This window comes from Ostrinia nubilalis, chromosome 6 (assembly GCF_963855985.1).
Source record: "Ostrinia nubilalis chromosome 6, ilOstNubi1.1, whole genome shotgun sequence".
Lineage (NCBI taxonomy): Eukaryota > Metazoa > Arthropoda > Insecta > Lepidoptera > Crambidae > Ostrinia > Ostrinia nubilalis.
The window spans coordinates 3,274,869-3,419,047 of NC_087093.1; the positions used below are offsets into that span (position 1 = coordinate 3,274,869).

The window sequence follows — 144,179 nt, forward strand, 5'->3', positions numbered from 1 at the left end:
TGCTCCCGCATGTCTATAGTGTTTGTTCAATGTTGATTTAGTCGATTTTCTCCTGATAGGAACATGTAACACAAAAATTAAATTTCCAATTTTACAGACCTTCTAGAGCAGATGCCGCAAAAACTATACAAGATATGGAAAAACTTGACGGTCTCACCTGTAGCAAATTGAATAAGCTTTTTTTGGTTCATAGTAGTCATGTCACTAGGACGCATAGTTTCCGAGGATTAAGCGAAAAACCGAAAAGTGGTACCTTTAAACCCCCCTCTCCCTGCCGGCTCAAGGGCTAAGGGCGGGGACTTTTGCTATGTTCATCACCTAACTAGGCTAAATAAAGTCCCGAGGTCAGAAATTGTGTTCCATGGATTTCTCTCTACACCGTCGTTAAGGCATTCATTGACTGGACTATCTTCTTAAAGCGGTCTTTGTATTTGCTTTTATTAGGGCTAGGTAAGTAAGCCATGGTGTTGGTCACTTTTTGTAGTTATTTTAGACGGTGCTTTTCCCTAGTCGATGAAGTTGGCCTATGAAGCTAAAGATAAAATCATACAGATTTAGAACCTCCTACTTTTGAAGTCTGTTAAAAAGGAGCCTAAAGATGTCGAGTACAAACTATCTTACCTTTGAGAATTATTTTAGAGAGAAAAAGAGAAAGTAGAGTTTGGTTTGAAATAATGTAAAGAAGTACGAGTAATTAAGCTTAGGTTGAGTTAGAGTAAACACCAACTTTTTCAGGATTTTTTAAAAGTTAAAATTCTTAAAAATATTACTTACTTGATTGCGCATCCTGATATTGGGTAGCTTCATCTTTCCATCGCAGAAGTCGCAGACGCAGCTACTCTATATTAAAATATTTTTAATATATCCAGGCAAGGGAATAAATTCATACAGCTCTGGTCATAAAGCTTTATCAACCCCGTGCCAGATAAGTTTAGTTTAGCCAAGTGAGGGTCAACGGACTCGTCCGATAGGTAACTTAACATTTTCTTTTGTGTCTGGATTTCTGGAAGTATGAGTTATTTTAGAGATAGTTTAGGGTGAGCATAAAGTTGGGATAGTTCTTTTGTGATTTTTTGTGCCAATTTTTCAGCTCAGATGTTTATCTGCGAAGTAAGTTTGGTAGATTTTGTATCTAAATATATAAAAGGAGAATCTGACTGACTGACATATCAACGCACAGCCTAAACGGCTAAACGTAGGCACTTGAAATTTGGAAGAGACTTAGGATGGAGAGCTTAGGAATCGTAGAAGTGCACTAAGAAAGGAATTCCCGAAATTCCCACGGGAACGGGAATTAGCGGGAAAATCCTTTTGTATGAAAAATCTAAACCGCTTAAGTTAGACGCTTGAAATTTGGCATGCAGGTACCTTAGTAAACTTAAAGCTTAGTTACAACAGGATATTGCAAAATTCACACGGGAACGGGAATTAGCAGGAAAAAACATTTGTATGAAAAAATCTAAGCCGCGTATGATAGATGAAGGGGGTAAAACGGGATCCATGCGTACGAAGTCGCGGGCAGCCTTGTCAGCCAGCATTAGTAAAATGAAAAAATCTGCTCTAAGATGCAGAGTAGTTTAAAAAACCCTGATATTTTTTCCTAATACCTTCACAAAAATATTTAAATTTTGTGTAAAGTCATAATATTGATAGCAGGAAGGCGCTGGATGCAGGCCGCTACCAACCGTGCGATGTGAAAGTCATTGGGGGAGGCCTATGTTCAGCAGTGGACGTCCTGTGGCTGAAATAATGATGATAATAATATTTTAGTAAATAATTTACTTTTCTATTAGATCTAGACGAGAGTTAAACCCCAGATTAGATAGAATGTTCAGATAATAATTCACAAAACTAAAGTGTTACTTCTAAGCCGTGAAGTGCAGCTGTAAGCTTAATTTAAAATGAATTTAGATTACTGCATTATATTAAATTCCTTTGCCTTTGCGACTGCTTCTTTATTTTAAACCCAAGTTGCATAAACTTTAACTGTATTTCTTAAACCCAGACGCTGCAATACAATTAGAGTGCATAACAAAGGTTTTACTGCTCAAGTTTTTCTTTACTTAACATACAAATTAGCCAAAGCACACGCCGTTCAGAGTGGCAAATTAAAATTCTGCTCAGAATCTGAACAGTATCAGCAAGTAACAGAAGAGGAATTCTTTAGCTACTAAAGCGAAAATAAATTATGCATGAACCGATTAGTTGAGAAAAAACCGCAGAATTCTTTTGATTCTACGAAAGCAGGCGGCTTCATGAATAAATGTAGGGGACAAAAGAAACCAGATTTCTATCTTTTGCGCTGTAAGTGATGGCGCAGTGAAAAAGGGAACAGAAGCTCTTCAGGCGAGTCTTGGTCTTACGCCCGTATTCACAAACGATGCTTGCTTAAGTGAAGCAGCAAATCGAACGCACAGCGTTGAATATAGCTCTGTGATTGGTTCATGTGTCACCCTGTGCGTTCACGCGCACTGTGAGACCTCATAGTAACGTTTGTGAATACGGGCGTTAGTCTTATTTCGGCGTAGACACTTAAGTAGATACTGGCCTTTAGATTTTGGCAGTTTCGCTTATTCAACAACATCGTCTGAATCAGAAGTGAATTATTGCCTCGGTGACGTTAAAATTATTTCACTTACTCGTGCACTATTATGCGACATAATATTAATTTAAAATTTAAAAGGTAAACTTAAATTATTAGAACCAAAAAAATTCAGTGTTAATGTCAGTAGCAAGATTGTATGTCATGTGACACAGATGGTTCTTACATTTTTTTAAATTACTAGAAATCATGATCATTTCAGCCACAGGATTGCTGAACATAGGCCAAAAATAAAGCTTAGAATCCATTAATAGGCTATTATGGACAATTATCTGCTCACCTAACAAAGGACATTGTCAGAAATCGCCTAAAAACCGCCCAAAAACATTAACCCATCATAATTATTTTCTATTTTTTTTTAATACATTAAGCACCCTTTCATTCTAATGGACATGGGTATTTCTCATCGCCACGGTTCTCATCGTCACCTTCGTGGCAAATTTTATTTTTAACTTATTTCAACTTTTTGTAAACAAAAATTGTAGCGCTTGATGTGAAGAGTGTATTCTCAGTAAATCAGTCAAATAGTGAGTCTGGTTTGGAAGCTTTAACGTTTTGAATTTTTTGATGCCACGAAAGTGATTCTGTACTTCACAACAATAATTTTTTCAAACTTTACTACTGTAAATGACTCTTAAGTATTTATAAAACATATATTTTGTCTTATTTTCATAGATAAATGGCAATAACATAATATAAATAGGTAGGTACTTAAATACAAGATAAAATTTTACCGATAACGTCACCTACTAAGTTACAAGATTCTACGCAATTGGTTTTAAGGGTGATACTGGTGGCATTCTGAAATGCTAAAGAAGCAAAAAAAAAGGATTATCAGTACCTCAATAAAAAAGAACTCTTAACTTATCAGTCCCTCAACAAAAAATATGTTTATTTATTGAGGCCAGATGGCCTCGTATTTTTGTTGTACAACTTTTAACTCAAACTTCAGATTAAATTTATCTTACAAACAGATACACAGTCACATATACAGACATACATACAGTCATACAGACAAAAAAAATACGAGGCCCTTATTTTTTTATTGATGTACTGAACTCTACTTAACACGTATAATTTATTCGTTATTAAAATATTGTAAAAACTTAAACACCAGTCATTATATTTTAAAATAAACCAAAGCAAGAAATCACTTTCGTGGCCTAAAATCACCTTCGTGTATAAAACACCACGAAGGTGATGTCACGAAGGTGACGAAAATTTTAGTTTTTTATTCATTATCCCTAAATTTGAGTTTAACAGTTCAAGTCGAATACTACACAAATAAGTCTAACATGTTAAGTTTTCAATGGCCTAAGTTTCAATTAAATTGTTTAAATTTTAGAGGTAGAAAATATTGATCAAGCAAGCGACGGAATGTCTATGGATAATCACAAAAAGTTATGTATTTTTTTTCGCGGAGCGATGATCGACTTATCTCACCTCCGCAATGGCAGGAGCGCGACTGACGTTAACCGAATAGAACACAGTGATTGGTTGATGGTGTTCGGTTTAATGGCAATCTTGTATGATTACTCAAAATTTTAGGTACACCTAAAATCGTGTGACCAACGCATTTTCCTTCCTCAATTCGAAATAATTATAAGAAGATATTTTTTGACTATTGTGTGGAAAGTATACTTAATTACGATGATTTTAGTATATGCTACACACAAATTGAATGAAAATTGTGAATGCAGTAACCAAATGTTTCATTGCAACCGAAGGTGTGACACGATGAGAACGCGAAAAATGACCCCGTTTTGTATCGTTTCATGTGATGTTTTCGTATTATTTTTGCTTCTATTACGATAAAATTTATTTTGTATATAGCTAAATAGATATGTTATCACCTGATTTCAAAGTTATTGTTTTAACTTATACCGTTTATGAACTATTATTGTGTGACCATCAAATTTGAGTGTAAATGAGAAGTACCCACATACATTCACACAATACATTAGACGCCATGTTGTCATAAACGACATATTATAAAATCGCTGTGATTTAATATTCTTAATCATTAATTTTATGGCAAGTGTCCATCAGGAATTATTGTTCTTACACACAGAATAGTATTATTTCGCTTTCGGGTAGTAATATGTCAAAATTGTTGGTTCTTAGGCGAACAATGTATGGAGAACGAACATTGTCCTTTAATAATCTGTAAGCTATCTACTGTCTTGATATAGGTAGAAAAGAAATGAAAGACACACATAAAAATACACTTTTATTCCAAATTCATGCACATCTACATTTTGTTTCTATAGAATAACACTGTGATAACAATGTAATATTAAAACATGAAACAAATTATGTCTGTTTGTTTAACCTTTAGTTATAAAAAAACCTATGATTCTCCTAAAAATAAACCAGTTAACAGTATAATTAAAAATGTATGCGTTTCTTGTCTTTTCAAAACGCAAAGAAAATTAAAATCCCATTCTTACAAAAGATAGTGTTTGCTTTATGCATTACTTTTCCCTATGATGGCGTTTATTGACATTATTTCATGTTTTATAAATGACTCTTATTAGTAAGTACTTACTAATTAATATTTCTTAGCTTTGGTTTTCTTCCATTGAACATCCTGTGGGTTGTAAGTATTATCTAAGGTATATAGGCGTCACTTTATAAGCCGTCGTAGGCGTCTTACAGAACTCAATGAGACCGAATAAAAGTGCCATATATAGAGCACGAATTTCTTATCAAACAATTAAATAAGTTTTGTTAGTAAAATTTTTGGTGGTGTCCTTAAAAATGAAAATTATTTTTAATCCAAAAGATCACAAAGCTTTTCTTTGAATTTGAAAATGGGAGAAATGGTCTCGATTTCCAGAATTATATTATGTTTAAGTACCTACTATTCTTCCTCGGTCCCTCACTGATGAGGATCGCGACCACATTAGTATTCCTGCACAGTTGAGTACTATAGTTTTATTTAATACACCAAAAACATTCCATTCGTGGTTCCACGAATGACGGGAAGTGTCAATAATGAGCAATTTATTATCTGTAGCGTTTTTGACACATTGATGTTTAAATTGTAGCTTGATGACGTAATTATGAACTGACACGGTTCAGTGCTCTACATATTTCATCAGTTGAGTACGTGTGACAGAAAGTGATGACTTTTATTTACATTGGAGAATATTAATTAAAGTGTATTGTAATTAATGACTCTACAAAGTATATCAAATTAGCAAGATAAAAATTTCTTGTTCATCTTCATTCAGGTTGACATATTACGAATATTATTGTAAGACAGATAATGTTTCAGAGAAAGTAAATATACATTGTCATGCTAAAATAAATTATTACATTATTTAATTAATAATATTAAGATAGACTTTAACTAAAACTAAATATAATCAGTTGATGAGATTTTTAATTAATTTTATGCCTATTACAAAATTTTCAAAGTCCATGTATTTTTTTAATTTTAAATTTTACTAGGACCACTTTCTCCCAATCAATTTATACTTTTATTGAGCCGTCTGATAATAAATAATATGCTCATAAATTGACTGTCAAACAGATCACTCTCTATTAACACAATCAACTTGTTACCTTAATTAATTTAGTTGCGAATCCCAAGGCAGTACCAGATGCCGTCTTGAAAATTTAATTTGATTGAAACACTCGTGATAGTTTACGGCGGCAACAATTGTTTATTATTATTCCCCCAAAATGATCTAGCAGGGGATGAAACCAATTATAATAACTCCATGGATCCCAGTTCGTTTCCCCCTATAATTAAGGGGGTCGTCAGGAATTAATTCCCGTGAAATAATATCTTAATTCAATGGCGTGGAGCATGGAAAATCACCACTGAACGCATTAGTTTTGGGAGTAGGACTTAAAATGGTTAAAATGGTTATAGTGCAAAACTAATAGTGGTTAAAGTCAGACTATTTTTAGGGTTTTTCTCAGTTTGATTCTCGAATGGAAAAAATCAATATATTTTGGTTAAAAGATTAATAGTGTTTATCAACCTGATTATCCGATTAAAATGTAAGGTATGATTCTGTTACCTAGGTACGTTTCTAGGCACCTCCACAAAATATCAATATAGTCCACCACTCTGATTGGGTCGTGTCACCTATCGGTACCTTATTAATATAGTTATATCAACAGACACTGGAGTTTTGTTTGCTCAACCCACACGATATAGCAAAAAGTAGAAGTACGAAAATATCAACAAAATTAATAAGTTCCAGTAAAATGTCACTAGCCAGCCAGATTAAAATAAATTCACAGTCCACGTGTAAAAGCTTAAGCAATTTAATTTTGTTAAAAAACCAAACCAGAGGCTTTTTATATAGAGGCTTATACGATTGGCAGCACATAAAACTATATTTTATATTTCAAAATGTATTCTAGTTTTAAAGTCACAGTGTATTTCTAATTAAACATAATGACTGTGATGTGCTGTCAGAGGTATAAAACATTAAAAAACAACTGAATTGACCTCCTCCTTTTGTTGAAGTCGGTTAAAATATGATAAAATTATCATAACCCTTATAAAACCATGAAATAATGTCAGTTGTACCAAATCCTATAATAAGGGAGATACCCTGATATTGGTTTATAATATGTACTTACAAATCACTACTTAGTCCTAACCGAAAGTGTTTCATAATAAAATCTAATATTTACAGGATATTTACAATTTATTATACAACTACGTTTTAAGTATGATTTTTAATTTTAGTAATTTATTACTAAAGTGGTTCATTTCATTGCAACGCACATTATACCATGAGACTGAGTACATTTGTATGTTCAAATTATTATTGCTAATAATTAATTCCCATAATATTAATTAGAATAAGAATTACAGGTTGTGAAAAAATACGAATCAAATTGGAAATATTCGTACTTTTTTAACGCCATTTTTACATTTTTAACAAAAAACATAGTAGGTAGGTAACTTAATTTAAAAATCAAATAAAATTCATAAAAACGGACGGACAAAGACATGCTGTGAATTAAAGTAAGATTTAATTAATGGTCACAAGAAACAACAAACATAAAAATGGGTAAAAATAAATGTATTCCTTCCTTTGGAAGATACAATCATATCATTATATATCATATAATCATATCAAGTTATCACATTGCTTAGTATTAACATTTCTAATAATGTTTCAATAGATTATCGAGCGTCTCATGTTAAATGTACAGTGCGTGTTGAGTCATAGGCCCGAATCATGTAGTTTTATGGGTTATGACGATTTCTGAAATATTCGAATTTCGTTTAGGTGAGTACCTATATGCGAGTACTGGAGCATTTTCTCGAGCATTTCTATGTAATGAAACGTTCTTACGAATGGTACAATACAGGAAAATTTAAGACGATTGGTTAGTGAAAGGGTGAATACTAGAACATAATATCATAGAGCGGCTCGTTGTTCTGTCGCAATTAAATGGTCTAACTCTAGTTTACTCACCTTTATATTATAAGTACTTAAATTCTGGGAGTTTGTTCGAAATTCAAATATCCCAAAATACGTCATTACAATCGCCCATCATCATCGTCACTGGCAACTTGTCGCCGCCATAAGTAGAGTTTCGCAACCATTAAAACTAATTTGTAAGAAAACCCCGACATTTATAGTGCTACATATCGCAGAGACTTTCTCGTAAATACAAGACAATAGCCACATTTTTCATAGGCTCATTAAATGTATCCACGATTAAATGTAGATCGTTTCATCCACGAAGACGCGTCCCACCATTCTTCTGCTAATGTTTGAGTGTTATCGGTACACGCTAAATTATTCATAAGTGCACACGCACACTACAATAATGACGCTCAGATTGCTCGGATCATACTCCCCGCACACCGTGCTTCCCCCGACCAAAAATTGGTGGGGCGCGTCTTCGTGGATGAAACGATCTATTGCCAAGTATTGCGTCCTGATAGAAGAATATCTTCTGAAGTTAGAGGCGATCACTTGTGGCGGTTACTAGATGCCAAAGCGTTGCAAGAACACAGCATAGAAGTCACATGCGTCCACCAATATAAAATTATCTTAATTATTGCATTGTTTAAAGATGATTGACTACTTAATAAGCCTATGTGATCAGTAATCACTCAGCTAAGATATAAAAAAGTTTTGGTGTCACTCATGGGACTTCTACGTTTGTGTATTTTAGTAATCTTTGATAACAAAATATTTCAAAGTTCTTTAGATGCGATTGATCAATAAGGTATACATGAAAATGGCGTCGTCCTTGCAATTGCGTTACTTACAGTAACTTTGAAGAAACATTGTATGCTTCTATTTTGTATGGATTTTTTTATAAAATTTAACTTTTTTATTTTAATTGCTATCTTCCAAGAACTAACCCATTCCTTGCACACCTTACGTAATCAAAAGCAATCTCAGCACTAAATTTTCAGCAACAACCATCGGAATTTCAGGAAGTACAAAAACAATTGTAATTTAAATTACACTTCGTTTCATTGTTGAGTGAGTGGTTAAATAAATCGTTTGTGTATGTGACGTTTTCTGGCATAATTATTAAATAACAAGTCATTCAGCAATTGAATGCATAATTGCGCAAAAGAAAAAATCTTACATTATTTTCAATCATAGTTACTATATTAAAAGATCGCATTTTGTCTGTCTTGTTTTCATTGATGGCGACACTATTATGCCAAACTTTTGCCAAAAACTATGCCAAATTCATAATAATACATTTAGTCATATAACATAACAGAGGGAACCAATACAAACTATGTTGGCATTATTAATGAGCAAATTAACAGCAGGTATTGAGCAGTAGTTTGCTTACATGTCAGCAGTTTTAGGCTGAGTTGCACCACCTAATTTTAAACTATAACAACCGGTGTATTTTTTATAGAGTTTGACAGATTTATGACGTTTGTCAAAGTTAAAGTAAGATGGTGCAACCCAGCCTTAGCGTGTAGTAGAGCTGCTTTAGGTTATTTTATTTGTCTCAACTATTCATAATAATACTTTTAGTGCTGATTTTTCAATCGTCGGATAACTTTAAACTGAAGAATAGCTTTGACAGTTTCAGTATGGGAAATATGTAAATTGAAAAATCAGCCCTTAGTCATATAACATAACAGAGGGAACCAATATAAACTATGTTGGCATTATTAATGAGCAACTTAACAATATTAGAACACAGCAGGTCAAATTGAGCAGAAGTTTGGTTACTCATGTATTATACATGCGCAGTTTGCATTCCAGTAAGAACAATTCAATTACACTAAGACTAGTGGAATTAGAGTAACAAACGTAGTCACAGTATTGTTATTAATTACTTTTGTGAATTACTAACAAAAAGTCGAAACAAACATCCTCAACGCGAATTCACAATCAATGAATGTAAAAAAGTATAAAATCTTAAGTTACTATACATTGTGCTTAATAAATTAACTTTACTTTTACTTTTTATATAAAATGGCTAATAATAGTCTACGAATAAAATTTTTGCAATATTGTTTGCCATTAAATTTATATTGTGAATTTATTGTTTGCATTCTTTAGTAAAACATTTAAGACAGTAATTATTAGTTATTGAAACGGATCCATAATTTGATTAACGGTAATTAAACAAACGTATGTACGCTCAAATTTGCAATAATGGAAAACAATTTTGCTAGATGAGATTTGACTAGGGAAAATTTGGTATTGATATTCTGGTAACGATGGGCATTCGGCAGTGAATGACGCTTTAATGTGTTCATCGCCACTGTTAAGGACAATCGAGTTCATTACTGTTTTATAACACGATCACAACCTGATGTCATTGGCATAAACTCATTTGATTCGGCCTGAAAGAGCGCGACTAAAACATTCGAGCGTCGCTCTCTGCTTTAGTCACCGTCTCTATGTATAATACTACCATATTCAGTCGCTTTTACGCTTTATTAGCGCCTATATTGCCCTGTTTACGCGTTATCGGCGTGCCGTCGTCGTCAGATGTCGTTCGCGTCGCCTACGTAGCCCTCATCGGGACTCTCCGAGCAAATTTCTGATGCACATTTAGCATTTGACACTTGAGGCAAGGGCTTGAGAACGTTCTCAGTACCCTCACCTGGCATACGAGCGTCTGTGGTCTGAGTGTCCACGCACCGAGTTTCAACCTGGTAACACCGACCAGGGCCCTCGGCGACACCAATTGGCACCATCACAGCACACGTTCCTTTCGGATTCACCCAAGAACTACACTCTGTCGGAGCGCAGCACTGCACTACTGGCTCCGTTTTGTATCCTTCAGGAGGCGAAGGAACGAACTCATCATTGTAATACACAGTTCCGTTACCTACAAAAGCAATCTGACGGTTACGTGGTACAGGGTAGCCTTCCAATGTTCGCCGCACGTTCGTTGCGTTGAATACCTCGAAATTCGGGCACGCTGGCGGGGTCGCATTGAATTCTGTATCCTTGGCGAATTTGCATACAAGTTTCTGCCCTTTCGGCCTATTGTGCGGCAGCGTCTGATAGAAAGGCCCAACTACGGCATAATTCGACATCATTGAAGGCCTACAAGGATGTTTTGGAAGTCCGTAATCGTAGGGATAGCCCTCGCTGTCTAAAAAGCAGCCGGGATTTAAGTGTACATCCGCGGAATGTTGGTACATGTTGTTTATCGTATTCGGCGGTATATTTACATTGTTTAGGTTTTGTTGGTCCTGCCACGTGACCTGCCTGGGTAAAGTTGGTGCGGTGAATGCGGTTTCCTCTTCAAAACCGTCGCCGCTCACGTTTGGCGCTTTGTATACAGACAGCACTGTGTGCTCGTTTTGTGCATTGTTAGCAACTGTTTCCGCGTCGCTAATTAGGTCAGGATTTCTGTCGACAAACCCTTTGATGTTATTACTTTGATACACATCGTTAGTTTCATAATCACGGTTTGACTGCACAGTGTAGTGAAGGGCATGGTGTGAGTGTGCGTTAACTATGACACTCCCGTTATTCTTGGGAAGCGTGCCATTACTTCTGCTCGATGGAAGAATTTGATTGCATAATGCGACGTCTTTCCCGCTCTCCTTTTTCTTTCGACTCCGCGTGTCCGTTTTAAACTTGAGCAGCACTACAGCTATTATTGCTATTAGTAACACTATAATTAAAAATATAACAGTAACAATTACCACTAAGTGTCTCTGGGGAAATGTGACTACAATCACTACTGGCTCCTCTTTGACTATGATTCTGAGTGTGTAATTAGCGGTAGATTTCCCCGCGGGGTTTTCCGCTACGCACGAATATGTGCCGTTGTCGTCATTCGCAATGTTAAATATGTATAACTCACTCTTTTTGTCGGTTACACCGTTTTCGACGTAATAAACGTCCCGGGGCTCGGAAGCCACCATCGTGTAGTTATGAATGATTTGTCCTTGGTATAGCCAGGTAATTTTAGCTTCGGGAATTGCTTTTACTAGACACTCGAGCGTGACATTACTACCGATATTAGTTTCTAAAAATACAGACGTTGGCATCATTTTGGGCACACAAGCGAGTTCTTGTTCTCTGACCCTCATTATGATTCGTCGTTTTAAACGCTCCGGCATCGAGCACATTGGCTCTACGGTATGGGGCATATTGAAATTCATCAGCCAGTAATGTAAATCCCTCAAATGACAGTCGCAGTTCCAATTATTATTCTGCAGCTCAATACCCCGCAACGTGTCGGGAAATAAATTGTCACCTTGAATATTTGATAGCTTATTACCATTCAATCTCAGCCATTCTAAATGATTCAGTCCAGAGAACGCTTCCCTCTCTATGATTTCAATTTTGCAGTCGCTCAATTCTAATGTATTCAGATACGATAGGTGTTGAAAGCAGTGGGTTTTGATGCTCGTTATTGGATTATTATTTAATGAAAGCCTCATAAGAGAGGGGAAGAACACAAAGTTCGTATACGGTATTACAGTAAGATAGTTGTGAGAGAGATCTAGCTCCACTAGATTAGCGAGACCTGTGAATGCGTGTTTATCAATTTTCTGCAATTCGCATCTTTGTAAGAAAATCTTTTGCAAGTCGACCAATCCCAGGTTGTGAAAGGTTGAGTCTTGAAGCACTTGAAGGTCATTGCCCGAAAATTCCAGAACTTGAGTTTCTGGGTCTATTGTGGTTGGAATGGATTTTAAATCTTTTTCGGAACACTCGACGTATCGTTTTCCGTTCTTCCACTTGCACACACACTGCGAGGGGCAGGCGATGGCAGGCACGAGGATGCAGGTGGTGCATAAGGCAATGAGCCTCATGTGTAAGCTCCTTCTGATGCCCATATTGGTTCAAGCCATTCGTGCTTCACTGGAGACGGCGTGCATTACCTGTAACAAAACAAAACTTTGAATTAACTTAATTATTTGATAACTCGTTGCTTACAAGACATCGTCTGCCCTATAGTTTGTTTGCAAGGCAACTGAAACCGTAACCTAAATAATTTGAAGTAAAATGTTATTTGGGGTAGTGGCGTGTGAGGCGGGTCGCTACATTCCCTACAATATGGTCGAGTGAAGCGATGGCTGGTTCACACGTCATGTCTGTGAACAGGCGCTGCCTTCGGGGACTGGTCAAGACAAGATATACCTACCTTAAATTTTTTAGCATAACAATTAACAATCAAGCTAGACAGTGGCACGGCACTAAATATAAATATATACAATTTATTTAAAACTACCACACGGTTTTGTAATGGTGCCTTGCTTTTCTCTCTAGAGTTTTCTTGCCTAGTCTCCTAAATAGTTTTATATCTGGCACTTAGCCAGAAGGATATCTTAGACTTGTCATGCTCACTAAAATGTCTCTGGGGTAGTGGCATGTGAGGCGGGTCGTTACATTCCCTATAATATGGTCGAGTGAAGCGATGGCTGGTTCACACGTCATGTCTGTGAACAGGCGCTGCCTTCGGGGACTGGTCAAGGAAAGATATACCTGACATAAAATATATATGTATCAAAACGCAACAATTAACCTAGAAATTAGCACGGCACTAAATAAATATATTCAAAACTGCCACGCGGTCTCGTGCTAGATGGGCGTCTTAAAGGCCACCTTCTATCAACGGGAGCGAGTGGTAAGTAACTTGCTTCTGAATGTATTGTAACTTCCTACTTTTTTATATTTATAAACCGGCAGACAGTGGTGACTGAGTTTGTTGCGGCGCTTCTTCTTCTTCTCAGCACTTGCCAAATGTTTGTCTCGAAGCGCTGGTAGGGCAAAAAAAGAATGAGACATGTATAGGCTCCTTAAGAGCATTTGACGATTTGCAAGTACTGATTTAATTAGTCTAAACAAATAAAGAAAATATTGATTTTTTTTTATTTATTCAAGTAAAATGACGGTTGCCTGGCCCTTTTAAGGTTGCTTCGTTATGGGAGGTATTTGTTGTAATATAATCTCACCTAACTTTGAATTGGTTTTTGATTCCGTTATGTTTTTAAAGTCGATGATGTACGCGAGAGGCGTAAAACATGAAATAAAAATTGCTTGTGGTTAAAAATTGGGTGTCTATATTGACGACATCATAATACACGCTATCCTTATCTCCGTACCTCAATCAATATGTGCCATCAGATTTAAATTGTGCGGAGCTGGAATTATTCGAGCCAACAATAGCTTTTCCATTTTGTCGAGGCTGTTTCTTTATAGGTGAATGGTAATTGGAATTTCAAGATACGCATTTCACGATTGCGAAAACTGTTACAGTCCAAGTTTAACGGAGTGTTAAATTAAAAGAAGGTATCAGTTAGACAGTGACGAAGGTTTGGCGGGGTTCTTTTATTTAATTTGAATGTGACAGTGTTGTGAGTGCCGTTCGTGATATTTTTTTATGTTTAAACTATGCCTGAAAGGGGAAGAAAGTTACATTATGTATGCTGTTGCATTATTTATGTGTATCGAGCGGCCGACCCGTTTCGTTCTGCGGCTATTTGTTGCCCTGTATCTGCCGAATCCTGTGTACACAGTACCTTCGTATCGTACGAGGAATCGCAGCAGCAATATGCTACTGAATAATGAATGATATTACGCCCAAAACGAATTCTGTTTATCTTGAAAACAATTTTTCCCATGGGAAAATTGTATTATTTTCATATTTGATTGTACGGAAGGAAGTTTGGGGTTTTTATTTGCTGTAGTAGGCGTATTTTCACTGTAGGGATGATTAACCTTTGTTTTTACTATTTTGGATTGTTTGTGGACGCAATAAAGTTTGAGCTATTGTAAAGAACCTAATGTTGTTTTAGTTCAAAACTTAGACTGCGTCTGCGACACTCAGTCACTCCATTGAAATTTTCAAGTGATGTATTGGTACTCTCCAACCCGTCTGGCCACTGGTAAATTAGAGAAGGTCGTGCTCCTGCAGTGGAAACTAAATGACCTGATGATGATGATGATTGGTACTCAATGAGCAACAAAACCTACCGATGCTAGTTTGAATCACCATCGTAAAATCATATCTACGTTACGTCACGTGCGTTTGTACTCGTACGAGTCCAGATATAAATACGATTTTCTCATCCAAACTTGAAATAGGTATAATCATGTGAGTCTATTTTAGAAATAGCTTTTTCATTATCTACATTTAGTGACTTAAATTTAGGCCTGCCCATTCATGGAATTGATAAATGAATTGCGAACTTTATGAAGACTGTATTTAGAAGTTTATTTTTATTCCTCGAATTCATCATTCGCTTCTGTAAATAAGTTAACATTTGTCGTCTTACAAAATTTTTCATAAATAAACCCTAAATATGTATTAATATCATTAGGAATTCGTAGAATTTAATAAATTCACCGTTTTGCCATTAATGGGTACAGGGTGGACCAAACCATACGATTTTTTTTTTTTTTGAAAGTTTGTTTATGGACGAATCAGACTTCGCCGGGAAAAAATACATCCCATCCGATTACGAGTTATGTTTTTTTTAATTTAATTTTGAAAACTTGGAAAAAATCATTTTTGTTTTCTACTGATAACTACAGTTTATAATAGCAACTAAGACACTGTACTCTGTCAAAAATCAATTTAGACATCAGTCTGATCATCATATCAATCAGCAAGATAATCTGGAAAAGTGACTTGGTTCAAACTCTACGAATTTTGTTGAACTCGATTAATCTATTCTATACTTATAATAAATCTGTAGAGAGGTCAATTCTGTACATGAAATATATTTTCAAAATAACTATCAGGGGGTGATTAGTGATCGATACTGATGCCAAAAATGCAATCAGTAAAATTTTTGTCTGTCTGTCTGTCTGTCTGTCTGTCTGTCTGTCTGTCTGTATGTTCCTTATAGAAACAAAAACTACTCGACGGATTTTAACGAAACTTGGTACAATTATTCTTCATACTCCTGGGCAGGTTATAGGATACTTAGGAATTCCCACGGGAACGGGAATTAGCGGGAAAATCCTTTTGTACGAAAAATCTAAACCGCTTAAGTTAGACGCTTGAAATTTGGCATGCAGGTACCTTAGTAAACTTAAAGCTTAGTTACAACAGGATATTGCAAAATTCCCACGGGAACGGGAGTTAGTGGGAAAAAACATTTGTATGAAAAAATCTAAACCGCGTAAGATAGACTCTTGAAATTTGGCATGCAGGTACCTTAGTAAACTTAAAGCTTAGTTACAACAGGATATTGCAAAATTCCCACGGGAACGGGAGTTAGCGGGAAAAAACATTTGTATGAAAAAATCTAAACCGCGTAAGATAGACTCTTGAAATTTGGCATGCAGATACCTTAGTAAACTTAAAGCTTAGTTACAACAGGATATTGCAAAATTCTCACGGAAACGGGAGTTAGCGGGAAAAAACATTTGTATGAAAAAATCTGAACCGCGTAAGATAGATGAAGGGGGGGTAAAACGAGATCCACGCGCACGAAGTCGCGGGCGGCCGCTAGTTATAAAATAAAATGATGGCGATCCGAAAGTTCCCTAATCGAAAAAATTATGTCCGTCTGGTCTCTTCCACCCTGTATATCAACCTAGCAACTAAGTATCCACGTTAGGTACTTTCAGAGGACTAACAAAGTTAATATTGCGGCTATATAAAACAAGGCACGGGCAACATCCTTAATGATCCCTCGGTAAACTTAGCTTCGCGATTTATAACGAGGCACGCCCCCAGAGAGTTGCTTCGTTACCTCACTGATATATGTTTATAGTGGATTTTAAACAGACTTCTAAATTGCTCAGTCTACCGAGACCACAAATTTTCCATGTAAAAATGATTTAAAATATTTCTAAAGCTTACACACTCGAGAATTAAAATTTCTCGTATTTAATAGCGATTTCCTAAAATGTTTAGTTTAAAAATCGGTTTCAAGGTTTTTCATTTATACCTACAAACAAGTTTTCTTTGATAACTAAAACGTCGTCCGATAAAGATTAATATCATTCTGTTTCAATGAAGACAAAACATTTTTTTAGCCATTTCTCATTCAAGCTCACCAAATGTACCTAACAAAATTACGATTTCTACGAAATTAATTTAAAAAAACATAACTATGAGGTCTCACAGTGCACGTGGATGCACAGGGTGACACACGAACCAATCACAGAGCTCTATTTAACGCTGTGCGTTGGATTTGCTGCTTCACTTAAGTAAGCATCGTTTGTGAATACGGGCGTAAAAATCTTAAAACGTCGTCCGTTCTAGAATAATATCATCTATTTCAATGAAGACAAAACATTTTGACAGACACTTCAAAAGTTGGATCAAAATAACTTTTATTTTAGACATTTCTCATTCATGCTCAGCAAATCTAACTCATACCGATTCCTAAGAAATTGATTGCTTGTTTTAAAAATCAAGTTCTCAAAATTCTTCGAAAAATATGTGTGATTGCTCTAAATATTGCAACTCAATCAATCACAGGCTTAGCTCTACGCTTGAGTTTAAATCAAGTTTTGAGCAAAATTATAAAGGCTTAAGACTAAGGTGGGAAGTTCCATTAAAGTAGGGTAATTAAGGTTTCTTTCCGAGTAAAGTGCTGTCATCAAACACATGCAAGCTCCCCGAAGCTAAGCTCCAATTACGCCACACGTAGTCCTCTCGCGTGTAGAGTGAAGTTGATTCAGTGTGCTCACTCAGTCACTCACTTTAGATATTTATTTTAATAAGTGTTAAGCTTCAAGTGGCAGTGGCCAAATTCAAATTCAATAACTTATTTGCTAGAATACATAATTACATGCTCGTTTTACAAAGCAGATCTCATAGTTAATATGATTTCCATGTATTCAGCCTGCTGACGTACAAATATTTTATCAGTCAGATTATTATTTAACATACAATGTTACAAATCAAATTAATGTATTAATATTTCAGTTAATACCCTCCACTATAGTGGAGGAGGCTCATAGTCCAGCAGTGGAATGTAAAGGGCTGTTGATGATGAATATTTCAGTTAATAAATTTACAATGTCAAAAAGTTAAATGTAGATGTCACAATAAAATTCATACACTATCTATTGAAAATATTCGTCAATGCTATAAAAACCATGGCTCAGTAACCAATTTATAAATTATGGCAGGGCACATAGCTCGTAGAGCTGGCGGCCGCTGGGGCAGGAAAGTTCTTGAGTGGCGACCACGAGCCGGAAGATGTAGCATGGGCAGGCCTCCCACTAGGTGGACCGACGATCTGGTGAAGGTCGCGGGAGGCGCCTGGATGCGAGCGGCGCAGGACCGGTCTTTGTGGAAATCCTTGGGGGTGGCCTTTGTCCAGCAGTGGACGTCTTTCGGCTGAAACGAACGAACGAACGAAGTTTTAAGCTTAGTATTCATAATAATATTACTCTTATAATAAGTATAATTACGGTTGAAACTTGTGTCTATTCACATATTATGGCTGGCACAGAATACCAGCGTTATGCTTTAGGTCCTAGAACATGCTGAGTGGCTGCCATTTTGGTTCAAATCTATGTATACTGATGTTGTAGTCTAAGGATTTGCATTTTGCAATGCAAAATGTAACCTGTGCCTATTTAAATACATACTTTTTCATTTTCATTTTTCAAATAAAACAAATCTTTCTTTCTAATATTACGGCGGGTTAAAAGCAAAACCGATTTATTCAGCCCAAAAAAGTCACTTATGCTGGTTTTCTATATTAAATCCTAATCCAAATTTCAGTATGTTTTTGGTCAAAATATCTACGGTTTTCGATGTTTTTACATTTTCATATTTTTTAAAAGACTATTTAAACAACATTAAAGTGTAAACGCATTGAAAATTTTGAATATTTTATCTAAAACTGAATTAAAGGTGAAAATTTTAAAGATAGACAGACGGTTTTACCTCTAACCCGGCGAATCTAATTTCAGGGTAAGACCACGTATATCGAATTTCAATATTTATCTTGCCTACTCTAGTGATTTTTAAACCAAAAGTTTTATGTTTCAAAAGAATAGGTATTTCATTATTTTCAAGCCGTCTCAACTGGTTTTGTTTATTGCCAAATAGAAATGCCGAAAATAATTTTCTTTCGGGTGGGTAGTTTTAAATAACATGTAAATAAGGCTTTACAATCAGTGGCCCTTTTGTGTTGATTGTGTGTAGGAAATGAGTTGCTTATTACAGAACAGAGCTACGGAGCTGAAAAATTTGTGGAAAGATTGTGGTTTTTGATTGGTTAAAAAAAAAGAGATTTTTGCTAGATTAATTAGTTGAGTGTAAAGGATTTTGCTTCCAACTCTAGTATAATCTCAGCAGTATTTCCTGGCTCTCAGGAATAAGGAACGTATTGTTTAGAATATTCTTATGCATTCCTGAGAATAGAAAAAATATAAAGTGTAGGTATTATAGAACGAAACTCAAAACTCGAATCAATTTCAACTGGCTTTTAATCGGTTGAATTCCAATGTTTCGACCGACTAATCACATGACAGAATCTATGGCTAGGTTTGAAACTAGTTTTAAGTTCGTTTGTTTCAGCCAAATGAAGTTCACTGCTGGACAAATGCAGCAGTTTTGTGTTGTTTTGTAATTCCCACCTAAGTGTCAAGTAAGTTACATAACAACAATGTTAACAGCATTGTTGTGTTCCGACAGTTAGAGGTAAGATAGCCAGTTCCTCCGTGGTTGAGGATTCCGGGTGAAGCTCGCTTCCACCTTCGGCCTGATCATCACTTACCATCAGGTGAGATACATGTCAAGAGCTTCGTTGTTGTGGATAAAAAAAAGTGTTTTTGATTTCGTGGTGGTTTTTCTGCTCGTCACTCTTTTCCACATCGCGGAGCGAGTCTCAAGGGCCGGAGGATCCCGCCTCCTGCTCTACATAATCTTAGAGTATCTCCTGGCTCTCAGGAATACGGAACGTATTGTTGAGAATACGCATTAAGGTCTTCCTGAGAATAGAAAAAATATAAAGTGTAGTTATAGCCTAGGCCCAAAGACCGCCAACTTTTATTTGGGCCCGATTCTAATTTGTATGAAGAATCAGCCAATGCCAAATCGGTGTAATATTATGCGCATTTTCATACATCTCCACTCAACAGCCAGACCCAACTATCGGTCAACTAAATATCGGTGGTCGGCGCCCAGGCTTAAAAAACGAGACTCAAAACTCGAAACAATTTCAACTGGCCTTTGATCTGTTTCGTGTGAATTTCGATGTTTCGACCGACTAATCATATGACAGAATCTATAGTTAAGTTTGAATCTAGTTTCATGTTCGTTTCAATCAAATGACGTTCACTGCTGGGCAAAGGCGCAGTTTTATGTGTTAATTTCGTGGTGGTTTTTCTGCATGTCACTCTATTCTACACCGCGGAGTGAGTCTCAAGGACCGGAGGATCCCGCCTCCTGCTCTACATAATCTCAGAGTATCTCCTGGCTCTTAGGAATACGTAACTTATTGGAATGCAAATGTAGTTGCGGGGAACGCGTATAATTTAATGGACGACGCCAGTCGTGTGTGAAAGTCATTGACATTCGTGTTATTGATTGAGTTATTTTATTTTGGTATGTCAGCCGTATCACTACATAATATAAAATAAAGTCGCTTTCCGCTTCTCCCTTTGTATGCTTAGATCTTATAAAACTACGCAACGGATTTTGATACGGTTTTTTTAATAGATAGAGTGATTCAAGAGGAAAGTTTATATGTAATTTAACACCTGTGCGAAGCCGGGGCGGGTCGCTAGTCATTTAATAAATGAAATTCGGAATCAAAGTATAAGATTTTTGTTATTAATTTATATCGTACACTTGACAGGTTGATACTTAAGGGCATGTATTTAAATGATCTTTTTAAATTAGCAAAAACGGCAAATAAAAAAATCTAAATGGTCATCTATTTTAATGATTGATCCTCTTTCTTTGAGACATAAAATAAATGAAATCGATCGATATTTTAACCTCTTTTGAACTACGCAAAAAAAAATTGAGATGTAAAAATTATATCTGATCGTTACTTGTTGGTCCTCAAAAATAAAAGAAATGAGCACCAAATATTCAATATTGTGATACTTTTTTAAATAATTCGATTTGTATAAATTATTTTTTGTCTATATCAAATAATCTTCAAAATAATTATGTTATGGTACTTATTTTTATTAAGTTGTAAAGGTTGTAGCTAGTCAAAGGATGGAAACTATTTAAAGGCACTTGATGTTCAAAGATTTTTTTTATTAAAAAAGCATACTTAACACGTGTTCACACTGCGTTATCGGGTCGAATTGACCTTAGGTGCTGGATGCGTTGGTGTGGGGTGGATATATTCGGTCTTTTCGGTAGTACGAAAGATAAATATTGTTTGGCAATTGTTTCGTCAAACACAGTAAATATTTGAAAAAAAAACTTATCAGATCCTTACGACCCGATGTCGCACTAAAAGTAAACAAATATCGTTTAGTGCTTTTATCGTGTCTAATCGACCCGTTGACAGATGACTTTATGGTCACTGATCACGGTCGAGATCGGTATACTAAGAGAAAATCAACCTTGCGATTTGAAAAAAATAAAGAGGTAAAAATTATGATGTCGGGTTCAGGGATGTCAGAAGTAAGAAATTATTTTACATAGCGCCTCTAGTCCCAAACTAAGCAAAGCTTGTTATTTAGACAAACATGGCAATGTACCATTCTGCTTGCTTATTGGCCGCTAAGCCCTTGGCCAACTCAGTAACCAATGACGGACTATTGTCACTCAACCACAAAGTACCGCGTACATTAAAAGATATTTTTTAATTAAAAATATTAACCAATAATATTTTTTGTTAGATCAAATATATTTTAAAGTTAAGTTATACATAGATCGAAATGTATTTATTAGGTGATCAATATTAAAAGGCAAACTTGATATAAAAATCCTCAAATTAACAAAATTAAAGATCAATAACTAAAAAAGAGGATCAAATATTATTTTTGTTTACCAAATATTAAAAGAGTATGTTAAACATAAATATTATGTTACCTTTAATGAAGATCATTCATAATTTATCCATAGATCAACTAATATAGACCCAATAATTAATACAAAGATAAAATATAATAAAAAACATCATTTATTTTTAAAAGTGCACATACAAAAAAGATCAATTAGTTTTTAGAGGATCAAATAATATTGTCCCATACTTAAGTAGTTTATTTGTGTGTCTATCTGTTATGTGTATGTCTAGACAACGGTATTTATCATGCAAAAACACTTTGTAGTAAGTTAGTTATGTAAGTTATTACGAGATAAATAAAATAAACTTGATACAAACGTAATGTAGTTTGATGTGCTATCAACTGCATTACAAAACAGTCGAAACAAATAACTTTTCTTTTGACTTTGACAAAGTTTTTTTTTTCTTGATTGCTGACCTTGGAAAACAATAGAGGTGACGTGTCTGTTCTGTCCATATTATATTCGGGTAGAAATATGAAAAATCCCCGCAATAAATAAGCGGGGAACCGTACCAGACCCGACGCGGCACAGCGCCATCTAAGTTACTGAATTACTAATGCCACAGGATGAGGGCAGTGTCATGATTTGGGAAACTCCGGGTTGTTGCGGAAAAGATTTTTACCTTTTACTGACTAGTTTTAGTAGCCTGAACTTTATTTTGGTGATGTTTATGTGAATGTTATTTGACTGGCACATGGTATGGTACGCACTACATTTGCGGGTTCGAATTGTGCGGCCAATATGTTAATGTTATGTAATGAATGTGTGTACATGAGTATTTAGAGCGTAGTTTACGAATATTCATAGATGTATGTACTATGAATATTTAGGCTGAGTTGCACCACCTTATTTAACCGTAACACTAACAATAACCGGAGCTTTTTGTATGGAGTTTGACAGGTGCAACTCAGCCTAAAAGTTATAAAGAAGTCGTGATACAAAGTATTACAACTAAACAAAAATATCGTACTTTTTTATCGTCAAGTTTTTAGAAAAGCTCGCAACCATTGGTATCACACCTAATAAGCCAACATTATAGTCGTCTGACAAAGCTAAATCGCACAGATTAACATTCTCCTTCGAAGCATAATATTCATACTATTGTTTTTTTCGGGCTATTTTGTAGGTAGTTTGATTCCATACATATTTCCTACTCAATGGTATATTAAGCCGGAGGTCAAATTAAATCATTTACCAAAGCTGTAACCTCCGCTATTACACCCAATTTATTGTTAATATCTGCAAATACAGAGTTCAAATATTACACTTCCCAATCCCTGGAACTATTACCCGCCAATTTATGAACGATACTCATCAGCTATAATCTGTTTTAATCTGCAGAGTGTTAAGCCTTAAATAGGTTATTATATCAATAAAATTACGGAGCGATATTTCAGGTAGAAAATGATACATAATATCATTGAACATCACATCGTTTATGTTATTCTACAAAGAGTAAAACAATTTTACCGTTTGAATAAACACGTGTTTCAGGGTTTTCAGAATTCATCCCCTAAAAGGGTGAAATGGGGTAACAAAGTCCCCATTTACCCCTTTTAGGGGATGAAAATTAGCATGGGTATTTGTATGTTTTATCGTGTTGCTGATTACGAAAACAAAACGCCATAAAGTCTTTCTATGACAGAGAGATATCCACGCGGGCGAAGCCGGGGGTAAGAACTAATTACACATATAATTTGACTACAAAACCCAAATCTTCCTAATCCTTGTAAATCTAAATTCCTTATGCATCAAGTCAGCTAAATATTACTACATTGTAATATAAACAGTGACGCGTAATGCCAGCATTAAAATCTATGAAGCAGAGGGAAACCAATTTACGTTGGAGACACGTCATGCCTCTGTTGATGGGTTCTGCTTACGTAATCTGTGTACAAATAATTGTTATGGTGTGGGTTCATGATTTATAGCGGAGTTCGCGATGCTGTATACAGGGTGGAATTTTGTAATGCCACCTGGAGGGAAAGTACTCTTAATACTGTAGATAGAAAAATTTACTGAAAGAAAACATTCCTTTATTTTTTAAAAGAAAGAGAACTGCATTTAAAGATTTTCAACATTTTTTCGAAAATTCACTACCGTAACTACCATAAAATTTTCTGTACCTACATAATTAAAATAATTTAAGATTTCATGGTTTTCCTTTCATTTGATTTATCAAGTTTGTTAGAGAGATTTCATCCTTATACTTAACCCTAACGATCGATGTAATAAAAATACAGGGTGTAATTTTTAACAGATTTTAGTTGGTTCGATTCTCGGATGTGGCAAGCAAATATTTGGAAAACTTTGATTGCAGTTCTATTTCTTTTCAAAAATAAAGGAATGTTTTCTTTGAGAAAAATTTTCTATCTACAATATTAAGAGTACTTTCCCTCCAGGTGGCATTACAAAATTCCACCCTGTATACTTACGCCCGTATTCACAAACATTACTATGAAGTCTCACAGTGCGCGTGGATGCACAGGGTCACACATGAAACCACCAATGGGTTCACAGAGCTCTATTCAACACTGTGCGTTCGTTTTTTGATTCACTTAAGCAAGCATCGTTTGTGAATACGGGCGTTAGTCACACTTATTTAGCTACTGGACGTTCCAGACTTTGCGCTAAGAAATATGATTATGTTCTTCAGATATAGTCTTAGTTCAAGCTAAATCAGACCTTTGGTGTTCTGTTTAATGTTTGGTGTAAAAAAACCTCTTCTTTTTCGAATACCGGTTAAATAACATAGATCTCCTTCGCTTTTTTTTCAGAACTTATTGGTAGGTCGAAATCTTATAACCTATGAAGGTTAGGTAATAGGCTTAGGGTGGGTTGCACCATCTTACTTTAACTTTGACAATCGTCAAAAATCTGTCAAACTCCATACAAAAAACACCGGTTATCGTTAAATTTACGGTCAAAGTTAGGTGGTGCAACTCAGCCTTAGTATATCAACAGACAAATTTATTGTCGTCTCTATCTCCAAAGAACAGAACATTACATCAGGGTATACCTATAATGTTCAGTATAGGTATACTGTAGCCTCTATGTAAATGTCATAAGAGTTACTTTGCATCAACAATGTACAGTTTGATGCGCCTTCGACTGTACACCAGCGTCATTTAGGAACAATTTTTAAATGCAGCAGTCCCCAGCCCCTTTAGGGTATCGATTGAAACATGAGGGGTTCCGAGTTAGGGTGCCTCGGAATTAATTACAATCAAATTATACAGTGACAAAGTGAGACGTTTTTGATACGGGAAGTGTGATTCATTTGAACATACCAACGTTTTTAATGAGCTAAAGCTTGCACGTTTCCTTTTTTACCCGACTGCGCCAGAAGGGATGTTTTAAGTGGCATTGTTGGTGAGTCAGGGCCCTTTCCCACGGCAATCCAGTTTTATGGGATCCAGTATTGCAGGATCCGAATTCGAATGGATCGGCTTATTGCGGGACACGGCAAACGGGATGTTCGTGTGCCTTCGGACCATTTCGTAGCCAAACTTCGTAGCTGGTAAATAATCCCACATTCTTCGTGTGAATATTAAACCACGAAATATTAAAGCACGTCTAAACGGGATCCTGATAAAAAATGGCTCCAGCAAAAAACGGGATGTCACCGTGGGAAAGACAGCAGAAGGAAGATAATTGGTTAGGTCGTTGTATCTAGATTAGATTTTATTTCGAAATCTTCGCTTCTTCGCCGAATCAGGTTGAAAAGTACATAAATATCACTTTATCAACTTTTCTCACCTAAATTGTACCTCTATAGAGAATTAAAGGTCAATCTACAAACCTGATAAATTTACTTTTTGATTTACTTTCAATATAAGTACCTAAGTAGCATCTTTTCATATCGATTTGATATGCTCTAAGCCCTTAATACATAACCTAATCTCTAAGCCCTTAATAAAAATTCTTAAACAAAAACTGTTAATAAATTTTCTCAACTGTTCAGAAGCATAAAACATAATCAAAATCATTTTCACAGTTCTACATAACATTTTGTGAAAAATATTATTGGCAGGTAGTTGCTAATTGCTCATAAGATAGGCCCCCTTAATTTAATTTATTGTCCGTGGTGCATAATCTTTTCTTAAAGGTTTTAAACCTTTGTTTGTCACCTGTTATCCGCTTTGCAATGGAGAGAAGTCGAACCTTAATTTCGAACTCCTCCTATGTTCTTCTGATTAATTTCGTTGCGGGTCCAAAGACAGTTTAACTTTCCCCGGGACAAACTTGACCTTCATTGGTTGGGTTTTTGTGGCGGTCAAGCTGTAGATCCTGGCTACACAGGAGTTGCAGTGGTGGGAACGAGAGGTGGGAATAGTCCCGTAGTTCTACATAACATATTGATATCGCAATCCGAGCTTCAGTAACACATTTATGCGGAGCCGATTGCAATGCCGTTCCGACTCCAATGATTCCGAAATGAGGTCATTTGTAGAGTCAGCTCTAACCTCGATCCGAGCTGAGAGTCAAAGCACACGATACGTTGCGACGCATCGCAATCGCATCGCAAAGATTTCGCCGTATCGCGTGACGCGGCGCCGCACCGCTTGTGTGCCCGCCACCGATATTTCTATGTAAGAAGACTACGCTCCGGCATCGCATCGCCGCCGCAACGCATCATGTGCTGGGCTCTGATGTCCCATTGAAGTTCTGTTTGATAATTCCGCAGTCACAGGCATGTCAGAGGTAATACGCATTAATATAATACAGAGAGGTTGTGCTTTCACGTTAAGCCTAAAGCGAATGCGATATCGTTTAACATGATAAGGACTCTTATGATAGCATATTCGACGACTATAATGTTGATGGATGACACTAGCAGTCCCTGTGGGTGTATGGATCAAACAAAGAGGATTAATTTCACGGCTCAAATGCAACAACTATCCCCAAGAGAACCTTCCAAAATAATTTAACATTTTCATACAAATTGTCTTCAATTATTATTGGCAAGTCAATTTTCATAAATTTTATTGAATTTGAATATTATTCCAGTTGGAAAGTTGTTGCACTTTATTAGTAGAATCAATCTTTGTTAGATCCATATTTACGGGGATACCCTGTATAATTGCGTATACACATTTTTCGTTCCTGTAGCAAGGAGTTCCTCAGTAAATAAAGGTTGTGTGTTTAGAGCACAAAAGAAATGCATAAGGGCAATGTGCAAAATAAAACAGACTGAAAGCTGTAAACCGTACTTCTTAAATCTAAGGATTATGACTTTAACCTGTATTTACATACTTGAAGTGTCAATGTTTGTTAAAAATAATTTGGATCAGTTTGTAACTTTAAATAGTAAAAGACATAAATTGAAAATTTGTATACCTCCAAATAAATCAGCACTATTCAATCAGAGCGTTTTCTGTATGGCGCCTCGAATATACAACCATTTACCAAAAGATATAATTGAAACTACATGTATACTTGTATTTAAAGCTAAGCTAAAGGACCTTTTGTTAAAAAAAGGTTACTACTCTGTAAATGAATATCTTTCTGACAATTTATAATGATTTGTGTGACAATTTGAGTACCCAAGTAAGTATTTATTAATGAAAATTTTTTTTTCTCTCCGACTGACATAATATTGTATTCTGCTGACATTTTCTGTATGACTTATTAACTTATAATTATTAATAATTGACTTGTATTTGAATTGTATCATTTATTGTGTCATAGATTTTTACTACCTATCAATTGTATCTTACCATTATTGTATGCCCATGCGGCGGAACACAGCTGATCTATCATACAAATTTAATGACCTGACTTATGTACCTGTGATTTCACAATAAACACAATTTGAATTTGAAAAAAAAAAAGGAACTTCAGCTTGACCGCTAATTAAAATTCAACCAGTGAAAGTCAAGTTAAAAAGTTGAACCCGCAATGAAAAAAAGAGCAGTCTGGGTTGCACCATCTTACTTTAACTTTGACAAACGTCAAAAATCTGTTAAACTCCATCCAATCTAATAAACATGATATATTTGAAAATTCCAATGAGAGAGATCATAAAACCAAATAACTAGATATACTATTTTCCGCAAATACTCAAGTTTATTATCTATGTTTGCTCAGCTGCATATCTGTGTGGAAAATTAAGTAGCAAATATAAGTTTTATGGCGCACTCGCCTGATGTAACGGAGCATGATGAGGAACGGACTAAAGTCATTTTATGAAGAAAAAGAAGTTGGCAGAAGTAACGCGTGCTTATAGTTTTCACTCGAATACAGTAAGCAGAAGTAGATTGGATCTTAATAATCACTAATTGAAAATAATACGAGTATGGTGTCTAGATAGTTTACTATGCCCATGTTTGGTATAGACCTAAATGAAGACTTATTGTCTATGAATACATACTTATATCGTGATCATCTCTATTGTAGTAAATCCCAGAGTTCTTATTTTATTTTAATATCAGTATAATTTTGATGTTATTAGGCTCAAAGATTTGTTTTTTAAAATTTGATATCAATTGAAATATATTGAAGAATGTTGTGAATATACTAAACTGTTTTCAAGTTATCTAAAGTTAAACTTTAAAGCAACAATTTAATCTTAATTAATTTTGCTAAAAAATAATTATTAACTTGGCGAAAAATTATAGTCCTATTGAATACCTACTCTTTAATTCTGTTACTACTTCTGTTGGATATTATAGTAGAGTTCTGAAGTTTTCAAGGTAAACTGCATATGAGGCACATTTCTAATGAATCTTTGAATCTGTCATTTGTAGCAAAGTTTTATAAAATGCTGAGCATAAGTTTTTACTTAGTCTTTTATCACAATTACTTTGATATTTTTATCACAATTATTTGACTGACATAGCCCTACGGATCAGCAAGCTGAAGTGGCAGTGGGCAGGGCACATAGTACGCAGAACTGACGGCCGATGGGGCAGCAAGGTTCTGGAATGGAGGCCACGTACCGGAAAACGCAGCGTGGGACGTCCACCCACAAGGTGGACCGACGACCTGATAAAGGTAGCAGGAAGGCGCTGGATGCAGGCCGCTACCAACCGTGCGATGTGGAAGTAATTGGGGGTGGCCTATGTTCAACAGTGGACGTCCTGTGGCTGAAATGATGATGATGCTGATGATGATTTGACTGATTTATTTGCTATGGCAAAGATTAGTAGCAGCCTATGCGTTAATTCGGGTGTCAGCTAGCTCCACACCAAATATTAAAATCCAGACGTTTAGACGTGAAGTAGTAACAAACAGATACACTCACAAACTTTCGCCTTTATAATAAGTATTAGTGTATTGTGATACATTAGCTTATTAATGCATCCACAACACATAGTACGTAATAACATCGCTCTTAAGCTAGATAGGTATTCAAATACTCGGTCTTCAAGAACCGAGGTCGGGTGGAGTTCTTGAGATGAGATCGATCACTTAAGACAGCACTCAAGGTCGTAGCTCGGCTCAGCTGTTCTTAATAGGTATTAAATACGATTAGTAGGTATTTCTGTTAAAAAGTTTGAAGAAAAAAGTTTTTTAATCTCGTTTTTAAACAGACATCCTAATGAACAAACTAGTATTGTAATTATTACAATCATATCCCTGCTAATATACTCAACATCAAATAAACCGCACCTTCCGCGACGCGAACTTTAACGATTTTCTTCTGACACAATCATAGTGCCCCAATAATATTGGTGTTATTTGAAAGCCCAATAAATATCCTTAAAGAAAAACACATTTAATTTCTTAATAAATGATTAACATATACCATAAATGTGACTTGAAAAAATACCTCACTTTGGGCCCACCTATGGGATCAATTAGACCATTTTTTATGGTTATAAAACCAAATAATGATTTCACGTGTTCTCTTTAACAGATGGATAGCGATTAATCCCAACTTAACAGCTTTAAAGCCATAAAAGTTGACTCAAGCGTAACTACCTATTTTTTGAAGAAGTGACTCTGGATCCTTCTAAAGACACATTTCTGGGGTAAAAACCTTTCCTTTAATGAAATGAAGGTTAGAACTAGGCTTTTAAATGGTGCCAATATTAGTGGGAAGTGGGGATGCATACGTTTGAAAATGCTTGTCGCGGGAGGTGCGATTTAATTGATGTCGAGTGTATTATAAATGCGAAAGTAACTCTGTCTGTGTCGCTTTCACGCCTAAACCACTGAACCGATTTTGATTAAATTTAGCATAGAGATAGTTTAAGTCCCGGGAAAGGACATAGGATAGTTTTTACCCCGATTTTTAAACAGGCGCGATAAAGTTTTTCTGTGACAAACAAAATTTTACGCATGCGAAGCTGCGGACGGAAAGCTAGTTAAAAATATAGTTTACTTATAAAAAAAACATAAATAGTATTACAGAAAATAATTATAAGTAGTAATCGTAAACAGGAACAAAGACACTATATTTGGCGTTACAAATTGTTGTGGCATACCTAACTGACTGAGTTCTGGTAAAGATAATTAATTTATCTATCCTTTTTCTGGTCTCTGACAATGAAATTTTCCAGCAGCTTTCTAATTCAAAATAAATTCGAATTTTCATTTGAACCCTTTTCAGGGGTCGTCCCAAATCAACTCCCCTATCACTTCGGAACAATATATCGGTCAGTGAGATGCGCAAGGGTCGTTTTCTTGGTGAAATCAATCAAGTACCTACTCTTCACAGTCATATTAATTGGGCTTGTGAACGCTTAACCTTATGCCAATTTAAGGAGCTTAATGCAAAACATTTTCACCATCAATCTTTAGTTTTTAAGGTATCTCCTATGGAAACACATAACAGAAATTTCGTTTTTATAGGGGTTACCTAAAAATTGTCGAAATTACCGGTCTTTGTGGAAATCCTTGGGGGAGGCCTTTGTCCAGCATTGGACGTCTTTCGGCTGAAACGAACGAACAAACGAACGAACCTAAAAATTAGGGATTGATGGTGAAAACGGGCATATGTTACTATTTAAAGCATTAACCCATTTAGACCTACCGTACCCTATGTGGTACGGTATATTATTGAATATATTTTGAAGTACCAAACTGTTGTTATTTTGTAAAAATGATTGTGACAGTAAGCTTAAAGTGATTATTTTACATAAAAATATTTAAAAATGCGTTTTAACAGGTGGTTTCGGAAATATTTTTAAAATTCCTCGACAGACAACAAAAAAAAATATTTACAATGTATTCAAGAAGGTATATTTCATATTATTCATGGTAAATTATATTATTTACCAATTTTATTTCAAAAATAAAGTACAATAGATATCATAACAACGAAAAAAATATTATTGAGATTATTTTTATACCATTTTTTCTAGTCTAAAATAGGTGTACCCTATAAGGTACAGTAGGTCTATGCATAAGCAAAATCATGCGAGAAAATGTAATTTAATTTTTATTATTTTTCATTGTTTAAGGCTATTGATGCTTCACTTGATTGCCACAACTCTAGAAAAAAAAAATTTCAGCAAACAAAGCAATTTTGGTATTTTTTTACTGCTTTCTTATCAGATGGCCGCTAATGGTGATCAGACTGACGAAGATTCAGGCGATAACGATAGTGTCAATGTAAATAATTATCCTCAGAGTTTTCTTCGATGGATTTGCTAAATTTCCGTCATCGTATTGTTAAATGCGGTTATTGATAGCAATAAACGTAACAAGTCAGAAGAAGCCAGGTCTTCTTCAGCTATCCTCACTAACTTTGGAGAAGGTAGGAAAAAAGAACCAAATGTGATTAGTGCCACATAAAACGACTTACAAGCTATGCCAAGAGTAATACTGGTGATTATGTGATTTTATTTTTATTTTATGTCATACAAAAATAAATAAAAACCTGCTTTGAACAACTAGTATGTTTTGCATGCATATAGACCTACTGTACCCTATATGGTACGGGCTCCCCACGGCCCCCTTTTTATGGATTATTTTTTTAAATATTTTTTTCATGATTTTTATGCTTCCTTTTGTAAGTTCTTGCTGAGAAATCAATTATTATTTACAAAAATAATTATCGGTCTAAATGGGTTAACAACTACATAAAACATTAGTCTCTGCTACAGGAGTACTACCTCCTAATTTACTGGAGAAAAATGAAGGATTTATCCTACATACACTCCTCATGCTAATCAAACGGGTTGAAGAGGCCTGATGTCGCAAATTTCTTCATTAGTCGCCTCTTACGACATCTACGAGAGTTACGAAAACAAAGTCTTCAATTAATGAAATCTTGACCTAATGAAGAAAATGCAATCTCCAATTCAAACCAAACGCTGCTCGATTGTATGCCATACATATAAAACTCAATTTTGACTGACTGACATAGTGATCTATCAACGCACAGCCCAAACCATTGGACGGATCGGGCTGAAATTTGGCATGCAGGCAGATGTTATGACGTAGGCATCCGCTATGAAATGATTTTACGAAACTCCACCCCTAAGGGGGTAAAACGGGATCCACGCATACGAAGTCGCGGGCGGCAGCTATCAACGCACAGCCCAAACCACTGGACGGATCGGGCTGAAATTTGGCATGAAGGTAGATGTTATGACGTAGGCAACCGCTAAGAAATGATTTTACGAAACTCCACCCCTGAGGGGGTAAAACGGGATCCACGCGTACGAAGTCGAGGGCGGCCGCTAGTCTTATTATAAAATCTCAGTGCTGCACGGAATGACAAAACTTTTTTCCTGTCCGAAGCGTAGCCGAGGAGTACCAGCTCGTTTATTTCATTTTACAGAACTTCAACTTGAAAAGCCATTCTTCAAGACTGGCTCCGATCGCGGCTGTCTTCCAAATCCTCATAATTATCAGCAATTAATTTTAATTACTTCCCGCCTGTCTTGCGCATCGGAGGCGAGGATCACTGTTGGGACGAGATCTTAATTGATTGCCATCAAAATATATCTCAGCAAGGGTTGTCGCTGGACGTACTTGAATCAATAAGCGGAAAAAGCTGGAATTTTGGAAGCCTTGTTTCGTTAATAAGGTTCTTGATTGCCTGAAGAAACTAGTAACAGTTTTGGCAGATAAGCACTACATTTTTTAAATTATAGCTTCAACCATATCTTCTAAAGTAGGTGTGTCTTTTCAGAGTGGTTTCTGATGATAATTCATTTATGATGGCAGTTCTTCGTCTCACTGGTGCTTACCTCATCAATGATATTTTAACTCTGTATATTTTAACACTGATGTGTAAAAATATAAATGGATTAAGGCCTAATCCGTTGTGGCTAAACGCAAAAGGTGAAAGTCAAGAAAGAAAAAATTTGGTCTGATTAAATCATCTCTCTTTCTAATCAGGCTTTGCCTACCCAATTCGCCATAATGCAGTACGTAACTCCACAACTATGACAATTAATACTGTTATTTCTTATTAAAAACAACTTTAAGGATTATGTTTTTTTGTACCAAAAGTCCAGCTAATATTTTTTATAGCGTTCGTATGTCGCGTGTCCAATGGGATAACTTTACAATGCGCTATCCCATTCGTATCTTTATGTATGGGGTCAATCGTAATTCCGTTTAACTCCGCAGTTACTTTTAGATCCAGGACGTGGGCAGCAATAAAAAAACGGGATTCTTTGGGACTGGACGCCATTGTGAAATATAGGCCTGGCGATTTGCCTAGAGCAGACTGCAATTCCCGTTCGGATTTAAGTACATACTTACTTTGGAGTGCTAATCTATTGGCTATGGTGTGTATTGTAAGATATTACTGGACAGATTTAAAGTTCATACTGTTTTATCTCTTCAATAAAAATGTTCCGGAAAAATATTTAAGTTGGTCACCAATTGGCATGTCAAAGGCAAATATCGAATGATTTTTTATGCAAAAGTCGCTCAGAAGGTAAGTTAAATGTCGTTGAATCATTTTTCGAAGTAAAATATAATTATTTCATTTTAATAAGAAAAAAATCCAACAATATTTCCAATATACAGTAGATATTCAGAAGCGATTCTAAAAATACAGTTCTTGCGTAATATAACATAATGAAACATTCTAAATTCTGATAAAATATTGATTGACGGAAGCCGTTTTCCACTGCCAAGCAATTTTCGATTAATCGAAGTCGTAAATAGCTGAATATCGACATAGCACAACGTCGTAAGTGCCTACTTTGACAAGTGACTATCGTAGTTTAGGTACAATACGGGACCGATCGGTCAATCTGGTCGGAGATCGACCGCCGGCCGATGACCTTCGTTCGTCCTCCGATGTGACGCTTCAAGCTTTTGCTGTTGATAGGATCAGAAATCTTCATTATGTAGAATGGACTTTTATTTCTCTTCTATGTGAGATATTTTAACAAAGAGAAACTTACGCCCGTATTCACAAAAGACGATTGCTTCAGTGAAACACAAAACGAACGCACAGCGTTGAATAGAGCTCTGTGATTGGTTTGTGTGTCACCCTGTGCGTCCACGCGTACTGTGATAGTATTCTCTATCGAATTTTAAGTTAGTAGAGTGTAGAAGAGAGTTCAGTAAGTATTAGGAAACTCTACAATGTCTAAACTTAGACCACCGATCTCCATAGCTGTCTAGACCGCAGTCTATACATTCCATCTACACGAGTGTACTACGACATCAGACCGAACTTGATTTAGTGTCGGCGCACACTAGGCGACACGCGACATCAACTAGACGCGACGTTAGGCTGTGGCTGACAATTTCATATAAGATTTTGTTCAAAGCTTCGCACACTTGACGTCAGAGACGCGGAGTCGAAAATACAGGGTGGAAACGATAAGTGATCTCACTCGATTATTTCTAAACAATACAAGATATCGTAAAACTGGTTACTGATCCTGAAAGCGCTTCACGAGCTCTTTCAAATGATACCAATAACAGGTTACAAAATAAACTGGAACTATCTGAAAATTCAATGTTCCATGTACCATGAAGCACTTTCAGGATCAGTAACTAGTTTTTTGGTATCTTGTGTAGTTTAGAAATAATCGAGTGAGATCACTTATCGTTTCCACTCTGTATATGAACGCAGCCTGTCGTCGCCTCTAGTCGCTGAGCTGACGCTGTCGCGTGTCGCGTAGTGTGCGCCTACTGTTACACCGCCAGACGGCAACGATAATAATAATAACTAATACTCTTAATCTTATTACACATTTTTTCAGTTCGAAACTCTTGCACATTAAAAGTTATTTCATGAATATTTCAAAAGAATATAATTCAACTGCGACTTTTTTGCTACGACGCCAAATTTGTAGCGTAAATAATATTGCTTTGACAATATATGACTATTATTGTGTGATTAATCTGACTGGATTTAAATAAAGTGCTAACTTGTAAATAAGTTACACTGAAATACAGGGTGTTAAGTAAATGGGTATATGAATGAGCCGACACTAGCCCATGTTAACATGGGCTTATAAATGGTATGGTGAAGTCAGAAATTTGATATCATCATTTTTTTTTTAAATTTTCATATGAAATAAATTAAATAAAATCCGATTTGTATGAAAATTAAAATAACTAATGAAGATATCAATTTTCTGACATCACCATACCATTTATATACCCATTTTAACATGGGCTAGTGTTTTTCATATACCCATTTACCTAACACCCTGTAGATACTTATTTGTGTTTATCACAAAAGTATAGGTACTTAGCTCAAGTAGAGATGATTTAATTCAAATGGGTTGGAACTGATCGGGAACTTATCTAGTGAAATTAATAGAAAATATCGTGGTTTATGCTATTTTAGCTTCATGGGTTTTAGATGTACAGAGAATTTATTTCGTTTGTCTAATTTTGGAATAATTTATACGAAACTCTTTTAATAATTCTTCACTTCTTTATATTATGATGTATTAATATAAACTAGTCTTTTAGAATTTTCATTATGTACTATTATACGAGTCTTAGAATTTTCAGATCAAAATATGCCCAAAATCATGGATATGATGATGTTAAATAGTTTCCCATAAAAGTCCTAATTATCATTTTACTAAGACGGTATAACGTGTTAATGACATACATAAATAATATTAAGAGCTTTGAGTGAAAGCTACTTACTTAATAATCTTAGAGCCAAATGCTATTTCGGTTACGGTTGCTTAGGTCAAATGTAATATTCAGGTTTAGAGCACAGATTATTATTCATACATAGTATATGTACATAATAGACTAGGGTTCATTGAACAATATTCCTCCAGGCAAAACGATTACTTCATAATAGAGTAGGTGGGTACGTAAGTGGCTTTAGGAATTTCACTATTAAAAAAATATATTGACTACGCCATGAAAAACTGTTTACGAAAATACTTGTCTTCTCGGAATCCATGAAAAATACATTTAATTTAAATTGCCTTTTCAATTAAAAACAACTGAATTTTTAATTTAGTAATGTAGTAGGTAATGCAATTCGAGAAGCAGTGGTTTTTCGGTAGAATGACCTGCTCACGACTGTAATAAATTATTTCTTTCGCCAAAAAGCAGGGACCACAGCACTGAAGTGTATTTTGTCTTCTTTTATTGGTATATAAAACTTACTTGATATATGTCTTTGTGCGAAAAACTAGGCAGTATAGTTTACGACATTTGCCTCTTGCAGAAGAATTTAAATAAAACCAGTTCGAGCTAAGAAGTGGCATTTAAAGAGTTTACACCCCTATTTATTGGTGTGTTATTTGCCGCATATATTATTCATTCAAACACTGGAATCTGAGTCACCCAGCAATATTATTATCGTTAGTAAAACACTTTATTACTTACCAAAAGAATGAAAAAGATTTTATATCTCTTCATAATTTGGCAATAAAATCTTTCGTCTCTGATTTGACGCCCTACGAGGTTTTAACAACAAAAGCTTTTGTCCTTTTTAAGGGTTACTCGATAATCTATTTATCTGCAGAAATTCATGAATCAGTTCAGTGGTTTTGACGTGAAAACATAACATGGGGTATACTTAGGTACTTTCTTTTGTAAGTATACAGTGAGAATGTATTAAGTGTTCAGTGGCACACTACATTCATTACTTTTGTTTTTTATGCATAACAAGGCAGGTATTTGACCGTAGGTACCTGGTGTAAAGTGAGATGCTGTCTAGGATGGTACGATGGTGCATATCTGCTCTGTAAGTGCTTATTCAGTCTCGCCTTGAAAAGTTAAGTAAGCAGTAAATTACATTTAAGGTCAGCAGTAGGTAGAAACTACTAGAAAAGTCCTAACCACTGATAATTGAAACAGTATTCCAAGCAGTATTCCATTATGCGCCTTAAACTCGAATTATTTCTTGATCATTCAGTCATTTCTATCACAAACCACACCACATCGTAGCACGAGCCTTATAGGTATATAGGCCATCAGTTAAAAGTGATTTAGAGCCGAGCACGTAAGTTATGCCATTAGTTCTAACCCACCGTTCAACAACTAAATCATCCGAACACTTCAGGATATGAATGATCGGTATTCTATAGCGACATGTAACCAAGCCATGCATAACGTTGTCACAACTTGGCATTTTGAAGTTACGGGTTTTGGCATTACGGTATTTATTTTGTTAAATGTGTAGGGGAGGATGGGGGAATTGCGGACGCGGGGTAAATACGGACTAGCAAGTACCTACTCAATCCCTCCCCCCCGCGGCAGCCCGGTGCTGTCATCTGTTTCTTCCTGCCATTTTAGTGCTACGCAAAAACTTACGACAGCCGGCTGCGCACAGTTTGAAAGCTAGGTAAAATTTAAAAAAAAAGTGTACATTGATCTAATTTTTAGTGTTTTTTAATTGGAGGAATTGTTCTGAATACTAAGTGATGGTAAAAAGTTACATTATCTATTGATAGCTTTGTCAATGGAGTTTTAATCGACAATGTTTCTTTTTATGGAATGTTTTCATAACTTACAAATTTATCTCTTTGATTTAAAAATACCCAATTGGGTTAATTGCGGACAAGCCTTGCGGGGTAAATACGGACGTCCGCAATTACCCCTAATTCGATAAACTATTTTAAAATTTACCAATAACTGGTACAAACGGGCAGTAAACAAAAAGCATTCCATCATTTTTACCAGCACACCAGAAAAAAAGAATCTAGAAAAAAAGAATTAAAAGAAATTAGACAAGAAAAGAAAAGCCAAGAAAAACAAAATAAAACTACATCTAATAAGCTAAAAAAGTCAAAACTTTCTATAGGAAAAGGATCAAAGGGATGTAAGAAATCTAAATAATTTTGAAAATGAAGGAAATGTTGATTACTTTTGCATTTATTGTCAGGAAAAGTACGTTCATCCGCCCGGCGAAGACTGGATTAGGTGTTTAAAGTGTAACGAGTGGGCACATGAGAACTGCACTGCAGGAAGTTCTTCTAAAGGCTTTACTTGTGATTTTTGTTTGTGATGTGGACCTGTCCGTAATTAACCCAGGGTTAGTCCGAATTTACCCCGAGCGCTGCGGGTAATTACGGACAGACAAGGTTTTGTTTTTGCTAAAAATATTCCATTTGTTGATTGATCTCGTTTAATAAGCATAACTGTTTTTGTAGATGTTTAACTAAAGATTAATAATTAATAAAGACAAACTGATTATTACTAATAGGACGAATGTTGTGCGTTATTTCCCTTCAGCGTCCGCAATTCCCCCACCCTCCCCTACTAAAGATTTTTGCAGAGTGAACAGTAATTACAAATTGCACAATTTTTAAGAAGTTAGAGAGAGCTGTATTGCCACTCGTATTTTTAAATTACACAAATACAGAGCAAATCACGGACAAACTGGTGTAAGGCAATTGACAAAAGTCGTAAAAAATCGTATGTCAGAACATGAACCAAGAAAATGACATAAAGCACCTAAACGCTCACATTCTTTTTTTCACAATCTTTTACCTTATAAAACAATTCTTTCAAAAATGAATAAAAAATTGTGAAAACCAAAGGTGATACACATCCATTTCTGAAGATTAAATATTGAATTTAAACACATGGCAAGTAAAACTGCGTAATTAGATGCCGATTATGCTACTCTCTAAAAGCACTCCTGCTTCCCAACAGCTCTACGAAAGAACAAAAGCTTTGTTAAGGAGGTAAGGAATGAAGAACATGAATTAATCAAGCCATAAATTTTACTGACACTTCGTATAAATTAAGAGAAAACTTTCCCTCTTTTTGATATAAATCTTGTAACGGTAACCTTAAAATTAAAACGAATTTTTAGCCGGCCCAGAAAGCCTCATCAGAAGTTACATCAAGGTCCCGGCGGAATAAAAATAACTCACTGGAGACTGAGGTGAATTGTAACAGAGGAGAGTTGTGACATTGTCGATTTGGAACTTATTAACTAGGTACTAGCAACTCGCCCCTGCTTCGCACAGGTACTACAATGTACTTAAAAACTCTATCTATTAAAAAAACCGCATCAAAATCCGTTGCGTAGTTTAGAAGATTTAAGCATACACAGGGACAGACATACAGGAAAGCGACTTTGTTTTATAATATTTAGTTTCTAGCGAGCTCGTAACAGTGCACGTTTTTTAGTTCAAATCTGGAGCTAACAAAATAATGAGCGCTGTGCAGCTCGCTGATGTTAATAGGTTTCCAAAAATCTACTATATCACAACTTTCCTCTGTTACAACTCACCTTGGTCTCCCCTACCCTAAAGAGAGCCGTATAAATAGATGCAAATGTAACAAAAGTAACTCATTTTTCATTAATTTTGTGCCAGAAAAAGTTTGTCTACCTTAATTTTTTAAATTATTCAACATTTTGAGTTAGTTATTTTATATTCACGCTGCGTGTCTAGGGACAGGTTAAAAAGCTCATTGTCAGTGTCTACTCGAGATTTTTACGTAAAATAATTTCCTACTGGCAAAAATTAAAATGATGAGACACCTTTCTTCGTGACGACAACAGACAACGACAGTAACAGTTAACATTTTAAAATAAAGTTCAAATGTGATATTTGTTAATTAAAATCACTTGTAAAATATAAAATTTTGAGATTTTCTTCTTTTATCGGTCAAACAGGTGCGGTCGTAGTTTTATATTAAAACTTAAACTCGTCCCAGACGTCTATACTCTATTAGATCGAAGGCTACATTTTGAAGATTATCATACTTCATGTCTTAAGAAAGAAAAGATGTAGGTAAAGTATTTAATTATATTTTGCCTGACTTTGATTTTGCTGCGAAATCTCCAAGACTTAAAAACTCTAGTTTCTCTCACTAGGTATCTTTTCAATCATCAATTTACGCCACTTTCATTCTTTGATGTTCCACTAATACGTTCTTAAAACAGTCTAAGATCTATCTTATTTTTATCCACCAGTCTGCTAAGTGGCCTTGCTTCACGAGATTGGAAATTGCAGAGCACAAAGGACACTCTGGCTCTCATTATAAGGTGAGAATTGGCTTGTCGACCGCGGGCAATCGAGGCTCGTGTAAGGACCCTCCAGTGCCTCGCTGATCAGTTTTATTAAACAACAAAGGGAAGTCTTCAGAGTTAATCACAGACTAAATGCGAGGAAAACTTGAAAAGTTACGCTAGTCTAGTTAATAGCCGAAAAGTTTTGTATTATTTAACTATTTTTGGAACAAAATAAAGGTTAATTCAGTCAGGTCAAGTCTGTTAGGTACAGACTGGGTATAGAATTGAGCCGTAGGGTGAAAAAAATGTGTGATACGCGTTACTTATTAGGAAATACGTAATACGTCGTTTCATGCTCTTTAAGGCCCCTCGCCCTTTTTGTAGCGATGCAGTAGCGATTATGTCACACGTTTGTATCGATACAGTCGCAATTCGGTCACTAGCTGCCTTCTTGCTTCGTTGCCTGCTGCTGTCTTTCCCGAAGACTATAATCCGGGCCTTTTCAAGACGAGAGTGAATAGGCACTTACAGGGCAGATGTGCACCATTCTACCATTATTTCGCGCGTTTGCATCGATTCATTCGCGTTGTTGTAACGCGTTGGCATCGCTTCTCTAGTGCGTTGCAAATGCGATTAACACGCGTTAAGGTTCGGCCAAACCAACGCAATCACACGCGATCAACCGGCGTGCAGCGATGGCGATCAATGCATTTAGGTCTGGTCGCCATCGCTGCACGCCGGCTGATCGCGGTGTGATCGCGTTGGTTTGTCCGAACCCTTAGTAGCGCTTTTCGTAGTGATCACTACAAAAAGTCGCCGTGGTCGAGGGCCCTAAGTATTGAAACCACATTTATTTTGTTACAAACCATTCTTGGAACAAATTAATTCCTTTGTCTCCCTTCTTAATATATTCTATTTAATTCTGATAGTAAAATTAACATAAACAATGAAAAGGCACAATTAAGGAGGTCTTATCATAAAACAGAGAGTATTGTAATTGTATATTCTCCGCTATGTATAAAATGTCTAAGATGAGGGTGGGCGTCTAGCCAAAGACTAGATTAAGCCAGATTACAGTTTATCCTAAGGGAACTCAAAGTTAATCTTATACTATTTAACACCGTGAAAAACTTTGAATCTTTGTCGACAGGAAATATACGAACAATAATATGGTATTTATTTAATGGTAAAAGCATTTTATGTGAGTTACTTACGAAACTCAAGCAGATAAATAAGAATGAAAAAAAAATTGGTATGATGGTACATAATTTCAAAATTTACTTATTAGTCACACAGATAACATTAGGTTCATGCTCTTATAGTCACGGAAAATTTTTTTTTTCAAACATTCTTGTTTTTGCTAGGAAATCCTTTGCACGTTCCTTCCTTCCGAGTGTCATCTTGACACTCCAGTCCGGGCTTCAGGCCAAGTGGAGATTAAATTCTTAATTCGAACCCAGGACCTTGGAGCGACGTCACCCGGACGTTATTAAACTTTGAGAGGGCTTTGTTCTCGCAGAAGTTGTTTGACAAAACTTTCACTATAATTTAGCTACTATAAACTACAAAACACAAATCTTCATTGTAGGTACCTATACCTATAATTATTTTTGTTTTATACATGTAGGTAGCTTAAAAAACGAAACTAAATAAAATACAAACATTGGCTGAACGGCGAATAAATTGAAAATATTTAATTAAGGAACGAAATGTTACAGTAAAATTCGTTCGTTCAGTATAGTAAAATATACAAAATGAAAATTGCATCGTATGAATAACTGAATTAACAATAACATAATTTCTTAGGATATGAAAATAAAACAACGTTACATACCTAAGTTAATGTTGAAGCCCAAGTATAGTTGTGTTTGAAATTAATATTTGACTTCTAAAAGCTTAATAGTGAAAGATTATAAAAGATTCACATTAACACTAAAAAAAGTAAGTAAGATAGTATTGTTCATTATTTCATTATTAAAATACTTGGCTAATATTAGCTTTTAGACTCCTGAAAAGACTCCTGAAAGAAAAATCTACTCAAACAGAAAAGTAGATTCTATCCTGAGTCAACCAATCATAGATTTTTTAGAACATGTAAAACATTTTTCGTTAAAGTAAGACACATTTTTTTATCCATGTCAAGTCAGGTATTTGACCGCAATCGCACCTGGTGTTAAGTGAGATGCAGTCTAGGATGGAACATAATTATCTGCCCTTAAGTGCCCATTCAATCTCGCCTTTAAATCAATAAAAAATCAAACGTTTTCAATTCATTTAACGATCATAAACACATCAATTTTGATCTTATCAGGGATCATATCCCTGCCATCAATACTGGCGGCGTCAAACATCACGAGCCATTAATTTGATTGGAATCAAATAAGTTAATTATAGCATTAATCCAATATTGTCGGGACACCGACCACGTTGAAATGTGGCCATGAATTACCTATTATGGAGCTTCTAGGGATGCGCTTGATATCAGATGGTAAGGGGGCAGGAAAGTTCTTGAGTGGCGACCATGAGCTGGAAGACGTAGCGTGGGCAGGCCTCCCACTAGGTGGACCGACGATCTGGGGAAGGTCGCGGGAGGTGCCTGGATGCGGGCGGCGCAGGACCGGTCAAAATTAAAATCAAAATTATCTTTATTTGTGTAGACTAATTAAATTAGTACTTGCAAATCGTCAAATGCTCCTAAGGAGCCTATACAGTCATGTCTCATTATTTTTTTGCCCTACCAGCGCTTCGTGACAAACATTTGGCAAGTGCTGAGAAGAAGCGCCGCAACAAACTCAGTCACCACTGTCTGCCGGTTTAAAAATATAAAAAAGTAAGTCTTTGTGGAAATCCTTGGGGGAGGCCTTTGTCCAGCAGTGGACGTCTTTCGGCTGAAACGAACGAATGAACGAACGAAATGCCGTCACTAAAATAGATAACAAATTGGATAAAAGCTAGTACCTAGCGTTTGTCTGCAATCCTGACTGTTAAAGCGCATCACTAAACCATGCACTTGGCACGGGTTCAATCTAGGTTGCTATTCGGTTATTCTAACACTGGCTACAACAGCTTCTGGGTATTTAGATCTAATATGTTATGTGGATATGACCTAATCTAGTATTTGCAATTAGTGTTTACACGGTAAACGGAGCAACGCTGTAGTTTAGTGTGGGGAGAATTGTAATATGAAGTTAGAGGTTCTGGGTTCGGTTTTCTAGTGGGAAATATCAGGTTATGACATGTTATAATCATAATTTGTACACGATATGTGACAATAAACCTTAGATACCAATTTTGGCAAGTAGGCCTACTACCTACTCGTATTTTTAAATTAAAATAAATATAAGTCTGAAAAAAAAATGATTTCGTGCTTCGACATGACTGTTGAGCCATCAAACATTCACAGTTTTGATAGTTCATAAGGTCTTCAACCAAAAATTTTACTTGTTACAGCGCGTCAAGAGAATTCGGTTAAAAAATAACACTAGGAACTTAGTTTTCAGATAAACTACTCTTTCACAGGTGACCATTATAGATATTATCAATTGAAGCATCCAGCATCTTTAATTTATTAGAATATCAGATCTAACCCTACTACTACTACTACGTACTATCTGTAACTTAATTCCTCCAGTGAAACTAACCCTAAACTATTTAAGTCTCCACCAACGTAACTCGTACCCTGTATTAGTGTTTATTCCCTTCCCAAAGTCTGGGAACCGTCAGTCATCTTTGATATTCCTTCAGGACTCAGGCAACCACTTTAAGTTGCAAGGTAATGTTATTAGCCTCAAAATTCATTACTCTGATGGCGTGTCTAAGCCGATGTTATCTAACATCAGACTTCTAACATCCTGGTCTGTGTAGCTCAAACAGAAACGCCAGGTAATGCTGCTTCTTAAGATAATTGTATCATCCATTTAAGACTAAATCTCACATAACATCAGGTGCGATTGCGGTCAATTACCTGCCTTGTTCTGCATAAAAAAAGTATACACTTGAGATATCGCCGACACGAGTCGTCGACTTTTGACATGTTGTCAAAAGTCATACTTAGAAAGTAAAAGTGGTTGATAATAATATGATATTTTTGAAATATAGCCACCTACACAAAGAGGGTTGTCAGCGGTTGTATATTGTATGTAGAGCCCTTAAGGTTTTGGCAATAAATTACAAAGGAGACAAACGTTTATCGACATTGAATTGTCTTCGGCAAAAGTAATTAGAAATTTAGGTAATGATGTTTAGATAATTTAGATTTATTTGAATTTATATTTCTCACCTCCTACAAGAATGTGCTAACGAAATAAGTTTAAAGCGAAGCGCTTGTCCTGTACCCTAGAAGAGTACAAGATTATTTGCTTAGTATTAGACCATAAATGACACAGTGAGAAAATTATTTTCTTTTTTCAAAAATCATATTGACTGAAATGTAGTGGCTGTTCTCGATGGTCTGTGTTGATGTAATCCCTGGAGATGCTGGAACTCGGCCGACGTCCAACGGATTAGCAATAGCCTAATTTGGCTATATGTGATTGGAACTGCTGTCTAGAACCTGCGCTGTAAATCTGTAATAACCCAATTGATTCCAGAAATAAGCTCAATGACATTTACTTTCACATTCGTGTTATTAAATGCACATTATAGCTGCTGCAAGTCTTGAAAATTCATTTTGTCATCATCATTATCATCATTTCAGCCGTAGGACATCCACTGCTGAACATAGGCCTTCCCCGATGATTTCTATAATGACCGGTTGGTAGCGGCCTGCATCCAGCGCCTTCCTCATACCGCTACCTTTACGAGGTCGTCGGGCCACCTTGTATGTATTATTTGAATGAAATTTAATGCTTAACTTAGACAGTTTATTTTTATCTTCTACATTTCTACAGTAATTACATTCACATTCTCGTTATTCAATCCACAAATAGCTGCCTCAAATCTTGGAAATCAACTATTTAAGTATTATTGCTAAACTTAGAACGTGTATTATGTTCTACATTTCTTCAGTAACGATTCTTAAAAAAGGTCTCCTTATTTTTTAAGAATCGTGTATTTACAGAATCTCAAAGCAATGCGCATTCTAAGACCGATATTTCTAGCATTCATCTCACTCTTGCACTATCCGATGTACTTACATTTCAATAAACCAAGATATGGCTTAAAATAAAGAAAAGAGCTACGTAAAATTAGACTTTTCTAATTTAGTGTGGTTAGACTCAATTCAGGTTAGATTTAGGTTCAAAATCTATTGAACTTTTGTCAATATGTAGTCGGTTCAAACACTGACTGCACACAATGGACTCTATATTGAATAGTGGCCAGAGCCCTTTCTAGGCCATCAATTCCGCCGGTCAACTATAGTCTATCCAATATAGCTTGATTAGAATGACAGCTGCCATCAAAAGTAACGACATAACTTTGTAGTAGCGATCAATGAGAGCTAAATATTGGCGGACAAGAAATAATTCACGTCTGACCTACAAACAATATTTTCGACGACAGTGCTTCCAATAAAAATGATAATTTCGTGTAAATGCAGCGTTAAATTACACCAATAAGTAGTAATTCGAAATTATAAAAATCAAGCTAGAGTATTAACGACGTCTCTACAAGGTTATCTCGAGTTACAAAAATGTTAGTGTTGGGACATATCGACAAATGTCATATTAAATTAAAACTATTTTTTTAACATATTTAACAAAAAATTTTTCTAACTAATTTTTTAACATATTTAAGTCAAGTTATACGTTTTTCTAAATGTTCACTATTAAAAACCAAAAAACATTTCATTCTTAAATAATCAAACATCGGAAATCAATCACCGGTAATTTTTTGGGTATTCATAGCACCGTTGCTCTAGAAGAGATGCCCACCGCCCTCTAGCGAGAGGAAAAAACCACTGAAGAACACTGATGATAATGACTACGACTTAGGTTGTACACCCTTGACATGAATTTTAAATTTTACTGTCTTTAAATTTAAATCATAATTGTCATTTTTATGAATAAAGACATGAAGAAAAATTGGGTGCATTTTTTTATATCATTTTTTCGAAAACTTATCGATACATCTATGTGAACCGTACGAAACATACCCATCACTAGTCACATTCGTTTGACAGCCGTCATTCTAATCAAGCTATATTGGATAGACTATAGCTGCCATATTGCCATTTTTCAATTCACTTTTCACTCAAAGTTAATTTTTTTGGCCGTTTCTGTTATACGGCGTACCATCTGTGAGAAATTGTGTGACCTAAACAGATTTTTTAAATATCTAATTGACTCTACCCCCAGCTTGATCAGATATGTTCTTTTGTTATTTTTGTATCAAAGTATGTTACGACTGCTGGCATTACCTACCTCTATTAGGCATTAAGACTGTTAGGTACTTTTAAATATTAAAATCCCTTATTGAAATTTTAACTTTTATGTTTATACACAAGATTGATGGATAGTGAGTAACATAACCAAGGATAAAATTCATAAGTTTCTTAAAGCAATTAATTACATTAAAGTAAAATTTTGTAAATATGAAGAGAGCTTTATTGTAACTTTAACACAGAAGCTCTCAAACCAAAACGCAAAGTGTTGAATGCGCATTCCTTCATTCACGAAAAGCACAGTTTCAAGTCACTAACGTGGTCCATTTGCGTCCCTGTATCCAAATTAACATTCACTAAAACACATGCTACTTTAGTAATTACCTCGCATTTACTCGTAATTTTGCTAAACATCCAATCCTGAAATCCAACAAACAGTTATTGTGGATTGTGGAATGTCAGTTCGGTGTCTAATTACCGACAAAACAAATTCTATTCTATTTAGCATTATAATCACGAGCAGTTAGGCCGAACCCAGCCATTGGATCCGTTGCCAAAATGTTATCATTCTGATCGTTCCAACGACAGAAATTGTATAATTTTATTACCGTTAAAATCTGCCCATTTGCATATAGAAAGTAGGTCAGCACTAACATTTTACATTATTTGCAGAGTATTCCAGGTTTTAATTTAAGTGATGAGTGCATGGGCTATGCAATTTTCATTTGGCTACGACTCAAAAGTTGCTCTTTACTAAGGCGATGTAGGCAGCTCATACATTCAACTTTAGAGCCTAATGATTCTACATGAATTAAGCCATGTATAAAGATATTAAAGGCCAAAGTAAAAGTTCATTCTCGTTATGCTTCAATGTTGTAGAGATAATTTATTATATGGCTAAAATGACACTCTATTGCTATACGTTTTCAGCTTTCATTCAGCTACTACCAGCTATCTTTTTTGAGAGAGTTAATCCATCAAGCAGGTAGGCGACCTACACTAGGTACATTTTCTGAGACGTGATCTCAATTCAAGACTACATTTTCCGTTAGAACATACTTATGTGGCACAAAACATCCCACAGCGAGAACAAAGTGCCCGTTGTCACTCGGATATTCACATATTTGCTGAGCGCTCTTTTTCCGCAACATGTCGCTGCATTTGATCCCTAGTGTATTAGCGACAGCGCACATTGGGCGACAATCGCGGCGACAGACGCTGCGACTAGATGCCGCGACTTGTCAATTTCATATATTCGCTGTCGTCACGAGTCCGCGAATCTGTCGCGACGAAAAGCTAAGGCCTTGTCTAAGGAGGGCGAATTCGCCGCGAATCCTACGCGCGTTGGCGAGATACTAGCTGCCAATACATTGCGTCCAGGAGACACGCGCGAGTTGAAAATTCGCGCGTAAATCGCGTCATACATACGCTCGTGTTTGCGGCGAATTCGCCTTCCTGGACAAGGCCTAATATAATTATGACATAACGCGCGCGCGCGTCTAGTGGCCGTGTGTTATCGGCCAGTGTGCGCAGTCATTTAGTGTAGGTATCAATAGCTATTTTTGCATCAAACCTTGAACCACATATAATAAAAGAATAGTGTAGAAAAGGAGAATAGTCTATGACCATAACTCATATCAATGATCACATAACAACCTACTTTGCGTTCCTTGCTGGAATATCCTGGACTTTGCACGCCAACAAAGTTTCATACTTGAGCTATAAACTGACCGAATTGCGTTATAACTTCTCACTTCAAATAACAAAGTTTTGGATGAGGTTTTTTATGACTTAAATTGGCTGTGTTAAGACCTATAAAGGATATGAAGGCGGATGGACGTCTCTTTTATGTATTTATTCACTTATAAAAGTGCGACAACACTCTTATAAGTGTACCAACCAACTGCGGCATCATGGCATGGCAAATGGTTTTTTTTTGTGACGAGGCAAACGAGCAGACGGATCACCTGATGGTAAGTGATTACCGTCGCCCATAGACACCCGCAGACCCAAGGGCGTTACAGGTACGTTGCCGGCCTTTAAGGTGAAGATACGCTCTCTTCTTGAAAGCTTGCAAGCTTGGTGTAAGAGAAAGCCAAAGGCAATTGCTTATGTGATGAAAACGAGCTTCCTTAAATACCTGTAATTCTGTACGAATATCATCATCATCATCATCATCATCATTTCAGCCACAGGACGTCCACTGCTGAACATAGGCCTTCCCAATTGTTTCCACATCGTCCGGTAGGTTGCGACCTTACAGAGTTATTTTCAGATATATCTAATTTTGCAACGGTAAGTACTTCTTTCTACGCATAATGTTAAATTAATTTTCGTTTAACGTCAAATCTTCTATTAAATGCTTTATCTAAATCCTATACAAACTCAAAGGTGACTGACTGACTGACTGACTGACTGACATAGTGAATTAGTGATCTATCAACGCACTGAAATTTCACATGCAGATAGATGTTATGACTTAGGCATCCGCTTAGAAAGGATTTTACGAAACTCCACCCCTAAGGGGGTAAAACGGGATCCACGCGTACGAAGTCGCGGGTGACCGCTAGTTATAATATATTTCATAACATTTTCTATCTAATCTATCCATAATAATTTATCCACAATACCGGTTGATTACCCTTAACACAAAAACCTCTGCTCATATCAATTCTTGGAAATCCTTATACATATTATGCTAAGATTATACTCTAGTGTTAACATAATGTTGTAACAATGTACGATTCACTAGTGAGTGGTGAAATTCCCGGTACTAGCACTAATCAGATTTCTATTTAGCTCCTGTGTTTGCCTGTAAGTTACTAATTTACAGTCTTAGGCTGGATTGCACCATTCTACTTTAACAGTAACTATGACGATAACCGGTGTTTGTTGTACGGAGTCTGACAGATTTTTGACGTTTGTCAAAGTTAAAGCAAGATGGTGCAACCCAGTCTGCGTTAATGTAGTGACTTGTGTCTTGTACAAACAACCATGTTGATTATTTTATTTTCATGTAATCAGCCACTCCTCGCGCAGTAGAATACTCTTAACGTTCAGTTGCTCCCACTTGTCATGATTAACATGTCGACGGGACTCACGATGTCATAAAAAGTATACAGTCATCGACATGATTCTTTTAAAATAAAGCAGCCTACACCAAGCCGCTGGGCTTTGTATGTGGAGTCCTTAACAATTTTCCTTACATCGTACAGCACAGCGCTGTACTGCAAGGAAAATTGTTAAGCAAAGCTTAACCGCTGCCGGACACAGCAACCCAGTGCGCAGCATCGTCAACATAGTTTTAATCGTCACTACCAGACACGACGACTCGGTTTGCTTTTATGGTGTCGTGTCGTCAACAAAAAGTGTATTCATTCATTCGTACAACATTTGCGCAGCCTTTAGGCCGACATGTAGTCAAAGTTTAGACAAAATACCAGGCTTTGTTTCTCCGGGCACATGTCACGGCTGCTGTCGCCAGATTTGTCCTGGAAACCACACGTCGTAACTTTTGGGACGGATGACTTTTTGTTACAATATACCGTAGGGAAAAACGTGGTATTTTGATGCTACCATTAATAACATTAAATTATAGTTATGAAACCTTTTTTTACAAGAGAAATTTTAAGGGTGGTAAAAAATACAAGAGGTGAAGCTCACTTTGCATGTTTTTCGCTAAATTGTAAAAACCTTTTACTCTAGTCTAGTGTATTCGTACCCTAAATGACATAAGTCTATAAATATCATAATCTAAGTCGGTTTCACGTAATGCTGAAAATATGTAATGCTGAAAACAAGCGTTGGCGTATTTATATGCTAGACGAAACAACATAGCAACTACGCCAACGCACTTTTATTTTAGCAAGCGACACAATTCATGTGTTTACATTACACTTTTAAAATAACAGTATGAATGGAGGAAAAGTCAATAATGGATTTTTTCAGACTACCTGAAGTGCCTGAAGGCTTGAAAAATCAAGCGTTCGCAATTTTAACTGCACTTTTGCCAGGTTTTTTTACAGAATCGGCGTCAAAGTTCCGAGTGCATTCATTCGGACGGTGCTGTGATGTAATCTTCAAAGCAAATAGTGCGATGAAATGGTTTCATATTAAAAGGTTACACCAAAGTGTAACTATTCATTGAAAGGTTTATTCAACAGTAGGTATACTGTGGGATTTTTCAAATCTGTGGTGGTTTATGGACGTATTTTAGTTTCGTAAACTAATTTTATTTTCAAACTTTTCAGTATTCATTAGTTTTTATGAGATATATGGACGATTAGTTTTTTTCTTTAGAAAACGGTTATTAATTGAATTTATTATCATAATTGCATTGTAACAAGATATCTATTTTGCTTTTTACTTGACTGCGCCGGAAGGAGGCATAAGCTTATCATTATTTAAGTTTTTAAATTTAATAAACATTTAATTTCAGGTAGGTCCCTACCTAATCCTACTAGTATCCTACTTCCTACTAATATTATAAATGCGAAAGTTTGGATGTCTGGATGTTTGTTGCTCTTTCACGCAAAAACTACTGAACGGATTTTGACGAAACTTTACAGTATTATTGTTTATAACCCAGAATAACATATATAATTTATGAAGATCTGTGACAAACTAAATTTCACGCGGGTGAAGCCGCGGGCAAAAGCTAGTTGTGTATAAAAACAACAACATAATATTATTGAAGCTCTCCATCGTTCTAAAAGCTCCATTGCCTTCATCATAATAAGGTTCACAACAAAAAGCTCGTCCAACAAAATTCTAAGGACCAAGATGGATAATACGGATTAAATTATCGCTTTTTGCATTAAAATTCTAATTAAAGAGGCTCAACGAGATTCCTCCCAGTTGTTTATTGTTGACAAGCTTACGGTTCAACGTGCCTAATGTAATCCAGGCTTGTAACAATTTGACAACGTTTTAACGATGACTTCTAACGCGGAGTTTCAAAGAAAAATTAAGGGAGTGTCGTCGAGCGGAATTTGATCTGTGTGTGACACGACGCGATATTGTTACATCTTTTCTGCCTCAAAAACAATACATAAAATGTTTTGTTGTACGTTATGTTGCTTTTTATTTGTTTGTCTACCTACTGTTGTTTTAAAAATGAATAGGTTTTTATATCTGGATATTTTCTAAGACTCCGTAGACCGCAGACTCATTACACCGATTTGGAATTCCTCCTATACCCTATACAAATCAAAAGCCGACCAAATTATCGATCTAGTTACTAATGTTTTGTAGGTTTCAGGGGTCTTTAGACGGAAATTTTATGGATAAACATTCGTGTAAAGTGTAAGTATATTTGTCCCACTTTTTCCTCCAAATTTATATTTAAGCAGTCATTAAAAAGTATTTACTCAACACCCACACGATTGGAATAAACATCATAAGTAAATAAAAAATATTACTGAAGAGATTGATGTTAATTCATTAACGTCTATTCCAATTCTGTATCTTTTCATTCACTTTAATGGAAATTGGATTCGATTTTCCCTTTGAACACAATACATTTGAATCAACAAAGCGTAAAACCAGACTCAAATACCAATGTGATTGTTGTGAGTACCCACCATCTTTGATTCGTCCCAAGGCTCTAATGAATCTGATATCCATTTCATTTCTTCACGTCTTAAAGGCTTTCATCTCTTTGTGGGGAACGAACAGACACGTTTAAATGACACAGTGATTGATCTATTCTCGATTAAATAATCCGAGACAGTCGTTACGAAGGATATTTTAAGGAAACTCATCGATTGTGTTCGATTTGCGATGTTCCGAGCATTTCTTTTGCGGGTCACATCGATTTTTATTCGTATTGAAACGATAAATAAAAGACGATGAACGGGCTCTATCACTAAAGATGCATGATAGCCCAACATTTTAAAAAGTAAGTAACTGACTACAATGCTTACATATTAATTAGAAAAATTGTAATTATTAAATTATTTATCACCTTGAAATCGACTAACTTTATGACTTCCCAACATACCTACTTAACTAGCAGGTGAGGTAGGCAGGTTATATTTAATTAATTTCAGTTAGTTATAAGTTTATGACCCAAACAGCAGGGTATGACCCGAACTTTGCTTATTAGAAGTTAGCGTCATAAAACTGGCACTTGGATTTGAAATGGCAAATAAATAAAAAGTTTGTACAAACAATTTTCAGTTGCATCCTGAAGTTTCTCAATTTTCGTGTTCATTATAAAGAGACGATAAATCTGGCGAGTCGCTCTGAAAGCTGTAGGGGAGGAACAAATTAATTTTTACTTTATTTTCCTGAGGGAATACTTGATGGAATTATTTATTTTTTATTACACACGTAAAAGAAGTGATATAAAAGATTACCTACAGCAATATTTCAACGCAGCAAAAGTTAGAAATGGTTCTTATTCTTACCAAATTACATCATCATAATATACGCGAGGATCAGCACGTTCAGAATGATCTACTTAATTTTTTTTTTATTCTCTACAAAAATTCGGAAATTTTACTTATATTTAATAAAATGTCTTAGAGCTTTTTTCAGCATCTTATAGTGCTTCTAATATCAACGTGGAGAATATACGTAACATTAAGTGTAATAATTAAAAAAACTGTTCATCGATCAAGGATTGACTTGCTGGTGCTTAAAAACACCTTGTGTAACTATCTCTCTTAATCCTTCAAGTTCCGCGAATCTAGACACAATAGATAATCAATTGTTATGACATTAATTAATGCCGTCTGGGACTCAATCGGTTAACACTTTCCAGAAAAGCTTGTTTGTGTCCAATAATAATACGAGTACACAATCACACAATCGCATCTCTACATCCATACAAACACAAGTATAATGTGGGAACACGAACATACGTGGACCATCGATTACTTTATTTTCGTGAGAACAATCGTATTTCCGTGCCTCATTTTTCGTAGCACATTTCGCGGTATAAACGCTACGAGTGCTACGAATTAATATTCCGCGTGTGTCCGTGCCCTCGAAGCAATCGGAGCTAGAGATGGGACAGGTGAAAACCCATTCTTTGATTATACCCGTGTTGGATTACACCATTAAAATATACCTAGCGGAATAGAGCAACACAACGGAGCGAGTGAGATGTCAGCAGCAACACTGTGCGATAAAAAGAGATGCGTGATGCCGTCGCCGTCAAACAGAACCGTTTTTTGGAACTATTTGACAGTTCAGAGGCACTTAGTGACAATTTTAACTCTTATAACAATTGATATTTTTCAGATTTTACGTGATTAAGATCGTGGATGTTTATGAGAAATAGAGCTTCAGATACGTGGTGATTTATTTATTGTACAAAACAGTGAAATAATCGTGACACTGACACAAAAATGATATCCATTGTCATCCATAATCGGTTTCGTTTGACAGCTCATGGTTGTTACTCTATTCCGAAAGAATATTAACTTTAAGGATTATACCCGAGTTGGGTTACACCCAGTTTAACCTCTCTGTATGCATATGAACAGACATAATAGGTAATCAGTTGTTTCCGGTCGCCGGTGTATTCACGGTCGCTGAACGGCGAAATACGAGTACATTAGAATTTTATTTTGGTATCATAAAAATGGTAAAATATTTTGTAAAATGCGGTGTGGGTTCTCTTGGAAAGAGATGACAGTGTGTAACTTTAAGAAATAACTTAATAAATTCTGGAAGGAGAGTTGACATCGATTTTAACTATTACCGACATCATAATAAATTACTTAAATATTTTTTCAGGAATAAGTAAGTATTAAGTAGTCATTAAATTTTGATAAAAAAATGTTTTAAGATGATATTATTAAATCTTTATTCTGAATTCGTTTGAAGGTTCAGAAAATTTTCATATTCGTGGAACATATCAATCGTGAAATTATGGTATACGTTGCCCATCTCTACTCGACAACCGTAACACTCACGTGCGAAAGTGGCGCCGAACTACGGAATATCTCGAAACTTACGTCGCTAACTTCTGCTACGAGCGCTACGAGTCGTCGCTTGTTTTGATATCAGGAGTAGTTAAGGTGATATCTATCTTATTAATATGGCTCACATTTCTTCTGAGAATGACAATGAGGGAGATAAGTCGTCGACAGGCTATACGAGTATTTTTGCTGCACTATAGTATCTATTACAACGAATAAGAAGACCACAGTGCTCGCTTTAACTTGTTTTCATCTGTCGTACTTAATATGCTTTAAAAAATATACGAGTAAGTTAGCGCCTGAACGAGTTTACTGAATGTTGGTATCTAGAGAGGACCTATTTCAATTTGTATGAGGAGGATCATTTTTCATTCTATATGAAACTCTTTTCTTGCTTGATGATGTTTTTGATTGTGAGAAGGGCTTTCCGAGGGATTTATGTTATTGTCTGAGTCGCAATGACTTAGCCACCAACAACAAGGCACAGTGTCAGACTTTATTAACCATCCTAGGCGTGATATAGCTAATTGAACCAAAAGCTTAACGTGCCCTTCAAAATAGAATAATGTAGTAAACTAATCGTAAAGATAGCGCTATAGTTCCCCAAGAATTGTTTTCCTCACGAAACGACGAAAACAAAACCATAAAACAAGATAGATCAGCAAAAACCCCTTTAAATCCTACGGAACCCAATAAAAAACCCGATAACAAAGGGCGCATAGTCCACTCGCTCTTAATTGCGTTTATCCAATCAGTTGGTCGCGATGCGATCGCGGTTTGATTCCCGGGGAAAGCGAATAAAACGCAAGCAATAAAAGGTTATTCGGGAAAGTGATTATTCTGGATTTGTTTTTGTTTTTCGTCGCTTGCACTGTTTGGTAATAGAATGCGAATTAGCGGGGTCACATATTAAGAATTTTAGCAACCGGTTCCTAATTGTATGATTGCAACGCGACTGCAAAAAACATACAGCGTGCTATGGAGAGGGCTATGCTCGGTGTTTCTTTACGAGATCGAATCAGAAATGAGGAGATCCGTAAACAAACTAAAGTCGCTGACACAGCCCGACGGATTAGCAAGCTGAAGTGGCAATGGGCAGGGCACATAGTACGCAGAACTGACGGCCGATGGGGCAGTAAGGTTCTGGAGTGGAACCCGCGTACCGGAAAACGCAGCGTGAGACGTCCACCCACAAGGTGGACCGATGAAAGGAAGCAGGAAAGCGCTGGACGCAGGACGCTTCCAACCGGGAAACATGGAAAGCATTAGGGGAGGTCTATGTTCAGCAGTGGACGTCCTATGGCTGAGATGATGATGATGATGATGATGACTGCAAAAAAACCGCGACTGGAATGAACCCTGTAAATGAACGCGACATTCTTATTGGTTGGTCTTTCTGTCCGATCTAAACAGAAATGGGGTAATACATAAAACATAAAATATGAAACCAACTAAACTGTGTCGGATAAGGTGTAATTAATCGTCAGCACGTTTAACTATTTAAGTATGTTTATATCACTTGTCTAACGGGACTATTCCCACCTCTCGTTCCCACCACTGCAACTCCTGTGTAGCCAGGATCCATAGCTTGACCGCCATAAAAACCCTACCAATGAAGGTCAAGTTTGTCACGATCACCTAAATTGTATGTTGTCATATTCCTTATCTATTACCCATAGTACAAGCCTTGCTTAGATTGGAGCTAGCGGCGCAGTGTAAAATATCCAAGGATATTTATTTATTCATTTATTTAATGACGGGTTCGATTCCTGCTATCAGTATGCCGTAATAGTTTCAATGTGTTTTTTGGTATTGGTATTTGGTAAATAATATTATATTCCTCTGTATTAAACTAAAGTAACATAATCTGACAGTCTAGAGTTCCCTGTCATAATGGGAAAACTGAAATGATGGGCAGGCGAATATTGAATCTAGACAGAAAATCGACTGCCGGCAGGGAAATAGCCTGTAATTTATTTTTCGACATCAAAAACTAATCAAGCGTGCGTTTCCCTGCAATTTTCACGAAATTATTATGATTCTTAGGACGAACGTTTACGACAAAGAAGATTTTTATATTATCAGATCAGTACCTCTAGTAGGAAAAACTTTCGAGTTCGTTTCGTTGCGTATTCAAAGTGTCATCGAAAAATTTTGTATGAAAAATTAAACAGCGCCCCCTAGGGCGGCTATAATATAGGGGGCGCTGTTTAATTTTTCATACAAAATTTTTCGATGACACTTTGAATACGCAACGAAACGAACTCGAAAGTTTTTCCTACTAGAGGTACTGTACCTCTAGTACGAAAAACTTTCGAGTTCAAGACGAGGACGAATTTTTGTACGTTTCGAGTTCGAACTCGAAACGTTCATTCTTGTTTTATTAAGGATCGTACTTGTTAGCTTAACTTTCTAATTTCTTTCGTCGGCACGCAAGGCCAAGAAGCTTCTTTCGACGAGTCATAGAGTATTTTACAAGTTTTTTTTTATTTAACATGGAATGGTGTGTTCCGTCCGAAACATGCTGCGTTATTTTAAGATGTTGTTATTAAATTTAAAAAAATAAGTTACAAAGATGAATAATGCTCATAACGCCTCATTAATTGTTTATACGTTTTTGTGTTATTGTTTGTTTAATATGTAAGTAAGTATTTAAAACCATTATTATTTATTACCAATCAACATTTATATTGTTGGGTAAACAAATTTCGGAACATCTTTCGTCTTGTTAATGTAGCTGGCAAGCAAAGCGGCGTTATGAATAAATTTAAGTTGCTATAGAAACAATGTTCTGTTGATTGTCACTTGTGTCATAGAAAATAAAAAGAGCTATCCATTGTGTATTCCTACTGTTGTAATAAATTAATTTCGTGGACAAATCTATCTTCTATTTTTCTACTGTAAAATCACACTCAGCCACACGCTCACACACGTCTGACATTGAAAAGACAGGGATTTTTCTTGTTTTGACGTATTTTCTAACCTCTTAGAATGTTATTAGAGGTCGTAATAAAATAATTTGAATATAAAGCTATGTTTTAAAGTAAATAAAGACCATTTAACGATGTTAACATGATGAGACATCGGTAAGTAAATTAAATTAGCAAGTGAAAAGATTTTTTAGTAAAATCATGTAGTTAAATATGTATATTGTAATTCTATCTTGTTTTAGATTTTATGGAATGGAGGAGAAGATTTAACAGCTAGAAATTAACAAAAATCCTGCAAGAGCATCGAGATCTCGATCTTTTGGCGAGTGGAAGTCCAAAGGCAAAGTGCAGCGGTTTGCAGTTCTTAGCCTCACTTTTTTGGACCTAACAAGACAGGAAAAGAATAGTCAAAGGTATGTTGATTGCAATAATTGAATCTTTATTATTTAAGTAGGTACTTACCTATGCATTCTCTAGACAAACTGAAATGTTATGCCCTTTAATATTGATTGTTAGGATGGCAAGTTAAATTAGTATTTAGTTAACATTACTTTTTCTTTTACAGAGGAAACCCGAGTAGCCAGATGATAATATATGAAACCATGAGCAGCCAGCCATTGACTCTCAGCAATTTGAATAACAATTTTGATTGATTACCAATCATGTATCATACCTATTAATAGAAAATTAAAACTGTTAGGTACCTATGTTTTAATTGAAATTCAAAATATTGTTTAATGTTTTATAAGTATTTATTAAATAAATTGTCACACATATATTTTGTTTTAATCCCATTAATGTCTATTTGCCCGCAAGTGTTGATGGTATTTCTTAAGTGTGCCTAGGAACCTTAGTCCTATTACTTATTCTGTGCCGGAGCTGGATCTTTGTAAGGTTTGGGTAGGGTAGGTACCTGTAATGATTAATAAATGTTGATGAGTAGAATACTATAACATTAATTTTATAGTTATTAGTTTAGGTAAATAAGTTTATTAAGATCTAAAACTTTCTGGCTAAAACACTTACGAGCAAAGGTATGGAATCACCCTGTTGTGTTTTGTTCTGTATGATCTTAAGAACTGAATGCATATGACATTTGTATAAAATAGTTCATGAATAAATCTTATGTAGGCATGAGTACCTACCTACTTCTCCGAGTATGTTGGGGGTATTGAGAGCATTGGTTAAGTAATTCCAAATGCTTCTTCATACCATCAGTGCCTTGGTATGAACTGGATGCATCTTAATGCATAGCACATAATATAACCTGTAATAATTATTATCTATCAAATGACAAAGAAATCATGTGGTATGTAGAGTAGACAGAATGTATGAATAAATTATGTACTTGCCTTGTGTTCCAAGGACACTCTTTTTGTTGCCATAAGACTATCTTTCCGGCAATTTGTCACATAAGTAGGTATCTTACAGGGCAGATATGTACCATCCTAGACTGCATCCCTCTTAACATCATGTGCGATTGTGGTCAAATACCTGCCTTGTTATGCATAAAAAAATAAATAAAAAAAAATCTACTAAAATGCAGGTTTATTGACTTTGAGGCGGTATCGCTGCAACAACCACAACATCAGGATTTAAGTTTTTCCTTATTATGTTGCCCTATTAGATATGAAATAAACAAACATTAGGAAAAATGTCCACAAAATATATTTTTTTACTCACTGTTGGGATGCTTCCTAATCTCTTAACTTAAAGCATCTAAACAATCTAAATGATGCCAAACAAGGAAATAAATTCGCCGACCACATAATCTCCACATTTAAGCCTCAAAAACACGTAAAATTTATATCAACGTAATCTTCTCACAACAAAATTGACAGTGACACAACATTCGATGATTTCAACGACAACGAAACGACCGTTGATTGTCAAAATTAGGTTCGTACTACGTTATTTCATACAAAATCCATCTTTCGTCACGCCTAGTATTTGAACTCGATACGAAAGAAAATCGAAAGTTAGGTGTTTTTTTCTTTTTATGACCTATAGGGGGCGCTGTTTAATTTTTCATACAAAATTTTTCGATGGCACTTTGAATACGCAAACGAAACGAACTCGAAAGTTTTTCGTACTAGAGGTACTGAGTTCACGGAGGGGGTGGGTACTCCCAACAAAGATAACCAAACTTTCGAATGTTTCCATCGCTCTCGCCCAAAGCAATATCGACAGTGACAGATAGACTCAAATAGCCCTATTTGTGTTAAAAAATGGACGGAATTCCCCATTTCATCGAGCTATCCCTGGATGGTACAGTTGGTTTCAAATTAACCGCCGCTTTTACGGCCTACCGACTACGCGCGCTGTAATTTTGTTTATAATTAAAAAAGCCGCGACCTACCCACCTACACGTTTCACCCTTCTATTAATCACTTTTATTTGCCTGCCATTGTACGCCAAAATTTGAGAGTTGTGTTTGAATTACGCTCGACATTGTTTTTCAGGATGCTTTTCGTAGAAGGGGAGTTCTGTCATTCATGAAATTCGCCATGGGTATAAAATGTTTGCAACGATTCAATCAAGTTTGACTTGGAGAATTGTAACTGAATGGTATTTGGGCAAGAAATGATTACATTTATTTAGGACAGACTAAAATGATGTAAGAAGTAGAAATAACAAAGACACTGAAAATGTATTTATTCCAGGCACGCCAACGTAAAAAGGGCTACGACATTAAAAGCTCATCCCTTCTAGATACATTAAGTCTGACACTAGGGTTGTGACCTTCGTTTTTACAACCCACAAAGATAAAAGATAAAATATAATCCTTGCAATATGAGAATGCCTTATGGCATTAAGTTCGCTTAATGTTAAAATTTTGGCATTAAAGCATAAATAAATTAATAAATATTCGTTCGTTCGATTCAGCCGAAAGACGTCTACAGCTGGACAAAGGCCTCCCCCAAGGTATTCCACAAAGACCGGTCCTCCTTTGTGGAAAACCTTGGAGGAGGACCCTGCGCCGACAGCGACCTTAACCAGATCGTCGGTTCACCTAGTGGGAGGGGGGAGGCCTGCCCACACTACATCTTCCGGCTCGTGGACGCCACTCGAGAACTTTTCTGCCCCAGTGGCCATCAGCTTTACGAGCTATGTGCCTCGCCCACTGCCACTTGATTTTAGCGATCCTGGCAACATTATTATGTAAAAAATAAAAGGTGTTACTAAGAAACGCCCACTTATAAACGCACATTAAACATTTTATTGTACGCAACGCTGTTTACGCCAGAATTATTCAAACAAATTGCAAAGCTCAATTCATATTGAGCACATCATAAAGTAGGCACATGTACACATTACGGGCTTTACAAAACTGTATGAAAGCAAATGCTTTGAATTAAATCATCAGCTTTACAGTACAAACGTGTTTGTATGAAGCTTTTCATAAAAGTTATCCTTGAAATATGAAGACAAGTGTTTGTGAGGCTTTTCATAAAATCTGTCCTTAAAAATTTTATGAAAAAAAATAAAACCGACTCCAAACACCTACACTAAAAAGTACAAAAATAATTACTAATTACCTACTTATTTATTAGGACGAATTAATATATATGTTGGTATACCATGATTGATACTTCTGGAGTCGGTGCCAAGATTATGAAACATGTAAAGATTGCCTGCACCGACTCCAAAAGTATCAATCATGGTATACCTACATAAATATTAATTCGTCCTAATAAATAAGTAGGTAATTAGTAATTATTTTTGTACTTTTTAGTGTAGGTGTTTGGAGTCGGTTTTATTTTTTTTTCATAAAATTTTACTTATTTCTTGCTTTTTAGTTAACTAATTATTACCTTGATGTTACCACTGAAGGTAGGCAGTACATTGAGACCATATTCTTCATGTCTACTGTATAATAATATTCCCTACAAAATACAGGTTACCATATAGGAAACCTAAAAAGACCTTAAACCGTCAGCCCACCTTAAAAACATGAAAGAATACATCTGTTGGTCTATTTGTACCTATAATATTTAAATAATTTACCTCCAACTCCTAAGCATTAAGGAGTTGTACCTACCATGACCAGTTCATCATGATGAGATGATGAATATCTGATGTAAACACTTGAATAACTTTAGAAACTATACTTATCTATAAAATTAAAAGAATTATCTTCCAACTCCTAAGCATTAAGTTTTACCTTCTATCATCAGCTCATCAATATGAGATGATGATTTCCAGGAGCAAATACTTGAATAACTTAAGAAAAAGTTTGAAAAACAATATACGTGCCTATAAAATTTGAGGGTTGCCCTCGATTTCCCTAGGATCCCATCATCAGATCCTAACTTGGTGACAATGGGACCACCTCAGAAGTGCACCCTATCGAACAAAAAAAGAATTTTGAAAATCGGTCCACAATTGACGGAGTAATCGGTGAACATACATAGAAAAAAAAAAAAAACATACAGTCGAACATATAACCTCCTCCTTTTTTGAAGTCGGTTAAAAATAAAGTATCTGGACGCTTTCAAGTGGATCCATATAGTGTACAGTTTTTAATATACTTTAATGAGAAATTTTTGGGCTCGGCTGACAATTCCGGACAAGGGAAAAAGAAAACATTTTTGAAGATATCTTTGCCAGATTTAATTTAAATCACCTTTAATTTTGCCACATTTTTCGGAGTTTGTACGCACAAAAAAGATAAATTAAAAGATAAACACAAACGTTTCTCAGAAACGATCTTTAGGTAATTATTTTTCAATAGGTACTTCTTCACGAAATCATCATTCACAGTACCATTCATTTGGGATATCAAGAATCGCTTTGTCTAGAGTAAGCACTATAAATCTGAAACCCATCAAACTGATGTGAACTTATCTAGAAGATACGCTAATAGTTTTTTTATTTGGGAATAACTTAGAACCGTCCCTTGCCTTAGGCGTCCCCAGGGCACGAAAACACTTCGATTTGTTGCCCTACCCTTGTTTGAGATTCCAAACCCTTCTGTCATAGTCAAAATAGAAAAGTAAGATACAATACTCCATGTTGATATTATTATGTGGGCGCACCGAGTAGAGAAATTTTCACAAAGCTTAATTCAAATCGCTAAAGGAAGATGTAGAAAGAAAAATAGCCAAAAGAAGCCTGAGACACCATGACGTAGATTGAAAAAATTGAAATTAAATTCATGGTGTCTAAATAAAACGATCGAATCGATCTTATAACGGTTAGGTAGGTACGAGTAATATTATTTTCGCACATTGCAGAATTATTAACACAAAACGTTTTTGTAGTGTGGAGTACTTAAGTTGCAATGTCTTTTCTTTTTGCTCTACAAATTCAAGATCCAAAGGGATGATCTGTTGCGATCCTATTTGAAATTTACAGGATTGATAAAAGGATCTTTGGATTATTGAAATACATTATAAAAGGTTTAGAGACAATTTACCGATGAGACTTTTAAAGCATTTAACTTTTATTTGAATCCCTTTATAGGTATTTTTATTGGTTTTCAGGCCCGTACTTTATTGATTCTTAGGACAAGACACTCGATTCAAACTTAAGCATTGATTTAATTCTGTGATAAATAGTAGAGACACCAAAGTAACCGACATAGCACATAGTAGCCCGTTGGGGCAGAAAAGTTTTTGAGTGGTGACCAAGGACCAGAAGACGTAGTGTGGGTGGGCCAGTAGGTGGACTGACGATCTGGTAAAGGTCGTAGAAAGCACCTAAGTAAATGAAACCGGTAGTAGTGGAAATCCTTGGGGAGGACTTTGTCTTCCAGTGTACCTCATTTGGCTGAAACGAACAAACGTTAGTAGAATATTTCAGTTAAATTTCGAAAATGATTACGATTTATGAAACTTATTTCTAAATGTCTCCTAAAATGTTTTGCCAAAGAACAAAGTGGTTCATTTTCGATTTATTAAAACGGCGCCGTCATTAAAACTTATAAAGAGTTGAGTTCAAATGAAATCGTTCCTTCAACTTCATTTCATTTCAGAAAAACTTAAGTAAGTTTGGAACTCCATTACGGCGAATATCAAACGTCTGTTTCTGATTCCGTACTTAAAACTTTTAATTTTAGCTCAAGTGATTTTCGTTAATTCTTATATGAGTCGATAAATTCGATTTCATAATTTGCAAAGAGCAGCGCAGGATTCCTTGTGGAAATCCTTGGATCTTTGACCAGCAGAATGTCATTTGGCTGAAATGAACGAATGAACTTGTAGAAAAATCCACCCCTCTTATTCATAGAGAGATTCTGGCATTTTTTAATATATGAAAGTGTTTTTTAGAGTAGAAACAGTGTGATAAGGTAGGTTATTATAAAATGTAAGATAAACAATAAACATTGATGAGATTTTATCGAAACATTCTAAACGATGAGAAGCTTTAATTGTTTCTTAAAAGTGAATAACAAGATTGTTTAGTTAACGATGAATTCACAAAGTAACTTTTGTTTAAATAATGTAGGTTTATTGTAGGTAAATAGCATGACAAAAAAGTCAATCGTATATTATTTAGCAGGTAATTACTAGCTAATTTTTAAGTTCCCCATTTTCGAGTGCCCTAGCAAACAGCGTTGAAAGCCTGACAATATTTGTTCAACAAAATTATAACACCTTTTAACACGGTTTCCACATAATTTAAATATTTTCATAACAATTTTCAATACCATTCAACAATTTTACCACCATTTGCTTTCATCACAGAGTAATAATTATAGTGAATGCGTTAAATAAATGTGATTATTTGCCTCAAAACGGTTGATTTTCTATTGTTTCTGCCCACGTGAATTCATTATAAATCTTATAGAGCATGAAAAATAAACCTGCCACTCAATTTTGGACTTTACGGCTTTGTGATAATTTCGAATTTATACAGCACTTTTAAAGGTTAAAACTTATTGTCTAAAGCGCATGAAAAACAGAATGGAATCAGAGATCACCACGAAGTACTTGTAAAATACACTTTAAGTTTGAGGAACAAGATAGCTATTACAACATCTCTTTGAATTAAAGTTTGTGGTATCTCAAAACTTCTGTTCATATCTAGAACTTTTCCACTAGTGCAAATTATTCCGCTCTAGAGATTCACTCTAGGGAGTTATCGTGAATTACTTGGCATAATTTTGTTTTACATACAGTTTTCTGTTGTCATTGTAAATCGAGAAGTTTCATAATATTTTTAAAGCTTCATTTGGTTTAGCTTTTGGTGTGATAACTATATTATCTACCAAAAATATGTCTTTATCAAAAAACTACTTTCGTTCGTTCGTTTCAACCAAATGACGTTCACTGCTGGACAATGGCCGCCCCCGAGGACTTCCACAACAACATGTCCTACGATGCCCGTGTATCCAGCTGCTTCCAGCGACCTTCACAAGATCGTTGGTACATCGAGTGGGAGGCCAGCCTACACAATTTTTTCCGGTCAGTAGTCGCGACTCGAGAACTTTTCTGCCTCAACGGCCATCAGTTTTGCGAGCTACTTAAAACTTAATTCATTACAAAATTAGTACAAACTTCAATAAAAAGCATGGGCCAGAAAAGCTTTTATGTAAGACTTAGGCTGGGTAGCTCCACCTTGATCGTAACTATGACGATAACCGTCGTTTTTTGTAAGGAATTTGACAGATTTTTGACGTTTGTCAAAGTTAAAGTAAGATGGTGCAACTGCAACCCTGCCTATCTGTGCCCGCGGCTTCGTACGCGTGAAAATCGTTTGAATATTTTTTCCCGTTTTCGCAACATTTCTCTGCTCCTATTGGTCGTAGCGTGAAATAATATAGCCTTCCTCGATGCATGGGATATCCAACACATAAAAAAACAAATGGTACACTGATGTTTAAATTCCTCGTTAAATGGGCTATTCAACAAAAAATATTTTATCAAATCAAACACTGGTCCGAGTTCCTGATATTAGTGCGTTCAACCAAACAAAGAAACAAACAAATCTTCAGCTCCATAATATTAGTTATAGTCACTAACTTGAATTGATTGCCCTTAAGCTGATTAACACTTAACCCTTTCACTATGCTCAAATTAAATACAATAGCCAAACAATACCCGGATCTCACGTGTAGTGTACCATCAACGTCTTAAGTTACATGATTTACAGGCCCTCGGAAGGCGTCCAGTTCAATGCCTAGGCCGAAATATGTGCTAGAATATTCGTGGTGTAAATCTAAATTGTTTGCGGTTGTCGTCTATTATTGTTGGGAATTGAAACCTGTCTGTATGAGCAAGGAATTAGGGGTTAAAAGATTGAAAACTTTTTTTTTATGCAAGACAAGGCAGGTATTTGACCGCAATCGCATCTGGTGTTAAGTGAGATGCAGTCTAGGACGGTACATTATCTTCTATGACCTTTTAAATAATGATGTTATGATTTTGTTTTACTCTGTGTCGGATTGCGAAATTCATAGTGAGTAGATCTCCGATATATGCAGTGGTGAGCTTCGAGCCACTTCGAACACAAGCATATTGAACTACAAGTACACCCTTCAAGTACCAGTGAATCCGATGTACTGTGGTCTCATGCAACCTTAGGGTTCCATGGGTTTACTGGAGGGGTAACAGTAAATATTGTAACAAAACCGAAAGAAAAACTCATCTATCATCCTATCTTGCATAATCAGTAAATAATAATTATTGTGTCATTTAATTATATTATTATTACTATGAAAACTGTACTCACAAAATAAAATCAAGCCTAAGATTGGTTGATTGAATTGAGTATTGACAGGGATTTATAAACCCGTCACATTTATGAATCGTTTTTCCAATTTGGGTCGAGCTATGAGCATTGTTCCAAAGCGTTAGATTAATATTAAATCTAACGCGTTGGAACAATGCATTTCATTTTTCTATTGAATTGTAAATGTATTTTCACCGAATCCGGCTACCGGGTCAGAGTTCGTTTAGTGCTTTTCCGTGTAGCAGACAATTAAGCCGGATATCCGGATAGAAATGTTGTTTATTAATCAAACGAAGACAATACAAGATAGCAGCATCATTGCACCGGGTGTCCTGACCCGGGTAGGCGGATATTGATGCCGTAGCCGGTTCATAATGATCCAACCAAAATGGAATATCAAGAAATATAATAAGTACCTACCGATATAGGAAATAAAGAGCAAAATTCTTGCGAGCGAAACCACCTATTAATAAAACTTTTCTGTTTTAACGCCCGTACTACAAACGATGCTTGCTTAAGTGAAGCAGCAAATCGAACGCACAGCCTTAAAAGCTCTGTGATTGGCTCGTGTGTAACCCTGTGCGTCCACGCGCACTGTGAGCCCTCATAGTAATAATGTTTGTGAATACGGGCGTAAGTATCATAAATATAGCAATTTATTGGGATTAAATAAAATATTTTGTGTTGAAACTCAAGTTTGCGTAAACTTTTGACGATTAACGATAGATAAAAGGCATTGATCCTTCACCGTGATATTCAACCGAGTCGACTGTCGACTGTTTTATATTGTGTTGTCAGCTGATTCTATTGTGGTCGCCATTAGTAGTGACGACAAAGACGCCATTGTTCGCGGGTCTTTCAACTTGGCGTCAATGTATGAATTTTGTAAAAGTTTCGTAGTTGTGAAAGCTTCAGAAAAGAAATAATAAAACAATGGGAGAGACTTTTAGTAGAAAAGTTTCTTATATCGTGAACCAAAAGTGTAGGTAGGTAAGTTTTGTGACGTCATTGCGTACAATCATAATCAAGTCAAGTTTTAAATATATAAGTTACATCCAAAATGTCCTGAAAAGAACTTTCATAAGAAAATTTCAATATGACAATTTTAATTCAAATTCCAGCATGTGAATTTGAAATTGAAACAATTTTCCATCAAAACCGAAAACCATGTTTCGAGAGGTTAAATAATACAAACTACCACTACGGGTATAGTCGAAGTTTCAAAACAATTTAAACAACGACGTATTATTAATGTGCGCCATAACACTAACATGAGATTAAAGGACAAGGCAAAGACGATATCTCAAGACCTTTCAGAACCCTAGTCAGAGATTAAACGGAATACAGAAGGCTCGAGAACTTTTCTTCGACCACGCGCCGGAAGAAGTAGTGTGAGCAAGCCTCCCATTAGGTGGATGGACGATCTGGTGAAGGTGGCGGAAGGTGGCTAGGTGCGGACGGCGTACAAGTCTTTGTGGAGTTCCTTGGGGAGGCCTTTGTCCAGCAGTGGACCTCATTCGGCTGAAAAGAACAAACGAACAGAAGGCTATAATTTCATTTGCACAAATCATGCCTCTCACATTCTATTTTAATGTTTGAATATCATAAAACATTGAAAATTTAACCTACTAAGCTCAAAAAATTAAGATTTATTGTATTAACTTTAAACACCAAAGTGATCTCTTAAATTAGAATGACATAATTTATTCATCAGCTACCAGATCGCCACCGAATCAACTTCCCAATAAATAAATATTTACATATTTTTTATACAACCATACATTCCAAGTTCCTTGGAGAATTACGTCATTGTATGCCAAGTTGTTTTTCAAAGCTTAAGTACTTTGCAGAATGGACGTAAATAAACTAAAGTTTAATGCCTACTATGTATCACTCTATTGTCTTACTCTAGGCCTAAACAAGGTCGTAGGCGAATACCCATTACGGTTTAAATGGAGTTAAACAGTGTATAAAGTGCACAAGTCCGATTCCTTGGGTACGGGGAAAGTTCTGGGTCACACGAACTTGGAGCAAATTTTGTAGTTTAGATTATTTCGCCTCATGAATCCTTAGCTGATGAAATCCTACTATTCCTACCAATATTATATATACGAAAGTTTGTGTGGATGTCTGGATGTTAACATGTTTGTAAATCTTTCACGCAAAAAATACTGAACGGATTTTCATGAAACTTTATTAAAACCCAGAATAACATTTAGGCTATTTATGACGATCTGTGACAAACTATATTTCACGCGAGTGAAGCCGCCGGCAAAAGCTAGCAGTACATAATGCCAAAATAAAATGTTGGATAGAATGAAATTTAATCTATTTGCTGAACGATAATATCACGTTTTTTAAGTTTTCTTCCATTCAAAGTGTCCAAAAACTGATTTTTTTTTCTGTTTTAATATTTTTTTATGTATTGTGATGTAGTTATTTAATTTTAGCACTCTACGTACAAAATCTTAGGAGATAATGTTGGAACCATTTATATCACTACCTATGTTCCAAGGGCAATAACGCACTGCTTACAATTATACAAGTCATTACGAAATAACTAAAACTCGGTTAAAAATGACATTAATTTATCATTTTATCCGATGTTTTTTATTTAGTCTTATCCAGTAGGTAAAATAAGTAACAAAAAGCTACAAAAGAAAAGTTAATTAGTAAATTAGGTAACAAAAAGCGTAAAAATAGGCGAAACTTTATTTCTTCAGTGTTATGAATAAATACACTGAAGTTCATAACACTGAAGAAATAAAGTTTCGCCTATTTTTACCCGACTGCGCCAGAAGGAGGGTTATGTTTTTTGTTTGTACTCGAGATACCTCTGTTGCTACGAGTGTATTTTCTATTTTCCCCGAATTCAACGAAATATTAGACGTGTCCTTCGTGTAACATCGGCATAATAGTGTGTAATCTACTTCAACCGGACGGTTCGGTTAACTCCGGGCAGTGTTAGCTTAGGCCTCATTGTACCCTCCACTTTTAACGACAATCCACCTTATAAAAACATTGCAAGACCGTAATGACGTGACGTTTCACTTTGATACCGCAGCTTCATGATACCACGCACATTTGTTGCCAAAGAAAATAACCTTGTGTATTATTTCACGGCACTCGAAGGGGAAATTGTGAAGGAAATTTCTGGAATAATATGTACGGGACACACGTGTCATCGTGTTGATAAAATGGAGAGTATTTTTTTTGTAATTGTAGCATATTACTAGAGGTACGATTTAAAACCATTTTTGATAGGAAAAGCCACGACAATGTGTGATAAAATTTTATCGATGATTTTAGACAAATGTATGAGCTTATCGCGTAAAATCGATTCAAGGACTCGATAAAAGTTCAGACATTAAGGTATTGTTTTGTAGGTTGTACTCAAACTTGGTAGACGAAAGCTCAAACAGATAAGAAAAAAGCAGTTGTTGAAGATAAAAATCAGATGAAAATTCTGCTTTTAGATGGTTACTCCTACAGCAGATTATACTTTCCTGAAATGATTGATTTTGGGTGAACGAATGATTTAATGCACTTTTATTAGTATGAAAAGAATTACTCCATTAACTTCCTTCAAAACTTCTACATATTTTTGCACTTGAAAGCACTTGAAAATAAATCAAATGAAGTTGTATTGTTTCAGCTCAAGCACCGCCAGAGTATACAATTTTAGTTATTTTGCGTACGTACGTATTATGGAAATAGACGTCGAACTTTGTGAGCATAACTTCCAGCTATCCAGCTCGGAATAATCCTTCAATATTATGGACGAAGGTGTTCAAAGCAAACTATTTATCAGCTGAATAAGTGTTGAGTTAGGTCATACTTTAAGCGCTTGAGTTGTTTGCTTAACCCATTTTTATAAACGTAGAATCTCTCGTTTCGTATTCTATTAGAAGCGTTTAGGTGTTGGTTTGAAGTGGCACTTAAGTATGTTATTTACTCTTTTTCCTATTTACTTTGCTACTAATGTTAAACTTTTGTGCTACAATCAATGTTTTTCAAAATTCTTTTACCGTCGATTCTTCATTTATTATCGGCTGTAGGGTATAAGTGATATTATTATACATTTTTGTAAAATTCCAGTTTCCATTCAATACACAAGTGTCGATTCTCAATATACTCGTAGGTATGTTGAATTAGTTCATTTTTTCCACGTCATCAAAAGTATTACTTATGAATGTTGTTCTTCTGAAATTCAAACAAAACAAAAGGTTTTTTCAAAGGTAAGCTTCTACACCATGGCGGGTTATGGGGGTTTCAGCGAAGATTAAAAACACAAGTTCCATCCGCAGACTCACTTAAGCACGCCCGGGGTGGGGGCGGGTCAGCAAACCCGCTATGGCAGGTTAAAGCTGATTTAGCACGTTTAGACGTGGCTTTTTCTGAAACATTTTTGTTGTGTTAGCAGGTAGATGTATTGAATCGCAACTGGATACATTTTTCAACTCTGAATGAAGTAAATTGACATTAAGAGCAACGCCCGTATTCACAAACGATGCTTGCTTAAGTGAAGCAGCAAATCGAACGCACAGCGTTGAATAGAGCTCTGTGATTGGTACGTGTCTCACCCTGTGCGTCCACGCGCATTGTGAGACCTCATAGTAATGTTTGTGAATACGGGCGTAAGTGTTCATCATTATTTAGTAGATTTCCACTAGAGGATCACAACACATAGAGGATTTGGACTACACTTCCCACAATGGCCAGACTGGTTGGGGAAACTTGATGTTCGCATAATTATGTTTTGTCCCTTGGTCGACCTTTATGTCATCTACGGGAAGACTGTTTTTCATCCTATTCTACTCTGTATTCGAATAATTAACGCCCGTATTTACAAACATTACTATGAGATCTCACAGTGTGCGTAGACACATGAACCAATAACAGAGTTCAATTTGCTTCTTCACTTAAACAATCATTGTTTGTAAATACGGGCGTAAGTTTATTTTTGTTACATAACTCATAGACAAAAACTAAACATAATTTTATAGTTTCATAAAACTAACAGGTTCAAACTGCATCATAAGCCAGTGTTAATTAATGATATCATAATGTTATCATTTAACAAGCCTAGCTTCATTATGTTATTGTAAAACATTTTGCTTAATTACAAAGCTCAATGCTAATTTCGACCGTTTAATTCGAGAGGAAAATGTTACCTAAACTAAATCACTACGTCATTACCTAGCCTTGTTTATTTTCCTTTAATCGCTGTAGTTAAATGTAGTTCTAATAATATTTACAACAATGCAATTTGGTTAATGTACATTACCAAATAAAGTTTTACACAATACTGTTCTATGATTATGAAAACATACTTAAACGTTCTTTGGAATTTAGGTAAAACGGACAGAGAGGGCTCGTTCCCACGGCATCCAGTTTTGCGGGATCTACTTTATGCAGGATCCTGCAAAGCTGAGTTTGATATTCTAATTACGAATTCGAACGGATCGATCGTTTGATTGGACACTGCAAACGGGATATTCGTTTGATAGTTAATATTTAGCACGTGCCTACTCGTATACTACTAAACGGGATCTTGCAAAAAAAACAGTTCCTGCAAAAAACGGGATGACTCCCTGGAAACAAACCATGACAGGAGAGTTTATAAATCTTATGTCGTGCTGGTGTTGTGACAACTAAACTTAATAACCATCAAATATGGCTCCATCAGAAAACAAATCACAATCTGAAAAACTTCCCATTATTTCGCCTCAGAGATTTCATTCCGCGCTTTCATCCTATCGCACATAAACTAATCCTATTTGGCTTTTATCTCTTTTTCATCCTGCTGCAATTTTATTAATATTTCCCGAGTGGCTGAGCCGTTAAAAAAATCTAGCGTAGAGTCGTATGTGGCACTTATGATATTAAATTCAGTCGGCTGTAATGCGTCGACGCATAGATGTAGCTATGATAACATACAAAGCGGGAAAAGTCAATACATTATTTAAAGTAATGGATGTTTATTGATAAATAATGATAATATCCCTTTGGTAATTACTTAGTCGTCGGTCCACCTTGTGGGTGGACGTCTCACGCTGCATTTTCCGGTACGCGGCCTCCATTCCAGAACTTTGCTGCCCCATCGGCCGCCAGTTCTGCGTACTATGTGCCCTGCCCATTGCCACTTCAGCTTGCTAACCCGTCGCTACCAATCGCTGGACGCAGGCCGCCCAATCGATCAACATGGAAAGCATTGGAGGAGGTCTATGTTCAGCAGTGGACATCCAATGGCTGAAATGTTATGATGATGATAAATTACTTAGTTCTTTAAAAAAAATGGCGGTGGATTTTATTGTTATTAATTGACATTTGGCCAGAATTAAATTTTGTAAATATCGTAAATATCAATTACGATAGTTTCACATGATTATTTGTACGTACAGTACATACTTATTTAAATGTTTTTTCTCTTCACATTTCAGGTATTTCCACGTAGCCATTAAGACTTCGCTCGTATTGGCATGGTAAGTAAAATTTGTAGCATTTTTATTCCTTTGAAATAATATTACTCTTTTTGTGAATCTCACGAATAATTAGGTATACATTGAGTTCTATGGAAATATCGCAATAAAGAAACGAGGCTGTTTCCAAGAACCCTTTAGATCCCGTCTTGTTCCTGGAATTTTCAAATTGAGTGGTAACGCACGCAAACGCTATGCCCAGCCAGCTGTATAAAATAACCTTTATAGTTTCAACCTGAAATAAACAAATAAAATTCTGTTCTATTAATATCAAACGTGTATACTCGTAGATCGTCGTCGTTTTCCATTGTTGTTTGCTTTAAGTCACTGGATTATTTCCACTGCTAAAACTCCTATAAACCGCCCGAATGTTTAGATTTCATCAGTAAAAACCCAACTAGCGCAGTATTATAGCATTTCGCTAACTCATTTATATTGCAAACAGTTAGGGACTGGAATACACTGCCTACTGCTGTCTTCTCCGAGCAAAGTAGTGTGAATAGGCATACACAGGTATATAGCATCCTTCACTGCATCCCACATAATGTATTGATGTTAATGAAGCTTTGATAGAATAGAGATCGAATGTTTTTCCATTGGCCGATTGATTTTTTGCAAAAACAATAATAATTTGGTTCATACAAGTATAAAATATAAATAAATAAATAAATAAATAAATAAACCTTTATTGTCACCATAACAAAAAAAATACAACTTTAACACAGCTTAACAATTAAAATTAAGGTGACAAGGGCATCCGGCTCAGCGTAAGCTGTACGGCACTAGGTCCATGCAGCGCTGGTTTTCAGCCGGTGCCAGTCTCCTGCACAGTAATACAGCGTACATAGGTAGGTGCAGTGATATAAAAAAGAGAAACAAGATTAAAATAAAAAACCACACATTTTTCATCACCAGTCACTAAGCCTCTCCCACACCGTCACACCGTCAGCTCGTTTAAAACAAAATAAAAAACAAAGGAAGAATCATTACCTATATGCGACTTCGTTCAAAATTAATTGTTTTTGAATAAGCGATTCCTTCATGGAAGCTTTAAAACTTAGCAAACAATCTTTGCTTCGCATGGGTGGGGGAAGATTGTTCCAGATCTTTGATGCCGCATATTTAAAAGAACCTTTAAAGCCTTGTGTCCTGTGTATGGGTATACACAATTTATCTCCCACTCTGCCACGAGTGTTCAGACCATGTGCGTTCTTTGTCCACTCAAGTTTCTCGTAGAGGTAATGAGGTGTATGACTTTTGACAATTTTATGCATAAGAGTCATAAAATGTAATTCTCGTCGTGCTGACATCTTAAGAACCCGTTCCTTATTAAGGTAAGGTGTAACATGAGAACGTTTTGGTATTTGGAAGCAGAATCTAGCGCAAGCGTTTTGAACACGCTGAATGGCCTTCTCAGTCACAACCAGAATGCGAGGGTGATAGACTACGTCACAGTAGTTGAACTGGGAAAGAATTAAGGAGTCTACCAGTATAATCCTAATCCGTACGGCCAAAAAGTCTCTAATGTGGTATAACATTTTGAGGCGATAGAACGCGCCACGAATCTTAGCACTAACGTGCTCGACGAACCTCATCTCTGAGTCCAACATTAGACCCAGATTCCTTGCGACATTTACGCGTTCCAACCTCTCATCATTAATAAGGATAGCCGGATTATTTTGACATATTTGCCTACACTGATGTCTCGAACCTAAGACCATAAATTTTGATTTCGTGGGGTTGAGTACTAAATTGTTTTTAGCTGCCCATTTAAAGATGCTGACCAGATCCTCATTGAGTTTTAATTCGGCTTCTCTGATGTCAGTTGGTTTAAAAGATGTGTAAATCTGAGTATCATCAGCATAGAGATGCAGCTTTGAATGTTGCACACAATTCAGCAAGTCCGCCGTAAAGATGATGAAGAGAATTGGACTCAGAATTGAGCCCTGTGGTGTACCTCTTTCCACTTGTTCAATATTTGACCTGATCAAAAGTCCATTTTTGTCCTCCAACTCAACAAACTGCCTCCTATTTGTCAAGTATGAGTGGAACCAGTCACATGCAGGCACCGAAATACCGTAAAACCTGAGTTTGGCAAGTAGTAGTTCAGCACTCAGACAGTCGAAAGCTCGAGAAAAGTCCAAGAGCACCAGAAAACTACCCATTCCCAAATCGGAAGCCGAGATGATATCATCAGTGAGTTGTAATAGCGCTGTAGCCGTACTATGACCCTTGCGGAACCCGGACTGGACCGATGGTAAAATTTTTTCTTGCTCTAAATATTTAGTCATCTGTTTGCATACTACCCTCTCTATAATTTTGGATAAAACAGGTAATATACTAATTGGCCGCAAATCCTTATATTCCTGCACTGAAGATCCTTTTGCTATGGGTTTTATTTTGGCCAGCTTCCATGGCTCAGGAAACACTCCAGTAGTGATTGATTTATTAATTACATGGGTAATAAAAGGCAATGTAACTGGAAGAGTCATACGTAACATGTGAACTGATATTGTATCATGACCAGCAGCACCTGTTTTTATACCAGTTATAGTATTTTTCACTTCTATTTCAGAACAAGTACTTATATTGAAAATACCTTCACCGAATTTATTTCTCTGGAAGAACGTCATAGTGTCCTGATCAACGTCAGAATTTCCCGGTACATTCAAGAAGAACCTATTTATCTCGTCAGGTTTGTGTAGGTCACCTGGGATTATTACCGAGCTCTCATCTCCCAATAGAGAATTACTCTTTAAATTTTTCCACATTTCATTTGGATTATTCCTGTTTTTATTCACATAGTAAGTGAAAAATGCAGCCTTTTCCCGTCTCAAGGTACTGGTAACCAAATTTTTTAATGTCCTATAATACTCCCATTTAGAGTCCTCCCCTGTCTTACGAGCCCTGGTCAGAGCTTTATCTCGCAGTGTCATCATTTTCTTAATGTTGTGAGTTATCCAAGGACAATTTTTATTTGCATTTGATTTTTTGTAACGCAGTGGTGCATGTTTATCGAATAAAATTGTGATAAGCTCATTGAATTTGCTAACCATCGCATTTACATCTCCACAATCATAAATATCTGTCCAGGGTAGGTCGTGGAGATCAGTTATAAACGAGCGTTCATCTATACCTGCCAGAGAACGGGCCAATACATATCTGGAAACGGGCCTAGGTTTACATATCCTCAGTTCTGTCATTACTAAAGCATGGTCACTGAGTTGAGGATTGTGATGTACAGTACAATTTTGGACCAGAGGTGGACTATCCGTAATTACAAGATAATATTATGAGAGGTTTTGATAAAAAATTGTATCTAACTCCATGTGTGTTTTTTAGGATAATTCAAATTCTCGTTTTAATTTGGGTCGTTTGAAAAAACACTGATTGGAGCCAGAATTAATATTTGTTTTGTCTTGATTTGACTCTCTGTTTGGATTGTATTTTTAAAAATATAGAATTCTCGTTGGGTATTAAAAACAGTTAAAATAAATAAAAGTTAGCTTATATCGACTGTGGGCGAGAAAATAATATAGCTTTTGGTGTTCTATATCAAGTTAATAAGTATATTTTCACGTTGTAAAGCTGATTGAAAGAAATCATAAGCCACATAGGCTTTTCAACTCTGATGAAACACTATGTGATAAAATTTGGAAATAGAAAATACAGTGTGATAGATTGTACGTGATCATTTTGTTTGTCCAACAGTATCGTTTTCATTGACTCTACTTTTTAAAAAACCTTTGGAAACTGGGCACGAGCTTGTTTTATGTCAATCACTAGCACTCGTGCTTTCACAGTTCCATCTTAATTTTGGAATAAGCCTCTAAAGGGCTGCCGTCAGTTACACAAAAATTTAAATGAGATTTTTTAGAACTTGATCTTACCCTTTCAACTTTTGATGTCACCCGAGACTTTACGCTTTTTTCTTCCTCTCGGATGTTTAAGTAAAAGGTACTACCTAGAATTCAGCAATTTGTCAAGCTAAAGGCCCACCTGCCTGAATGTCGATTTATTAAAGTAAAAATTCATGTTTAAAATGTTGAAGCGACTTTCAGTAGCCTTGAAACTTTCACGAAATTTCCACGATCCTTGAACATGTGGATATCGTCTCAGAAGTTTGGGAACGAGTCATGTGGGACCATTCTCTGAAGGAAAAATGATTCTTCTTAGACATGGTGTCACATTTTTCTTTATTAGGAAAACATACAGCTTATTATAACAAAGTATAAAAAATGAGTAGAAGCCTAGAAGTTTTTATTGCTGATTTAAAATTTGAAAGACAGATTAATACAATACTTACAGCTAACTAAACATTTAAAAACATGCGCAACTCTTATTAATTTTAGTATAGATCAAACAAAAAGGATAGATACGAATCAGAAACAACAACTATCCCCAAGACAAGGAAGTGCAAATCTTACAAAAAATACTTTAAGATACAAACTGTCATCGGTATAGCCAATTAGTATGGGACGTATATTTTTATATGGTTTTTGTAGGAAAGTTGTTGCATTTGAGTAGCAGAATCAATCTTTTTTTAATCCATACTTAAAGCGACATCCTGTATATAGCTGCGTTCCAACTACTATAGACTATGGTTCATCATTTCAGCCACAGGACGTCCACTGCTGAACATAGGCCTCCCCCAATAATTTCCATAATGACCGGTTGGTAGCGGCCTGCATCCAGGGCCTTCTACCTTGATGAAATCGTCGGTCTACCTTAGGCTAAGAACTCGAGGCGCGATTTTTTGAGTTTTCGCGCGGGCGAAAACCGCCGAAGCTGCGGTAACCGCGGCCCGCTCAATTTCACTAGTCGCCCGCCAGTGCCGCGGGATCCGCATACAACCGCGCCCGCTGCGGGCGAAAACCGCGTCGTGAGTTGTGCATTAGTTTTTACATAAGTACGAGTATAATAATATGCATTCTACAGGAGCTGCGGGCCCGCAACCGCCGCGGGCGCGGGCGAATATCGCGCCATGAGTTTTTAGCCTTATGGGTGAACAACGCTTAATACTCGTATTTAAAAAAAATCGATGACTCAATAATCCCGGAGATTGATGATATAAGGCCCAGTCTGTTACCAGTACAGAACGTTTCATTATTTCACAAATGAATAAGCTTTACTATAAAGTTAATAAATAAATATCCTTGGACATTTTACTCTGCGCTTCTAGTCCCAAACTAAGCAAAGCTTGTACTATGGGTACTAGACAACGGATATAAACATACTTTAATACTTTTTTTTGTAGGTAAATACATACATATTATACATAGAAAACACCCAGTCCAATTTAAATTGCACCGAATGAAATTCAGCAAAAGCTCTCAGAGTCTTTTTAATATAGCTTTGTCGTTTCTTAATAAAACTGGAAACGAATTATAAAATCCATTTATTCTTTAGCCTTATTTTATTCTATAAAGGGTTTATTACTTTTTCGACGTAAATGTATTCGGGATTTGATTCATAAAACAAAATGCCGATCGGAGCAGAATTGCTATTTTTAGCATCGTCGGTCGTAAACTAATTACGCATATTTGCATAGCTTCAGCCACCCCACAGTTAGGGTGACCCCTATACCTATCCCTTGCACTAGGGGATACTAAATATTTATATAGGCTTCCTTTGACACTTTCACTAACTTGAAGAGCACTTAAAAATGCCAGCCTGTGATCAGTGACGTCATAAAACGAGATAAATTTAAATCAAACAAAACAATAAAGATTTTAATACTTTTTGTTATTGGAATTGGATTTATACTCGATTCAAAATACAGCATCGATATTTTCGCAAAATTGCTCATCGTCAATGCATATCACGTCTACCTCGACCCCAAGGGTAAATATATTTTTTACTTTGCTAAGCTACATCTGTATTGATACAAAAAACCGGTTTAATGCGAGCAAACACTCATCAATAGGGTTCTCTATCGTATGATTTGATAAAAAAAAAATCATAATTCTACAATACCGTATTTAACCTTTGACTCAGATGAATATCGATAGTGGAAGTATCAATTAATGTAAGGGACATTTTGGCCAAAATGAGTTATATATACCAACGCATTCAGAATTTTCGGCTCTATCGATTGGTATACTTGAAATGTTGATATCTTTAAAAAAATGTCCCTTACCTTAAACATTTTTAGTCGTCTGAATACGACTTTTGGGGAAACAAATGATTTAAAGGACGTAAATTCCTTTTAATAATACAATTCAGCCCTTACCCTAAACTGTTGGTTTTAACTTTTGAACTCATTGAACCTTACTTCATTTAAAACTTTTTGATTTATTATAATTAGGCCTTTACGTTAATATGCATATAGGATATCAATTACTTTTTTTGGTGGTGATATGCATTTAATGCCTCCCACTCCTACTACACTTATGAACACTAAGTTGTCTTGTTTCTATCTTTTTTCTGTTCATTTTTACGCAGTTGGGTTTTTGACCGAGGGGCTGAAGGCTCTTCAGAAGCTGTTCAATCCCGTCATCCTCGAAGGAAAAACGCCTACGGTATGGCACAGAAGTGTGGTGACACTCTTCTTCAAAAAAGGCGACAAACCTTGTTGAAGAATTATAGACCCATCTCACTTCCGAGCCATGTCTACAAGCTGTTTTCGAGAGTCATTACGAATCGTCTCGCTCGTAAGCTCGATGACTTCCAGCCTCTCAACAAGCCGGTTTCCGAAAAGGCTTTAGTACACCACATACATACGCCACGGCAGATTATACAGAAGACCGAGGAGTATAGTCAGTCACTTTGCCTGGCGTTTGTGGACTATGAGAAAGCTTCGATCGAGACCTGGGCAGTACCTACTACAGTTTCTCCAACGGTGTCAAATTGACTACCTATATCGATACATCGAAATTTTGAATGCCACAATGTAGTTCCGTCTCCAGGATTAAGACTCGAAACCAGTTGCAGCAGCAGACAGGGGGAACTGAAAACTCCGAAACTGTTTCTGGACTGGAACGGATTCGGCATAAATATCAACGGTGAGTAAATAACCCACCTTTGATTCGCAAACGATATCATAGCCATGGCTGAGACCGTGGAAGATCTAGGCACAATGCACAATGGCCTGAGTCGAGCCTCTCAACAAGGGGGTCTTAAAATGAAACATGGACAAGACAAAAGCATGTCAAATGTCCGTGTTGCACCCACTCCTCTAAAGGTTGGATACTCTACACTCGGCAGTTGTTGACACTTATATATACCTAGTACAAACAGTCCAGTTAGGCTGGTTATAGTGTCACGCGGACCGTCCAGTGCGGATCCGCTTCACACAGCCGATCTGTAAACTTCGAGGAAGCGTTTTAGAGTAATGCGGTCCGCAGGAATCGCTCGCTCCCTATCAGTTCATACAGATTGGCTGTGCGGAGCGATCCGCACTGACGGTCTGCGTGACACTAAAACCAGCCTTAGGTAGGTCTAACTTCGAGGAAGAGGTCAATCGTCGAATCCAACTCGGCTGGCAACGTTCAGGAAGCTTCGTGATATTCTCACGTCTGAAATATCGCACTGTCTCAAGACAAAAGTCTTTGATAACTTATGGATCTGAGACGTGGTCGCTTACTGTGGGCCTCATAAGAAGACTCAAGGTCAAAGGCGATGGAGCGTGCTATGCTCGTAGTGATTGAACCAGAAATGACGTGATCCGCAGGAGAACCAAAGTGACTGACATAGTCCGCAGAATCGCTAAAATCAAGTGGCAGTGGATGGAGCTCGTAGCTTGCAAAGCTGATGGCCGCTGGGGCAGAAAAATTCTTGAGTGGCGACCACGAGCTGGAAGACGTAATGTGCTGCAGACCCCCACTAGGTCGACCGACGATCTGGTGAAGGTTGTAGGAGGTGCCTGGATGCGGGCGGCGCAGGACCGGTTGTTGTGGAAATCCTTGGGGGAAGACCTTTGTCCAGCAGTGGACGTCATTCGGCTAAAACGAACGAACGATGATTGAAAAAAAAAACTTAACTGCGTAAAAATGAACAGAAAAAGATAGAAACAAGACAACTTGTTCACAAATGCAGACGTAGGCATCATCAGTGACTAAATGTTTTGTTGGTGATGTGTATTTGATGCCTCCAACTGCATTTGTGAACACTAAGTTGTCTTGTTTCTATCTCTTCTCTTCGTTTTGTTAATGAATACTCGAATGCAACCTCTACTTACATCAGGTTTCAATGTTAAAATTGTCAAGTTACAATAATATTACTGTCGTGTTTATTCTTAAATGTACCTTACAACATACATGACATTCCATACTGTGAAATTTCAACATTGTAAGGTACAGTCAAGCTCGTTTTTTTAATGTAAGGGACATGCTATCTTTTAAACTACCCATTTTTCGAAAATTTGGCGTTTATATTATGAAAGAACAGAAAATTCTAAGAAACTTTGCCATAGAAACTATTTAAATCGTAACATCACATAAAAAGATATTAAGGTATAAAGAAAAAAAAATCGTTTTTTGGCTCTCCTGAAAAGTCGTGTTTTGTCCCTTACAGTAATTGATATTTCCACTATCGATATATCAGAAAATTAAATGTCCGTCATTTTTAATGGCGTAGAATTCTTGATTTTTTCAGAGCAGAGAGAAACCACAGAAGTCAATATTATATTAATTTCGACTCGATATCCCCACGCGTTTTTAATAAAAGGGTATTGTTAGGCAGACAGAGGGGCAGCAGTGATCCTATAGGGATTCCTTTTTGCTTTTTGAGTACGGAACCCTTAAAACATGAATAACGCGTGACCTTATACTTTTGTTCATGTAACCTGTGGGAGGGACCCATTCCCGGTTTGTTTACTCATGGATGGGTCAAAGGATACGAATATAATGTTGACTTTTCATTTAAATGTCGTGAAAAATCTACAAAGTTGGCTCAGATATCAAGGGACACGTTGTTTCATTTTAATTTAAGGTCATGGTTAGTTCTAAAATAAATGGTCGAGACAAAATCTTAAAACGTCTGATGTGAAATTATTTTTCCGGAACGTTCGTACCTAAGATAAGCTTTTGCTTCACATATTTTTCAATAGGTAGTATTCCAGTACAAAACCAAAAAGTGTGGCTACCCAAATGGTCACTCTTCTTTTTTCTATGCTCTAGGTATACTTGGCTGTGTTGCATCATCTATAACGATAACCGGTGCTTTTTGGAGTTTGACAGATTTTTGACGTTTGTCAAAGTTAAAGTAAGATGGTGTAACTCAGCCCTACTATCCTATTTTAAATCTGTTTGGTCATACAAATTCATATCTCTATGGGTTGGTAGATTAATATTTTAATAAGGATAAATAGCTTGTGCAAAACTTTATTCAACTAAAATTTACACTTAAGAACTCCCTTAGGTCCAAAAGTACATGGTTTTATGTTAATATTACGCTTACTTTGTAAGAGTCCCAAATATTTATTACATTCTGTTAATTCGAAACTATCAAAATACATAACTAACTATTCTAAAACTAACCCGCTCATGACAAGAAAGTGCTAAAAATATCAACTAAGTAATATAAAGATTAAGGGCCGTACGTCCGCCTATGCTAACAGTACATTACCATGTGAATAGATCTATGAGAGGGGTAAGAAAATTTCAATTTCTCCAAGGCTGGACCCTTCAGAGAGCTCGCAGACGAGCGACATTATGGCGACTGCTTGCGATAGTCTTATGCTGGATTTCTATATTCAATCCTAATCCAAATTATACGGATTTGGATTGTCAACTGTCAAATTTTAATATGTTTTTGGCCAAAATAACTGCGGTTTTTGATGTTTTTACATTTTTATATTGTTTATAAGACTATTTAAACAATATTAAAGTGTAAATGCATCGAAAATTTTCGAAATATAATCTAAAACTGAATTCAATTTGACAGTTGTAATCCGGATTTGGACAAGGATTGAATATGGGAATCGGGCGTTAGGCGATGGGTAGCGACTGTAGGCGACTGTCGTCGACTCGCGCCTTTCGCTGTCATGACTCATGTTGACACTTTGACTACACGTTAGTGATTGCCCGTCTTCGAGAGTTGCGATGCATGGGTGACTGTCGTCGACCATTGGCGGTGCCTACACGCGATGCGTCGACGACTGTCGTCTAATTTGAAATCTGTCGTCGGTGATTATCGACTGTCGCCGACTTAAGTGGCAAGTAGTCGCCGATATACTGTTGCTCGTCTGTGAGCTCCCTCAGATGTAGTGGGCGTAAATAACAAACATCTACATATTCAAATTTCTTCGGGTACCTAACCCTATTTTGTCACCGATCGAAGTGCGCAGCAAAGTTTGGGTTTCTGGGCTAAGTTGTAACTATAGTCTATCCAATATAGCTTGATTAGAATGACAGTTGTCAAACGAATGTGACTAGTGCTGGGTATGTTTCGTACGGTTCTCATAGATGTATCGATAAGTTTTCGAAAAAATGATATAAAAAAATACACCCAATTTTTCTTCATATGTTTATTCATAAAAATGACAATTAAAATTTATGTTTAAAGACAGTAAAATTTAAAATTTATGTCAAGGGTGTACAACCTAAGTCGTAGTCATCATCATCAGTGTTCTTCAGTGGTTTGGGCATCTCTTCTAGAGCAACGGTGCTATGAATATCCAAAAAATTACCGGTGATTGATTTCCGATGTTTGATTATTTAAGAATGAAATGTTTTTTGGTTTTTAATAGTGAACATTTAGAAAAACGTATCGTTCGTTCGTTCGTTTCAGCCGGAAGACGTCCACTGCTGGACAAAGGCTTCCCCCAAGGATTTCCACAAAGACCGCTCCTGTGCCGCTCAGAAAAAAAAACGTCAGAAAAACGTATAACTTGACTTAAATATGTTAAAAAATTAGTTAGAAAAAAAATTTGTTAAATATGTTAAAAAATTAGTTTTAATTTTAATATGACATTTGTCGATATGTCCCATCACTAACATTTTTGTAACTCGAGATAACCTTGTAGAGACGTCGTTAATAATCTAGCTTGATTTTTATGATTTCGAATTACTACTTATTGGTGTAATTTAACGCTGCATTTACACGAAATTAACATTTTTATTGGACGAAAATATTGTTTGTAGGTCAGACGTGAATTATTTCACGTCCGCCAATATTTAGCTCTGATTGATCGCTACTACAAAGTTAAGTCGTTACTTTTGATGGCAGCTGTCATTCTAATCAAGCTATATTGGATAGACTATAATTCACAAACATTTAATGAGGGCGGCCGATGTTAATATACCGATGACTGTACTTAACATCGTATTATATTTGTCGGCGCCGGACACAGATGCTGCAAATTATTATTGATGATTAATAGTACCAATCTTAATATTATGTTATCTGTAAATCTGTAGAGCGGAAGGTTTGTGATTCCTAAACGTAACACCCGACTGATGCGCAGAAAAAGATAACTGTCAATTAGTTGTGTCATGTCAAGTGTGAGCAGGCGGCTGCGAGGTTATCTTTGAAAGCGTGTTGAGTTTGGTGGAACGTTAAATTGTAGGAAAAGTGATTGTCAACCATCCAAGATATTATCTCCTTGCCCGTTAACCCACGCCTATGGAGATTCCACCCCTAGAGTTCCTTCTGATAGAGACCCAGTGCCTTTATCAGAAGTGGGATTCGAAGGGCACTATTCAAAGGAGATAAATCTTTCAGCATGCACACCTAAGCTACGCAACTCATCAAGTTTTACATGGAGGATGCTGGCTCAGACATTGAGAGTTGGTGCAGGTTGACGGAAATTATTGTGATTGACGTAAACTGGAAGGGCCTTTGTGAGTGAGTGAGTTGAGGGGGCCGGGCCAAGGGCGCCCGGGCCACCCTGTTGCCGTGGTTGAAGGGGCTGTTTACGCCCGGGCCACGCTGATGTAATGTTGGTTTCCTGATCGCACGGCTGCATGCCTGGATCAGCAGTAATAGTGGTAGTTGGGTTTGAGGTAACTGGTTGAAGGAGCCTTGGCTTAAGCCTTGCGCATCGGGCCATGTTACCTAAACTCTGGTTTCCTGGTCGGCCAGCTGTAATGTGTTGGTTTCCTGGTCGGGCCAGCTGTAATGTTTTGGTTTCCTGGTCGGCGGGGCCTCACCCCGGGCCAGCTGCAATGTTTTGGTTTCCTGGTCGGCGGGGCCTCACCCCGGGCCAGCTGTAATGTTTTGGTTTCCTGGTCGGCGGGGCCTCACCCCGGGCCAGCTGCAATGTTTTGGTTTCCTGGTCGGGCCTGACGCCCGGGCCAGCTGTAATGTTTTGGTTTCCTGGTCGGGCTTCGCGCCCGGGCCAGCTGTAATGGTTTGGTTTCCTGATCGAGGGTCATCACGCCCTGATCAGCTGTATTTATTGTGATTCTACGATCTGATATTCGCACGCTCTGTAGTCAGGAATGGACGAGCTGTGATAATGAGAAATTGAATGTTTACAGATGGACAAACCCTGGACTAAGCGCACGAGGCCGTGCGATAGTCAGGCTGGCCGTGTCGGCGCCGGACACAGATGCTGCAAATTATTATTGATGATTAATAGTACCAATCTTAATATTATGTTATCTGTAAATCTGTAGAGCGGAAGGTTTGTGATTCCTAAACGTAACACCCGACTGATGCGCAGAAAAAGATAACTGTCAATTAGTTGTGTCATGTCAAGTGTGAGCAGGCGGCTGCGAGGTTATCTTTGAAAGCGTGTTGAGTTTGGTGGAACGTTAAATTGTAGGAAAAGTGATTGTCAACCATCCAAGATATTATCTCCTTGCCCGTTAACCCACGCCTATGGAGATTCCACCCCTAGAGTTCCTTCTGATAGAGACCCAGTGCCTTTATATTTATGTTGTTATTTATGTAAAATATTTTTTATAAAAATTATTTCTCAATAACTGATGAGTTTTATGACACTAGAGTATGAAGTGGTGGCTTAGGTAAACATAATCCTCAAGCTAAAATTAACAAGTGAAGTCAATATAAAGCTTGAAATTAGTTGATTTATTCACATACAAGTATTATGGGTGTTATTATGCACAAACGTAGATAAAAATGTGTGTTTTTCCACTCCTTTTCAATTGAACTTTCTACATCTATTTTTGACTTGACTTTTAGTGTACATTTTCTTCAATCAAAGTTATGATTCAATTTGTAAGCATGCTTGTCATTTCTTCTATCTTAAAACCATCCTATATGTCGCGCATCTAAAAACAAACAAACCAACGTCTATAAGTCACCAAAAACTCAAACATAAAAAACAATCCAACCAAGCTTTTTCGTTCAAAGTGACGATTCTTCAAACGTTTACGGATAACTAAAATCTGTGTTACGCAACGCACCACCCCACTCGGAGACGAATGCCTCATGAGTGGGGAGACATTTTTGTCGCATCCCTCACACCACTAGGGCTACCACACGAATAAAAGAGTTAGGGACACTTGGAAGTGGGTATTTTTCACGCCCTATGACATTTATTATAATTAGGACAAGCATGAGACACACATAAATACTAGCAAAAGGGTTGGATCATACATTTGTCTTAGGGCTAGGTGCTATCTAAATTGCACTGCCATAATTAGACTGCCGCTGCTAGCAGTTGTGGACTATAGCTGACATAACGTCGCTTGTCTCTCTAACTGACGTAACTGACATTTTGCAAAATTTTTAGGCGATTAGACAGATCGATTCGTCTTGCGAAATTGATTAAGATGGTATAGATAACTCAGTTTCGAAAAAAAATGTCAGATACGTCAGTTAGAGAGGCAAGCGACGATAATATTAATATAGATACTCGTACTCACTATAGAGACAAGATAATAGGTATCAAAAGCCAACTATGATAGTTACAATGATGGCTCCAGACTTAATTATACTTTCCTAAAACATGAATACAAAATAGACTGCCTCAGGTGAGAATCGTACCAATGAACTTTCATTTCCAGTCATTGGTTTATCTTCATTATAGCGTGGCAGGACCCTTTAGTAGTATCCGCAAAATCTCTGCTATGACTATACAAATCCTACTATGTGAGTTCAGACACACTCACTGTTCATATTTTACAATATCTAGGAACTTTTAGGCTTAAGGCTTGGTATTTCTGCTAAAGTAGGTATTTCGCGCTGTCAAAATCTGCGCGCGCAATACTTCGCCGAAGACAGCGCGCCAAAGAGCTCTCGCGGCTACACAGTATAGAAATACGCAGTTGGTTAAGTTAGGTTGACTTCCTTCCATTCAAGCGTCACACTCACAGCACTTTCTAATACAAATCATATCCAAGTGATAAAAATTAAAACAACTTTCAAAATTTTTGGGAATATATTTTAGAATCGAATAAATATAGAATATAACTGCCAAAGTAAACACGGTTCAAAGAGGCGTGGCGTCACCCGACCTTCAAAAGAATTTCAAGATTACGTCACCCGACCTATCGGTAGATCCTCGGGAGCTTGAGCGATTGGAAAAACATTTTATGATCAGTTATGTTACTCGTAGTAGCGATTATTTAGAGCTTGGATAATAAATTATAGTTGTTGCAATTCACAAAGCTTTGCATATTGTGGTTAATTACATTAATCAGTACACGCATCAATTTTGTTCAGTCTTTTTGTTTATTAATAAATAAAAATATCATACTAAAATTGCATACATATTTGTTTGTATTGGTCTGGGTGTTTTCTTTCCATAATTTATGTATAACGTATGTACGGGGCTCTGTATCGAAAATCACTATGAGCAATAAGCATCACATACGGTTACCTGGAGTGCATTACCGCAGCAAAAAGCTTGCCATCTTAAATGAACGGTATAATATCGAGGTTTCGTCAGTACAGTTGCGAACAAAGGTGTTTGTGTAGTGTAGTTGAGTTGAGAGGTCAGATTATTGAAATAATAAAACGAACATTTATTATTACAGATAACAATAAGAGGATGACATTGCAAGGTGGTGCCAGTCCAGTCTTAAATCCGTTGATATATATATGCTGCATCTGCCATGTTTTTGGCTAAAAGATTCTTCTATCTTGCAGTTTAGACTTTTATTACAGACCTCAGACAGTATTTTTGGAAAACTTTTACGCATGGTGGAGGAAGGGACGCTCTAGAGACTCAAGTCTAGAATGAGTCACATGAACTCCAAATTTTAAATCCGTTGACATCTGCTGCATCTACCATCTTTTTGGCTAGAAGATTCTTCTATCTTGCAGCTTAGACCTTTAGCTACAGACCTTAGAGACAGTATTTTTGAAACATTCTTACGCATGGTGTAGGAAGGGACGCTCTAGAGCAGTGGTTCTTAACCGGTGGTCCGCGGACCACTGGTGGTCCCTGGAGGCATTCCAAGTGGTCCACGATGTGCACTTGCACACCTTGGTCAAAACCACTTTTAACTGATTTTTGCAGTCAAACTGGTTTTGACCGATTATGAGGTGGTCCCTGACAAGACAGAAATTTGGTAAAATGGTCCCTCATGACTTAAAGGTTAAGAACCACTGCTCTAGACACTCAAAACTACAAGGATACACATGAACTCCAGTTTTAAATCCGTTGACATCTGCTGCATCTGCCATCTTTTTGGTTAGAAGATTCTTCCATCCTGCAGCGTAGACCTTTAGCTACAGACCTTAGACAGTATTTTTGTGAAAATTCTTACGCATGGTGGAGGAAGGGACGCTCTAGACACTCAAGTCTACAAGGAGTCACATGAACTCCAGTTTTAAATCCGTTGACATCTGCTGCATCTGCCATCTTTTTGGCTAGAAGATTCTTCTATCTTGCAGCTTAGACCTTTAGCTACAGACCTTAGACAGTATTTTTGTGTAAATTCTTACGCATGGTGGAGGAAGTGACGCTCTAGAGACTCAAGTCTACAAGGAGTCATATGAACTCCAGTTTTAAATCCGTTGACATCTGCTGCATCTGCCATCTTTTTGGCTAGAAGATTCTTCTATCTTACAGCTTAGACCTTTAGCTACAGACCTTAGACAGTATTTTTTATTATTTATTTGTGTCAGTGTGCTCTTCTAAAGAGTGTAAGACGATTGTATGTAGGTACTATTAAAATGTAATTTTAACTCATTGGTTTTGTCTCATATTTGAGGAATGTACTATGTATCATGAGGGTGTGTAATGTATGATATAACTACATATCATATAATACTTAGAGGATATAACATCAAATTATATAAAATCGTTTAATATAATAATTATTTACTAAAATAAACGAATAATATAATTTTAAAACGAATAATTTTAAGACAAATAACTATTAACTGATATAAAATGTTTTGATATAATGAATATTTTCTATAACAATATTTTTTATATACAAGTATACTATTTAAAACAAATAACATTCAAATTATATAAAAAAAAAATGTCGAACAATCAAATGAGATAAAAATCTTTTCCTATAAAACTTAAATCATATAACAATAATAATTTTATATAAAGTTCATTTGTTATAATAAGCATTGCATGCAGCAAGCAAGCAAGCGAGCAAGCTAACAAGCAAGCTAGCAGGCAGGCAAGCAAGCAGGCAAGCAAGCTAGCAAGCAGGCAAGCAAGCTAGCAAGCAGGCAAGCAGGCAAGCAGGCAAGCAGGCAAGCAGGCAAGCAAGCAAGCAAGCAGGCAAGCAATCAAGCAAGCAAGCAGGCAAGCAGGCAAGCAGGCAAGCAGGCAAGCAAGCAAGCAAGCAGACATGCAGGCATGCAGCATGCAAATTTGACTAAAAACTTGAGACTTCTGTCACGGCTCCGGCACTGCGGGGCTCTGGCGGTCCCTCGCGTGCTAGTGCTTTGTGCCTACGCGCTTCTAAATTACACTCTAGGGGTAGGGCAGACAAGACTACGTGGAGTCGGTTTTACGGCGATTCGTTTCTGTCATTAAAGTCATTTATAAGTCAAGCTAAAAAAGAACATACTTAAAGTTATATCTATCAGAAATTATATCAATTAAAGAGTATAACAAATAATATTTATTACAAGTAATGGTTATGTGAAATAATATTTATATTAAACAAAATTACATCAAATGAGTCTTAGATTAAGTAAGGTTTATATCAAATGTCTTTATGCGTTGTGATTGGTATCAGAAATGATATTATTAGAAATGATTTATTATATGAAGTAAACATTATATTATTATGTTAAAAAATTATATCAAGTGTTATTATAACATACGTTTATTATACAATATGAACGTTATTGAAATGAATTTATATCATATAAACTTATATAAACTGTCACGCACCATGAGTAGAGTCTTCGTTTAAAAGGATGCGATGCGAACGATTTAAATTTCAATAGGTAGACAAATTTGATAATTTTTAATTATCAAAAATTTAAGCTTTCTCCAGTAACACTGATATTATTATACTGTGACTCATCAAAGTCATCATTGTCAAAAATATTGACAAATCGCGAACTGTCACGGCCAAAAAACTGACACGCGTCCGTCCTCCGTAAGCGCCACCGCGCGACTGATTGAGATTGTCCAAGCCGTCATGGACGATTTTTTCCACATTTTTTAACATAGTAAATAAGACGCAATATAAAAATTTCATCCGTTAAAAGCCCTCAAGTTATTTCTGAACTTTCGTTTAGTAAAAGATTTAGAATCTCAAATCGCTTATTTTAAAAATAAAACCATAAATAGAAAACGAATAGAGGTAACTTTGGGAATTTATTCTATCGAGTCAACTTCATCAAATCGTGTTTCCATCCGTTAATAGCCCTAGAAAATATCCTCAACTATGCCCAATAAAAATCTTAGCCTTTAATTTTACTGTTTAGTACCTCAAAAATGAAAAATGAAAACCTCATTTTCGCCATTTTCTCTGCTACCCGGCCTTAATTACCTTACACTGTTTGATACCTTATTTTACAAAAATACCACTCACTAATTGATTACGAAATCTCCTAAGGGAGGTAAAACGGGATCCACGCGTACGACTACGAAGTCACGGGCGGCAGCTAGTTGATGAATAAATTACACCAGTCAATTTCGATGGACAAAGTTTTTTTATTGAAAAAAGTGTCCCACAAAAAGAAAATGTTTGGAAACCCCAACCATCCTTCCCGCCGAGTCCTCACTGCAGTCCTCTGTGTTTTCACTTGCTAATCCTTACACACATTTTTGCACTTCCAGTGTTTTCTTGAGTCACTAAATGTATTCCAGAGTGTTTCCGAGAAATGGAATGTTGCACTTAAGGTAAAATATACGTTTAATGGAATTTTGAGAGCACTTGCTGAGCCGTATTAACAGAGTAAATACATACAAACCGCGCTCGGGCGTTTTTATGAAGATGACCTACTCATTTGTATTTACTCTTGAAATGAAACACTCTTGTAGGTTGTTCTAACTTGTATTTCAGCACCACTGATTTACACAATTCCGACATTATGACGTCATCTTAATAGTACCTCTTGCTTTGAACGCTCAAATCGAACTGACTGTCCAGCGGCATGCCAGCGATAAGGTAACTTCCCCTTCCATGAGTGAAAGTCGACCGGTTCAAAACGACTTATCGACGGCATGCCCCGGAACTAGTCAAATGCAATACTTATTTCATAATTAGCTGTTTTTTAATTTTTAAAATACTAAAATGTGTACAATAAAAATCTAAAATAATTAAATTAAATAATAAATATGAAATAATTGGATGTAATACACAATAAATTCTAAAATCATTCTAATGTCTGCAAAATGCCTAGGAAGTAATCAAATAAAGTATTTTAATTTAATAATGGGTTTTTGGGTTCTTCTAAAATACAATAAAAATACTAAAATTGTTGCGATAACTATTTAAAAGTAACCAATAATCGTATAAAATACAATATAAATTCTAAAATCATTACATTCGGCCATCCGACACCGTGATGCCTCCCGGCATTCACGTCTAATAAAGATTTATTCTAAAATCATTAATATTACTTTTCAAAACAATGTGGAGCATATATAGTAGAATGATAAACAATTCTATGACAACTTGTTAACAAGTGTTTTAACATTAATAATGCATTTTAGAAACTATATTCTTCATATTAAACCAGTAACAAATGTTATCTTGTAGGTAAGTACTTATACATTTTCACCTGATCTATATTATTCGTAATGACTTATTTTATAACCAATAACGGATATTTGCATGAAATTTAGATATTAATCGTTTTACTTTATAATTTTCTCAAAACTTCTCATATCGAATATATTGGAAACTTCTCTTTTTAAATCTAAATTTTTATTTCACATAAATACACGTCCATTAAATGTTAGTACATAATCAATTTAATTACAGTGTATCTTGCCATGACTGCCATGTGAAAGTTAGTAAGTTTATAAGAACATGTCAAAACGTTAATATTATATCCAATTATATCCATTTGTAACCGTAATCTGGCAAATAATGAATTATGGTCACGATTTATGATTACACTAAAGGTACTTTCGTCAGAATTATGTATTTCTAAGGCCTTAACATAATTTTCTTCTCTACAAATTTTCCAAGTTTTTGAAACCAATTGGTACAATTACAGTGTTCTTATATTATTCTTATATTATTATGTGTTTCTGAATGTCTGTGATGCTCAATTTCATCACGATTAGCGCAACATATTTGCCATCTAGCTGTACGTGGGACCACTAAAAATAATTTGGTATCAACCTTACTGTATCTGCTATTTGAAGAAATTATGATGTTTGGATGGGTTGTCGTCAGATTCTATGACTAAATTTTGGTATTTGGACTATTCGCGGAACTATTTTTTTTTTCTCTTTTTTTTAACGTGGTTCTTAAGGCAGCATAACCGGTAGAAACTTTTAAGTCCTAAAAGATAAATACACCTTTTTTTTAGCACACACACCACAGCTAGTGTCTCCAACTCATGGAAGTTGTCTTTCATCGACTAAAGTAAGTGACTGCTACAGAACATTAAAGACTTTTCTCTTTATCATCAAGATCTGACCTAAATATGATTTAAGAGTCCTGAATAATATTGATAAGCAGCTATGGATCAAGTTAGTCATCTATGGATTTCTGAACCCTTTTCCCTTTTGTAATGAGATAAGTGGTAGGTAATGGTGGTATTTGTACATTATTTTTCATCCTGACATCAAAGACTGCACGTGTACCTACGTCCTATCTCAGTCAGATTTATAGCAATACAATCGCGATAATTTCACAAAAGAGTATACAGCTTATCTAACTAACCAGAACGTGTCGGAACTAAGTCCGGGCTTAGTCATAATATCAGCTCTATCGAGAGTATCCATAGCTGAGGGGTCTTTTACAATTCGATTTACATGACATATTGGACATGCTCCAAAAAGCATTGAAGTAGCTATTAAAACATTTGCTTTAAGTGTTATTGGACTAGGCGACAAATTACTAAAAACGATTTCACCTTTGGCGTTGTGAATTAAAAAAAAGGCTCTTTTAAACACCCGGTACTTGGCCCCCAGTTTAATTTATATATTAATATTATAAATGCGAAAGTAACTCTGTATACTTTCTTTCACTCTTAAACCACTGAACCGATTTTGATGAAATTTGGCAGAGTCCCGGGGAAGGACATACAAAACAAACAACTGTGACAAACAAAATTCCACGCGGGCGAACCCTCGGCGGAAAGCTATTCGCATTATAAAATATTAGTTTATCTAAACATCCCCTGTATATATTTTTTTATCACTTGATAATATAGAACCGCCTAAGGCGGGAATCGAACCCACGGCCTTAAGCTCGCCAGGTGTCAAGTTATTCAAAAAATTTAAATCGAAAGGCAACTCTAAAAGCCAGAAACTATCCTCTGTAAAATTAGAAATAACTGGTATTCACCTGTGTCCGTCATCTTCGTGGCTCTCGAAAATATTCTGGCCAGGAATTTTATAGAATGTCAGTATTCCAAACCGTGAGAAATTGCAGTTACGTGAAGTTTTGACCAATAGACGTGTTGACACCACCAGTCAATTGACGTACTTTTAAAAACTGTTAAATCAAACTCCCATAGATTTTGTATGGCACGACAAGCAAGTGACGTCACTATTTTGTGAATTTAATCAAACTACTTTTCTTAATTACAATGCGATCAAAAACGGTAATTTACAGGTCATTTCATGGGGAATGGTGTCAAATCGTCTATTGTCAGTGAAGTCTGCTATGCATCATCAATCACTAACACTTCTATAACAGCGTCAATCTCATCAACATTTTTGTTTATGTTCGCTCTAAACACAGAGGTATGACTGATGATTGACCACAACTTTTACAATTGGAATTGATATTGAAATGATCCGCCAAACTATACTTAGTTTCAGCATCGGTTTTGCGTCAACAAGTGCACTCACTACCAACATTTAAAAGGAATTTTCATTTACCAAAACAGTCTCATATTTCTTTTTTCTGTCATTAAAATAATTACGTAAACTGTTCATCCTTTCAAGTAGTAGGATTCAAAATTTCCTCTAACAGACGTCCGTAGTTCTTAGCCAAGCCAATTAACTTTTGCAATGTCTAAGTTAAAGACAAAATTCTCTTATTTGCATTAGCTATTATAATAGCGCTCACAAAATTGTCATAAAAAAATGTAAGACTACTAAAAGAAAAACTTTAAACTTCTGCTCTTATGGAACCTTGACGTTTCATATCTTTTGCTCTACCAAAAAATGAAAAGTGACCCTAACTTAACATAACCTATTTCACCTAGAAACAGGTCCTATCTAGGTCAGACTAATGTAATCAGAGGTCAGAAAAATTCGAAATATATTTTTGAAGTGGAATTATAGATAGACAAGATATTGTACTTGGCAAAAGTACCTACCGAAAGTCCGAACCGATGACAATTTTAAAATAAACGAATCATTAATTAATTCACTTTACTTGTGTAAAAATATTTTCTTTCAAATGTATTTTTTAGCACATTTACTTTAACGTTCCTTTATACATTATAATCGAATAATTTATTATTTTAATTATTACTATTAAAGATTTACTACATAAGCTAATATTCCCATTTTACTGTAGGTATGCGTAATATTCAATAATGTGTGCGCAATAAAAAAGACTACCAATGAAAAAAATACTTTTCTTCACTAGAGTCTATCAGAAATTTTACGAACCACATGTGGCACTGCTCTTTCAGTAGAGCTGGAAGAAGATGAGCTCCTTCGCGTATTTTTCTTCAACCTTGGCCCCATAGAAGACGATCGTGGTGGCGCCTTCTTACTGGACGACGACGACAACTTCTTCCGCTTAGCACGCTTATTTCATCGTCAGCTGACGGTATACGAGCTCCATCTTCAGTCGTCGTTGTACTCAACTGTGAAATAAAGTACTCGACGAAATAAACTGTGTTTGACCAGCATCAACTCAACATCATATGGAAGCTATGTTCATGTTATATTAAGCAAAAGTTTGATTCATTTCTTTTCCAAAAATCTAAATCTCAAAAATAAATCTAAAAAAATCTTTTGTTTGACAATTAATATTATGCTCCCTGAGCAAAGTGTAGTAAAATACCATTGTGACATGTTTCTATTATACTTATGCATCACAAATAAAGATTTTGTATTTATATTTCTATTTTATTCAGTGCGACCTACACACACAACTCATGTGACAACTGGACGGCTTCCTTGTTATGTCAGCAATAGAAGGCTTTTTATTCTAGAGACATCCTAAACAATGGGGCCCTTAAGGCGCATCTAGCCTGGTAAACTGGAGGCACGTCTAGCCTCGTCATACTAAGTCATAGTCATAGTCCAAGGCACGTCTAGCCTAATAAACTGGAGGCGTGTCTAGCCTCGTTATATTTAGTCATATTCAAAAGCGCATCTAGCCTGATAAACTAGAGGAATGTCTAGCCTCGTTATACTAAGTCATAGTCATGGTCATAGTCATAGTTATAGTCAAAGTCAAAGTCAAAAGTCAAAATATCTTCATTCGTTTAGACTAATTAATAGTACTTACAAATGGTCGAATATTTTGTTCTTAAGGAACCTCTACATGTCTCATACTTAGTCATAGTCAATGGCGCATCTAGTCTGATAAACTGGAGGCACGTCTAGCCTCGTTTTACTAAGTCATAGTCCAAGGCGCATCTAGCCTAATAAATTGGAGGCGCATCGAGCCTCGATATACTAAGTCAGTCACAGTCATGGTCATAGTCATAGTCTAAGGCGCATCTAGTCTAAGGCGCATCTAGTCTAAGGCGCATCTAGCCTAATAAACTGGAAGCGCGTCTAGCCTCGATATACTAAGTCAGTCACAGTCATAGTCATGGTCATAGTCATGGTCATAGTCATGGTCATAGTCATAGTCATAGTCTAAGGCGCATCTAGCCTAATAAACTGGAGGCACGTCCAGTCTCTCATACTTAGTCATAGTCAATGGCGCATCTAGCCTGATAAACTGGAGGCACGTCTAGCCTCGTTATACTAAGTCATAGTCATAGTCTAAGGTGCATCCAGCTTAATAAACTGGAGGCGCGTCTAGCATCGTTATACTAAGTCTTAGTCATGGTCATAGTCATGGTCATAGTCATAGTCTTAGTCATAGTCTAAGGCGCATCTAGCCTGATAAACTGAAGGCGCGTCTAGCCTTGTTTTAAAAATAACTATTTCATGCATTAAACGAAATATTCATACGTTTTTCTACTTGAACTTTTAAAATCAATTACTTTTTAACCAAATAAATAAAAACGTACCTTATGAGCTGTAGATCACGTACCACTTCTGAGTTGAAATGAAACACTCTTGTAGGTTGTTCTAACTTGTATTTCAGCACCACTGATTTACACAATTCCGACATTATGACGTCATCTTAATAGTACCTCTTGCTTTGAACGCTCAAATCGAACTGACTGTCCAGCGGCATGCCAGCGATAAGGTAACTTCCCCTTCCATGAGTGAAAGTCGACCGGTTCAAAACGACTTATCGACGGCATGCCCCGGAACTAGTCAAATGCAATACTTATTTCATAATTAGCTGTTTTTTAATTTTTAAAATACTAAAATGTGTACAATAAAAATCTAAAATAATTAAATTAAATAATAAATATGAAATAATTGGATGTAATACACAATAAATTCTAAAATCATTCTAATGTCTGCAAAATGCCTAGGAAGTAATCAAATAAAGTATTTTAATTTAATAATGGGTTTTTGGGTTCTTCTAAAATACAATAAAAATACTAAAATTGTTGCGATAACTATTTAAAAGTAACCAATAATCGTATAAAATACAATATAAATTCTAAAATCATTACACTCTGGTATTAAGACGGCTGAATTATGAAGTAGGTACGATCATACGATGTAAGGCAATATGATATGAAGCGATCGTGTTTAATTATTTTGATAATGTAAATGGCTCTCATTATACAAATTCTCTTGGCTTTTCAGGTGGAATATTATAATAAGTAGCATGAAAGGTGTCGTTTAAGAAAGAACTTCGTTTGGTTATACCACACCTTTTATTTTCACAAAATCATTCAATGCCACACAGTGTTTCACAGTATTTCACTTACGACCGTACTAATCGACCGCCAGTGATCGAATGCCCGAGCAGCCAGAGGCTGTTGAGTCTAAACAGTGATATTGGGAGGGGAGAAAGTGTTACCAGTAGTGAAATAACGATAACGGAAACGTTATCGTTATTATAAATATTCCGCAACGCTATTTTGTTACAGTTGCCAGTAAAATAAATTGATAGTGGTATTTGGAATATTTGTAACAACTCGGCCATCCGATCACCAACGAGTCCCTTCGTTGGTTAATAACCTTTGAATAAAAATAGATATAATCAATATAAATCTATAACCTCACTAACTTATAATTCTATAAACATCTGAAAACAAGGCTCAAAATGAAAATATTTCATTTATAATAAATATGACTAAACACGTACGTTGATGTACTACTGATGTTGGTGTACCCACTGGATGTGGGCAGCGCAGGACCGTTCATTGTGGAAAACCTTGGGGGAGGCCTTTGTCCAGCAGTGGACGTCATTTGGCCGAAACGAACGAACGAAACACGTACGTACCGTCGTCACTACATCCTAATAATCATGTCCTAACAATCAACCAACAATCATAACCAGCCTAACAATCATGCCATTGTTTATATTACTTTAAATTAAAATAGACATATTATCAATATAAATCTATAACCTTCATCATCATCATCATCAACAGCCCTTTACAGTCCACTACTGGACCTTACTAACTTATAATTCTCTAAACATCATAATTAAAATAATTCATTATATTAATCATTTATCCCTGGGCGGGACGTCCTTGTCCCAATTATGGCCATAGTCTCTAAAATCAAAAATACGAGACACATCATTGTTCCCGACCTATATCATTCATTAGCTTAGGGACTCGATCCCATGTTTATCACTGGTGATTGATTTTCCTTAGGCGGCACATCATAGTGCCCGGCATGCCCACAATAACCAGTCTAACGATCATGACATTATATTTACATTAAGCTCGAATCCTTTCGGGCCCACTATAAACACATAGACTTAAATATTGAGACTCGATCCCACGTTTATCACTGCAAGGACTGGCTATTGATTTTCATTAGGCGGCACATCCTAGTGCCCGGCATGCCCACAATAACCAGCCTTACAATCATGCCATTGTTTACATTAAGCTCGAATCCTTTCGGGCCCACTATGAACACATGGACTTAATTATTCAGACTCGATCCCACGTTTATCACTGCAAGGACTGGCTATTGATTTTCATTAGGCGGCACATCCTAGTGCCCGGCATGCCCACAATAACCAGCCTTACAATCATGCCATTGTTTACATTAAGCTCGAATCCTTTCGGGCCCACTATGAACACATGGACTTAATTATTCAGACTCGATCCCACGTTTATCACTGCAAGGACTGGCTATTGATTTTCATTAGGCGGCACATCCTAGTGCCCGGCATGCCCACAATAACCAGCCTTACAATCATGCCATTGTTTACATTAAGCTCGAATCATTTCGAGCCCACTATAAACACGGACTTTTAACCTTCTGTGATGGCTGCAATGTTCACTCTGACTCCGGCTCCGCGGCTCGTCTTGTCGTGCGCTGCGACACGCAGTGCTGTACCTGCCACGGCGTGGTAACGGATCCCGGCCACGGCTACGGCTGCGATCCTCGCGGCTCGACCGCGCGCCCAGCCGCTTGCTACGGCTGCGATCCTCGCGGCTCGATCGTGCGTCCAACCGCTTGCTGCGGCTGCGATCCTCGCGGCTCGACCGCGCGCCCAGCCGCTGGCAGCGGCTGCGACCCTCGTCCCATGGAAGACGATCGTGGTGACGCCTTCTTACTGGATGACGAAGATAGCTTCATCGGCTTGGCTCGCTTATTTCGTCGTCGGCTGACGGGCGTTCCGATTGCTGTACCGGTTTCATCTTCAGACGTCATTGTCCTCAACTGTGAAATAAAGTTCTCGACGGAATAAACTGTACGACAAGCATCAACTCAATATTTTATTGGGGCTATGTTCACATCATATTAAACTCAAGTTTGATCCAAGATCAACATTAGAATCTAATAATCTATTGTTGGACAATTATTTTATGCTCTTTGTGCAAATCATGGTAATTCTACTGTTACATGTAACTATTTTACTGATTCTTCACAAATAAAGATTTTATGTTTTACTCAATGTAACCTTCATACACAACTTTTATGTTGACTGGATGGCTCGCTTGACGTACCAGCAAAATCTTACTGGAAGTCTGCAAGCACACCCAGAACGTCTCCCAAATGGGCATACATAGCCCTTCAATATTAGGCGGGTATTCATTATATAAAAACTAATAAGGCTAAAAGTTAGTCATCAAGTTAAAAATAGAAACTAATACCAACTATGGACGCACCTTCACGCTTCATAATTAAAATCAAGGACGCATTAGCCCATCGGCACACTTGGCCGCTAACACTTCATAATTAAAATCAAGGACACATGGCCCATCGGCATTAAGACTATTTTATAAATCATTTGAAGAGCGCCGAAAACAGAGCCAGTGGTGCTAGCATTACAAAGCTTAATGCCAAGTCAGCTATCATACAGGCCGCTTGCCGACGTGACCTCAATAACCATCTGAGTAGGATATGTGATGAATTGGAACAGCACTCCGATAAATATCAAACCAAAGATCTGCATGATAAGGTGCGATACATTACACGTCAATTTAAACCTAAGTCGTGGGCTATTGAGGACACCGTTGGGACAACGGTTACGGAGTTATAGGATATCGTGAATGTGTGGAAGGAATATTGCCAGTCACTATTTTCCAGCAATTTAGCACCAAAATTCACATGTTTTTCCCACAATATACATGACCGTGAACCCGAAATCATGCGGGATGAAGTACGAGCAGCAATTAAACACCTTTAATGCAATAAAGCCATAGGTTGCGATGAAATCCCAATCGAGGTCCTCAAGGCGATGGGAGAATCTGGGGTTGATGTCTTATAATATATCATCTGCAGTAAAATATGGGAGACCGGAGAATTACCAAGAAGACTAAAGTCAGATTGATGAGATGCCTTGTGTTCCCAATCTTTCTCTATGGAGCCGAAACTTGGTCTCTGAGATTGCAGGATCGCTGTAAAATCGATGCATTAGAGATGTGGTGCTGGAGACGCCTCCTAAAGATCCCGTGGACGGCATTTCGCACCAATGTATCCATCCTCAAAGAGCTTCATGTTAAAGATGTTAAAGACAGACTATCGTCAACTGTGCAACTACGAATACTGAAATTCTTTGGTCACGTCTCTACAAATGAGAACTCGATGGAGAGACTGGTAGTTCAGGGCCAGCTGGAAGGCAGGAGAGCACGCGGTCGATCGCCAACCCGCTGGATAGACGCCATCACAAGTACCCTTGAGAGCACCGATCTTGCACTTGAGATTACAAGTGAGTACACTCATTCTATACCAGCACTGCTAGCATAATTCTAGTCGTAAAGTGCTTTATTCAATAATACAAAGGGGAATGAGTAAACTGAATATTCTATTTGCTTAAACGATCAAGTCGCTTTGCTACATTTACCGGGAGTATCCCGGCCAAATTCAAAAAAGATCTTGGATCACATAAGGGTAATATAGGTCTTGTTGTGTTTCTCATGCATTAATATAATTTTAAACATTCAGTGGGCAAATGGGCGATAACAAAGCAACAAAAAAAAAGAGGTAGAAAAACTGTTTACGTACCTTGTTACCGCTATCCCACTTCTGAGATGAAAGGTGTCGTTTAAGAAAGAACTTCGTTTGGTTATACCACACCTTTTATTTTCACAAAATCATTCAATGCCACACAGTGTTTCACAGTATTTCACTTACGACCGTACTAATCGACCGCCAGTGATCGAATGCCCGAGCAGCCAGAGGCTGTTGAGTCTAAACAGTGATATTGGGAGGGGAGAAAGTGTTACCAGTAGTGAAATAACGATAACGGAAACGTTATCGTTATTATAAATATTCCGCAACGCTATTTTGTTACAGTTGCCAGTAAAATAAATTGATAGTGGTATTTGGAATATTTGTAACAAGCATGATAAATGTATCGTGTTATAAAAGGTAAATTAATCCTTTAGCTGCTGGTTACTGAATTGATGCCAAAATATATTGAATTTTATAAAGAGAAAAAAAAATAGTTTAAAAGTAAAAAAATATACTTATTTATTAAAGCGAAACGTGTTTTAGTATAAAGCTCTCTAGAAGCTTAATCGCTTAATACCGCAAAAAACACTTCATGCGAATATTTACGTAAAAAACAATATTTTATTTTCACAGCTTCGTCGCACAATAAACCCTAACTCTATTATAAAATGTTACCTATTTGAAATATATTTCGAAAATACGTTTATAATTTTTTAAGTAGGTATTAATGTTGAAGTATAAACTAGACTGTAATATTATACAGTCATCTAAATAACCTTCTGAATTCCGCGGCAAAGTACATACATCCCAACTACCCGGGTCCAGTGCGAATTGGTTGAATAATTAAAATGCAAATTTTAAGTAACAAACGCGGAAAAACTGTCTGTGTTTCCAACAATTCCTGTTTTTAGAATCGTGGTGCATTTTCACTGATTCCAGAATGGTAAGGTTAGGTTCACACGAGCGTGAGCGTTTTAAAAAGGTTGCATTATTTTTTTACCATTTACGCTATCATTCTTATAAGCAATGGATCTAAATGGTCCAAAGAAGTATTGTAATGATAGTTTTTTTTTATCTTTGTTAAGGTCTGCTGAAATGATTATAACAGCACGCGTTATGAAAGAATATTTAAATCTATGTGAATGTCACAGGTTGCTCAAAAAAGCATTTAAAAGTATTTCATACAGCGACTGTAGCGTAATAACTTAAACCTGCCACAGATAATGAAACTTTTGACGCTCCCGTGCGACAGCGTAAAAAAGGACTCAGTTTTTTTTAAGCGTTAAAAATAACGCGCGTTTGTATCGGAAAAGCACTCGTGCGAACATAGGCTTACCCTGAATTTCATAGCATTTACAATTTTATTAAGTTTACGGCAGATAGTGGAGGGTTGATTTTAATTTCGTTGCATTATTTATAAGCTGTGCAGAATAACATGAAACTTTAACGTGACTGTTAAGTCGGTGGGAGCAACATAAATCAGCCGCCATTTTCAGTCTCTTGGGCGAAACTTATCTATTGTGGCTAATAAATAATCTGTACTAATATTATAAATGCGAAAGTAACTCTGTCTGTCTGTCTGTCTGTCTCGCTTTCACGCCTAAACCACTGAACCGATCTTGATGAAATTTGGCTTAGAGATAGTTTGAGTCCCAGAAAAGGACGTAGGATAGTTTTTATCCCGGTTTTTGAACAGGGACGCGCGCGATAAAGTTTTTCTGTGAGAGACAAAATTCCACGCGGGCGAAGCCGCGGGTGGAAAGCTAGTTTGTTATAAGATTAAAACATAACGTTATTACTCGTATAGACATGAGTACAAAGTGTTAAATTTTAGTACGAAACGAAAACTTAATGCTATGTTAGAACAATGGATGGCAGAAGGTTGAACGTAAATTACAAATACTTGGGTCCGATTCCCTTGTAGACAGTTAATTTAACATAATAAAATACATGTATCTATGATTAAATAAAGCTCTGTTTTAACGAATACCTACAACGAAATCAAATATAAAGTTTTGTCGTTTTGTCACTAACTAGTCTTATTTTTCAATAGTTTCTATCAAATATATTATTTTATTAGCAAAGTTAGTCTTCTATGAATATTATTTGATGTCTCTTTTCAGATATAGACTTTGCTTACACAACGATTTATTTCAACGAATACAAAATATCTCACAATTATTTCGAAAAGCAAAAATAATATTTCATATTTTTAAATAAAATAAATAAATAATTTTTCTCAGAGACACCTCAATTTGAAAACAATTTCGGCAAATGAGTTCTAGCTATTTTATTCCACGAAACAGCTCATTAATTTTAGTCACGTTTCAGAAGTAATTAGTTGACATAATCCATTTAAACACTCAAAATTACCAGTCTATTAGAGTGGGGATCTTTGCACTTACATTAATTTCCGAAAACAAAAAAGAATATTAATAAACAAAAGGAAAATTCTAGAGGGCTTAGTAGTATAATGATAGCTTTTGCCCACGGCTTCGTCCGCGTGAAATTTAGCTATTATTGCTTAAGTTATTCTTGGAAAAAACCTCGGGGAGGCCTTTGTCCAATAGTAGACGTCATTTGGCTGAAACGAACGAACGATATAATAATATGTATTATTCTGATTTATCTATACTTATAATAAATCTGTAGAGAGGTCAATTCTGTACATTAAATATATTTTCAAAATAACCATCAGGGGGTGATTAGTGATCGATACTGATGCCAAAAATGCAATCAGTAAAATTTTTGTCTGTCTGTCTGTCTGTCTGTCTGTCTGTATGTATGTTCCTTATAGAAACAAAAACTACTCGACGGATTTGAACGAAACTTGGTACAATTATTCTTCATACTCCTGGGCAGGTTATAGGATACTTAGGAATTCCCACGGGAATGGGAATTAGCGGGAAAATCGTTTTGTATGAAAAATCTGAACCGCTTAAGTTAGACGCTTGAAATTCGGCATGCAGGTACCTTAGTAAACTTAAAGCTTAGTTACAACAGAATATTGCAAAATTCCCACGGGAACGGGAGTTAGCGGGAAAAACATTTGTATGAAAAATCTAAACCGCTTAAGTTAGACGCTTGAAATTTGGCATGCAGGTACCTTAGTAAACTTGAAGCTTAGTTACAACAGGATATTGCAAAATTCCCACGGGAACGGGAGTTAGCGGAAAAAAACATTTGTATGAAAAAATCTAAACCGCGTAAGATAGATGAAGGGGGTAAAACGGGATCCACGCGTACGAAGTCGCGGGCGGCCGCTAGTAAACAATAATTCTGTAAAGTTTCAGCAACATTCGTTCAGTAGTTTTTGCGTGAATGAGTAACAAATTAACATATTATACATCTATAATTTCACACATCCACATAAGCTTCGCATTTACAATATTATTAGGATAATTATTTGCTGCCTGTTATGTCATTTCTTTTGTGTTTCCTTCTTTTCTTCTTTTTTTTTGTGGGGTTAAAGAAGTGTTAACTATCTTTATATTTATGCCAACAAGAACCGCATTAGTGAAATAATCTAAAATAATAAAGATTCTAGTATGTATAATGTAGTTTACAAACCTTTAAGGCTAACCCAGCCTTAAAGGCACCATCTTCTTCTTCTTCGTCTTTTATTTTGGCAACGAAAAAGAGACCATCTTACTAAAACTTTGACAAACATCGAAAGTCTGTCAAACTCCAGACGAACTACACCGGTTATCGTCATAGATACGGTCAAAGTTAGGTGGTGCAACTCAGACAAAATGTTTCATAAATTTCAATAAAGCCAAGACTGAGCTCAACAACTCATTCAGGCTTTAGTTACAAAGCATGACGAGAGTCATGAAGTACTAAATCTTATAAACTCTTCCTTCATACAATGAATGGGTAGGTACTTCAAGGTAAGCATTCAATCCACTACAACAAGCAATTGAAGGGTGAAATTGAATGGAGAATATTAACGTACACAGACACCAAAGCATCGTTTTGACACGAGAAAATATTTTTCTTAGAAAATAAATATTTTCAGTCTTCATCCAAAATTGTTGTTAAAACTTGATAAGATGATTAAGAAATCGAGTTCAGTTACCCCGTAATGTCACCTCAGTCTTTGAGGTTTGGAAATATTTACTTTCGGCAGTCAACTTTACTTTAGTGTCTTGAGATTAAATACTCTTAAAATTGGATGTCCATCGTTATAATTATATGAAAAATGCAACATAAATGTTTTAAAATATTATAATGACAATTTATTAGCAGTTTTATTAATTCAATATTGAAAAACCAGACTAGGTTATAAATAGGGTAAATAGGATAGGGACCTCATTTTCTAAACTGGTTAAGAGCCGATCATAGAATACATAAAAATGTTAATGAAAAGATTTTGTGTGTTTCTATTAAAATTAATCTATAAAAGCGAAAGGTCACTGATTGACTGACTGACTCACTCAGTCATCACGGAATCTCAGAAACTATAACAGCTACAAACTTGGGCAGGTAGGTTCCTTATAGGGTGTAGACATCCGCTAAGAACCGATTTAACGAAACTCCATCCTAAGGGGGTATGACGGGATTCACGCGTACTAGGGCCCAGTTTTTTGATTCGTAGTTAAAATAACCAATAGTCAAATTTGACAGATGTCAAATGACAAGTGGTTAATATCAAAAAAAATGTTTTTCGAACAATGGTAAGCTTGAATTTTAGTACATTTTTTAACTATTTGTTTACATTTTGTTAATGTTTACAATTTAACAATTTGTTATTTTAACTATGAATCAAAAAACTGGGCCTTAGTCGCGGGCGGCCGCTAGTTACGTCATATAATGGCCGTCGTGTGCACCTGAGCACTAATGGTACTGCACAACAAAGTCGTCACGAGTCGCTCCGAGGTTGCGGTCAATGTTTGTCCGCAGTATACTGCTTAATTTTGCACATTCACCCCTCTCAAATCAAACAAGTAAAGTAAGCCCCACGTCCTACTACAGGGCCCAGTGCAGATTGGTAGAAGGGTTGGGAGCAAACAACCGTACTTTCAACGTTACCAATCTACCAAGAACTTTTAACAACTAATACAAAAGTGATATTAGTATTAATTATAAGAAAGAAAGAAAGAAACATTTATTACGATGAAAATCTGGGGGCACGGCAGTGCCCCCGCCAAGTCGAGCGCGAAGCAAACACTGCCGTACCATCCTTTACTGGATTTACTGGAACCATTTCGCCGCATTTTCAGGCCCCTATTTGAGAACCTCTGGATAAGACCAGAACACAGAAATTTTCGTCATCTAGTAAGCTATAATCACATACTTAAAATCCAAAATTTCAAGTCTGTAGGTCATTTAGTTCCGAAGTTAAGCGAAAGCAAAGTTTCGCATTCACGACACTCACTCACTCACTCACTGATGATCATCAAAATAGAACTAGTACTTCCCATAAACTCAGAGAGCTGAAATTTGGTACAGAGTTAGGGTTTAATGGCCACATAAAGGAAAAACTATAAAAACTAGGAAAATCGAAGATCTGGAGTAACACCACATTCATAATCAATACTACTCCGGCACCGTGGTGTTCGCCTGTATCGCTCACCGCTAGATGGCGCTAGCACTAGCAAGCGGTATCCAGATTTTTTTCCTCTTTAGAGAAAGTCGTCGATTAAGTTGAATGTTGTGTAATTTGCATTTCGTTGATTTCGTTTATTATATTGTAAGGTTCGCTAAGGTTATGTTATTAAAACAATTCTTATTCGTTGTCCATTTTAAAGGTCGTTGAGTTTATTTGTGTTTAATATCGTAAAAAAATGTCGATAAAACGACGACGTTAAATAATTTTGCCACGTTCTACAAAAAGAAGTGAAATCCCACCAAAAACATTCTGTAAAAAACTAGCCAAGTCTCGATGGAGCTGCTTGTTTATCTCTAAAAAGTAATGAAATCTAGACAAAGTCGTGCCAAGTCTATGGTTCCTTACTGCGATTTCTTTATTATTATAGTAAATGTTGTGTGACTTAGCCGTTGAACAACCTTTATTAAGATAATCATACATAAGTATTATAAATACGCAGCTTTACTAAACCTACAATTGACTGGTTATTGTTGAATCAACGTTTTCCAAGTGGCAATTTTCCATCGTCAATGGGTAGCGGTTCTGGCGACAGATTGGTGCAATGGTGACATGGAGCACCTGGTTTTGTCACACTTCAACGGCCAAGTCACACAACATTAACTATAATAATAAAGAAATCGCAGTAAGGAACCATAGACTTGGCACGACTTTGTCTAGATTTCATTACTTTTTAGAGATAAACAAGCAGCTCCATCGAGACTTGGCTAGTTTTTTACAGAATGTTTTTGGTGGTCACTTATACATGACAGAGAACGTATACACAAAAAAAAAGACAGAAATAGCACATACCTAAATATTACAAGGAAATAAAAAGTGAACTGAGCAGTGCTAACCTGTCGCAACAGCGATGCCCATCGCAATGGGACTCCATTCAGCATATGCCGTGGGCCACGGTGGGGAAGGCCACGACGCTGGTTTTCAGTGGGCCCCATATTTATAACATCTATTGTATTGTCTCTGTGAATTAATGATCTTAGAATCTTTAGCCGGGACCAAGTTCTAATACCTTCCGATCCCGAAGCATAGAGATTAGGGTGGTCCTTATTTTTCGACTTTTGAATTATCCCCGGGGCACTTTCTCATTCGATTATATGCCTCTAAATATGAAATTAGCTTTTTTTGTTTTTTTTTTGGTTAAGGTTTAGAGGTCGCTACCAGCTGTCAAAATATTTACAAAAGCTTTGAAGATCATAAATCATGGTTTCATAAATGTTTTATTTAAGTGTTTATATCACATTTCAAGTGCAAATGAACATCGCATAGATAGAATAGACAATCGCTTCTTGTCCCCTTCTCCCCTCAACCCCTCTTCTGTACCGACCATGGTACCGACGCGTCGAGATACTAACAAGTAAACTCTTATATCTTAAAAATAATTGATTCAAATTATGTACATTGTACATAATAATTATCTTAGTTCATAGCAACAACAATAATTTTGTAATATTTTTATTTGGCTTTGGCTTTAAAAATAAATGAATCTAACAAACACAGATTTTGTGTTTTTACTTAAATTCAAACCTTGGTAGCGACCCCTAAATGTCTTTTAAAAATTAAAAAAAAAAAAATGAAAGACTTTCATAAGGTATATATTCAAATTACGTGGTGCCCCGCAAAATATAAGAAAAAAAAATTTTTTCGTAGGAATAAGGACCACCCTAATAGAGATACTTGCGATAAATTGCACAAAATATTACCAATCTCAGTATAAGTTTATTTATTTATTTGTAAGTTGCTGAACTTTGAAGATTGTCTCCAAAGCGATGCCGTCACTTGTAGATCTAGTGCTTAACTCGGATCTGTGCCTGAGGTATTGGAGCGGAAAGGGAGGGTGTTTTTGAGTGATGTGAAACCTAAAGATTTAACTGAACTGAGACTGTTCTAATCATGCTTTTTCTGATAAATAAAGTACATTTTACATATACATATACAGTTTAAGTCACGTTAAAGTGTACATATGAAAATAGATGAAACTAAACCTATTTTTATCGACAAAAAAGAGGTCAAAAAATTTTTGAGATGTTTTTTTTATTTTTTATAGAATTTTTTTTCTTCCAATTACTTATTGTAAAGAAAACGTAATAACTTTTAAACTAAGCGGTATATCCTGATAAAATAAAAACAGTAATAATGCTAAATAACAGGTGATACTAAAAAAAATACATAAAATACACAAAAAATGCCAACAAATTATAAAAAATGATACTTTTTAAAAAAAAATCTGCGAAGCGAAGCTACAGAATAAAGTATTTATAACAAAAGTACTAGACAAATTCTATGTATTTCGATCTCTATTCTAATATTTATTTTAAGTTTGTTCCACAAGTCTTTGGTAGAGTTTCTTCTTCTTAGTTGTGTTCCTCAGAGTTTGTATTGATAAGTGAATCAGTGATCGTACTTGCCCAGTGATTTCCTATATTTTCCTAATAGGTTTTGTCAGCGGGTTTACTCGAGTGGCTTTTATCAACATTTAAGGATTAAGTTGTAGGTAAAAAGTTACAGACCTAGGCTGAGTTGCACCATCTTACTTTAAAATCTGTCAAATTCCGTACAAAAACACCGGTTATTGTTATAGTTTCGGTTAAAATTAGGTGGTGCAACTCAGCATTAGTTAATAATATAACTCCTGCAGTTACATTAAAGCTATGTAGATTAATTATGTTTTACTAACTTAAGAAGTAGCTTTTATCCGCGTTTACGTGAAATTTTGTCTGTCACAGAATAAACTATCCTATGCCCTTTTCTGGGACTTACATCAAATTTCATCAATATCGTTTAGGCGTGAAAGTGTAACAGACAAAACATTACTTTCGCATTTTCGGATTAATATTAGTAGGTAGGGAAGTAGGGATCGTAATAAATATCAATGCTTATTGTAATCAAATTTCTCAATTTAAACGCACATACAAAGAAATAAATAAAAGTAGAAATCCTGCACGTATCAGCGAATTTCATATTCCCTTTCATTTATTAAAAGTGAACGTTTCCATACGAAATTTTCACGGATTTACCCGCAGAATGTCGGAAAATCCCTCCTTTGGGGTTCTCACAAAGAATACCTATCTCCCCCTTTCACTTCTGAAGGTTCAATGGGCTGAGCTATTTGTTTTCTGTCAGTCGGTAAGTATGCCATCTGTCACGGTTTTATTTTACGGGGGTAAATATTATGGTCGGCTATCATTTGATGTTTTGTTGTATCGTCTATTTAGAACAATGTAGAACAGTTTAGATTTTGAAGAGACCTTGCAACAAAGAGAGCTAAGGCTGATATTATAATAATAACAATTATTATTATTAGACTAATACAACTGCACCCAGGAAGACTTAATAAAGGCTACTGACAACGCCACTCTTGTAGCGGAATTTTGGGCTGACACTGTGTAGGTTTGTTGTCGACACGACAAGAAGAAGATTATTAATCTCAAATAAATAGTGTAAGTAAATAATTGGGATGATGATAGGTATTATAATTAATTTCAATACAAATAATTTGGTGCTACGTTTTTATACTCATTATTGTGTAAAACACGCTTTAGTTATCATTCAAATTGAGCAAGCTTTCAATCTGAAAACGAATGAAGATTTATCAATATTTGATTCCAAATTCTTATTCATGACTTACACATCTTACAATTATGACGAAATGAAAAATGGCGCCATCATACCTAATTCAACATTGTAATATCACCAATGAACTTGTCATTATTGACTATGTTAAGTAGCACGTAGATATTTTATGATTTAGCGGCCATATTATCGTAAAAGTTGCATAATTTTCATCATCTAATAACGTCTATCAAATAAATTTAAATTCCTTGCATTATTTTTTAGTTATTTATTGTATGGAACGCACGTGGAATTCTCAAATAAATAATAAAAACGCCAATTACTAGTTTTCATTTGAAAGAGTAATAATAATAATCATCGTCATGAAATATCATAGAGTAATTATAAGCTTATAATATTTTTACCAGTAGGTACGTATTTCACCACGTTAGTAAACAATAAAATTGTACTACTGATACAATGTTTATAAAGCAAGTGCTTATTATTAAACGCTATCTGTATGAACAATCGTGTAATTTTGTAGGCATGTATTTTTTAAATCTTGCACCACATAGTGGAAGAATAATTATTTTTTAGCTCAGTTACTTATTTATTTATCACAACAATTAATGCTTTAATCTTAACCTTAAATATTTATATTATTTTTAAACGTAAAATCAAATAATGATTCTGAAAATGGTTCGGTAATTTATTTTTAAAGATTATGTAACTAGGGTAAACCGTATAGCTATTGCCCACTTAATGATTTCAAACACATTGAGATGAAAAATTAAAGAAAGTATTTTAATTATCGACCATTTATGACTTTTTTCTTATAACTTGATAAACTGTTAAACAGAATATTAACAGTCTTTAGTTAAAACTTACGTAACTTAGAAATTATTGAAATAAATTTAAAATCCTCCAAAAAGTACAGTCATTGCCCATTACTTACACTAATTGCCCACATCAAAGCACAGTAATTGCCCAGTATCTTAAAACAAAATAATCAATTTTAAAATGTCAAAATAGGCTTTAAATAAACAAAACAAAACATTAAACTTAAATTCTAGTAGTACAGTCTTCAAAATTTCAAAATAAATTGCGTTTGGCCTTATTAACTATATTATCAAATATTTCTTGAGCTGATGTTGATGAGTCAGAATCGGTAGAGACAGAATCATCTACTTCAAAACATAGATGACGCAAAAATTTGAATTTTTATATGTATTTATTTTTTTATCTTCTTTGATATCAATTCAAGTGGTTGCTCAGAATGTTCAATTAGCTGTTGGTTATTCTTCCCTAAAGTTGTATCTATTTCCTTACAATTAACATTTTCACTAATAGATTTAACGTAGGATTTTTATTTTTTGTATTTGCGTTTGAATTTTTATCAATTTTTTTAAGCCAAAACATATTTTTCAGCAATTTATCTTGTAGATAAATTGTTGGATACATCTTGTACAGCTTCGATCGCTTTTTGCAAATTTTCTATGCTATATTGAACTTTTGGAGTCTTTGGCTACTGAAAATGAAATATTAAAAGCCATTTCAATATTTATGCCTGTAAATTGCAAAACAAGTCTAGCAATGAGCAACTTAAACACTGCTACTGCATGGTGGCAACACTCTAATAATAATTGCCCTGGGCAATAACTATACATTAACATATGGCAATAACTGAAATGATGGTGGGCAATAACTAAAAATATACAGATTTACGTGCAGTGATTACCCACCGTTAAAATGACCGTTAGAAATCAAATTTTATCAGTTATTTTCATTGATAATGGAGAAAACACTTATAATTTCATCATGACTATACACCATTAGTTGAATATTAAATAACTTGCAAAAAAAATTTAACCTCTAAGCAAGTAATTCCTTAGTAAAATTGTTAAAGTCTTTACCTGTTTGAGTAACATTTTCACCCGTCTTGACAAAATCCGCCATAATTGTTTTTTTTTAGTGTTCCCTATAGTGAATTTTAAATCTACTGTACATTGATTTCGGAGCCATCTACTTAGTAAATTCAAATCTAACTAGAGTGATTCAAAGTCAGCACCTGACAATTTTATTCTTAAAGCGGGCAATCACTACCAGTGGGCAATCACTCTCTGGTTTACCCTACCATTTATTAATATTTATTTTATCATATTCACGGTGACCTTGAAATATTTCTGCTTATTTTTTTAAATAATGAATATTTATATAACTTTTTGTGAATAATTTGGGAATATTTTACGAAGACATTAGTCATTAAATCACTCTACAAAACATTAATTATGACAGAAAATAATTGTGAAATTCTTCGGACTAAAAACCCCAATAAATATTTGTTAAAAGCGAACACCGTAGACACCATAACTTCATTATTTCGTATCACGTTTTTCCGGATAAAATACATCGGCACGAGACGCTCATCGGCGCGCGTAAAGAAATACCTAATCTGAATAAAAATACTTACGTGTCAAACATTGCCAAATCCTGGTGGGACAACCACCGTGAATCCATACACTGCACTTTCACCGTTCACGCACTAGCACTGACCACTGAGATGCACTTTGTTGTAGCACTTTGTCCGGGCAAAGCGACCCCCCTGCTCGGTCTACTGCACGCGACTGAGGCGCCGCGGGGAGGGTAGCTTCGCGCAGGCGGGAACGAACTTTACACACAACAAACCCTCCACTACTAGAGACTATTTTTCTGTTTTTGGATCACCTACTTATCACGGATAATTCGAGTGGAAAAGCGCAATTAAACTAGTTTTTGCTAACGTTCGGTTTTTGTGGGTCTGTAAATTTTATAGCGTTTGAGAAATATTGAGCTGGAAATGTTCGTGCAATGTGGTGTACATTTACTTTTTCTAAGGTAACGGAAGCGTATTAGTAAAATAGAGCTTTCACGGTTCATATTATTTTGTGTAAATTAATATTCTCTATTTAATTTATAAAAAGAATACATAGGTCGATAGAGTCGCTTCGTATATTAAAGCTTAAGTATATTTTAAGCTGATTCTGATATTAACTTTTCAAAGTCAGTTTGCTTATTAATAGTAGCTGTATGTTTGTTTTAATAATAGGAGAGCCGGCTATAAGAAGAGGAAAGTTATAGAGTTTTATCTGGCTTCGCTTATGCAAATTCTCCAGACACGCGTATAAAAACCGGCATAAATTTGTGGAATCGCAGGATTTCTAGTACCACTCAACGCGAAAGCTTGCACAAATATCAGGAGAAATTTCCGTTTGATATTTTTTACTCTACATTCTCTGCACTCATTAAAAATCGCTACGGATTTTTTAACCTAACTATACTCGTATTTCCTTGTGGTCTATTGTGTTGATTTTTTTCTTAGTATTAAATGGTACAGTGATCTATGATTCCAATATCAATTTGATAGTGAAATGAAACGCTCAAATCAACTAATAGTAACCTTAAGCTTGTTATTATTAATTGTGATTAATTGTAATTTTGCATGCTTATTTATTATGCTTATATTATTATTGCACCTGGTCCAACACAATGTTTTCCGACACAACTTTGATTTGACTTATTTTATTAATTTATTGTTGTGACATTATTGAAATGAACTTGAATTTCATGTGAATTAGATTGAATTAAAAAAAAAGTGACATGTATAAGATAATGTTTTTAATTGTTTTTTTTTTTAATTTGCAAGTATAATATTGCTATTAATTATTGACATGGTTAATTTTGACATTGGTATAGATTCTGATTAATTGTAATTTTGCATGCTTATTTATTATGCTTATATTATTATTGTACCTATTTCCAACACAATGTATATTGTTTTTAAATGGAATAAACTTATGACTTATGACTTAAGCATTTATGAGGAAAGATGAATGTCTTTCCAGAAATACTCGCCGTTTACGGATATTGATGATTTTTTCACAGTTATTTTACAGTATAAAGACTTGATGAGTAAGGATTCTTTTGAGTTTTGTAGACGTTGCTGCGGTAAAATATTATAAATATATTGGTAATCAATACATTGCATTTTTTAAAGTAAGGATTTTTTGAGTTTTATGGACGTCATGCGGTAAAATATTGTAAATAGGTACTTATATTGACTATCAATGCATTGCACATCTAAGCTCCTTAGTTCTAACAAGACACTCAGACCAGTACTAACTGTACTGGTATGCAAGTGCCTACCTAAGATTAGTTAAGGCCTGGTTAAGCCTTCAGGGTAATATTAGCATCAAACATGATTCCCAACAAACGTAAATTGGTACTGAGTGGTACGGCTTTGACCCGCCACACGGCATAAGGGAAACCCTTTGTGATTTTTAGTCATAGCAACTAACAATGGGCATTAACTCTTTGGTATTGATCGATGTATGTCGTCGTTCGTCGTTTCAGCCAAATGACGTCCACTGCTGGACAAAGGCCTCCCCCAAGGTTTTCCACAATGAACGGTCCTGCGCTGCCCGCATCCAGGCTCTTCCCGCGACCCTTACCAGATCGTCGGTCCACCTAGTAGGAGGCCTGCCCACGCTACGTTTTCCAGCCCGTGGTCGCCACTCGAGAACTTTCCTGCCCCAACGGCCATCGTCTCTACGAGCTATGTGCCCCGCCCACTGCCACTTGATTTTAGCAATTCTGCGAGCTATGTCGGTTACTTTGGTTCTCCTACGGATCTCCTCATTTCTGATTCGATCACGCAGGGAAACTCCGAGCATAGCCCGCTCCATCGCCCTTTGGGTGACCTTGAGCCTTCTTATGAGGCCCATAGTAAGCGACCACGTTTCGGATCCATATGTCAACACTGGCAACACACACTGCTCGAAGACTTTCGTCTTGAGACACTGCGGTATTTCGGACATGAGTATATGGCGAAGCTTCCCGAACGCTGCCCATCCGAGTTGGATTCGACGATTGACCTCTTTCTCGAAGTTGGACCTACCTAACTGGACTGTTTGTCCCAGGTATACATAATTGTCGACAACTTCGAGTGTAGAGTCTCCAACCTTCAGAGGAGTGGGTGCAACACGGACATTAGACATGATTTTTGTCTTGTCCATGTTCATTCTGAGGCCCACTTGTTGAGAGGCTCTACTGAGGCCATCGAGCATTGTGCCTAGATCCTCCAAGGTCTCAGCCATGACTACGATATCGTCCGCGAATCGAAGGTGGGTGATGTACTCGCCGTTGATATTTATGCCAAATCCGTTCCAGTCCAGAAGCTTGAAGACATCTTCCAGGGCGGTGGTAAACAGTTTTGGAGATATGACGTCTCCCTGTCTTACCCCTCGCTGCAACTGGATAGGTTTCGAATCCCGATCCTGAAGGCGGACCGACATTGTGGCGTTTTTGTACAAACCCCTCAACACTTCGATATATCGATAGTCAATTTGGCACCTTTGGAGAGACTGTAGCACTGCCCAGGTCTCGACCGAATCGAAGGCTTTCTCATAATCCACAAACGCCAGGCAAAGTGGTTGATTATACTCCTCGGTCTTCTGTATAATCTGCCTTAGCGTATGTATGTGGTCTATGGTACTAAAGCCTTTTCGGAAACCGGCTTGTTCGGGAGGCTGGAAGTCGTCGAGCCTGCGAGCGAGACGATTCGTAATGACTCTTGAAAACAGCTTGTAGACATGGCTCAGAAGTGAGATGGGTCTATAATTCTTCAATAAGGTTTTGTCACCTTTTTTGAAGAAGAGTACCACCACACTTCTGTGCCATGTCGTAGGCGTTTTTCCTTCGAGGGTGACGGAATTGAACAGCTTCTGAAGAGCCCTCAGTACCGGCGTTCCGCCTGCCTTCAAAAGCTCAGCCGTGATTCCATCATCACCCGGTGCCTTGTTGTTCTTCAGCTGTTTGAGAGCCATTCTAATCTCGTACAGACTGACGTCCGGGATATCTTCGGTATAGTGTCGGGTCAGTCTAGCTCTTGGGTCTTCGGCTAGATTTGTGACAGGTGCACGTACACTCGTGTATAATTGTCCGTAGAACTTCTCGACCTCTTCCAATATCTCCGGCCCCGACGAAATGGCTCTGCCATCCTCTGTCTTCAGCTTGGTCAGTTGACTTTGGCCAACAGACAGATCTCTTGCGAACACTTTAGAGCCCTTGTTTCGCTCAATCGCCTCTTTAATACGGTCTGTATTAAATTGGCGTAGGTCGCGAGTCAAAGACTTGGAGATCTGTCTGTTAAGGCGCCGATACTGAGCAGCATCTTCAGAGGACTGCAGAACCAAGTTCCGTCTCTCTTCCATGAGTTGATTGGTGAGGTCAGAGATCTTTTTGGTTCCTTTTGAACGACGGGTTTTAAAGAACTTAGACCCAGTCGTTTGGACAATTTCCACGAACCTGTCATTGTATTTGTCCACATTTTCGCAGTCTCCTAGGCATTCGAAACGATTTTGCAACTCGAGCTGAAAGCTTTCGGGGTTTTGGAGTTGGATGGGCGCTGGGCGGAGCGTAGACTTCATCAGTCGACATCTCTCGAGCTTGGGTCTGATATTCAATGTGCCTCTTACCATTCGGTGATCGCTTCCTGTTTTGACCGAATTGATCACAGAGACATCATTGAATATATGCTTCTTCGTCGACAAGATGAAGTCTATCTCATTTTTTGTAGCGCCATTGGGATGCAGCCATGTCCACTTTCGCTGTTTTGGCTTTCTGAAGAAGGAGTTCATCATAAAGAGGCCCTCCCTCTCCATAAAGCCAGCCAGCAGTTGGCCACGTGCGTTCCTCTCTCCGTACCCAAATTGCCCCACTTTCGGCTCATTATCGCTTCGTTTACCTAGCTTCGCGTTGAAGTCCCCCATCACAACGGTAAAATGGGACCGGGAGCCATGTATGGCTCTGGAAATATCCTCATACATGGTCTCCACTTCGTCGTCGGGGTGTTCCGTGGTCGGTGCGTATACCTGTATGACCTTCAGCGAATACCGTTTGGTGATTCTGAGTATCAGGTACACTACCCTCGCCGAAACACTCTCGATCTGGACCACGTTGTTGACAAGGGACTTGTGGACGATAAACCCGACACCACCCTGGGACTGCTGGTCGCCCTCCCGGAAATAGAGCAGGTTTCCGGATTTAAGAATTATGGTGTCCTCCCCCTCTCTTCGGACTTCACATAATCCTACGATATCCCACCGTAACCTGCTCAACTCTTCCTCGAGTTCCATTAGCTTCACGTCAGGTTGCCAGGGCCAGAGGTCGTCGGTGTTGGTAGCCTGGCATCCCCCGGGGATTCTTCGCACCCCTTGCCCCACCGTTACCGTGACCGCTACCGTGGTCCGGGATAGTGGGGCCGCCGGGGACTAGGGGCCGTTTTTTTGTTTTTACCACCATTTGGAGGGTTTTGCCCTAATCGCCACGCTTGGCAGGCGGGTTGGCGATCGCAGTTTTTTTGCTTGGTTTCGCACGCAGACGCTGCTGCCCGTCCGGTGCTACAGGAGTTTGTCGCCTCTTACGACACGCCTCCTGTTGGCGGTGGGGAAAAGTATTCTTTTACGGCCGTCCCCACACAGCACAATGTATGTAAAACGATGTATGTAAAAAAACATTATTTTCGCTTTAGGCACAGGCAAAATTGGAGTAAATATGGACTGTGATCGTCAATTTGTATGGTATAATACAGGTAAAATGTATGATGTTTGGTTCGTGAAAGGGAAACACTGACACGTACTACTCGTAGAACATTAACATAGAGCGGCTCGTTGTTCTGATACAAGTAAATTCTCTATTAGTATAAAACCTTTATACGTTCTATCGATAACTTTGCTTGGGAGTATGTGATTATCATATTATATTTACGTGTGTATTTGACCGTGTTTTTTTGCTAAAATGATGACAGACATATTTTTTAAAACTCGATGATAACTTTTTATACAATCCAAACTGGCAGGCAACAAAAAATGACATTTTTAAATACAGAACTATAAAATATGGCGTAAAAGAATGAGTTGTTTTTCTGCACAATTCTTTTTTCAAATCTGTTGTGGATTTCAAAAAGCCCTTCTCTTGCGTTGCTGCGAGGGTTATAGTGTAATAGCTCTCAGCCTACATCAGTTATTATTTCTATTTTCATTTGTTTTTTAACTCTAGTATAACAGAGGTCGAAAGGATATGGGCAAACAGTGAATTTAAACTAGGCTGAGTTTCAGATTGAAAATGTTCTTTTAATATTCCTTTCTATTTCAAATCTTTTGCATTGTTGTTAACGTAAATTAAAATACCTAGTTACCTCTTTTTAGAAATTAAGTAAATACGCTAAACCCAGCTTTGTCCAGCAGTGGACGTCATTTGGCTGAAACGAACGAACGCTAAACCCATGCAGCTTCATTTATTCAGATTCTACGGCAAAAGTAGTTATACAGTAGGTACAGTAACAGAGAAAATTAATAATGCCTTGTTTAGAATTTAGGCAGTGACATTAAGTTTTTGTGTAAGTTGCTGTCACCGTTGTAACATTATAACATTTACTTACTCGTAACAGTCTCTATGATTGATTTAACTTGCCTTTTACGTAACAGATTATTGTGACAAGAAAAAATGTATCGTCTATTTTGGTAAGAATATTACTGAAATATTAGGTAATATTATGTTTCCTTTAGAATGGTTTATTTAGACAGCTGTTGCCTCCCATTGAAAAGAAGTCGAGTTATTGGCCGAATAATAAATGTTTTGTGTACTGGTTTTGCCCTAATATTATTACTATTATTAAACGGCTTTCTAGTTTATTTTTGGTTTGATTAAGGCTAGCTAACGCCCGTATTCACAAACGATTATTGCTTAAGTGAAGCAGCAAATCGAACGCACAGCGTTGAATAGAGCTCTGTGATTAGTTTGTTTGTCAAGCTGTGCGTCCAAGCGCACTGGGAGACCTCATAGTAATGTTTGTGAGTACGGGCGTAATTCTTGTTTCCGTATTTATGTGTCCAACCAAATATTGTTGTAGATTATAAGTTGACTATTTTGATTGTAACTAGCTTTACCTGTACACATAGTACAAAGGGTTTTCGTACAAAACTAAGTTTCTATGAGATTTCGAGAGAGTGTGCGTGGGAGCTTACAAGTTAATCTTTCCTGCTCCCTTTCATTATCAGAAAGCCATTCAAGGACAACCAACCTCTAACTCTATAAGACTTGTTGTTTTAAGCAGCTATATGTGACTTTTAAGCAACAATACCACCACCCACAAGGTGGACCGACGACATCATAAAGGTAGCAGGGAAGCGCTGGACGCAGGCCGCTACCAATCGATAACATGGAAAGCATTGGGGGAGGCCTATGTTCAGCAGTAGACGTCTTATGGCTGAACTGATGATGATGATGATGATGAAGCAACTATACGTTACTTTTAAGCAACTTATGGCATTCGACCGCCATAAATGATCAGTTTCATTTTATAGTCTGTGACTTTTTTTAAACCTAAATAAGTCTGAATAACATTGAATTTGGACTCTACATGTTTTTAGTGATTTATTTATACCTACCTATCTTTCATTGCTAAGTGGAATTCTGATGTATCAGTATGAACTGTAAGTTCAACCTCTGTCTAAGTTTTTATAATACATTTTGAAAATAACAGTATCATTCCATTGGCAAAGACATTTTAAGGTAGAGTTTTTTGCTATACCCACGGTATATCTATCTCCAAAGCAATCATCCTACTTTTAATAAGCAAGTGTTGGGAAGGCTCGTGAATATTAAGTGTTTTTCAACACTAATTTTCGAGAATTTCGACGCAAAACTTTCCCCGGGTAAGTCCTTATTAAACGGCTAGGTTAGGTCAGGCCAGCACTAGCGACTAAGTTGGAACTGCTCTTTTGAATTTGCATTTCATAAGGTTCAAACATTAAAGTAACTATATTGTGGCTTTTAAGCAACTATATAATTATACTTTTAACATCCACGTACCTCTAATGAAGAAAAGTTATGCTTGAATAATTATATTAACCCACTTGTTACTAGCGTTCTTTGAAAAGAACGCTAGTTTTTACATAAATTTTTTTACTAATGTGGGTAGTGTAAACAATTTTTATGTGCAACATTTGAAAGATTTAATGAAACCTGAATCATCATTTCAGCCACAGGACGTCCACTGCTGAACATAGGCCTCCCCCAATTACTTCCACATCGCGGCCTGCTTCCAGCGCCTTCCTGCTATCTTTATGAGGTCGTCGGTCCACCTTGTGGGTAGACGTCGCTGACATAGCCCGACGGATTAGCAAGCTGAAGTGGCAATGGGCAGGGCACATAGTACGCAGAACTAACGGCCGATGGGGGCGATGGGGCAGCAAGGTTCTGAAGTGGAAACCACGTACCGGAAAGCCTGAATCATTTATTTATTAATTAAGATGTATTTCAGGCAATTTTGATTATTTATTCACCCTAAATTGATTTTCAATACTGTTATTTATTACTGTGATGACTGAATTATGGTTTTCATCACTGTAACCACAATTATATTGTGTTTGAATGTTTCGCTTCACATTACATTATTTGATGCCGCAACGAATTTATTTGCTACGCTTATTTGCGTTGAGTACGTCGCTATTGGCATTATTGGCAGCATTGCTAAATGCTAATTCAAATTATTATTATACCTACTTGCAAGGCTTGTTCTAATGGCAATAACAGGTCCAAAATAATTTTCAATAAGTTAAAATACAGACTAAGAACTAACCTGGCCTGTTAGATAGAAAAATATAGCTAACCTTTCTTATTTCTTTTGGTTTTTTTTGGTTGTAAATCGCACGTTGGTATAGTCGTTATGACGTAATACCTTATTTCAGTATGCACGTGCGTAGCCGCCCTTAGCGTTTGATTTGTTCCGAACAGTATTTAAGAATACAAGGCGCAATTGGATCTGCAACTTTTAAGGCTCAGTTATTTTGCTCAGGAATGTTCTTAGTAAATCTAAATGGTTTCTTTTTGCTGGATTCTGTAATTAATATCAAAAATCATTTAACACTACAGTACACGCGCCCCTTTTTTTACACCAATACACGCGCGGCCTACTCTGGTAAGCCAATTTTAAATCACTGTTAATCAGTTTGTAAGCAATTTATGAATAAAATTACTATGTAAATAATAAAAGTGTTTATTATAGTTCTTTTATAATCAAAGTTTCTCTAAATAACTATTTGGGATCAAACATTATAAACAGATTTAAAAGTTGTAAATTATTTGGGCCAAAATTGCACTCTGAGATGCATGTTAACAAAAACAAAATTTACTGGAAAAATGTGATTTATTTTTTATCTGTCATAGTTTTCAACATTTTCTACTGCGTGGTACACGTGGTAAATCCATTAGTTGCAAGTCTTCCATAATTTTTTTGATGAGTGATTTCGGGCTTTTGACTAGACCCGCAGTTTTGATGGCCAATTTTAGAAAAGTGCGCAGGCGCTAGCAACCCAAGCTTTACTGGCTTATTGACAAATTTAGTAAACGAGGCTTTCCTGGAATGCCAGCTCTCTGGCGCAAGTTTTTAAAAAGTTATAGCGTAAAATGTTACCCTGGTCTACTATAGTAGGCCACGCGTGTACTCTAGTGTTAAGTGCGAAATAATATCGCGTAGGATATATTCCGTAACTTTTATAGATAAAATTTTAAATAGAGCACCTTCTTGTCTGTATTTCTACAAATAATTAGTTTCTTCTTATTAAAGGAATCGTTAGTTTCACTGTAAAAAATGTTTGGTTACTGCTTACACAACAAAAGTGACCACCGAACTAAGTGTTAACAATAACCAAACTAAGTGTAGCTCACTACAGAATAATTTGTTTAATTTATACAACATTTTGTTCCTCATAACCAAAGTGTTCGGTTGTCACTTTTGTTGTGTATGCAGTAACCAAACATTTTTTCAGTGTTTGTTCATACTTGTTTGTAAAATGCTGCAGTCTTCATAGTGTTTCTACTTAGGACTGAAAGAGAAGCAACTTTGTACTAAAGATGAAGCATAGTACTATAAAATTAATTGTTGCCTGTTGTGCTTAAAGAAGAACGTACCTAGTTAATAGAAAATTGTTTAATTAAAAATACGTAGCAAAATCCTACTGCATACTGCACTTCTCAACACAACTAGGGAGTTCGTTTTTAGGGTTCCGTAGCCAAATGGCAAAAAACGGAACCCTTATAGAATCGTCATGTCTGTCTGTCTGTCCGTCCGTCTGTCCGTCCGTATGTCACAGCCATTTTGTTCCGAAACTATAAGAGCTATACTGTTGAAACTTGGTAGGTAGATGTATTCGGTGAACCGCATTAAGATTTTGATGCAAAAAAAAAAAATAATAATAAATATTGGGGGCTCCCCATACTTAGAACTGAAACTCAAAAAATTTTTTTTCATCAAACACATACGTGTGGGGTATCTATGGATAGGTCTTCAAAAATGACGTTTCTAAAATACTTTTTTTCTAAACCGAATAATTTGCGTGACAGACGCTTCCAAAGTGGAAAAAAGTTGGTCCTCCCCCCCCCCCTCTAACTTCTAAAATAAGAAAATGAAAAATCTAAAAAATACATATGATGTACATTACTATAAAAACTACCAACGAAAATTGTTTTGAACGAGATCTAGTAAGTAGTTTTTTTTTAATACCTCGTAAATCGTAAACCGCTTATTACCGCGTAATCTTTCATACTAATAACTTAAATAAAAAATAATAATTTTAATTTCATAAATCAATGGTACGGAACCCTCGGTGCGCGAGTCCGACTCGCACTTGGCCGGTTTTTATTTCATATGTTTTCCTTGCTTTTAATAAAGCTTATTTATACCGAAATTCGCCAAGAGAGTGCTAGAATAATAAAAAAAATAAAAACAGGTCGAAAATAAAATTATTCCCTCTGACAAAAATGTACGAATATCTCTACCTGGATTATGACATTTGCATAGTAATAGCCACTCCACTGCGAGTTAGGAAGGCATTACATAACACACCGTTGCTTTTATCATAACAGAGTCAAATATACAGTGTGTATGGGATAGGGCTAGCGATAAAGGCGATGTTATTATGTCAATTTTATCGACAAAAATTCCCCCAAAATCGTTCCCGTCAAAACTGATTTTTTTGACAAAAACTAAAATTCATTAATATTTTTTTAAGTTTTTTGTCATTATTTTCATTTTTTTGTTTTTTTAATGACACATTTATTATTGGCTTACAAATGCAATTTTTTATTTATCTGTAAGACGGGCACAAAGAAATACCTACAAACAGTTTTTATGTAGAGTCACATAAAAAATTAAGCCCCCCCATTCCAAGAGGAGGAGGTGGGCCCACTTATCGGGGCATTTTTGTCGATAAAATTGACATCACATTATCGCTAGTCCTGTCCCAAACACACCGTATATTCACATTGTATATTTTTATATGTTTATTGCATCAAAATAAAATAACGCTTGCGGACTTATGCCCGGAGTTATTTTTCTTAGAAGACTCCATGCGTGATGGTTAGAGAACAATAGTAGGTAGATAAAGTATTCAAATCGATTATTTAAATAAAATGTATAAAACATATCCCTTTATTTGATGGTTTAAGTACCTACACGAAATCTTAGGGCCCTCGCCCACGGCGATTTTTTGTAGCGATGAAGTCGCACTGCTGTAGCGCGTTAGTAGCGCGTTGGCTACACTTCTGTAGTGTTAACGCGCGTTAATAGCAACGAAAAGTCGCCGTGGGCGAGGGCCCTTAAATGTAGGTAAAATTTTAAACTACATTATTTTTAAGTTCGGTTGCACCATCTTACTTTAACTTTGACAAACGTCAAAAATCTGTCAAACTGCATACAAAAACACAGTTTATCGTTAAAGTTACGGTCAAAATTTGGTGGTGCAACTCAGCCTTAAGATTAAAATGAGTGCCGTAGCTAGTTTGTACTGTGTCCCCTGTTCGGACGACAGTAGGTACATCAAGCGAGAGTTATAAGAACACCCTAAATTATTTCTCACTTCTCGTCTTTCATGGAGGTTTTTCAAATAACACGTGTCGCCTTTAACAATCCCAAGAATCCAATAAACGGTTAAAGAAAAAGGAAAATTTTCATGTTTTCATACACGTGTCATTCCCACTTGGTCTTGGTATAATTTACCTAACGCACATCAGAATATTCATTTTTGTTCCAAAATGGCACCTTTTACAAGTGAATAAGATGCTGATATGTTCAGCTTAATGTGCCGTCGTCTTACTGAACTTTTTGCAAACTTTTCGGTCTTAATTCAAAGAAATAAGGTCTGTTTTTACACGTGTTACGAGCAACCATACTGTATTGTTGTCCAAAGGTCGAAAGTTCCCTGTTTTTATCAAGTATGGCGGGTTGCGTGATCATCTACGTTTGCAAGACTCCAATTAATCTTGATAAGTTAATTTACACGCACTTTCGTTAGTTCTCCCCTTATGAGAAATAAAGATAAGTATTAGTATAAGAACCTAGCATTATAACTCGGACTTGTCTACGGGTATTGGAAAAGTTATTTGTTGATATTAATGATTGTACGCGAGAAATAAAGAAGGAACCTTTTTGGTGGATAACTTTTGTTAGGTAGACAATCTACAGTACAGGGAAAGTTTAATGTGACCCACCGTCACTAGTCGTCGACTTTTGTGTCGGCTGGTTCATTTCAAAAGAATTATGCTGACGACTTATAGCCGCGCGTGTCGCGCTTTGAAACAAAGCCGCCGGGCTGGTTGGCGGCCTTGGTTTATAGAGTCCATAAGGATTGTGGCAACATGTATGAACAACCTTGTCTATCTATATACATTTTATATTGCTGCTATCTGACAGCGTGGGTACGAGCAAAGAACGCACTGACGTCAGGTGTGGGCTACATTCATATAACTTGCGATCTGACATTTTGGGTATAATTTAATCAAAGAACCCACTGTCAGGTGTGGACTACGTTCATTTATAACCTGGGATTTGACAGTGCGAGCATGATCAAATAATGCACTGACAGGTGTGGGCTACATTTTTATAACCTGGGATCTGACAGTGACATCATAAAGGTAGCAGGAAACGCTACCAACCGGGTAACATGGAAAGCATTGGGGGAGGGCTATGTTCAGCAGTGGACGTCCTATGGCTGAGATGATGATGATGATGATAATGATGATCTGACAGTGCGGCCATAATCAAAGAACGGGCCATAGCCAAAATCACTGTCAGGTGTGGACTGACCGTAGAACGCAGAACGCATTCAGTGTGGTAAACCCTTTAAGGTTGCAATAAATGTTGTAGGAAAATGAACTTCTGTTAACATTGACAGCTAAATGAAACAATTTCCGCGCATTATTCTTCAAAGCTGCGCATAATAAAGCACGGAAATTATTCCCTGTTATTTGCTGTGAATATCTAAGTACATTCAAAGGTTTCTGCCAACGTCAAAATGCTAACGCCTGTATTCATAAACGATGCTTGCTTAAGTGAAGCAGCAAATCGAGTGCACAGCGTTGAATAGAGCTCTATTATTAGTATCGTGTGTGACCATGTGCGTCCACGCGCACTCTGCGACCTCATAATTGTTTGTGATATGGGCATTAATCCATTTGTTTATTCTTGCGCTACTTCTTCTCAACACTGATCCATATTTTTTTTCTGAAATAGTGGTGACTCAAAATATCTTGAGCAAGAAAGGGCCAATTAATTTTGAATCTGATGCATTTACCCATTAGATATAGTTAAAGTTAATTAACCTACAATAGAGTCGAGTTTAGACTAAGACTATTCAAAATTAATTTAGTTCTCGATTATTATTTTATTAACCGCGGAGCTAACTCGGATCAGCAAGCAATTAGTGGTTAATTATATTTGTTAATTAGAATAAAATAGGTATAATACATTTTATTGGATAAAATTATGTAAATTTTTGCTTTTTCCTTATACGAAAGTAAAAGGAAAAAGCAAAAATAATGTATTTAAAGACCTCGCTGAACAAACAAAACTGTTTACGTTACATGGAGAACTATAAACATGTACAAGGAAATCGCATTACCCCATAAATGTCAGAGATGGCAAACATTTTGTACATAGTTGTCCCAATCCAGCATCTGAAACAAGAGTCCCGTTGTCAGTCACACAATGGGAAAGGTTCCGTGCCCTCTGGCGAAGGATTCTTGTCTCGTCTTTACTGTTTACAGTACGAATGTTACGTGTACGATACTTTTCGACTACTTGTGTGGGTTCTTTTCAATTGTTTCTGACTGCTGACATATTTTATATAATGGACTTTCAAATTTTGGTTAGTTTAGGTAAAGACTGTTTTATTATAAAGCTGAAGAGTTCGTTTTTAGTTGAATGCGCAAATGGCAATGCCAGATTTTGTATGAAATGTGGCGTCTTTTTTTTTTCGCGCGGCCATCACACAATCATCAAACTTGTAATGCTCGTAACTCAGTTCAGACTGAGTTTAGAGGTATACATGTCATAGTAAGTTTGGTATAATACACTATAAACAAGGTTTGGTCGATGGCCGCGCGAAAAAAAAAGACGCCAATTTCCGGCATTGTCTTTTAGTAAAGGTTCAGCCAAACCAACGCGATCACACGCGATCAGCCGGCGTGCAGCGATGGCGATCAATGCATTTAAGTCTGATTGCCATCGCTGCACGCCGGCTGATCGCGTGTGATTGCGTTGGTTTGGCTGAACCTTAACTACTGACCCGATTTGAAAAATCTTTTTGTGCTACATGTGCCCGTTTATCAAGGAAGGTCATAGGACATAAATGAAAAATGTTGCGAAAATGGAAAAAATATTCTAACGATTTTCTCGCCTATGAAGTCGCAGACATAGCTAGTTGGTTCTAAAATATTTTAAAACACTTGTTTTGTTAACTTGTTCACATTTTCTCACATAATTTAACGCTGATTTAATTAACAGAGTTAAAAACTGTCATACATTAGCCTGGAAACGTAATTGCGGTGCGTGCGGAGTAGGTAAATGATAAAATAGTAATAATAAAATGTCATGTTAAAAGATTTGTAACGCTCAATTTAATCATTTTTACAATATCATAACAATATTATAACTACTTTGACAAAATGCCACCTTACAATTATGTTTAAGCACGATCATTTTAGGTGTGGTTGTTCGTGATATTGCGTAGTAAAAATATGTTAAATAGGTACATTATTTTGTTTTGAGTGTTTTATATTTATGTAATTACAAAAAGTATTAACACATACAGTAACACTGGATAATTCAAACATCCTTTAAAGAAATAAATTTTAAATGAATAAACTATTGTTTTTTTTTACATAATGAAAGATTATGTACTGTGACCCACTGTGGGGTAAATAACTGCATCAAAAACCGAAACATCAATCACCATCCTTTGACCCATTACTAATAAATGAATTGAAACATCCCCCATCTCGTCCCGAGTTTATTAAACGTACAAGCACGCGTAAATATGTGGGCTTCGAAAAGTCCCGCGAGACGGACCCTCCGCACCACCCCACTTTGCATCCGAGGTGTAAATGACCTTTTAAGTGTTATGTACTTTTATAACAAGCCCTCCAAATTGTAATAGTTTGTTACAATAAGGTAGTTGTGGAGAACAAAACTGTTTAGTTCTGCTAACTAGGAACCCAAAATGCTTTGGCCTTATTTTAATTTCCAAAATCAATTTTAAATGATTATTAAGGCCAGGTCACATTTTAGATCTCCAACAAAAAACCTTAAAGGACCACTGTTCTGTTCGTCTGTCAAAACACGTTCCTGTCTAGTTCTGCGTGAAAATGCGCTTTGTTAGGAAAGACACTTTCCTATAGAGCCTAAAGGCTATATTTCACTGGGACACCATGGCGGCGCAACCAGTCGCCGGCTACCAACAAAATGTATACAGCTCTATAGAGAGTTACTCACCTGGTGTCCGTTTGGTTGCGAAAACTGCATACATTTTGTTGGTAGCGGCGACTATTTGTTTACATTTTGTTAATATTTAACCATCAGTAGCAAAATTTAACAATTAGTTATTTTAACTAAGAATCAAAAAACTGGGCCTAAGGCAGCTAAAAATCTAACTAACGGAGAGTGTAATACTCAATGAAGTGAAATGTAAATTGTTTTCGAGACTTTTTAGCCCGGTCAAGACTGTTTTGGTTGTTTGAGAAAAGCCTAAAGCCCTACTCCTTTTATAGACTACTTCCACGTGCCCAAGGTTAGCATGATATAGTTACTAAAATCATTAAATTACTATCAACTTGCCTTTTTACATAAAATTAGTAATTGGTAATCCGAACCCCCCTTTAATGTAAATAAAAAGCCTTAAGGTTGTCCCTAAGACAGCTATTTTTATCTAGATAGTAACTAAATTTGTATAATGCTTATAATCTGAATTGTTGTTCTTTGTTAGTACTTACCTCCTAGGTCCATATTCTATGCGATTACATAATTGTTTATCAAAAAATTAAACCCATGTCCTTATACTTGAGTATTGGTAAGTCAAATTAAATAGAAAATTAATTAGCAACGCAATTAATTGCTTCTCGTTTAGTTTTACATTAATTAGTTCAGGTACGCTTTGATTAGGGAAATACAACTTGTAAATTAACGTACAAAGAGAGAGAGCGAGGTTTGCATCAGTGTATTAGTTGCTTGCTTATGAAATTTCGGTCTTGTATGAAGAAACTTATTTAGTACATAGTACGAGTTACACAAGCATAATAGGAAATGATAAAATAATTATTTTATAATAATAAAACTGTTTTAACTAAGGTGATGAAGTCCCTGTTAACCTATAAGGAACTGAGATCAGAGAAACTACAACTTCTGTTGGGCATTATAAGTTAGATCAATAGTTCCCAAAGTTGTCTGGGCTACGACTCATCTAATGCAAGTCCCCAAACTCGGGACCCACCTATAGAAAATTTCGCCGGCTGCCCAGCGGTTGGATCGGTAGGGTGGTGTGTCGTTCTACAGGCAGGGCCCACTCAATATTCGCTCGCTGGGTCGCGACCCATAGTTTGGGAAACCCTGAGTTAGATGATAACCCTTCGAATACCAGTAATTTGAGACAAAATATAGAAAACAATAATTGTTACCGCTGTCTCAAATAACCACTATGGCTGAGTTGAGAGAGAGAAAGAACACCAACTAACTTTAAAATTGACAAACGTCAAAAATATGTCGAACTCCATATAAAAAGCACCGGTTATTGTTATGGTTAAAAAAATGTAGTGCAACTCAGCCTTAAGAGTTCCACGAGTTCCGATTAGTGTTAAAGGATTATACAGTGTGAGTCACGTTAAAGTGTACATATGAAAATAGATGAAACTAGACCTATTTTTAGTGACAAAAAAGAGGTCAAAAATATTTTGAGACTTTTTTTTTAATTTTTTATGGAATATTTTTTCGGATTTTTTTCAAAAAGTATCATTTTTTATTATTTGTTGGCCTTTTTTGTGTATTTTATGTATTTTTTTTAGTATTGCCTGTTATTTAGCATTATTACTGTTTTTATTTTATTAGGATATACCGCTTAGTTTAAAAGTTATTATGTTTTCTTTACAATAAGTAATTGGAAGAGAAAAAATTCTAAGTATAAAAAATTAAAAAAAAATCTCCAAAAATTTTTGACCTCTTTTTTGTCGATAAAAATAGGTCTAGTTTCATCTATTTTCATATGTACACTTTAACGTGACTCACACTGTATAAGATTAAAAATGTGAATTTACTTAGGTAAGTAATAATTTTATTGTCTTAACTCTTTCTTTACGTGTTATCAAATTACCACGACTATTATTCAAAAAGTTTCCAGGTAAACTAGAGTGAGACTTAGCTAATTAACTTACACAAAGACAAATAATATCAATGTTAAAAGGTTAATAAAGTTTGTGAATGTCGAAAGGTGAACTAGCTATTAGTCGTCTTGAATAGGATTCAGTCTTGCAAGTTATGAAATACTTGATTAGATTAATTTCTAGATAATTTAGCTTGCGTGTCTAAGAGTTAGCCTAATTTTCTACAAAGAACTTAACTTTTGCAATTAACTGTAATAAAAAGAGTTAAAATACTATATCAAATCTTGGTTTGGAGTAACATAAAGGCTGATGCCATATTTCATGTAGTATGTGTGTAATTTACTATGTGGTATTGGAGCAAAACTACGTCATAATTTTTCAAACTTCCTTAACTTTGAAATATTTAAAGATTTCATTAGTAAGTATAGTAGGTATATTAGTAATTCTTTCAGTTTTCGATAAGCTCATCTTAATGAACATGAAGGAAAATAAAATCGGATTTACTATGCGCATTTTTAAAACATACTCTGCTAAGTAAACTTATACGAGGTGTTCAAAATGTGTTCTTTGTCTACTGAAAACTGGCATGTTTAACTGCCTAGCTCGCATCAGTATATAACTATGTATATAACTATGATAATAATAATCTTAAAATAAATTTGGACAAAACTTTACTAATGAATTTTAGACAGCGAACAAAAAATAAAGAAATTAACATTAATATTAAATATTCTAATAAAATAATCAATGAAACAGAAACAACAAAATTTCTAGGACTTTATATTGATAATACATTAAAATGAAAAAATCATATTGAACATGTGTGTAAAAAGTTAAGTCAGTTTTCTTATGCATTATATAATTTGAGAAAAAATGCCAATGAATCCACTTTATTGACTGCCTATCATGGCTATGTAGCGTCGACATTGCGATATGGTATCATGTTTTGGGGAAATTCAACAGACAAAGATCTTGCGTTTAGAGCTCAGAAACGATGCATACGAGCAATGTACAATCTGAAACAGACTGATTCATGTAAACCATTTTTCGTAAAGCTTAAAATTTTGACCGTACCATGCTTGTATATTTTTGAGTGTGCAATGTTTGTTAAAACTAATTTAGATTTATATTCTTTTAAAACTAGAGAGCGTCATAAGCACAAGTTATGTACAGTGGCCAGCAAGACAGCTTTGCTTCAAGGAAGTGTCTTCTGCAACGCACCGCGTATCTTTAATAAAATTCCATGTCCATTCGGAACTCTGAAGATCTGATATCTTTTAAACGAAATCTTAGTGATTTTTTGACAGAAAAATGGTATTATAAGACTAGTGACTTTTTGACGGACCAAATTGTTTATTGATCGATTATTTGAAAAATTCTGAATAATTACTTAATAAATGTTTGCACCTAACCTTCAGCATAAACTTTAACCCTAGAATTAAGCACTAACTATTGTATGCCTTCAAGGCGGAACGCAGCCGATCTATATCCATTTATAATTTGACAATAGGTTGTACCTGTGGTTCACAATAAACGTATTTTGAATTTTGAATTTTTTGAATATTTACCCGACTGCGCCAGAAGGAGGGTTATTAAAGACTGTAACTCTGAAAAAGAGGCTGACAAGAGTGACTGAGTTTCTTGCGCTGCTTCTTCTCAGCACTGACTCATTTATTATCCCGAAGCAGTGGTAGGGTTAATACTGGGACGTGTGAAAGTGCTTTTTGAAAGCCTACTTGCAAAAATAAAATAAGTTTTTATTACTTTCATAAGAATGAGCAGGATTTTTGACAAATTCCTTTGGTATTTTCTGCGAAGTGCTCGCTGTAATCACGTGAAAGTAAATGAGGCATATAATGTTGTTAGCGCGAAGATAACACTATTACGAACGTTTGACTTTGCGGTTTTGAGAAAATCTTGTAGTAGTAAACTGAATTTTAAAAATAAACAGGGATTTAAATATGAATTTTGTAGTTTAAATTTATTTAAAATAACAAAAACAATAAAAACTAAGTATCACTATGTGGTGACAATAAGGATTTATGTTTTATGCCATAATTAGATATAATTATGATAATATTTATATCTAAATTCTTAATACTAATTTCCATTCAAAAGATTGATTGTGTACATTGTTATGAATTTACTTATTTTGATTAATAAATGAATAATTTACCATTCTTGGTAGAGTATAACAATTAAGGCCATATTTTCAGCCAGTTTTCCCGAAAATCTTATAGTTGCTCTGACTTTTCCTCGTAAAACCAGAGAAGCAATTTTTAGATTAACATATCTAAATAAGCTTAAAATGTCATGAATTGATATACCGATTAAGGTAACAAAAGTAACTACATTTATGATACAAAGAAGCAAAAATAGGATCCAGACTACTTATACAGGCTGAAATTGCAAAGTGTTGCCTTTTTAGGAGCGACTCAGGACCAGTAAAATAAATCGATTTACGTCTTTACTAAACTTACGATAGGCACCCGCGAATTACACTTTCTATATTTTTTTTTCTCGAAACATACAACGATTCAAAATAATCACGATAAAGTTATAATGTTATATTGTTCTTTAACCTTCAAGCGGGCGCGCGGCGTCGAATCGACCGCGCCTAACACATTTTCGTTCATAACTTTTTTTTTACATGTTACACATATTTCTCATTTTTAGTAGTCTGTCGCTTACTCATTGTGAGCGAAATAAAGAGCTTATCTCAGCTCTCCGCGTTTTTCCCACCCCATGGCTTGCTATTGTTTTAGTCGCGGCGCCGGCGTCGAAAGCACGCCACGCGCCTGTCGTCGAAAAGGTTACGCGCGACTCTCTATGCGATATAACATTTCTTCGTCTATCACCCAATATTATTGAATTAAGCTTGCAATACTGTTTCTTCTTATTAAATAAGTCTTAGACTGCTAGTACAAAGTGAAATAACAGAGGCATTATTACGAAAAGACGAAAAAGAGAGTGAATCGGAGCTCAGAGACCAAGCTAAACTGAGCCAAAATTATAAAATTATGTTTTATCATTATTTTGCCATTTTTATCGTTTTTACCAGGTATATGAACTATTCTGAGGTATTTTAAAACATTTTGTGTTCAAAAATTAGTTTTTGATCCAAATAATATTTTCGTCATGTTAATTGATTAAATAATAGTTTCTTTAACTTAATTCAAATTACTAAAGACTTAAATACAATCAAAATATATCTGCGTACAAAATAATAAATGATTATTGGAAAATAAGTGCTTTATTTATTTACTAGACCCCATAGGTCTTTTCGTTTACGCGCGACCGCTGCCGTTACAAAAGACCGCGCGCCCGCTTGAAGGTTAAAGCTTATCAAAAAAAATTGGCAACACTTTGTAATTTCACCCTGTATAAGCTTGTATTTTATGACAATAGGTACACGTGTGTTTCACATAATACCGTTTTATGTCGTAAAAATTAGCTTTTATGTACAATTTTACACCCAAAATGTCGACGCCTTCTCGAATAAGACACGTGGCAACGAATCAGTATTCATTTTACGATGTTTCTTTACTCGTGCTGGCATTTTATTTATATTGGTTTGAGATTTAGATTTTGTTCGTCGTTAATCCAATGTCAAAGGGAACTATTAAACTATTGGTTGGATTGAAATATGAAACCTGGCGACTTGTTGGGAACCCAACAACGCGCGGGAGGAGACGTGCGGGCGGCGTACAATGACTAACGTCACCTCGGGCCGACAGCGTCATCATCGGCTGCGCTCGGGTCACACACTCGCCTTTGGACACCACCGTCGTCGCACGAATACCGCGTACTCTCAGAATTAATTGTAAATTAGGCTGGCGAGAATACAGCACCTATTTTTATACAGTCCGCTATTTCATTTATTTCTTACTAATATTCGTTAGGACCCTAACAGACTCTTTGACAAAAAGTTGATGTTTACATTGTAGCGTTATCTACTCGTAGTAAGTAGGAACTACTCTGCTGTCTGTTTACTTACAGTTATAATAGAACTAAAACCCCAATATATGTGTTGTATACTGTGAATGTCTTAAATGTGTATTGCTGTTGGTGTACCTTTATCAATAAATAAATAATAGAATAGGTACTATCTTTCCGCCCTCGGCTTCGCCCGCGTGGAATTTTGTCTGTCATAGAAAAACTTTATCGCGCGCGTCCCTGTTTCAAAAACCAGGATAACACCTATCCTATGTCTTTTCCGGGGACCCAAACTATCTAGGGGAGAGTTCGGTATATTGTACCGCCGGGTAAATTGTACCACCCTCATATTTCGTAAAGTATTTATTGAATGTCTGTAATTGCAACACTCAGCGATACACAACTAAAATCAATTAATATCGGCCATGTTGTTTTTGCCGTGACAACAAACACGTGTGTTTTATTTTGAAAAGTATTTTTACATTGTTTTCAAGTAACTTTTGACAATACATTTGTACATGTTTAGATTGTAATTTTGTTAAATTTAATCACAGGGTGTTTCTAATATATTATTTAGAAGCGTAAATTAGTGTGGATTATAATTATTTGAAACATTTTTCGGTATTTATAAGCTATATTTTTTACCGATTTTTTAAAAGCACTATCACCTAGTCGGCTAAATTGTACCACATCAAGTTGTATGGAACTTTACCAAAGGATTTTGAAATTTTTTTTAGTAAATCATATTTTGAAGTTATAATAGCGTAGTTATGTTTGACTAACAATAAATGAAAGCAAAAGACTGGCAAAGTAGATTAGGTACAAGTGTGCGTTACGATAATTGGAATTACAAAACTTGTACTCAAAATCGTGATAACATGTAAAACAATATCGATTGTCTATGTTATTAACTACTGTTCCTCTTCGTTTCCTAATTTGTTAAGAATGTGTCGTATAATATTTTGCCATAGTTTTTTTTAAAGGCTTGAAATTTATTGAAATCCAATTTAGTAACCCTGTGGTACAAATTATCGAACCGGTTGGCTAAATTGGACCGAAGCTCTGAACTCGTACTTTGTTGATTTGTGCTAATTATACAACAATCATGTTAATTAATATTTATGAAATAGTAAGTTGAATAATGTATCTTTTATTATATACCATGGACATTAGCAAAAACAAAAGAAAACTATGTGTAAAATGGGATTGAAAAAAACTGGTCCAAATTAGCGGACTCTCCATTATATGCCAAACATCAAAATCCGTTCAGTGGTTTACACGTGAAAGCAAGACAGACAGACAGACTTAAGTTTCTTTCGCATTAATTATATTAAGTATAGAGTAGTATAGATATAGAAGTATATATTCACAAAGTTACTCTAAATAGAACACTCAATTTAATTCACGTACTATACGATATTAATATACATATACAGTACAGACATACGAAGTCCAAGAATACAAATTTTGTTTTGAATTATCTTAAAATAATATTTTCAGTGTGCACTGTTAATGTTCATTATATTGCAAATGCAAATTATGAACTACTGCGCTCACATTCTTTTGTTTTACCGCAGTTACGCAAAACATACTAACACCCGTATTCACAAACGATGCTTGCTTAAGTGAAGGAGCAAATCGAATGCACAGCGTTGGATAGAGCTCTGTGATTGGTTCGTGTGTGACCCTGTGCCACGAGCACTCTGAGACCTCATAGTAATGTTTGTGAATACGGGAGTAATTGCCTCCACATCAAATTTCCAAAATAAAGCAACCACACACAACCTCTCGATTCGGCCACTTTAAGCTCGATTCACACATATCAGTGAAGCCACAGTTCCGTCACAGTGTCCGCTCAGTTCAGTATCAGTGCTACAGTGTTGCGTCAGTGAAATATTTCGAATATTTTAAAATGTCAGAGAGCTGTTTCAATATTCTTGTTCAGAAACTATGAAGTAAGTTATTTTGTTTTTGATACCGCGGCTGCGTCCGTGATCTGATAAAAAATATCGTCGTCAACGAATACGTCCATGATTGCCGGTGTCGGCACTGACACTGAAAGGACTGTGTCGTCACTGACACCGACAAGTCGGGATGCGTTCATAGAAACTGTATGAAAGAATATTTCACAACGGTACTGAGCCTGAACTGCGACTTCACTGATATGTGTGAATCGGCCTTATGTGCCACTCCGCTTGGTGACAACCGTGTGCCGCGTGGTTTGCACGTCGCCTACCTGCGGCGACAGAAACTTGGAATGTTATCAACCGAGAGACTGGTAAACTAAAACCAAGAGATAATGACTTTTCTCTCAAAGTTCACGATAATTTGATATCTGCAGATAAAGATGTAGCGGAAGCTTTTGATAAATTTTTTGGTAATATAGCTTCAGCAACAACTGCCAACTTAAAGTCATCTCCCTCCGAGGCTGAAGAAATATTGAAAACCCACGTGACACCCTGTGACTAGCACTTCTCTTTTAAACATATTACTCCTTTAGATATCACTAAAACTTTTAATCTTTTAAATGTAAAGAGTACAACTGATATCTGGGGCATCTCTGTCAAGATAGTCAAACACATTATTGATATAATTTCCCCACAGTTAGCGATAATATTCAATAATTGCATAGAGAAGGAAATCTTCCCCGACCTCATGAAACATAGTAGACTAATGCCATTATTTAAGTCTGGTAGTAAAACCGACCCTGGCAATTATAGACCCATTTCTATCTTGCCCGCTCTGAGCAAGATTCTTGAAAAAATCATACAGGAGCAACTTATGATTCACTTTGGCTCTAATAAACTATTTCATAGTGAACAATATGGTTTTACCAAGGGTCGTTCCACCACCGATGCCGGGGTTGCACTACTTAAACATATCTTCGAGGCTTGGGAGAATTCTCAAAATGCACTAGGGGTCTTCTGTGATCTCTCAAAAGCTTTTGACTGCGTAGAACATCAAACGCTAATTCGCAAACTGCGCTATTATGGGGTGAAGGACTCGGCTTTGGATTTAATACAATCCTATTTAAACTTTAGAGTTCAAAAAGTTGACATAAATGGTGTTTTGTCTTCTGGGTCACCTGTGAAAATGGGAGTTCCGCAGGGGTCAATTCTGGGTTCATTCTTGTTTCTTATATACATTAATGATCTACCATATTTTGTTAAGGACTCTTGCGAAATCGTGTTATTTGCTGATGACACATCTTTGATTTTTAATATTGATAGAAATAAAAATAACTTTGACGATGTAAATAATGCACTAACAAGAGTTTTAAGTTGGTTCACTACAAATAATTTACAACTCAATGCAAAGAAAACAAAATGTATAAAATTCTCTTTGCCTAACGTAAAAACAGTTAGTACCCAAATAGAACTTAATAATAATGCCATCGATCTGGTAGACTCTACTGTTTTTCTGGGAATTACCCTGGATTCAAAACTCCAGTGGGGCCCCCATATAGAAACTCTGGCGGGAAAGCTCAGCTCAGCGGCTTTTGCAATAAAAAGGATACGGTCATTAACCGATGTTTCAACAGCTCGCTTAGTTTACTTTAGCTACTTTCATAGCCTAATGTCATATGGAATCATGCTATGGGGCAAAGCTGCAGATTTTGAAACAATATTTATTTTGCAGAAACGTGCGATAAGGTACTTGTATAAAATGAAAGCAAGAGCGTCCCTTAGAGAATTGTTTAAAGAAATTGGCATTCTCACGGCCGCTTCACAATACATCTTAAACTGTATTCTATTTATTCAACAAAATATTAATGAATTCAAAAAGAAAAGTGATATTCACCAAATTAACACTAGAAATAAAAATAAATTGGCTATACCCGCTTTCAGACTTAATAAAGTGTTTGCCACTTTTATGGGACAAGGTATCCATTTTTATAACAAAGTCCCTGATAAATATAAAGAGCTACCGTATAATAAATTTAAAGGTATAGTTAAAGATCACATGCTTAAAAAAGCCTATTATACAACTCGAGATTTTCTTAATGATAAGTCATCCTGGGAGTAGGATTATGGTCCTCTCATGCTCGCACTAAAAATAATTAAAATGGAAAGTAATGTATAAACTAATAATAATTTCTCAAATGTTATAGTGTCATGCTTCTCAATCTGGACTGTTACTTAGCTTTATTATTAGTTTTTTTTAAAGAGATAACTTGGAATTGTCATTCTCACTAAAATGTCTCTGGGGTGGTGGCGTAGTGAGGCGGGTCGTTACATTCCCTCTAATATGGTCGAGTGAAGCGATGGCTGGTTCACTCGTCATGTCTGTGAACAGGCGCTGCTTTCGGGGACTGGTCAATCCAAGTTATTCAAATTTATGTATGCGAGTCATTTCTTCTAGTATCTTAATATGTAAGTCTAGATATTAGCACGTCACTACCTTGTTTAATATACCACGCAATCTTGTATACCCATTCTTATAAGATACACCATACAAGAATGCATGGTAAATTCAGTGAACTGCTCCTGAATCGAATGTACCTACTACTACTATTTCTATTTATTTATATTAACCGGCAGACAGTGGTGACTGAGTTTGTTGCGGCGCTTCTTCTCAGCACTTGCCAAATGTTGGTCTCGAAGCGCTGGTAGGGTAAAAAGATTATGAGACATGTAGAGGCTCCTTAAGAGCAAAATGACGATTTGTAAGAACTATTTATTAGTCTAAACAAATAAAGAAATTTTGACTTTGACTTTGACTTTGACATTAATGGGCTGTGGTTGCCCCGGATTGCTTACAAGTAGGTATATTGCAATTAGTTTACTGTTCATACAAATCTCCCTTAATTGGGAACAAATGGGTTTATGAATAGGACAGTATTTCTATAAACAATCGATCTGCTTGTATCTTATTTTCAGATCGTTTTTGTTATCACGAGAATACGATATTCTATAGCTTCTGTTAGTAGACGCTGGTTCCATAGGCAAATAAGAATGACATCTCTTCTCACAAATTGTGTTCCTTGTGTTGGGCTATCTAACACAAAAATATTTTTTCAAATCGGATCAGTAGTTCCTGAGATTAGCGTGTTCAAACAAACAAACTCTTCAGCCTTATAATATTACTAAAGTAAATAGAAAAGTATACACTACGGGACCCTAAAACTGACAAAGTTATATAAAATTTCCTTGAATATGCATGCGGATTGCATTAAACCCATTAAGGCCTTTGTTGCCAGACTGATGGGCCGGCTTTGTAAGGATTGTTCATTCGCTTTTAATTCTTTATGCATTCAAACGCTCATAAAATAAATGTACGAGTAAATGTGTATTAATATTAAAAAAACTGCTTATTTTTATAATACTTTTACATACACTCTCCTATACTAATCTTTTAGAAATTTTAATCTGTTAAAATCGGCTAGTTTACAATAATAATTATAGATGACTAGCTTTTGCCTATAATGTTATTCTGAATTTTTGATGTTTAAACAATAATACTGTAAAGTTATCTTAAAATCCGTTCAGTAGTTTTTGCGTGAAAGAGTAAGTAACAAACATGTTAAAATCCAGACATCGTATAAACGATATTATTATTATTTATATTTTCTTCTTAAAGATTCTCGGAACTGGTTGTTCCGGTATTGAAAGGTTGTTAACCAAGTGATGGTCCTCTTGTAGGAATCGCCGTACAATTCGGCACGTATTTAGAATTGCAGCTTTCTGCATATTGTAAAAGGTATTAGTCGGTAGGTCTAACGTATTTAAACTATTTTTCAGTTGTTGAGGTATGACCCCTGTGCTAGAGAGCACAAGCGGTACAATTATTACTTTAGTTTGGTTCCATAGTCTTATTATTTCTTGCTTTAAATCGGTATATTTAGTAATTTTTTCTGTAATTGTTTTGTTTTTATTGTGGCTATTGGGTATGGCAATGTCTATGATGTAGGTTGTTTTGTTCTTTTTGTCAGTTAATATGATATCCGGTTTATTGAAATGTATAGTTTTATCTGTAAGAATTGCTCTATCGAAATAAAGTTTGTGATTGGAGTTCTCTAGCACTGGGTTTGGGTTATATTGATAGTAAGGTACTGATTTTTCTAATAATTTGTGTTTAACTGCTAACTTTTGGATTATTATCCACACAAACTTTCGCGTTTATAATATTACCTAGTAGGAAGAAGGAAGGATAGGAAAGTAGGATAGGATGTTAAGCACGCTCTTTCTATGCTAAAAATATTAATTATACAATAATAACGATTGTTAGTGGCAGTAACTTTAATCCACTTGAACTATAGTTATTTTATTTCTATTTTAGACTAGCTAATACCTAAAACGTGTACTACATACACTTCGTGATATGTAGATATTAAAGTAACTTCACGAAGCCGAAACTCATGTCCCAGTAAAGTTTCAAGTTACCCCATTGAGCTCACTTCCACTGTTTTGCATAAAATATGTGGTACATTACCATAATTACTGTAGACGACGTTAATTTATGATTAATACAATAATTAAAACGATGCTTGTAACTGCTCGTATGGTGCATGAGTAGGCATTAATGTCGTAAATTATGCATAAGTATGAGTTTATCGCATAATATTTAGCTTGTTTGTTTACAACCATTGTAAACATTCAATGCTTTAAACAAGACAGTATGCTTTAATTTAAATACTTTTGACTTAAAAAATACGTAGTAAAGTAATTTCAAAACAGGTTACTTTAAAATCACTTTTTGTCAAAAATTGTTTAAAACATACTTGAATACAATTGATATAAAATCAGAATTGAACCAATAAAATGCTTTGCAAATAAAAATTTACCCAATTTTCGACCCTAACACTGTAAACATCACAACCTTATAAAAGCTTCCGTGTAAATTCATCCGTCGTTAAAAATTAATTGCGTAATCAAAGAGGAGTGAAAATTTCAAAATTATTTTCATTTTTACAGAGTGCGTGTACCACGCGTATGCTTCGCTGCAGCGCTGTGCCCATCTCTATCGTTCGTTCGTTCATTTCAGCCAAATGACGTCCACTGCTGGACAAAGGCCCCAAGGTTTTCCACAATGAACGGTCCTGCGCTGCCGCCATCCAGGCCGTTCTTCCCACGACCTTTACCAGATCGTCGGTCGACCTAGTGGGAGGCCTGCCCACGCTACGTCTTCCAGCCCGTGGTCGCCACTCTAGAACTTTTCTGCCCCAACGGCCATCGTTTCTACAAGCTTTGTGCCCCGCGCACTGCCACTTTATTTTAGCAATTCTGCGAGCTATGTCGGTCACTTTGGTTCTCCTGCGCCCATCTCTATTATCATCATCATTTCAGCCATAGGACGTCCACTGCTGAACATAGGCCTCCTCCAATGACTTCCACACCGCACGGTTGGTAGCGGCCTGCATCCAGCGCCTTCCTGCTACCTTTATCAGGTCATCGGTCCACCTTGTGTCCCATCTCTATATTGTTGTAAAAATAACTGCTACAGACAATTATGCTAACGAGCGCGGTATCGCGTCACAGCGCAAAACATAATTGCAATATCGCAACACCAGTTAGCTGCGGAAACCAAAGCTTTCAGACTTTTTGAAAGCTCTCGCGTGAACGTGTTGATGAATTATTAATTCAAGGCTGGCGAGTCGATGTACTGAAGGTAGTACAAAGTACATGCAAACGTTATTAAGCTCCTTTTGATGTTAGGTGAGGAAAACATTGAGTCAAAATAAGGTTATATTTTGAGAGCAATTATAATTGTACATTTAGCGTTAAAACATAATATTTATAACATTTGTCAATTTTAGTCATTAGCGTCTAACACCCGCTTTCAATGATTGATAGTTATTCATAAAAGAGAGAGAGCGCGTTATAGGTATTTTCAAGTTTAGCGTTTTTCACTCACTCCACTCAACAGTCAATTTTTTACCCGACTGCGCCAGAAGGAGTGTTATCATTAAGTCGAAATCATTTGCTTTTATATTTATAGTGTCTTTAAAGGGAAAACTATGAAGAATATAATGAAAGATATAACATATTTTTCACGCTGTTGCAAAACTAATATTAAAAATATCAAAGCTTTGAAAAGCCAGAATAAAATAAATAATTGAATTTTAGTTAAAGAAAATATTTAAAAGTAAAATAAATTTTGAGTAAAAAGCCCTGCCCTGACTGTTTGTGATGCTAATAACTTATACCGCATATTCTAATTTTATAACTTGATATACAAATCCATTAAAAGCATCCATGAGTTGCTTGAAAGCTCAACTTTGGAGTTGAACGTTCCGTTCCCTTAACACCATTGTTAAAGTTGTAGAAAATATCCGAGTAAGCGCGCAGCTACGGTGGAAATTTCGTAGTCAACATTTCGTAGCAATAGGTGTAGCAGACTACGAGTTTTCGTAGCGTTTGTTAAAGATAGCAGATATTACAATTACGCGCATTCGTGTAACTGCTCATTCGCATCTCAATTGATATTTTTATGGCTTGCGATGAAATAAAATAAAATATATTTTTAATTAACGAAATACCTATACAAAATATTTGAATCTGATCGGATAATTTTGCAAATAAACAACGCTTTTGTTCGTTTACAGTATACATTAACCTTTTGAATATTCAATAATTAAAGCAAAAATTTTGTTTTGAAGCTCGATAACGCAAATTGAATTAAGTAAGCCTACTTATTCGTGCCCTTTACATAGGGCAGTGCCCTGAATAACCCAATGGCTAACTGTAAATAAAAGGTTAACGACCGAACTCATCCTATAATATTTGTCAATACTTAAGTGCCTAGACGGTGTAATTACTCATACAGAATTTATAAGTAAAAAAAATTAATCAATATCATTCCACCAATAATTTACCTCAATCTATCTTTTTAGTAAATATACCTACGAGCACTTCTTCTCTCATTGATACTGTTGGTAAATACTCGTACAAGGTATCAGATACTTCAATGTGAGCATATAATAATAAATTGTGTGACCTACAACAAAACAAGAAGATCCTGTGACGTCGAAAACCAACGATCTTATTTGGAGCTGCAACTAAAAATAGACAGAAAATCTAAAAAAAAAGGTACGCCATCCTATTCCTAATTCTTAACACATAGGCCCGTATTGACAAACAGTACTATGAGGTCTCACAGTGCGCGTGGACGCACAGGGTGACACACGAACCAATCACAGAGCTCTATTCAACGCTGTGCGTTCGATGCGAAGCGTTTGCTGCTTCACTTAAGCAAGCATCGTTTGCGAATACGGGCGTTACTTACTTAATACATCATTTCAATGCTGCGAGTATTATCTTCTAAGGGCAAACAATTTCCCGCTTTTAACGTAAACGTATCCTCAGGCCAGTGAGGAAGTTTTCTGCATTTCCTACTAAATTGCTACATAAGTATTTACCCTTTGAGCGAAGTCAGCTTTGTATTTTTAATAACGAAATTTTGTTTCACTTTGTTTGGGGCTTGTTCACAAGCTTACTTTACTCGAGTAAAAATAAAAGTAAACGGAGAGGAAATTTCGGGTACCGAATAAAGAAATGTATCTTGTTTTAAGATAACGTTTGTTATTATTGATCAGACTTGAAGAAAGTGGTGGATCTACCAACAAAAATATTACTTTAGCTGAACAAACTATAACCTTTGCTTTTTGTTCTATAAAAACAATATTTGGGTAATAATATTATTATTTACGCAAAGGAGAATATAATATTTTGGTCACAAAAGTTACCTGAACACATTTGTCTTACACTTATTTTTCTTGGTATTGTTTTTAGAACACTTAGGCTGAGTTGCACCACCTAACTTTGACCGTAACTACAACGATAACCAGTGTTTTGTATGGAGTTTGACAGATTTTTGACGTTTGTCAAAGTTAACCTTTAACTGGTGACAAGCGGTCTCACAGGCCGGGCGGCGTCAGTGAAACATCGTTTCACCCCCTTCCCCGTACTTCCAATGTTTCACCGCTTCAGTAGCTTCAAGTTTAGTTGTGTCTACGCCGTAGATAAGGATATTTGCATCATTCAGCTCCAAATCGGCAAGTTACATCGATGCAAAGTGCTGCAGCGGTCTCTCAGACCGCATGTCACCAGTTACGTGACATTTTTTTCATACAGTTTTTTCGTATTTTTACAGTTTTTACTTGAAATTGATACTTAAATAACTCCAAAAAAGAAGCGTAGGATCATTAGTTGGGAATATAGTGCCATACTTTATGAAACGACTTGAAAATTCGCCAGTTGAAAAATATCCGGAAAAGGAAGACTCAATTGGGTCGGAAGCCGAATATGTTCCTGAGAACATCGTTCTGAAGCAAAGTGACCATGATTCGGAAGCCGAAGAAAGTGTTTTTGAAGATGAAGGACCAATTGACGAGAATTAGTCAGAAAGTGAAAATGACGGTCCACTCTTATGCCAAACAATAAATGTCCTGACGGCCAATAAAAAATACAAAAGTTTCACCACTGCCAGTTTTCTAAAATTATAGGTTACCTATATGTGATAGGTTTTTTTAAATTGATTATCATTGGAACTATAATAAACAATACTAATTTTGTTATAATTTGGTGATTTAAA

The 144,179-nt window shown here is 36.2% G+C and overlaps 1 protein-coding gene across 1 annotated transcript; it reads right to left on the reverse strand.

Moving 5' to 3' along the window:
• Positions 1 to 10,286: 10,286 nt before the first annotated feature.
• LOC135072424 (uncharacterized) lies at positions 10,287 to 112,562 on the reverse strand. Its single transcript, XM_063966325.1, has 2 exons — positions 112,438 to 112,562; positions 10,287 to 12,926 (listed from the first exon to the last, which is right to left on the reverse strand). Exon 2 carries the CDS (start codon positions 12,879 to 12,881, stop codon positions 10,563 to 10,565), a length of 2,319 nt encoding a protein of 772 aa, XP_063822395.1. The 5' UTR covers positions 12,882 to 12,926; positions 112,438 to 112,562; the 3' UTR covers positions 10,287 to 10,562.
• Between the last annotated feature and the right edge of the window lie 31,617 nt (positions 112,563 to 144,179).

Bases quoted from the DNA above. Each gene is read 5' to 3' on its own strand.
- LOC135072424 (XM_063966325.1), bottom strand. From the start codon at position 12,881: ATGGGCATCAGAAGGAGCTTACACATGAGGCTCATTGCCTTATGCACC.